Source organism: Staurois parvus, unplaced genomic scaffold (genome assembly GCF_062004578.1).
Source record: "Staurois parvus isolate SC_StPar_1 unplaced genomic scaffold, SC_StPar_1.0 ptg000361l, whole genome shotgun sequence".
Lineage (NCBI taxonomy): Eukaryota > Metazoa > Chordata > Amphibia > Anura > Ranidae > Staurois > Staurois parvus.
The window spans coordinates 3,805,927-3,950,105 of NW_028318157.1; the positions used below are offsets into that span (position 1 = coordinate 3,805,927).

Sequence of the window (144,179 nt, forward strand, 5' to 3'; positions counted from 1 at the left end):
TGTCTGCACTCTACTTCTGAATATGATAGTTGCCTGCCTCCAATGCTAATCCAATTGCTTCAGTACTTTCTGGGTCAATGATCTGGAAGTATGTAATGCAGATCAATGGTTATGACTTTCTAACTTTACAGTCCATGTGCACTGGCTTAAAAAACGCTGCTTCTAGAGGAGTTTAACATTTTGCCTGTAGAAGCAACTATTGTTATCTTATGTGTCCATGCACATTAGGATGTTTAGAGATATATTTTAAGCTCAGGAGTTTAGAGGCAGAAAAAAAGCCTTCTGTTTTACATGTTAAAAGCAGTCTTCTGGCAGAAAAAAAAAAAAAAAAAAAAACGCTAAAAACACTAGTACAAAAACCACCCAAAAGTGTTTTTTTCTGCCAATAGCACTGGCATTTTTTTTTAAGCCAGTGCGCATGGACTCTTATACTTCTTTCATGATAGTAGCTCAAATTATAGAAGGCAGAGACAGCCAGGCAACTGGAATTCTTAGGAGACCAGCAATGGCTGCCCTCCTATTTCCCACATTATAGGTTTACTTTAAAATCTCACATATAGCTGTGCCATCACAGGTTGTTGGTTTGGTATATATGGATATAACCAATACTGGTTACATCAACTGTCATTGAAAGCAAATGAAACCAAGTGAACATATCTATTTTGTAGACTAAAACGGACGTGGAATCATGGGACGATAGTACAGAAGAAAATACCAAAAATAAATATGTACTTACAAACACAAAACATTACATTTCTCAATATTCTGAACAGTTTTTTTTCACCGCAGATCTTTTGCAGTAACCACTGGACACATAGAAAGTACTTGTTATATGCGATCTCCAATTACGACAAAGGTCGACAAGCATCTGTGCCTACTGGAAATAATTTTCTTTGTTGAAAATCACACCCCCTAGATGAATTGGAACAGAACCAGCAACCATGGAAAGATCTTGTCACTAGTCCCCAAGAAAATTAAGAGTCCAAACCACGACTAAGCCTACCACATTTCACCTATAGTTCAACTCTCATTCTTGGTTCCTTAAATGAATGCGGTTTCAATATTAAAACATCTTAAATACAATAAGTCCCATACTTATGAACGGCTTCTATTCCGGGGAGCACATTCGTAAGTCCAACAAAGGTCAACGCTTGCACAGAATGGCTGCGAGAGCTGATCAGTGTGTTCTGGTGGGGGGAGTCCCCCTGTCAGAACACAATGGCACAGCAGGGAAGATTGCCCTACCAACACAAGCAATGTTTGTGCAACGGTCTCCCCTGCTGTGCCTTTGTGTTCTGTCAAGTTTTTTTTTTTTGGTTCAGCCTGCTGGGTTGAAGGGCAAAAAAAAAAAAAAAAAACTGAACTCATGTACCCAGCTTTACACGACTGGACATGAAAACACATGTTCACATCTTTGACAGTTCGCAAGTTGAATGTTCATATGTAGAGGACTTATTGGATAGGTCCTACAAGATTAATCAACTCTTTATGCATGCAACATTTTGTTAAGAAAAGGTTTTAATCCCAGAAATGCTACTGCTGGACCCCGATGGGGCTCAAATGGCTCATATATTACATACGTATGACTTGAAATTTTGGATAACTTATTCAATAAAATGTGCATATTTGTCATATCTATTTTATAATCAGAGGAATAAAATCATTTTTACGCAATAGGTAATAGTGGTGATCATCCTGGAAATTTTAGCCTGTGCAAAAAGTAATGAATGTAGTTTAATTTGCCCCCTAAATGGACTGATTGTCCATTACATAACTGGGTCACTTAAGTTATGCAGGATTTGTACGAATTTACTCCTTTGCTCTTCTTGCTGCACATTGATATATTAACAATACCTACAGGTAGGCGTGGCACAGAGATCATGTCTCATATAGGCAGTCCGCATGAGTATTCAATATGTGTCCAGTGTCTAACAGTTGATCACAGCGCTGAAGATTTCACATAACCAGTGCCACACTGGTGGTTTACTAAGTTACCGTTTGCATCTTTGCTTCCATACCCATATTAAACATACTCTGGCATTAAACTCAAATGTTTCCACCAAGCAAACATTCTTGTTTCTTGGGAGGACCTCCCTGCTACAGTGATGTCTCCACTCACCCTTCACAAAACTCACCCCAGGGTCTGTTTTGTGAATGGCCTGAAGGAGAAGGGGGCAGATACACAACAGTAGTCCTCCATGAGACCTGCAGTGCTTACAACTGGAGTGGCCAAGAAGTACAGTTCCCACTGTACTTCCTGAAATTAAAGTGATTTGCAAGACATAGAAGTATACTAACATGACAGTGAACACTTCCAGGTAACAAATACATTTGCCTGTAGGAAACCAGTGAGGGTAATTGTGCCCAGAGTTTGGCTTTAAATAAATATTAGGATGGTAGACTGTCACCTTCAGACAACAGCAGCCACCTCAAGGTGGTTTCCTCTCCATGCAGTGCATCCTAAAAAGCCATGATAATGGAATCTAACAGAACTCCAATATGCAAAGAGTGGACAGATTTTGTGGCCACCAGCTTTTGCCTGCCCCTTTCTACAGCTTGGCAAGGCCACTCATTGCCATGATAGGATAATAGAGAGGTGGGCCAGAACGATTGACCACAGAACTGGTTGGTCTTTGCACAACACATCACCCTAGTGTCTGAGGCCCCCTAAGCATTATACAAGGAGAGGAAGCCAATGTGCAGGTCCCCAGGTGTACCTGCTATTGACTGTAAGTGGCAGTTTCATGTCTTAATAGTAGACAGTTTTACCTTAAGCAAAGATTTAACACCACTTTAAAAGCACATATACCTCCAACTTTGAAACAATAAGGTACATTTTCAGTAAACAGAGCAATAGTGCCTGAGGTTATTTAAACCATATAAATATAAAATATCAAACATGACCCATTATGCTCTGTTCTACCCCATTCATAGGTTACCCAAATTATCAGCTCGGTACCTATCTAATACACTTGTTTTACCAGAAAAAGATCTTTAAAAATCAGACCACAGTCTGAGCTTTGGCAGTCATACATAACCCCTGACAAACACTTTGGTGTACATATTTATAACTTAAGAACGCATAGAAAATCTTGGTTCTATTTAAAGGCAGCTGGAAATCTATCATATCATCAAAAATGGGTTTCTTGCTTTTATCCCTACTTCATTCTGTTTTGGCCCTCATCTTTCAGTCTTAGTGCTTTCATGATCACTTCTAGGTCTGAGCCCTTCTTCAGAGGGCCAGGAGTGCTATAGACATTGGGCTTCTCAAGGCCTGTCAGTAGGCATTACTGTTGTACAGCTATAGTCCAAGAGCTCTTCTTCCATCCTAGTGCACTACGGAAGCTGCATCTCAGGTAGGTCAGACAGGTTTCCAGACTGACTTTGCTGCTGAGGATGCAGAAAATAACCCATGGTGTTCTGCTGAGGAATGTGAGGTTGTTGGTAAATCCGTTGAGACTGGCCTGTTTGCAATGAATCAGAAGTCTGCATCTGAGACACAAAAAGAACATTTATAAAATCACTCAATATTTATGTTGGTTTAAAAAGATTACATATACAATAAGACAATCAAACCAGATACCGTCTTGTAGTTAAAGGCTGAGATGTGATTGGTTGAGATTGGCAATTATATTTTTTGCTCCAGTTTTCATAAAGGGCAGCTTTTTTTTTTAAATGGCCATGAGCAATATGAATATGGTATGCCTGCAGTAGGCCTTTATCTGGAGGAAACATTTTTAAAAATTAAATTTCCATTAATCCTATGTAAAAAGATAAAGAAAAAAAATACAAAAACAATTAAAAAGGAAAACTGCTTGTGTTGCCTACAGCAGCAAAAGTCTCTCTGTACTACCTTCTTGCAGGGTTATTCACTTCACAATGACTGCACTCTAGTCTGAGTTTGCCTACTCTTGTCAGAGGTTCATAAGTGTGCCTCCAACTGTTTTATTACTGTGGCTGGGGTGGGAAGAGGTTAATTTTCAATTTAGTTAGAAAAATAATTATACTTCGTCATTTTATTACTATAGGAAGCTGTAGAAAGTCTGACTGTGAATACTGGTTATTAGAGATTACAGCAAAAATATTGCTAAGTCTAATAAATGCTCTTCAGCGTAATTCAATGAGAATTACATAGTAACTAGAGATGAGCGAATCAAAGTATCCGAAGTGGAATTCGAGTCGAATATCGGAAAAATTTCGATTCGTGCCGAATCCGAAAAATAGCCTAATTCGGACGCGCGAATCGAAATTTTTCAGAAAATGGCGGCTGACATGTGCGGCGACGGGGCGGGGATGTCTGGGAAGGCGCGCAGACAAGGCGCGCTGACCCATAATGCATTCCTCAACTACATGTGATCGCATCAGCCAATCAGCAGCCAGCCAGCCAGCACTGTGTAATGGTCGAGCTATAAATAGCGGCCATTTTGGAATTCTTCATTTGCCTGCAGTCATTGAACAGAGGCAGACCGCTCTGTACTAGGGACAGGGACAGAGTTAGGGCCACAGAAACGATAATTGGGGACAGAGAAAAGTTACTTAGGGACAGAGAACCATTACTCAGGGACACAGACTTGTTAATGAGGGCCACAGAATCGTTATTTAGGGACAAAGAAACGCTAGTTAGGGCCACAGAATTCATACTCAGGGACAGACAGAATTGTTACTCAGTGCCAGAGAATTGTTACTCAGGGACAGACAGAATTGTTACTGAGTGCCAGAGAATTGTTACTTAGGGCCACAGAAACTTTACTTAGGGCCACAGAATTTTTACTCAGGGACAGACAGAATTGTTACTGAGTGCCAGAGAATTGTTACTTAGGGCCACAGAATTGTTACTCGCACAGACACAGAATTGTTACTCGCACAGACACAGAATTGTTACTCGCACAGACACAGAACTGTTACTCGCACAGACACAGAACTGTTACTGAGGGCCACAGAACTGTTACTTAGGGCCACAGAATTGTTACTCAGGGCCACAGAACTGTTACTTAGGGACAAAGAAACGCTAGTTAGGGCCACAGAATTCATACTCAGGGACAGACAGAATTGTTACGGAGTGCCAGAGAATTGTTACTCAGGGCCACAGAAACTTTACTTAGGGCCACAGAATTTTTACTCAGGGACAGACAGAATTGTTACTGAGTGCCAGAGAATTGTTACTCAGGGCCACAGAATTTTTACTCAGGGACAGACAGAATTGTTACTGAGTGCCAGAGAATTGTTACTCAGGGACAGACAGAATTGTTACGTAGTGCCAGAGAATTGTTACTCAGGGACAGACAGAATTGTTACTGAGTGCCAGAGAATTGTTACTCAGGGCCACAGAAACTTTACTTAGGGCCACAGAATTTTTACTCAGGGACAGACAGAATTGTTACTGAGTGCCAGAGAATTGTTACTCAGGGACAGACAGAATTGTTACTGAGTGCCAGAGAATTGTTACTCAGGGACAGACAGAATTGTTACTGAGTGCCAGAGAATTGTTACTCAGGGCCACAGAAACTTTACTTAGGGCCACAGAATTTTTACTCAGGGACAGACAGAATTGTTACTGAGTGCCAGAGAATTGTTACTCAGGGACACATAATCGTTGAATTAAAGAGTATGTCAGACAACATGCAGAGGAGTGGCAGAGGAGGCAATTTTTTAGGAGCGAGCAGACGTGGCAGCAGAGGAAGGGGTCGAGGCAGCACTATTCGCAGCCAGAGGCCAGTGCTCCCGGTGTCATCCAGCGGTCGTGTCTCCACCGACAACCCTGCCGTCATTGATTGGTTGGCTCGGTCGTCTTCTTCTTCCCAGGTCACCTCTGACACCTACAGCCAACGGTCGGTGGGTACGTCAGACACAACCGTTAGTTGGCATGGCCCGGGAGCAAGCCCACTGAAATCACATGTCCTCTACCTGCCCCTGTCCTTTGCTGTTCCCTCACCAAGCGAAGTATCGCATGCTGTGGGCTCAGCCCCACTGTACAGTGAGGAAGAGCTAACAGAGGGCGGTCAGGAACGGGGGGAGACATCGGCCTTTTCAGCAGCCAGGCGAAGAAGTACTGGCGAGGAGAGTGACATAGGGTGCTGGCAGATTACGGACCTCCCATAGCTGCTGCCAGGCCCCTAATCTGCCATGGGCCCCTATATACCGCCTCCTCATGCTGCTGCCAAGTCCAGAGTCTCTCATGGGTCCCTATACGGCCTCCCATTGCTGCTGTCTCCATCGCCACACTCTGCCATGTGCCACTTTCAGGTCTCCTCACACACTGCTGGTGTGTAGAATTTTTTGACATAGGGTGCTGGCAGATTACGGGCCTCCTATAGCTGCTGCCAGGCCCCTAATCTGCCATAGGCCCCTATATACCGCCTCCTCATGCTGCTGCCAGGTCCAGAGTCTCTCATGGGTCCCTGTACGGCCTCCCATTGCTGCTGTCTCCATCGCCACACTCTGCCATGTGCCACTTTCAGGTCTCCTCACACACTGCTGGTGTGTAGAATTTTTTGACATAGGGTGCTGCCAGATTACGGGCCTCCCATAGCTGCTGCCAGGCCCCTAATCTGCCATGGGCCCCTATATACCGCCTCCTCATGCTGCTGCCAAGTCCAGAGTCTCTCATGGGTCCCTGTACGGCCTCCCATTGCTGCTGTCTCCATCGCCACACTCTGCCATGTGCCACATTCAGGTCTCTTCACACTGCTTGTGTTTTCAATTTTTTGACATAGGGTGCTGGCAGATTACGGGCTTCCCATAGCTACTGCCAGGCCCCTAATCTGCCATGGGCCCCTATATACCGCCTCCTCATGCTGCTGCCAAGTCCAGAGTCTCTCATGGGTCCCTGTACGGCCTCCCATTGCTGCTGTCTCCATCGCCACACTCTGCCATGTGCCACATTCAGGTCTCTTCACACTGCTTGTGTTTTCAATTTTTTGACATAGGGTGCTGGCAGATTACGGGCTTCCCATAGCTGCTGCCAGGCCCCTAATCTGCCATGGGCCCCTATATACCGCCTCCTCATGCTGCTGCCAAGTCCAGAGTCTCTCATGGGTCCCTGTACGGCCTCCCATTGCTGCTGCCAGGAGGCAGCAGGGTCGCAGCAGTGTCAGTGGAGGCAAACGGCCACGGAGTAGAGCACCAGCTCCACTGCAGCCTACCACCACGGCCAGTAGTGGTGCCGGTGTGCACGCAGGAAGTAGCAGTCAGCCAGTGAGGAGTAGAGGAGGCAAAGTTTCCTACTCTGCGGTGTGGCAATTTTTCGTCAAGCCGCCCGAGGAAGTAAACGTAGCCGTATGTCGACTATGTGGCCAGAAAGTCAAGCGTGGCCAGGGGGCCCATGTTGGGACTACAGCGTTGCGTCAGCATATGCAGCGTCGCCATTCGGTGGCCTGGGAAAACCGTGATAAAGATACGGCGGTTCTGCCTGCCCCAGCCCAGGGTTCCATTTTGTCATAGGGTGCTGGCAGATTACAGGCCTCCCATAGGTGCTGCCAGGCCCCAAATCTGCCATGGACCCCCGTACCGCCTGGTCACGCTGCTGCTGGGCCCACAGTGTGACCTGGGTCCCTGTACCGCCTCCCATTGCTCCCACTCTGCCATGTGCCACTTTCAGGTCTCCTCACACTCCTGCTGGTTTCCATTTTGTCATAGGTTGCTGTATGGCCTCCCATTGCTGCTGCCTCCACCGCCACACTGTGGCTCCAAACACTGGTTTTGGCCCCCGTGACTGGCCAAATGAGTGAAGTGTGCGGTGATTCTAAGATCGACGGCACTCATCTGCATGTCATACTGAGTGACAGTATTATTTCTCTTCCCCAGCAGACTCCAAGGGCATTTAAATTAAAGGTACAGTGTTCTGCACTAATATTAAGTCTCTCTGAAGCCTAGAAACACCCTTTTTTAAGTTAAATTCACAGCGAATTTATTCGACTTGAATCGAATATTGTCCACGAATTCGCCGAATCAGTCGAATCGAATTTTTCATTTCTTCGCTCATCTCTAATAGTAACTATCTGCAAAATGCACTGAAAAATAGTAGTGGTTTACTAAAATGAAAACTCTGGACTGAAACTGAAGATTCAGCACGCATTTGGCTGAAAAACCAAAATGGACTGTTTTTTTAAAAAAATATATTTTTATATATAAATGTATTATATTCGACTTTTTAATTAATATCATGAATTGAATATTAACTTAAAAAATACAATCCAGTAACATAAAATAAGTTTTAAAGTAACACACAAAACTGGACAGTAAATTAAATATATAAAATAAAAAAAAAAAAAAAAAACTTAAATAGAGGCGTTTTTTGCACTGAAGTCATATGCATTGAAGTCAATGGGATGCATCTTTGCATTGAAATCAAGGGGACGCAAATTTGCATTGAAGTCAAAAGGGGGTGATCTGAATTGAAGTCAATGGGAAGCATCTTTGCACTGAAGTAAAGGGGACACGACTTTACATTGAAGTCAATAAGGGGAAGTTTTTAGCATTAAAGTCAATGGGACGTGATTTTGCATTGAAGTCAATTATCATTATCGGCCCCATTTTTTTTTTCTATTGGCAAAGCGACAATAACCCTATTTTCAGCCAATAATTTTCGGCAGCCGATATATTGCTTCATCACTAAGAAATAGTAACCAATCACATTTCATTTTTCAAGTTTTATTAGTTTAGAATAGTTAGAAAATTAAAGTTGACTGCTGATTAGTTATTGATTTGGAAAAAAAGAAAAACAAAAAAAAACAGTTTTTTTGTTGCACTTTAAATAACTATACTAGCTCAAACCATTTTAGGAAAACCACAGTAATCCTGTTTCCTTAATAACATAATAAATGAATAAAATTACCTGAAGATACAGATGTGGCTGGACCTGTTGCGGCTGGCAGTGGTGTAGGTGAACTGCTGGGTGGGTCTGCTGTTGGGTAAACCTGGACTGAGGGATCATTACAGAGGGGCTATAGACTGGGGCAGGATGAGAGGCAATCACTGTGTTGCAAGTGACTGGCTGCATCTGTAATGAGTGAGGCCGCATTTGTGGATCCTGGACAAACCTGTCAAGACACAAAACAAAAAAAAAAAAAAAAAATGAATGTGTTATAATGCATTATAATATGCTTGCTGTGTTACAGCAGCCATTCTCAGCTAGGGTTTCATGGAACCCAAGGTTTCCTCCAGAGGTTTCTAGAGGTTCCTTGAGCAGTGGTTGATTCAGATCTCATCTGATAGTGCCGGCACAGTTCCTGGGCCAATGTCATTTGTTGGAGCCAATGGCATGACCCCAGTAATCTTTTTAGCGGTCTATAGTGGTGGCATTATTCCTATTGAACACCAAGGTGAGGGGGCATTCTTTCAATTGACCTCAAATGTACAGGGAAAATAAAGCCCAGAGAGAGAGCTCCAGCACATCCAAGGACGCGGTGATAGGCAAGAAGAGACCAGACTCATTGTTACAATGTTCAGAACATCGTGTCTTGTCGCAAAGAGAGGGTGGAGTTCCAACCTTCCCACTTGCTTAGTCAAATCGCTCTGTTACTGAGGCAACATTTGGGGTGTAATACTCCTTTGTCAAGCCTAATTTTCTGCATGCTTTATTAACGATGAGAGAGCAAGGTCACCATTTGTCCCTGTCATGAGGGGTCTGTCTCTGGAATACAGGCATCTCTGGAATTGTCGCTGAAATCTGGGCACCTGAGTGCATTGCAGTGCAAAGGCTCCAGACTCAAGCTGCACTGCGCAAGCATCAATATAAAGACAAATAGCTAGAGCTACCAGTGTGTGCATGGTGATCCATATTATTGAGCTCCTCCAGGCAGTTCCAACCATTCCATTCAGGATTACATAGTGTGATCGCATTACATTGTTTACTCTATGCTGCTCAGCTCCAAGGAACAATGCTGGACTGCTGAATGGCAAACAGAATGCAGATGCTGGACATGGGAGATACCAGGCCAAATCTGTGAGTTTCCTGCTCCTGACCTGACCCCTGCACTTTGTGTGTTGCTTACTTTTGATTCCTGAACCCTGGGTTACCCAAGACTGAACCCTGAACGCCAAGCATTACCCTCTCTTGACCTACAGTAGCAGGTGTTATTTAACCATACATTTTAAGTCCTGCCCACCAATAATTCAATGTGGCCACACCCACAATTCACCAAAGTGCATGTTGCGCACTGCATGTTTTTCATGGTGCCCAGGGTATTTTTCCTTTTTACCTTAACGTTGGCCTCTTGTTCCAAATGCCTGTCACCAATTGTTTCATGGTGTGATTTTGTGAGTGTGGCTACAAAAAGGTGGTGTATTTTTTTTAGGCTGGTAAAAGGGCATCCCGGAATTTCATTTTGAAAATCTGGTAACTTTATGATAAAGCACCAATAACTCCAGTGGACAAACATCTGCCAAGTAAGCCTGTCATAGACTTGTGCATTTCAGAATAAGCATGGAAAAGGGGAGTTGTTGAATGTTACTGTATAGGATACAATGCCATTGACAAAGTTTCCAGTACAAACACTATTGCCACATTGTCAGCTTCAGCTCTTAGCAGACATATTGCATGACAGACAGGAGAACCCCATTCTTAACAGCAATGACTTATAGCCAGGACCTGCTGATCAGCTGTGTCCAATCACAGCACAGAGCCCTGTGTTTACAAACACAGGGCTCTGTACACAGCACAGCAATGTGACTGTTCCTTCGCCCTGCAAGGCAGGGAGAAAAAAAAACACATCTATTAGTAAAAGCAGCACATATCACACACATTACGCATTGTTAGGCACACAGTTAACCCTTTGATTGCCTTTAGATGTTACCCCTTCCCAGCGAGTGTCATTAGTACAGTGACAGTGTGCAGTATCAGCACTGATCACTGTATTCGTGTCACTATGGATGTCAGTGTGAGTTAATATACCTTGCAGTCAGCTTCACTGCCACACAATCACAGTCCCAATATAAGTTGCTGATCACTGCCATTACCAGTACAGCGTCATAGCTGCATAAATTCCAGTATATATACCATAACAGGCAGCACAGTGGCTAAATGGTTAGCACTTCGGCCTGGCAGTACTAGGGTCGTTGGTTCAAATCCCAACCATGACACCACCTGCCTGGAGTTTGCATGTTTTCCCTGTGCCTGCGTGGGTTTCCTTCGGGTACTCCGGTTTCCTTCCACACTCTACAGACATGCTGGTAGTTGAATTGGCTCCTGTATAAATTGGCCCTAGTATGTGCATTTATGAATGTGAGTTAGGGACCTTAGATTGTACGCCCTTTGAGGGTTGGTGACTGATGTGAATGTACAATATAGATTTAAACCTCTGCGTAAACTGACAGCGCTATACAAGTACCTGTAATAAATAATTTGTAACATTATAACTTACGCACAAACCAATTCATATATACTTATTTGGATTTTTTGCTTTACCAAAGACATGTAGAAGAGTACATTGTGGCCTAAATTTCTGAAGATTTTTTTTTTTTTATTGGATCTGTTTTACAATAGAAAGTAGTTTCAAAAGTTTCATTCTCTTCATTTATATAATCAAAAATAAAAAACCCAGTGGTGATCAAATACCACCAAAATAAATCACTATTTGTGTGTTTATTTGAAAAATGATTTAAATTTCATCTGGGTAGAGTGTTGCATGACTGCACAATTGCCAGTTAAAGTAGTGCAGTTCTGAATAGCAAAAAAAGGCCCTGGTCATGAATGGGGTAAAACCTTCCATTTATCTCTTGAACAATTCTAAATCTTACAAATACAGCCTAGCTATGTTATACTGATCATACCTCAGATGCTGGCCATATTCAGGTGGCTGTGGTCTGTCCCCAGTTTCAGCAGAAATCCTCGAAGAGGCAGCAGAAGGGTGAGCTTGTGAAAACATCATTGTGTTGTTATACAGTGGCATCACAATGTTACCATGAGTCTGTAAAGACATAGCTGTCTGCTGTGTCTGATTTCCTCTCATTATCTGATGCCTTTGTAGCTGTTGCTGGTGTTGATGTTTCTGTAGCTGCTGCTGTTTCTGTAGCTGCTGTTTCTGTAGCTGTTGGTGATGCTGCTGCTGTTGCAGCTGGTGCAGTTGTTGCTGGTGCTGTAGCTGCTGTTGTGCTTGTTGCACTTGCTGGTGTTGCTGTACTTGTTGCACTTGCGGATGCTGGTGTTGTTGTGCTGGTTGTTGTACTTGTTGGTGCTGGAGTTGCTGAGGTTGTGAGTGTTGCTGGTGTGTTGTATTCTTTATCCATGCAAAAAAGAAACATTAAAATGTCAATACATTTTAATTATGTAAATAAAATTATTGCAAATAATCCAATTATTCCCTACAATTAAAATGATTCTAAAGCCTTGCATTAAAATGGTATAAAAGGTTCGGCTGGCTTGCTTTTTTTTTTTTTTTTTAAATAACAAACATGTCATACTTACCTGCTCTGTGCAATGGTTTTGCACAGAGCAGCCCTGATCCCCCTCTTCTCGGGTCCCCTGCCAACGGTCCTGGCTCCTCCCCCTTGACCAGTGCACCCAATAGCAAACTATTTGCTATGGGGGCACTGGTGCATGCTCGCTCTCATAAGACACATAGAACTGCGACTCGGCCCCAACTCTCTCCTTATTAGCTCAATGACTGATTGAAAGAGGTGGGAGCCAATGGCTCCTGCTGCTGTCTCAGCGAATGAGGAAAAGGAGTCCAGGGACAGCCAAGGCTCTTCTGTGCATCGCTGGATTGGGAGGGTGCTCAGTTGAGTATTAGGGGGGCTGTGGTGGGAGTAGCTCATAGAAGTTTAATTACATGCATGGAATGCACGAAGATAAAAAAAAACCTTCTGCCTTTATAACCACTTTAAGGTTAAAAAAAGTGTTTAGGTTAAAATATTGCCCCCACAACCACCCTAATAGTTACCCAAGTCCTCACTTGTTCCAGAGCTGTCCCCCATCTGGGAGCGGAATTCTCCTCTTCTCCCTGCTCTCACAGACTTTGCTGAGGCATTGGGAGCCACTGATTCCTGTTGTCGTCAGTCAAATCCTGTGATTAGAAGCAGGGGTGGGCCAAGCCATTCTGTCTGTCAATGGACACAGGCACCGCGGCTTGGAAACAAGCACACAGGTGTCCCAAGATAGGAAGTGGATTCCTAATGTGGCACACACTGAGAAGAGTAGAATCATGGAGCACCGGTGGGGGACCCTACAAGAGCAGGATCTGGGCAGCTCTATGTAAACCATTGCACAGAGCAGGCAAGTATAAAACTCTTATTTAAAAAAATAAAATGTGGGACATTATAGTCATTTTAAGCAATGAAGTCTCAATTCCAGCTGAGTGTGGAGCTGGTCATCAGGGAAAGACTGCAAATGAAGCCATTGGAATGATATGTGTTTAAAGTGATTGCTGGGGCTACCTAATCATAGAGAACGGTAGAGTCAAGAATCCTAAAAGATTTACCTGCCTCTGGCCATCTTTAAGTTCACAAATGAAAGTGATTATTAATGCTGCAGAGGCAAAAAGCAGAGATGCAGATGTTCTATACCAGTATTTCTTAAACTATAGGTGTGAACCCAAACTGGGTCACAGACTTGTTCAGGATGGGGTGCCACCTGGGGTGGACTGACCATTTGGAAACTTGGGCACTGCCCGAGGGCCCAGGGTCAGTAGGGGGCCCCATGAGATGCCCCTGGTACCTTTTTCATAGGCTTTTTTGAGTTTGGGCAAGGACACAGGGGCCCCATGATCCCCTATTGCCCGGGGGCCCCATGAATTGTCAGTCCGCCACTGGGTGCCACGTGACTTTGTGCCAAGTTTGAAATCAGCAGAATGTCAGCAAGTAATCACACACAGACTATACTATTTGAGATCCCGGGTTGTCCATGCTCTGGTTCCCCAGTCCAACTCAGGGCACAGAAACGGTGACATTCACTGACATCTTAAAAAGTGCTCTAGATATTAAGTCAGGCCTTTTTTGTTGACGATTGCAAAGATCATTACTGAACAAAGTCTTAGGAAATGACAGGGATACATACAGTATACCACAAGGGCTTATGGTAGTCATGAACAACTACAGCATTGAAAAACTATTTGAAAATGTTTTTTTTTTCTGCAAGTCAAGAAGTAGTTATTTGTTATAAAGACAGTGATGAGTCACAGCCAGTAGCAGTGCTCATCAGTTACAGTAATGCACAAAAAAAAAAAAAATCCTCCACGTATTATCCCCAAGGAACTATTTTCTTCAAAATAAAATTACCAAAGGTTCACTGATCGGCTTAACTGGTTAGTAAAGTGATTTGCAATTTAGATCTCACAAAGCCACAGTAGAAAAAATGTATTTAAACATGGTATATTTCACCTTTAGCAGTTAAACATTGCAGACAAATATATGAATGGTTTATTATAGAGAAATACAATTGCTGGCTGTAAGTTATTTGGGTATACTTGCTGCTACTAACTTCAGCTTCTTCTGATCCAATAATTTTTATATGTTCAGAGTCACTGACCCAAACAAGCATGCAGATCAGAAGTTCTGATGTCACTTGCTGCATGCTTATTTCGGGTCAGCAACCCAGAAGTCACTGAAACCAGAAACAGCCAGGGAATCTGCATTATTAGAAGATCAGCAATGCCAGCTAAAGTATGTTTAAACACAAATGCCCTTATTTACTAAAGCTGGAGAGTGCAAAATTAGGCTCATTCCTGCAGAGAAACCAATCCGCTTCTACTCTCAGCTCGTTCAATTAAGCTTTGGCAATAAAACCTTGAAGCGGTTTGGTTTCTATGCATAAGTAAGCCTGATTTTGCACTCTCCAGCTTTAGTAAATAAACCCCAATGTAAGAGAAATTGTTATACCTGGTAATGCTGCGAATAACGGCTGGTAAAAAAAAAAAACAACAATAAAATTAAGGCACTTCCATCTAAGGTCTGGTGAGCTTCAACATTCAAAATGTTTGTTTTTTGGATTAAATTCAATTTAAAGTACAGCTAAAGGCATTTTTTTTTTCATTTTGGATAAAATAAAGTAAGGGTTATAACTCCTGTTGGTTTTTGTTTTCCATCTGAGTTCCATAGGGAAGGTTTACCCTCACTTCCCTTTGGCCCATAGACAATGCAGGAAGTGGGAGGAAATCCCTCTATGGTAAAGAAATCCCTGGTTGTCACTAGGGTCACCAGAAGTAGTGTCCCAATTGGAAGGTTTCCCCTGTATTATTGTTCTGGTGACAACCTAACACTTGCGATTTACTTTCAGTGATAACAGTATATAGGAGAAATAGATCAGGTGAATCTCCCTAATGGGGACACAGACATCAAAGTCTTTAACCAGCACTCAAGTGTCCCCAATCATCAGCTAGACTACACAATACCCCAATTACAGTATATGAATTCAAATGTCCGGCGCTTAAATATATGCAGCTGTTTCTTCAATCAATAAACATGTAAGTATATCCAGTGGATTTACTCTTAAAGGATCCTTTGAGAAAGTCATTGAGACCAAACATGTCAGGAAGTGATGTCAGCTGGAACCGGAAGTGCCTGTGACACCACCTTGGTTACTGGAATGATATACATCCTGCCAATGTGAGCATTTTCAATATAATTAATGTGTTTTCAGTGGACATTTCTGCACAGTTAGTCTCCTTCCTCATTTTATATCCTACTTGCATTCTACTTATGGGGATTTGAGGATTTGTATGCCGGTGGATCAAGTGGATCAGGAGCAGCTCAGTGCGAAATAATCCAACCTTTGTCATAGGGGTTGCTGTCGGTAAGGTGTTTGTGTATATGAGACTGAGCACTAGGGAGGGTCACACGTTTGCCACTTTTATGAGCACAAGAAAACGTGAGCATAATATATTAAAGATTTGAATAACAGTGGAGTTTTGAATATGAGTGTTTCTTTTTACATGTGAAACAGTGCGAAGAGGATTCGAATACAATGTGTGGTACATGGAGAAAGAGGAGATTTGTATCGATGGGTGTGATGATTTTGTATGTATGGTAAGGATTTAGAAAAAAGGGGAATTGCAAAGTCACTTATCACTGGTGGTTACACATGCATGATGGTATTCATGCATTGAGCCCAAGTGGAAAGTGTATTACGACACTGCACTACAGTATATGAGCAGTTTCTCTTTTGGGGATACACTGGAGAGATTGTGAAAAGGTTTAAAGGAAGACGTGGAGACCAAATGTAAAAAAAAAAAAAAAAGCTTTGTTAGATCCAGTGGTGTATGGGTCGGAAAATCTAGTAAGAATCCATTTAGTAAGAATCCATTCAGTCTAGAGACTGAATCCATTGGATGTACTTACCTGTTGACTGATTGAAGAAACAGCTGCATATATTTAAGCTCTGAACTTTAATTTACATCTATAAAAACCTTAATAAAGTTCTAATACTTCTCCAGTCTATCCAAATAAAACGTTTTACGCTTAGTTACACTTTAATTTTTTCAAGCGGTTATTTTTTATGCTAAGAAATAAATCCAGGAGTTGAGTTGGGAATATTCCTTACAAGAAACTATGGTTAAAATAGATAACGGATTATCAATTTAACCACAATATATCTTACTCAAGATCTGTTAAACACAATCCAAGTGCTTAGTCTGCATTGTAAGTATTATGGACAGTATTTTGAAATCTGTTCTGGGAATTTTTGTGGCTTGTTAATTACCTGACTGGTGGTCATATCCTGGTGACTTGTGGGTACTTGAGATGAACAAAATCATGAATTACCTGACTGGTGGTCATATACTGGCAAATAGTAAGTATTTAAGATGCACAAAAACATTAATTACCTGACTAGTGGTTACAAACTGGTGACCTGTAGGTATTTGAGATGCACAAAAACGTTTTGAACTCTTTCCCATTTCCAGACCTTGCATGGAGACCGCATTCTGCTGGCAGGACACCCTCCTTGGGTCTGTCTGCTGAACGTTATTATTAAATCCAGAAGGGATTGGCTGTTGCATCAACATCTTTACAAGAGACAAAACAAAGGAGAGTGTGAGACTTTTGGAATACAAAAGACAACTGAAGACTTCAAGTGGAAATGGAATCTGACCATGTTTTAAAAATAAATGCTTTAAAAGTAAATCAAAAAACTTTTGACTGAGGAAACATTTTTTCAGTACATGGTACAGCAGGCACATAGCAGGAATATGAAATGTTGGGTTTATATATTCGTTAAGTGAAAAACTGTGGTGTTACACCTCTCAATGATATCTGTATTTAGGAAACATACAAATTTGCTGGCATACATTTTAGGTGGCAGCTAGACAGCATATTTTCCTCCATGCAGTTAAATCATGTCCTCATTCCAAACTACTCTTGTATGCCTAAAGCGAACATCTGTAAAAAACCATTTGTTAGAGGGTACTATATTCTGAAAGGGGATTATTACCATTGCAATCACCACTAACTAAATAGCCAATGGAGTGTGATGACTGGTGGTAATCATCACCCCTCAGGTCTATGTTCACTTTGCTTAGCGGGGCATCAAACCTTTCAGAACGTTTTTTGTTAGTTCTAGAGAAAGGCAGTACAGCTCTTGCTCTCGGATGCTGTCATGGAATGGTACTAGAATCTCTAGCTTTATAAAGCTAACAAAACATTGAACCCATGTTTGTACATCTGAAAAGACCTTTAAGAAGCCCACTTGTGGTCATGTCAGATACCTGAAGATTGGAGTCTTGCACTAGCTGTAGCTGTTCTTTGATAACATGCAGTTCTTCCTGTTGAGTTTTGATGTCTGCTTGTAATATTCGTGTTCTCTCCTCCAACTGCTCCTTTAGCTGGTTCACCATTCCCATCTGGGCCGGGTAATGATACACTGGCTGTGAAGTAAATACAAATGTACCGCATAAGGAAAATTTGTAATGAGAAAAGGCATTCCAGCATAACATACACATACTGTACATACAAAAACAAGGTGGCTGGAAAAATAGGAACCCTGTAGCAGCATACAAAGGCTCACCCCTTTCCCTTTGGGTGTGTGAATCTAATACCTGTAGTGCCGCTCTAAGCAAAGAAGAGGAATGTATATAGTCCCACTGGCACTCACGAATGGGGTACTGGCTGAAAATATCACCATCTAGTAGTGTATAGCATGCTTAGGAAAATCGGCTCTCGACCCAATCCAGTCTATGTGGTTAACACGTGCAAGATGGTCTCAGCCTTGCACCACGCCACAAGCTTGTGGTCAGCACTGTCACACGTACTGTCATCCCTGCGAGGGGAGGAAAGAAAGGAGGTGGGAATTTCAAATCCCCAGACCTGTGAAGGGGACTCTCTCTCCTCTCCTTACAGAGAAGACAGTATGGACTAGACGGCATCTGATTCCACGTTATGGTGCTGACCAAAAACGCACTCTAGCCCATACGGTCATCCCTGCAAGGGGAGGAGAGAAAGCGGCGGGGATTTCAAATCCTCGCCACTTTCTCTCCTCTCCTACTACTGAGAATATGGAGCATCTGCCTACATAGTATACATCCCCACATGCCCACCCTCCACTGCAGGAATCTTTCCTGCGCCGCTCCTGTGTGAACTCAGGCTACTCAGTGGGGAAACCGCATGCGATTTGGACAGGAATGCCATTCCTGTTCAAATCACAATAATCGTTGCAGGTTAATTTGTGTCCATACATTTTGTATGGACACAAATCGCACCACAAAGTATCGGTACCTGGTATCGGTGAGTACTTGACCAAAAGTATTGGTACTCGCCGATAAGAAAAAGGGTATCAGTGCATCCCTAATAGTTATACCAATGCTGCAATGACAAGGGTGGCCATACATGCCCCAATTCTGACCCAGTTCGAGCACCATCTACAGAGCAATAACAGGTCTCATTACTGTTGCTGGACAGTCTCCACACACATGTGTACCAAATGTTCCATTTATATGGTAGACATATTAAAGCACAAAGAATGATACTTTAATGTATAATCCCCCAAAATTGTGAGGAATAAGGCTTAAAAGTTGGGCATTTTAAGATTGTTTTAACTCAAACTTACCAGGATAGATTGCTGCGGTGAAACAGTTGGTTGAACAACATGATGTTGTGTTAAATGTTCAGGTTGAGCTTGAGCAGGTGCTACAGCCTATAAATTAAACCCCAATACTGTGTTATTAGTGTATTTATATACACCTTCCCATCAACAGCAGATACGTAAAATGTTAGCAAAACAGTAAAGCAATATTAAGCCATATTAAAAATGGTATGTTTGCTCCCAGTCCCTGAAGTTTGGTGCTAGTTGTTTTAGGTTCCCAGTACAGAGGCCTAAAGTAAACACTGTGGTTTTCCTAAGTGTCACTGATTACATCTGTATTAAAAGATCCACCAACCTGGGCTCTTAAGAAAAAAAAAAATGTAATTTAGCATATACAATTGCTACACAAGCCATACTGTAATTTGATGTCATTACAAAATTACCTTTCCTTTTCAAATGGCAGCAGCTGTAATTTTCTAAAAAGTCAATACAATACGGCTCCTGGAGGCATTCTGTACACAGTTGGTGTACAGAACTCCTCCAAAAATGTTTTTTCTTGCTTTTGTGAAGAACTCTGTATTAAGATACAAGTCAGGTTTTAGGCAACCTCTGCAACAAAAATTATATTTTTGGTGAGATACTCTTTAACCCTTTGAGGACCGTAAGGTTTTGGAACGCCAAAAGAATCAATTTTTTTGTTTTTAAAGTTCGTACACTTCAGTTGCTGTAACTAAGCCATTTCATGAAATAATTGGCAAAAAGCTAGATCCATTTGTTGTTTGTTGATAAGAACTAATATTTTGACTCAAACACAAAAAAAAAAAAAAATTTTAAGTTCTTAATCAGATGATACACGCAATTACAAACATGGGACAAATACGTCCCTTGGTCCTCAAAGGGTTAATCACATCTAAAAGGGATGTAGACACTGCAGTTTTTCTCATCAGATCATTCTAAGTGTACCAGCTGGTTAAACGTAATTAATCACTCATTTAGAATCAGTATCCACAAAACTTGGAACATACAGCTCTTTCTTCAGAGCAGAAAAAGAAAGTTCTGTAAACAAGTTTAATAAAACCCCTACAATGCACACAGACCACCCAGAGGGGATTGTTTTTGTCTCAACAAAAGTGGAGTTATTTTTTTTTAAGGAAAGTGACAATAGGAATCTTTCCCTAGGTACAATGATTTTGCATAAGGACTGGTATCACGCCACATCTAGCTCCTATTCAAGAATGGTTGACAAGCTGTTAAAGTGATTTAAGTGTGGGAGACCTAAAATAAGTAGAGTAGTCCAAGTTATCAGAATCACATTCCCACTTGTCTGGCCTGTGTGTGATTATTTGCGTTACAAAACCTCTTGAGCAATGTTCAACAGAACAAGCATGCAAACTGAATTTCAACAAGCCAATATGCTCTACTTCTTGAGTAATGTTCAATAGAACAAACATATTCTGCTAAAACTGTCAAAAGCCGAGATTACAATTCAAATATAAAAATCTACCATGTCCTTTGCGAAATGATAAGTATAGGTGTCATACCCCTTCATCAGTCTTACTTGGCATTTCCACTACAACTGTATTTGCACAAAAAAATTATAAAACATGTTTTATTTTAAGTGGTAGCAAAGTTTGGAATGAATGTTCAAAGCAATATTTAAAAATGTGAACTTATTTTTAGGGCAGATGTGATCTAAAGCTGAACTCCATACACATATGAATGACCACCCGTTATATATTCAGTAAAGAAATCCTTCACTGCATATCTAAAGTGGTTGAAAGGCTGATAGTTTTTTACCTTTATGCATTCTATACATGAAGATAAAAAACCTTCAGTGTGCAGCTCCCCCCTCAGCCACCCTAATACTTACCTGAGCCCAATCCCAATCGAGCAATGTGCATGAGAACAGTGGCTCTCCTGGCTCTCTCCCTCCCAGGGGCGGACTGACAACTCATGGGGCCCCCGGGCAATAGGGGATCATGAGGCCCCTGTGTGCTTGCCCAAACTCAAAAAAGCCTATAAAAAAAAGGTACCAGGGGCATCGCATGGGGCCCCCTACTGACCCCAGGCCCTCGGGCAGTGCCCGAGTTTCCAAATGGTCAGTCCGCCACTGCTTCCTCCACATTAGCTCAGCAAATGGCTCCCACTGCTGTCAATCACAGCCACTGAGGGGGCGGGTCTGAGCAGTGCTCTGTGTGTCTTATGTACACAGAGTAGGGCTCGGGAGTGAGCAGATATGAGTGCCCTCAGAGCAAGTGGTTTGCTCTGTGGGGAACTCGGCAGGGGGGAGGGGCCAGGAGTGCCAGTGGGAGATCAGAGAAGAGGAGGATCGGGACTGCTCTGTGCAAAACCGTTTGTACCTTTACTATCACTTTAAATATGAATAAGCACCCTTCATTTTAGGTGTCTAGTCCCCTACACTTTATCACACTGATGGGGAGAGGCAGGGGTAATATTGGGAGCCAATCAGGCTCCTACTGCATTGTAGAGTGTTAGTCTACCTCTGGGACTCAACTCAAAAAACAGAAGAGTGACAACCTGATGTGGCAGTGATGCCCTATGTTCCAATCAGCAGGCTGGGTTTTGCTCAGTGGCCAAGTTGTATTGTGAAAAATAATCTAGTACAGAAGAAATATGTAGGCTGCCAGTGTGAGTGTCTCCTAAAAATGCTAACTGACTTCACTTGTCAAAACTGTGAATGAAAACTGAACAAAACTTGCAATTTGCAGGCAGAGTGAAGCCTATAATGAATGGAAAAAACTTGCTTGTCACAAAATAGCAGGAGCTACAATCTCTGTGTAGTGATAACCCTAAATATCAGCCAAAAACAGATAAGATAAAAGTGAAAAAGTGAGATTTCTGCTCTTGTCTTCTGACAAGATGGAGGGTTCAGCATCACCTTAGTAAAAAGATACCTAGCATCTCTATAAAGGGATCCTTTCAGTGCAATGTATAAATACTGTACCCTTTGAATAAGATATCCAAATGATTGCCTCTCAGCAGTCTTAATGGACTGGAATGCTATAGGATAGTCCAGTTGTCACACTACGCATAACTGCATTGAGGGGCCCTGTAACAAAGGACTAATGGCTGGTATACACTGGCCGAATATCAGCCAGTTTCTGTTGTGGTGTATAACTTCTGTTGAATGGGCATGCTGGAAAACCAGCAGCCAACTGGCATCTGATAAGCGTTCACAGCCAATGGTTGCATGCACTGATCAGCATGTCCTGGCAAGGAGGTAGTCCCCTTGTCAGAATACAATAGCCCAGCAGGGGGAAAAAGCTGTACCAACATTTTTCAGCAGGCTGAACGAAGAAAAAACAAAAACAAAAAAAAAAAAAAAACATATATGGGTACCCTGCATAACCCTGGAAGAAAGAGCGGACAACAGCCTGCACTGAAAAGCCTAACTTTCAAAGTGAATTAGAATGGAAGTGACTTTATAATTATCAATCATCTGCTGTACCTGCAGGGCTCTAATGAAAAAAAAAACAAAAAAAACTGCAGGGTCTGCATCACTTTAGACACGATTTCCAAAATTACATTTTGTTACAGGGGATGCCCAAAATCTGACTTGTGCAGACTTCTAGGAAAATCAGTGAACCAATCACACAAGCAGGAAATTACATTTCTGGGAGCTGTTCTGTACACCATCTGTGTACAGAATACCTCCAGGTTGCCATATTGAATTGCATGTTACAGAAAATTACAGCACTGCAGATTGAAAAGGAAAGATCATTTTTTATAACATTCAATAATAAGACTTGTGTTGCAATTGTATACGCTATAATTTTTTTTATTGCTTTTTTTCTCACAAAATTGGAGTTACCCTTTAAGCTATTAAATCAGTATGGCAGTCTGGACACCAGCAATTTCAGAAGGAGGTCAGCAATAACAGTCTATATGTTTACTTTAAAAGCATGTCTGGTCTCTGTGCACAGCACTTTGTTTGAAAGGTTCAGGCTCCAGGCCTGTCATTTTAGGTTTCACTACCTAGTGAGTAAATGACCTGGAACAAGCATAGAGCAAGTGAAAATCAAAATGTCTGCACTCCCATCATAGATATAAACCTGCTATACAGTGTATGATTAAACACAATACAAACATGGATTGTGAATGATATAAATACATGCCTGGTTTGCACTGGGTGCCATTCTCATCTGGGGTTTATCCTGTTGACTTAAGGAGTGTCTGGAGGGTGTGCTGGCCTCTGTATGTCTCATAGATGAGGTTGCTAGAATATGGAAAAATATTGGAATCAGTAGGAGCAGAAAATGTATTCAGCAGATATACTTTACTGATTTTAGTCTATTTTATATAATAAAAGAAAACAAAATCTGGACTGAGCATAACTGTAGCAAAAAAAAAAAACTTTAAAAAACAAGTGAACCTTTGGTGGGTATACATTATGCTGGAGCTACATGACTCCCCCACCCCCGTACTTAGACGGTTTGATAACTCTCCCTCGCCCCTTCTTTTATATTCAGTTATATCAGGATAATCGCCATACAGGCTGCTTTTTTGGCGTTTAGACTTACCAACCATTCTGGCTCACATTTAAATTAGACGTTTTATGATTATTTCTCTCAAATCTGTCACAGAAATTTACCCAGTTATATCACATGTGTCAAACACAAAGCCTGCAGGCTGAATCCAGCCTGCCAGGCCATTTCATGTGGTCCTTGCACCTCTGCTGCAGCTGCGGCACCCCCCTCATCTCTGCCCCCACCTTGTATCAGCGGTCAGCAGCAGAGAGGACGACAAAACTCCTCCGGCAGATCCTGTGCTTCTCTGTGCAGCTACAGAGAGACTAATCTCTCCCCTCCCCTCTGTCTCTGCTGTTGGTAGCATAGAAAAGAACAAAAAACCCTTCTCTGTGAAGCTGTGGCACCCACTCGACTGCTTCCCCTGGTCTCAACATTCAGCATACTCTGGCAGCTGACTCCAACCTTTCTCTGGTCCGCCTCCAGACCCTACACTTTCTGCTTCCCAGCTCTGCCCCCAGAGATGGGGTGCTCTGGACATCTAGTCTTAAAGATACAACTGGCCCTTTAAGGGCATCCATAATGCTTATGCGGTCCACAAGGAATTTAAGTTACACACCCCTGAGTTATATTATTATTATTGTCAATAAGGATTCATTAGGATATTAAAATGTGGTTTTAATCATCATGGCAAATAGAGAAAGGGTGTTGGCATTTGTTACTGCAGCTTAACAAATTTCCTCTAGCACCAGCTATAGTTTACCTTATGGTTCTATACAAAGAGAACCTGTCCCACTCAATAGCTATCCATCCAGGAAGACCAATGAAGCTTAGCTCACCACTGCTTACTGTACATCCATGCTGCATAGTCACCATTCAATCATTTAAGAAATTAAAACAGCATTTTGTGGGGGACACTGAATACAGATAGCCCAATGATACTCATAAGCATCCTTGTAACTCCACAATGAGGTTTGCCTGCCAAGTCAGAATCTGTCTTTTTGACAACAGTTAACAAGGCATGCACAACATATTCCTATAGCTGTCCATTCGTTTTAATTTCTTACTTGCCATGTCTGCACTTCACTACCCTACTCTATGTACTCCAGCTGCACCTTCACTGATATTAACATCACCTCTGGAATCACAGCAGCAGCACTGTCCAATGGAGAAGGTCCTATGGGACAATTCTTGAGCATCCTAATTAAAGTACCGTATCTTTCATTTGCACAACAGGTAATAAACCCTAATTAGGGTGTCCACAAAGTGTGGCACGGGACACACAGTAATTGGACACTGCAGCAGAATGTGTTGAAATGCTCTCAATGAAATGCTCTGTAAGTGAGCATACAGCTGCAGCTTATTTATTACAGATATAGGGCCTAAATTCACACAGCGTTTCACATATATATTGGGCATTCACATCAGTTCCTAACCCTCAAGGAGCTTATAATCTAAGGTCCCTAACTCACATTCATACATACACATACAAGGGCCAGTTTAGACAGGAACCAATTAACCTACCGGCATGTCTTTGAAGTGTGAGAGGAAACCCACACAGGCACGGTGAGAACATGGAAAGTCCTCACAGGTAGTGCCATGGTTGGGATTCAAACCAACCACCCTACTGCCGCCCATTCAGTAGGATAGTGAAGATGTGGCACCTTCAGTTCCTTATGAAGTAGGGCAACACAGGATCCCACACCTGTTAATGCTACTCAAATAAATAAAAAGAATAACCATAAAAGCTTTCATATCACTTAGGTCTTATGGAGCAACGTAATATAATTCATGAAACAAACTGGGGATTGTTTTAGATCAGTTTAGTTAGCGACCATATTGCTTAACAAACTGCTTTTTTCCATGTTTCCTTGTGGACTAAAGTACAAATAATATGGTTTGTGCAAAAAAAAAGTCAGACAGTAAATAACATTATCTTAGTTTTCACTGGAGGACCATTATATCAGTATACATACATGCAGAGTCTGAGAGAGCAGTATGAGATGATCTGCGAGAGCTATGTGATGACACAGACATTCCTTCTCTGCTTGGCTCTTGGTTATTTGTACACGGTCTAATGTCCAAGTAAGTGTTCTGGCTCTGAAAGAGGAAAACTAATCAGTCGTTTCACAAAGTAAAATTTACACAATAGTACAGTTTTCAATATCATCCATGCCCTCATGGGGCTTTCAGGCAAAATGAAAGGGTGGACTCACACTGGACACTTATAGTACATAGTCAAAGATTATACACATGGTAAACCTACAGAAATACATGTATGCACTTTGTCTTTAATCAAAGCCAAGCATTGATATTGTAGTAGTAGGTGGCTACACGGGCGTTAAATGGCTGTGAGCTGTCTATACTACAGTTCCCAGCTTCATCCACCTTCAAAGGTCATAAATAAGAAGACCTCAGTGCCATTTTTGGATTTTTCAATTATTTTATATTTGAAACAATGAGGAAGGAATCCTTTGTGTTGATGCAAAGAGGCGGATCGTATCCATTAAAAAAAATATATCACTAAACAAATGACCTTTCCATTTTTAAAGTACAATAATCATAATCAGGTTATGATTTTCTAGGCACATAAGAGTCTAGAAATGACAGCACTGAGGTACGTGGTTTGTAGTAGCCAGACTAATACATTTCAGAACATTTGCTTTGAGCGCTTGGAGACCGGAACGGTTTTAGGATCGGCATGCAATTCCCTCACCGTCACCTTTCCTGAAACCCTAAAACAAACCCTCTATGTAGCCTTAACACTAACTCTCCCTGTAACCCTAACCCAAACCTCTTTATAACAAATCCTAAACCCTCCCTGTAACACTAACCCTCCATGTAACCCAAACCTAACACCAACTCTCTCTGTAACCCCAACACAAATCCTCTATATAACCCTAACACTGCAATGCAAACATCAACCATGTAACATCAACCCTAATACTAAAGCTCCATTATGTAACCCTACCTGCTTGTTTGCATACGCTGTTCTTCTATATCAGTATTCTTTTGACTAACTGTAACCCTTCCTGTAACCCAGGACAATGGAAGTGAAGGAAACAAACACCGCATCAACCTCCCCAGTGTGAATGGCAGCGATGGCCTCAACTAACGCTCCAGTCACACCCTTTGGCGCATTTTGCCCCTCCCACCAGGGATTGGTCACAGAGGTGAGTTCTGTGATCAAGCCCTTGTGGGCGGGGTAAAACTCATCAAAGGGCGTGGCTGGAACAGTAGCTGAGGCCAACACAGCCATTCACACTGGGGAGGTTGATGCTGCGTTTGTTTCTTTCACTTCCATTGCCCTGAATCAATGCAAGGACACCAGCTTCTACTATCTGGATGCCAGCAGGGTACTCAGGTTTCTGGCTTCAAGCAGTGCTGTAATCCTCATCCTTCCCGTAACCCAAAAAATCCTCTATGTAACCATAATCCAAACACTCCTTGTAAGCCTAACACAAATTCACCATGAGAGTCTACTACCAACGCACCCTGTAACCCAAATCCAAACCCTCCCTGTACCTCTGACCCAAACTCTCCATGTAACCCCAAGCGTCAAATAACTTCCTGTAATTCAACGCTAACTTTAATGCTATCCCTTGTTTGCATGCCCTACCCTATATCATGATCTTCACAACTGATGACCACTCTTCCACAATGATAACAGTGTTGAAATCCCCAAATTATCTGTTTGGTAGTTAAAGGGGATATCTTTACCTAAGATGACATATTTAGTTTCTAAGGTTTGTATAATGAAATAGGGCAGAATATTCCTAAAAACACTGATCCTGTGCACCATAAAATAAATTTCCTTTTCATATGATGTTGCAGTGTACCTTTAATGATGGGTCTGCCAGTTCTAAAGCCGACTCCTCAAGCCCAAGGTCTCTCCTCCTCTCTGCTCGAACTTCAGCATAACTGATAAATGACAAAAACATGCCATCACATACACAAGAATATATGAACAGTTAGGATGGCCAACATACATCCAGAAAACTCCAGTAAGCACACTTGGTATCTAAAATGGTCATACAAGGCACACTATATAAAAGCCTACTTCTAGCATATCCCCGTATGTTTCTACTCCTCTTTAGCATTTTAGAGCAGAGTAGGACTGAACGAGGAAAAAACAGCTCTTGTGACAAAATACAAACTTTCAATACTTTGCTATGTGTCTGTACAGCAGGACATGGAGATTGATCGGTAATTGTCAGTGTCTAGGAGAGCTCAATTGCTCACCCATAGCAAAAATAGTCAAAGTAGTTTGTGGTTTTTACAGATTTCTTATACTTATTGATCACTCTTGATTTCAGTTAGCTTAAGGTTCATTTTGCATTAATAATCCAAACAGCTGCCTTTTGTAGAGGTACACAGTGCAGTCCCCTTTTACTGCACTCCAAGTAATTATAAACAATAGGAAGACTAAGGTTTCACAGTTGAAGCACTAAAGTTGATCTTTTTTAAAAAAAATCCTGCTTGACAAAAATCTTCCCATAAGACTACATGTGCATGTAATGTATTTTTAGCATGTTATTTACCTGATAAAGGAGATGTGTAGCCAAATCTTTTTGGCTTTACTTCTCCTAAGCATCACAGGGGTGCAGTTCATTCTGTACTTCTGTGACCCATTTTAGGCTCTAAAAAGATCCTGACCATATGGTCAAATCCATCCAGAAGCCTGGACTAGCATCTGGCCCAGTCTCTCAGCGATCCACAGCCCAGAAATCCAGTGAGCGCTGGAGGGGCAGAGCAGAGAGCCAGTGACTGACAGTTCTGTCTCTCTGCTTAGAGTGGAGGAGAGAACTGAGTGATCAGCAGTGTCCAATCATCCAGTTCTCAGTGCAAAGCCGGTGGGGGAAAGATTCAGCATTGGATCGATGCTGCTGCATCCACCTAGGTGAGCATAATGATTTAGTTTTTTTGTATAACCCATACTTGTCTTTTAAAGCCTTCCTTGTGTAGATGCGCAAAAGACCTGAAACTTGAGCTGGGTGCCACCATCTTAAATGTAATGTCAGCAGTCCCAGCAGACTTAAGCCGGCCCATACATGGGTTGAATGCCAAAAGAATTTTCTTTCGAAAATCTTTTCTAAGAATTTACGTTTAAACTTCGCACCATTAGTGGGTCACAGAAATGGACAACTTTTGTGTGACCATCGAATTTGAGTGATCGGGTATGTTAGAACTTTTTTTTAAAAATGAAAAAATTTCAAATCAATGATGGGAGAATCGTGCAAGAAATATAAAGCTGTGACCTGGAAAGAAAAGAAAATTCTTGGCCACTAAAATTCTTATCTGTAGCAACATGAGGAGAAATTGAAGGCTTGGTTGGTTGAATTTCGAAATCAATGGTGGCACTATCGGGTTACAACATGCACTAAATTTCCGATTTTCTAAAGAAAATTAGTTTGTAATTAGACCCATGTATGGCCTGCATTAAATGAGGAAAGAACAAAGAGGGTGCACAGGCCTAGTGCATTACCATAAAAAATGTTTAATAAAAATAATGTATTGTACTCACAAACGACAATATATTCAAGGCACATCATAAAGAACAGCTGGGTCAACACCGCGCTGAGTAACAGTCCGTAATACAGAGTATAGACATCCAAAAGGCTGATGCCTTTCGAGGACTTGCCTCTTCCTCAGAGCCTTTGGTCCTCGAAACGCATCAGCCTTTTGGATGTCTATACTCCCTATTACGGACTGTTACTCAGCGTGGTGTTGACCCAGCTGTTCTTTATGATGTGCCTTGACTATATTGTCGTTTGTGAGTACAATAATTATTTTTTATTAAACATTTTTTATGGTAATGCACTAGGCCTGTGCGCCCTCTGTTTTTTCTTTCCTCATTCAGTATATTTGGATTTCCCCGGTCCATTTGAGGGCAGCAAGGTGTGCATGTTCCAGGACATTCCTTATGTGGTTGTAGCCTGCATCGAGTCCATCCCCAAGCGCAGGAGCATTTGTGTTTTCTGGTTCTTTATGGCCTGCATTAATGCTGTTGCTGTGACACTTCCCCTGTATTCCCCGTTTCTCCCCGGCTGCTACATATCAAGTTATGTAGGTTGACGAGGAGAGAGGTGGAGCAGTTGGGCCAGCACAGAGACACAGAGAATAGACACTTGCAGATATGGAGAGGGCTATGGCATACAAAAGGAGAAGGGGCTGTGCTAGGGAATTGATATTCTTGAAATAGGCACATTATCTAGCAAGTTTAAAGGCACATTGCAAGTGAATAAAACAAAAAAAGAAAAAAAACAACCTGTAAGTAAGCATGTAAAATACTTGATTTTTCTTTACATGTACTTGCATTTTTGTAAGTTGGTGACATGGCCCCTTTAAATACAGTATACTAGAGCATGATCACGTGTGCCTAGAAGACTTCAATACTGATTTTACCAGCTGGTAGTGCGAAAGACAGGTCCACCTATTAATTCATGTAGCAGCCCAGAGCAATGTACAAGGGGCCCAGTTGCTTGGGAAACACCTTCAATTTTATAACACATAGTTGTTCCGCTAAAACCTATTATGATTATAAGTAATGACAGACGGAACTCTGATTCACTGTCATAAAATGCAGTCGGCATATTAATATGTTCAGTGTATATACCGCAAGTAACATGACCCATTTACAGAAGCCCAATATAAAGTAAACTATCATATACTAGATTTATTTACTTATGCATTTACAGTAAGCGCTTATGTTATTTTCTAAGTAAAAAAAGACAACATAGTAACTCAATTTATTTACTGTGCACCAGCCATAGACATCACTTCTCATTCAAAACAACGGTCTGCTAAAACTTTAACCCAGCAAGCTACAGCAGTCTATATCACAAGAATATTCCTGACATGGATGAAAGCTGATGCTAAAACACATTATCTGTATGCATGCTATGTGGATTAAATAAAATTGATTTTATTTCCCCTCCTGGCAGCCTGCTGCTGCTATGCAGGGATTTCCAATCAATTTACCATTAGAACGGTGCAGGTGTGAGCGGCAATTTACAGCAAAGCTCGCTGTACAAAATTTCCCAGTACTTAACCCTGCTAGCCAGCACAGAGTTTAAACCTATTTCTAAATTTTTAATAAAACCAGAGGTCTCATTTGCATACATTTGAGCATGGCTTCCATTTGCAAATGTATGCAAATGAGTTCTCTGCTTTCACAATGTTAAAACCGGTTGTAAATTACCCCCATTTGCTGGCCAGCATTGCAAGATTTGTATTGTATATTATTCTGAGTCAAAGTCCTAGAGTGAAACCGAATCTTTCAGATATGATCGCATGCATAATCCTTTAAAATTAAAAGCACAACTAAAAACTTACAGTATATTACTATTCTGAAAAGTTAATGCAAACAAACCCTTGTAGACAAGCTGAAAACATGGAATTGTCTATTATGTTATGAGTAAAGGAACCCTGTCATGTGAGGAACATGGAAACAGCCTTGTTGACCATAGCTTTTGACGCTATTAGTTGCTTGCCTGCATAATGATCCTATGGCTACAATATTTGGAACAAGTACACATAGCTCCAAATTGTCCCTTGTTTGGATGGACTTTCCCTCTTTTGAGACCAAAGCCACCCGTCCCTTGTGCAGCCTCAGTTGTCCCTCTTTTTGGTCTGATGTGTACATCTCTATACGAGTTGTACTATTTTACTATAAGCGTTATGCTGCACTAAGTGTTTTATCCAAATTCCTATATCACTGTATTTGTTATTTTGAAAAGCCAATATCCACTTCAGCTCGGGAAGATTTTACCCCATTAATGACCAGGCCATTTTTTGCTATTTACCACTGCTCTACTTTAACTGATAATGCAACACTGTCCCCATTTGAGCCCCTTTTACACCAGGCTCTTAGTCAGGACCCCCCTTTAGATCACAGTTCCCACCAGAGCTCCCCTTTACATCATCTTTCCCATCACAACTCCCTCCGCTAGGCTCCCTTTTACACCATAGTTCCCATAAAAGCCCCTTCTACATTATAGTCACCATCAGAGTTCCCACATATTGGCCTCCCTTTACATTACAGAACCACCAGAGCACCCCTGGCATAGTTCCCCCATGACATCAGTGTCCCAGTAAGATCCCTCTTTTTCATCATATTCCCAATCTGGGCCCCACTTTGCATTATCTACTTCTGCTCCGGAAGGTTACACCCCCTTCATGACCAGGCCATTTTTTGCTTTTTAGCACTGCGCTAATTTGTAATTGCGCTGTCATACAAAGCTGTACCCAAACAAAATTAACACCATTTTTTTAATACACACAGAGCTTTTTTTTGGTCATATTTGATCACCACTGTTTTTATTTTTTGTGAAATAAACAAATGACAGAAAATTGTGGAAAAAGGTTTTTACTTTGTTATAAAACATATCCAATAATATGTAAAAAATATATAATTTCTTCATACATTTAGGCCAAAATTTATTCTGGTACATGTCTTTGGTAAACAAAAAAATCCCACTAAGTGTAAATTAGTTTGTTTGTGTTAAAGTGTTAGCATCTACAAACAATGGTATATATACTGGAATTTTTATCTATTTATTTACACTAGTAATGGCGGTGATCAGCAACTTATAGTGGGACTGTGACAGCGCGAAGGGCAATCTTACACTAACTGACACTAGGTGGGAACTAACAGACACTGACATCTCCAGTGACACAAACACAGTGATCAGTGCTAATATACGCTGCCATTGTACCAATGACACTGGTTGGGAAGGGGTTAACATTTAGGGGCAAAGGGTTAACTGTGTGCCTACAATGTTTATTTTGTGTACTGTGTGCTATTTTTGCTAAGCAACGTGCCAATTTTTTACTCACGTACACTTGCTAAAAGAAAACAAAACATTGCTGCTGTCTGTAGAGAGCCCTGTGTTGTTTACAAACACAGCGCTTTTTTCTGTCATTAACTCAGTCAATCAGTGGGTCCTGGTCATCAATTATTGGACTGAACCCACTGATTGGCTTGTGTTGTAGCGCATGACAGCACAGCCAGGGCAGCGGTGCACATGTTTGCGCACCCTACCCGTTAATACCAAATCACATTCATGTACGTGATTTGGCGCTGCGGGGCTGGCCTTTTGCAGTATAAGTGCAGTAGGTCATCCTGAAGTGGATATAAAAAACATAGGAGGTCAAAAAGCACTTGTGTGGTTTAACTAATCATTTTCTACATATTAGATCTGTGGTCCAGGTAACTGGGGCAGTGGAAGAGACCTGTCCTTTACCTACATACTGTTGCTAATAAATGCCCCTCTTTAGCAATTCAGAAAGTTGTGAGCTTTGAGTATGCAGGTAAGAACTTTTGACTTTCCCAAAGTGAATACTTGTTCCAGGTCAATGACACCGCAAGAATGTCAGCATTTACAGAGTCCAGATTTATCTTAGGCCCCAATTTATTTTACTACACTAACATTGCTCTAAAAAGTTTCAATACAGCAGAAACCAATTATGTGATCTGAACTGAAACTAAATGAAGCCAGAAGAGGGCGCCATTTACTGCAAACAGATTAGCTGAACTGCACATGCATAGCTAAAACCAGAATATATAGACATTCAGTTAAATATTAGAAACTAGTAGATCACAACAGCAGATGTTCCTAAACAAAATCATAGGATTTTCTTTTCCATTCATTTGTATTAAGTGTTTCAATGAAATTACAAAAAATGTCAACATTTTTGCATATGACAAATAGAATGCCATTGACACATACCAGAGTGCAATGAATTACAAAAAAAGCAAGAAACAAGTTTCCAGCTAGTACAATATTCCCAAAACATAACTCTAGAGGTATAAATATTTACAATGAGGTTTTGCAAGCACAAACAGAATTTTACATCACCCCACCGGAGATGGCACAAAAGGAAGGTGTTTGGGTGATACAACAATATTGCAAGAATAATCCTTCCCGTGTTGGGTAGAATTGGTGGGTAAAGGGTAGAGTAACAAATGGCTGATGCAACCACATTAGACACGCATCGCACCCCACAGATGTGGGCCTATATTTATTGCGTGCTTCAAATGCCCTCAGAATTAGTGGCCTAATTGTCATATGAAGGAAACAGTAAGAAGAGAAACGAAGAAAGGAGCCCAATAAGAAGAGAAAAATGAAGAAAGGAGCCGAAAAGAAAGAAGAAATGAAGTAAGGTGTGCACCCTATCCAGTCAACATGTATGCTACTGTGTAAATCTTATAAGACATCCGAAAGATATTTAATCCAGAGTTTCCATATTTTCTTGAAGAGGGTAGACTTTTTGCATAAACTGCTGAAAGGCATTCATTGACCATGATACATGACCATGATCCATGACAACTTGGTCTTCACCAAGTCGAGTGGAATTGTGGGGGACTATTTTATGTGATTTTATTGACAGTTATATGTGTGATCTTATAAAAGCTCAGATAACACAGAACATTTCTATAAAGTAGTAGTCAACAGAAATCTGTAAAGTTTAAATCTTACATATTTATCACACGCCTCCCAAAAAAGTCACATTAAACCTGAATTCCATAATAAGAACAGCATAGTGCCAAACAGCTGCAGGATTTTGGCAACATGCCGTATTTTGAGTCAGCAAACAACAAACCTGTTAAACTGATATTTACAACTCCATCGTCAAGTATAGAACATAATCATTACTTACCTAACAACGGTGTGAGTGCAAACAATGAACTCGGGCTTGGAATTCCACTGGTGGTAAGTGATGTAGTAGTGTGTCTGCAGCCAGATCCATTGTTGTCCTTTGGTTAAAAACCTGTAGTAACAGGATGTTCCTTTTCCATATTGCATTACTGGATTTCCATAAAAGAAAGCAAAATAACTGGTGTTAGATATTTGAAAGGAAAGGGCCAAAATATATTAAATTGAGATCTAGGCTGGGTAGAAAAGAATACACATATATATATATATATATATATATATATATATATATATATATATATATATATATATATAGAACGAGAGAGAACAGAGAACGAGAGAGAACAGAGAACGAGAGAGAACAGAGAACGAGAGAGAACAGAGAACGAGAGAGAACAGAGAACGAGAGAGAACAGAGAACGAGAGAGAACAGAGAACGAGAGAGAACAGAGAACGAGAGAGAACAGAGAACGAGAGAGAACAGAGAACGAGAGAGAACAGAGAACGAGAGAGAACAGAGAACGAGAGAGAACAGAGAACGAGAGAGAACAGAGAACGAGAGAGAACAGAGAACGAGAGAGAACAGAGAACGAGAGAGAACAGAGAACGAGAGAGAACATGGCCAAAATTGTAGTATTTCAAATATATGGCAATATATTTGGGAAGAATATTTTTAAAATTTATTTCAAATATATTTTTCTTTCATGTGGGTGGTTGCGCCCTCCTAGTTTGCCTGCAACTAAATAATGAAATAAGCTTTTTTTTTTGAAAAACCAAAAGGGACAATGCTGCAGAGCTGCCCCCTCTCCCAGTCTGAGATCTGTTGTACAGGAGATTACTGCTAATAAAACTAATTTTGTTACCTATGTTAGTTATGTGTAAAAATAGATTTAATGTTTTTATTGAATACTGTACATAAGTGCATTAATATATTGCATTTTAAATATTTGTCAGGACATCAGCTTTAGGCAATTACAGTTTTTGTTATGAATGGAGTTTAAATTAAAAATACACTGTATATGGAGTGAGTCACCTTTTTATGCTGCCAAGTTAATTTTCTTATGAAGTCCACTTTTCTCTGGTAATCCTAACGCTACACTTTGGTCTCATATTCAACAAAACTTCATTCTTCTCACACAAGTGAAATAAGATACAGGTTTGCCTGCTTTTCCTCCAGTGCTAGTAACCTAGAAACCTTGTCTCATGCTGTACTTCTGAAGATGCAGTCTGAGATAAATCAGACATTGTGTTGTGACAAGATCCTTCCCATAACCTGATAGATCTCACTGTCAAAGACGTTAACAATCCTGTGCTGCTCTGAAGAATGGTTTAACAAAAGGCAGAAACTTTGTTCTGCTTCAGTTAGTTGAGACTTCATGATAATGATATCTTCACATTATAACACATCCTAATTTCCCGTACATGAGATGACCCCACGTAATCACAGCAGAGGACACAGAAAGTCTCTACAAGCAAAGGAGAAAATAAAAGATAGGACTCAGAGGCTCTGGCCCAATATAATCATAGGGAATCTTCTGGTAACCACTTATGTTTCAGGAAAAAAAAAATGAATTTGTAAAAACCAAATCTAGAGTGATGGAGAATGGGATGGAAGGGTGAAAAATTGGACTGATGGAAACTTTGGTCACCTAGTTCATTTCAGTTTCAACCTTTGTGCTACTTAGGAGTTGATCAAGAAGTCTCAACCTTAGACATTTAAGTATGCCATAGAGGAGTCGAAAACTGAACAAAAATTCTAGTCAGTTGTCGACAGTTTGTTTTTTGCATCATTAGTGCACCAGCTGCGACACAATTTTTTGTACCGCAAATAAAATGTGCCTTATCTGTCATACTAGGTTTTTCTATTTTAGATAAACAAAGCAAATGATGGCACATTCGTAAGCACCATTTTCGGCTTTTGATCAACAGAACTTTTGGTTTTCAACTCTATGGCAAGCCTAAGTCTTATGTTAAAGATTAGGGCCCTAGAGTGGAGTAGAACAGGCTAAACCAACAATCTCAGCTACTTAGGTCGAGGCTGATGGAAGGTACATACAGATTCCAGGAAACTAAAAGTTTTTTTAACATGGTGAGTCTAGGAGGGGTATAGGACATTCAAGATGCTGAAACTGCTAAGCAAGCCACAGTAGGAATATGATTCATAAACTTTCGGGCATGTTTACTGAAGTTATGTGTAGGTTTAACCAGGAGGCATATTAGGGGTCTGGGGCAGGGGCGGACTGACAACTCATGGGGCCCCCGGGCAATAGGGGATCATGGGGCCCGTGTCCTTGCCCAAACTCAAAAAAGCCTATGAAAAAGGTACCAGGGGCATCTCATGGGGCCCCCCTACTAGCCCCGGGCCCTCGGGCAGTGCCCAAGTTTCCAAATGGTCAGTCCGCCCCTGGTCTGGGGCAAAAAAGGCGGAGAAAATCTAGGAGAGGAGAAATTGAGCAAACAGACTAAACTTTATGATGGACTAGTGGCTGGTTAAATATACAAGGGTTGATTAACTAAAACTGGAGAGTGCAAAATCTGGTGCAGCTGTGCATGGTAGCCAACTGGCATTTAACTACAGTTTGTTCAGTTAAGCTTTGACACAAATCCTGTCTATGCAAGAGCTGCACCAGATTCAGCAGTCTTCAGTTTTAGTAAATCAACCCCCATTATATGCCTGGCAGTACATAGATGCCTAAACAAGCAGTCACAAAGTCTCAGCAACCTGTAATGTTGCTTATGGTAAAAAGACCTTTACTATTAATAGATGAGGCAAGATACATTTTTTATTCCATTCTATAGAGATCTGCTCCAGTAGACACTTAAAGGAACTGTGTGGTCAAATACTTTTGGCCTCATATGATAAAGCCTACGGCTAGGTTCACAGTGAGACCTGCGTTCTACGGGTAGGCAGCCCATTCATTTCAATGGGTGACCTACATGCAGAAACAGGTGGAAAAAGTCCACAACCTTTTTTTTTTTTTTTTTTTTAAATAGCACTGCATTTGCTGAGGCATGGGCGTGCCATTAAGAATTAATGGCACCCACGCGTGCCTGCTAAAAAAGTAGCATGTTTGCCCACAGTAATGAGAACCTAGCCTTATAATTAAGTACTAATTACGTGTATATAGACCAGATCAGGATGGATTCTGATTGGTTGCTATGGGTTACTGCACTTAAACAGGACATGAGAACAAGCACTCTTTATTCAATTATAGTAGATCACCTCTGAAGAAATCATATTCAAATACAGATGATGCAAACCAGGTGTATACCTAGATCCACATCTCAAGCAGATTTTAATCTCAGCAATGTTCAATGCAAATTGTCTGTGGATGTGTTCATCTGAAGAATTCCATAAGGATGACAATGCACTAAGGTTGCGTGAGAACGTTTCTTGCCTGTGATTTTATATCTGTGAGTGATCTTGACAGATATGATCTGCTAATAGAAAAATGAAACATTTCTGGCCAGAGTGCCTCCTGCTGGCATACCTCCCAACTTAAGAATCCAAGTAAGAGCGATACCTTCATGAGTTGAGGAAACAAATTCCCCCCCACCCCAAAGCATTGGTAGTAAGTGTCAATGAGAATCACCCCCTATCCCCCCCAAACGGTGGCCATTAGCACTAAGAAGCCCCCATCCCAAGCATTAGTGGTCAGTGGCACCAACAATCCCCCTTATCCTCCCAAGCACTGGTAGTCAGTAGCACTAAGAATTCCCTTTTCCCAAGCAATAGTGGTCACTGGTTGGAAAAAAATGAAGGCATGTATAAATGTTTTGTGAAATTGTGATCCATGCTTTTCTTGATCCTTATTTAAATCCCTGCTACAATAAATGCAGTGGTAAATGATGCATAGCTAAAACGGGTTATAATGCCTTTGGTTCGCTGTCCTAGCGGTAAGCTAGAACACCTTTTATAAAGTCATAGCTTTTCAAAAAGCGAATATCAAGCAGAACCATGTCACAGGAATAAAAAGGACCTTCATGTTTACCGTTGCTGTGAAATAAGCCAAGGCTCTTAAATGTACACACATTAAAAGCAGATCAATGTTTTCACCATAAGCAAGGGAAGAGTAACTCACAGTGAACATGGCACCTCGCTAGCAGCTCCAGGTCATCCGCATGATAGTAGTCATAACCTGATGTCCCCAGCACTTCGAAGGGCAAGTAGCCAATTATAGGTGGGGCCCTGCGAAGAAAAAAAAAAAAAAAAAAGACAGTTGTTAGTGAAGGCAGCAGCTGACACTTGCAGACTATAAAAGGCAGTGTTCAAACTACTGTAAAAACTGCCATTTGTATTGCCCAACATAAGATGTCCTACATTACCAGGAGCCATTGACCTGCTTTTAGTAAAAAGAACAATGATGTGCAGAGCTTTACAAATGTAGGTTATTCGTCTGAAAGCTAGAAAAATATTTCAACCGGGAAAATAAAATCATTTTCTTTAATCAGCAGTTCAAAGTCAGGCTGGATACACACTTTGCATGAAAAAGAATGAATGCAATTTTGAACTTTGTTATACTTCTTTTGGGCATTTTTCTGCATATGATTTTGTGCGATGACTGGCATTTTGAATGCACATCACTGTATTTCCCTAAATACATATTGCATGTTCTTGATACTGCACTTTAGTACTAATATATGAAGAGGCCTGATAGATCTGTATTTTGTTATAATGTAATGTATAATATTTGTTGCATTATATAATGTATTACATTATAAAGATTGATGCAGAATCAAAAAGGTAAAGACAAAATATTTTATTGCCTGTGTCTCTTACAGGGGAATATACACTATATTGCCAAAAGTACTGAGACACCACTCCAAATCATTGGATTCGGGTGTTCCAATCACCTCCATGGTCACAGGTGTATAAAATCAAGCACCTAGGCATGCAGACTGCTTCTACAAACATTTGTGAAAGAATGGGTCGCTTTCAGGAGCTCAGTGAATTCAAGCATGGTACCATGATAGGTTGCTACCTGTGCAATAAGTCCATCCATGAAATTTCCTTGCTACTAAATATTCCACGGTCAACTGTTAGTGGTATTATAACAAAGTGGAAGCAACTGGGAACAACATCAATTTGGCCACTAAGTGGTAGGCCACGTAAAATGACAGAGCGGGGTCAGCACATGCTGAAGCTCACAGAAGTCACCAACTGTCTGCAGAGTCAATAGATAAAGATCTCCATACTTTGTGTGGCCTTCAGATTAGCACAACAGTGCGTAGAGAGCTTCATGGAATGGGTTTCCATGGTCGAGCAGCTGAATGCCCAAAAGTCAGTAACTAAATTATTAAATGCTATAGTGGACCTTGGGTCTCGTGCACATGATGAGAATATAAAATGAATGATAGTCTTTTTTCTGCATGCTAGTCTCATATCGAAAACAAATATGTTACTAAAGTAATCATTTGTCTGATTGCCTTCTAGTATATTGGTTTATGAGGCACAAATTACTCACACGAAACACACACTTGGTAATTGTGTCACAGCATCAACACCGTTACTTATGATAATTTTATTTATATTTAGGTTGATTCTATTCACATAGGAATTTGTTTATTTTATCTGCCAAGAGGGAGGTGTACTGTAGCACTTGCCTGACACCAGACATTTAGATTTTCACAGGGGATAGTGCAACAATATATAGGAGTCAGTGAATATAGTGAGGTTATGCTGCACCATTTATGTATATTTATTGAAGTACACTTGGTATCACTCCACCTGAGACAGGAGCCAGCACTACAGAGGGAAAAAAATCAGCTTATGCAGCTCCTGCTCCATACGTGGCCACCTTCTTCCTCAGCTGCCGGCTCCATGCACTCTGATGCTCTAGGATTGCAGGTCAGCAACCCATTGATTGCAATCTGGGCTTGCCAACCTGCCATCCTTGAGCATGGGCATGCACTACCCTGGTTTTAGGTCATGGGCCACAACAGAGGGCTCCCCTGAGCACCCTTGATCTAAACCCTGCCCATTCTTTATAGACAGCCAGTCCTAGTTTTAGAGAAATGTGTTTTCTTGTTACACATACATTGTGACTTGCTATTTAGCAACAGGGAATGCATATTAAAGTAAAAAATTATTTGACTCTATAACCACTTTAACCTAGACTATCTCCTCTGTAAACTAAAACCCCTGGCAAAAAGTATGGAATCACCAAACTTGGAAAATGTTCATTCAATTGTTTAATTGTGTAGAAAAAAAAAAAAAAACTAATTACAGACATGCCTCAAAGCCAGAAGGTTGGAATGTTGAATGAAAATAGTTTTAAGAAACGCTAAAAAAAAAAAAAAAAAAAAAAAAAAAAAAAAAAAAGAAGGAAAGCCACCATCAACCTTACATTTAACGGACAGCAGTTTTTGAGCTCTCTCAGCTCCAGCCCTAGGGCACTCTGGTATTTAGCTGCAGCACCTGGGTGAGGAGCCTATAAATGACATTGGTGGACTACCTTTGCCATAGCGAATTTTATCATTTACCACTGTGGTGTGCTGAGTTCAGGGCTATATTAAGCCAACAGCAGCTTTCAGCTCATTGTAATGAGGGCAAGTTCTGAACACCAGTTAGGTTTGTCAGGTAGAAGTTTGGGCATTAGACTAAGTTAGGAACAGTTTTTAGGTTGCATAAACTAAAGAGGACAGAGCAACAAAGGCTCTAGGAATTAGGTTGAATTGTCATATTCATAAGCCAGCATGTTGTCGGTTTCAAAAGCACTGATTTTAAGATGAAACGTTCATGAAGTATGGATTCATTTTCATAGAGTTCTTTGATGTTCCTTCTGAAGGCTTCAAAATGTGACATTAGCTTGCTTACAAAACTATAAAAGCAGTGGTGGTCAAATCTCATAATATAGGGCACCTCAAATGCGGCCCCTGACTTCAGAAATAAGCTGCACATAATATTCAGTGAATGTAATTCTGAAATATAATAGAAAAGTGAACGCTCTTCAGTAAGCAGCTATAGCACTCAAAGCAACCAATATAAAACCTTATATAAATCACAAAAAAATAATAAAAGTGCAGCACTATGGAAAATTATAAATATATATGATCATGCGTCCGTATGCGAAACTGGCAATAAGTATTATAAATAGATGACAGATATCTATACAATAAAGGTGACAGTCTGTGCAAATATAAAAATTCCCAGTAGACAATCCAATGGTGGTGCTCCGAATAATGTAGTAAGATTACGCACTCACCAGATGCGTAAGGTAAGTACGCACTGTATAAACCAGCAGAAGCCTCCTTAAAGGTCTGGTCATTTATATTTATAATTTTCCATAGCGCTGCACTTTTATTATGTTAATGTAATTCTGAAAGCTGTCAGACTGTAGACATGTAACAGGAAATGGTCTGAGAATGAAAACCGGTTGTAGGAGTTGTTGGAGACTGGAGATATGCTTTAGATCAGGGGTCTCTAAACAAAAAGGCTAGTTTACTGTTCATCATACTTTAGGGCGGCAAGACTGTGACCATTGGAAGTAGAAATTGTCCTGGCGTCAGTGGGAGTAAACAATGAATCTCTGACTTTAGGGGGAGGAATAGTACACCATTGTTGGTGTCAGTGGAAGGAATGGTGCCCCATCATTGGTGCCAATGGGAGAAATAGTGCCTGGTTGTTGATATCAATAACAGGATTTATGCCCCATTGTTGGTGGAATTGGAGGAATAGTATTTTGCATCAGTGGGAGGAAAAGTGCCCCAAGGGCTGGATAAAAGGCAGGAAAAGGGCAGCATCCGACCCCCAGTCAGCAGTATGGAGACCACTGCTTTAGAAGATATTCATAGACTGGGGACATGTTTCAGAAAACACAGAATGTAAAAACTACACATGAGACTTACTATAATATATTACTATAATATATTGCATTTTCCTCAGTACCATCCTATTTGTTCTCAAAAATGACCAACTAGAGAAATGCAAGTATATTTACCACAAAAAAAATATGTATCCTCTAAAAACACGTGCAAAAAAAAGAATCAAAATAAGAGAAAAAAGAAAGAGCTCCTTTAAAAATTATTTGTGCCACATTTGATGTTTCTTTCAGCAAGATCTATTATAAAAGATCCAAAGAAACATAAGAGAAAAGGAATGGACCACACAGACAAATAAGAGTGTGAAATAAATAAACCAAGCCATTTAACTACTAGAACCCATTCTACAGAATTTATTTCCTACAATGGTATGAGTAAGCATAGACTATTGTCCACAGGGGCCCCAAGGGACACACAATAAGTGATTTGGGGGTCTGCTAGGAAGGGTAATTTAGGGGGATTTGGGGGAAGGATTTATGCTAGTAAGGATGTTGAGGGGGATTTGCACTCAGAGGGGAAATTTGATAAGTAGAGGATTGGGATAGGAGGGGGGAATTTGGGGAAGGAGAGGATTTGAGCTGGGAGGGGGGATGGTAGGGCATAGATTTAGGCAGGGTTGGGGTTTCAATGAGGGAGTGGAATTTGTACTGGGAAGAAGGGGAATTTTTGTTTTGGAGAATTTGACTTTCAAAGGAAATTCATGCTTAGGGGGTAAGCATGCAGATTAGAACTCAAATTTTCAGGAGGTTGTAGGGAAATTTTTGCCGACACATAATGTTCATAAAGAAAAAATCCTCCTGCGCTTGAAATAGAGCCCTAACCCTAGAAGCTGCTGACACTAACCTTATTAACTATTAGGTGAAGTGACTAATTAATACAAAAAAGTGTAGCGCTAAATAAATATACAATATATATAAAAATAACAGGTTAGTGACACACAATCCCCTTAAAAACACAAAGAAGGGGATAGCACACAAAATTGTGCAACACGTGACTTCCCACTAAGGGAATATAGCAAGTGATGAATACTCCAATAGTGATTCACAAAAACATTTTTTTGTGAATCACTATTGGAGTATTCATCACTTGCTATATTCCCTTAGTGGGAAGTCACGTGTTGCACAATTTTGTGTGCTATCCCCTTCTTTGTGTTTTTAAGGGGATTGTGTGTGTCACTACACTGTTTATTATTTTTATATATATTGTATATTTATTTAGCGCTACACTTTTTTGTATTAATTAGTCACTTTACATAATGTTCATACATCTTGGGGGGGATGCGGGCGGCATTTGGCATCTTTGCCCTCGGCGCCAGATGGCCTTGTCCTGGCACTGACTGTATGTCATACATAAAAAGGCAGTTTGGAAGGAAATATGTATGGTAAACTATGACCAAAATACATTTTTTGCCTATGCATGTGATGTCCCCCACAAGGACCAGTTAAAATGGACAAAAGAAAAAAAAAATTAGACAAATTACAAAGACAAATCACAGCTATGTATCTAGTTTATGCAGGTAATTCACAGAAGATTTAATCCCTATGCTAATCCCAAACCAAAGACTAAACCCTTCAACTAGCCAGTAATTTAATCTACGGGAGGATTATGTCTCTTTCACATACTATCAGTTTAGAAGCACATTTTAAAATGCACAATATAGTGACTGCAGATAAAGTTTACAAATGTAATGTTAATGTGAAATTCTATTAACAGGCATCCTTGTGGCTCATACTGCAGAACCAAATAGAATTAGGTTAATTCAAGGCAATGCAAAGAGGAATAAAGGCAATCCAAAGAAACCAATGAGTTTTCAGACTATGACAGGACAATGAAAGAGGATTCTGCTTGGCTGATATCGGTTATTGAAGAAGAGTGTTTAAAGTGGATTACAGATGCCAGAAGCCAACTTCCCATGGCAGTTTGAATCCCTTTTATATACAACGGTCTAGAAGATCACTGACAGATCAATTTTTTCACATTATGATCGAATTTTGGCAGTGGTCCTTAATAAATAACATCACCTAATGTTAAAATGTATATATAGAGGGAGATTTACTAAAACTGGAGGGTGCAAAATTTGGTGCAGCTCTTCATAGAATCAATCGGCTTCCAAGTTTTATTGTCAAAGCTTAATTAAAGATCAGAAAATGTAAATTTGTGAGCGCAATCCCAAAAGCGACCAATGCACTAAAAAGGAACCACAAAAACCTAATAAAATCACAAAAGCAAGGAGTGCAGCGCTATATAAAATTAAACCTTAATTGCAGAAAATTGAGAATGAGAATAAAATTAAATATAAATATAAAAATAAGTCCACTGTAATATAAAAATAAGGATTCCTCAGTCCACAGTGAAATTTCTAATGTTGTAGATGCAATCCGGTCTCCCGTTGTGGTAATATGAATAAATTGCCTACTCACCAGAAACCCAGTACAAAAACGCATATCTGGATCACATGCATCCTAGGATCTTGGATAAAGACAGCCCGGAAACGGAATCCTCTGGTGGTCCCTCATTGGTGTAAGGAAAGGATACCGATCTGGTCTCAAAGCACTTACTTCTTCAGGTCCGCAGCAATGCCTAAAAACACTGGGGCTGAGGTGTGGAGGCCTGTGTATACAGCTGATAAGCGGCCACTTGAGGAATCCTTATTTTGATATTACAGTGGACTTATTTTTATATTTATATTTAATTTTATTCTCATTCTCAATTTTCTGCAATTAAGGTTTAATTTTATATAGAGCTGCACTCCTTGCTTTTGTGAAAGCTTAATTAAAGAAGTTGAAGTTAGAAGCTAACTGGCTGCCATGCACAGCTACAACAGATTCTAGTGCTCCAGTTTTAGCAAATTTTCCTCAGTGGTTCCATCTTTTACACTCATCATACAGACTGCAGCAGCTAATGCTTGAATACCAGTTTTTGCATTCCTAAAAGTTCTATGATGTTGGTAAAGGACTATGATAGCTCCTGGGGTATTTAGGCACTTTTGAGGCACCAGTTGTGAGGACACCCTACAGACATATAGCTGGCTGGTATTCCTAACATTGGAGGAATTTTCCTACAAAGTGTCCTGGTGGTGTGATATGTACCCCATGATTATGGGGATCCACAAATGGTAACTTCTGGCTACTTTGTTTGTTAGGACGAGCCGGTAGTGTATGCATGCTTTGATGTTTTAACACTGCTGAAGAATTGATTGACAACCTAGGTTTCCATTTGGTGAGCAGGACCTCTTTCCATCTTCCTGAGTAGCTATACTCTTAGCGATTTACCAACAAAAGGCACATTAATGCCCTATTATAGGCACTGATGTGTAGGATTGTGTCTATTTATGCAGAGTCAACTACAGGATATGTACCTAGTTAAATCCCCACATTGGGGTGTATGTCATAAAACACCACACCAGATCGGGTTGCCAATATAGATGAGCCTGAAACCAATGACTTCAGTTTTACATACATTATATTATTATTAGGCCCCATGTGAGTAGTTCCAGTATGGTGGCAACTCCAGTATTTATTCAGTGTCCACCTTTCTCTTTTCTTTAGGCAATTCTTTGGTGCTAGAATCCCTGGGACTCTCTCCCATGGGTTGGCAGGCGCATTCTACTGATCACAGCCACCCAAATAATTTTGTTGTTCTTGTCCCCGATAAGTCTGAAGGTAAGATTTGTTGTACTGTGTGTATGTGGTGCACATGTAATATAAATATATAATGTATGTAAATATTTATTCTTTGCCCATATGACTTATTGTTTTTATGATTACTTATGAATGTTCTTATGTACAAAAAATCTTTATTGGTCCTGAAGAAGAGGTGAATCTGTGAAACATGAAGACCTTCTTCCAAAGATATACAGCAAGAATCTTAAATAATCTTCATGTAACAGCACTTTCATACACAGTCTATTGTGTCATATCAGACTTTTTATTCAATTATGAATGACATTTATATTTTTTATACATGTTGAATTTCACTACATATTGTGGTCACTAGTGGTATATCTAAAGTCAAATTGGTTTGGTTGTATTTATGTTATGTCTGTTGCAATTTTTAAAACGTCTTTATTACTGTGCACCTATACTCTACATTCAACTTACCTTAACCACTTCCAGACCGGACACTTTTACCCCCTTCCTGACCAGGGCAATTTTCAGCTTTTAGCGCTATCACACTTTGAATGACAATTGCGTGGTCATGCAACACTGTACCCAAATGAATTTTTTACCATTTTTTTTAGATAGATAAAGCTTTATTTTGGTGGTATTTATTCACCACTGGGATTTGTATTTTTTTTGCTATGTAAATGAAATGTCCAAAAATTTTGAAAAAAAAGTGTTTTTTTTATAAAATTTTGCAAATAAATAATATTTCATCATAAATCTTAGTCAAAATGTATTCCGTTATCTTTTTAGTAAAAAAAAAAAAATCCAAATTAGTTTATAAGCAAAAATTATAATTTTTAAACATTTTTTTTACATTTTTATTTTATTTTTTTATATTATTTTTTATTTTTATTTTTATTTTTTTACATACTGTCACCCTAGCAGTACATGAAGATTTTTTTTTTTTTTTTTACACTGATTGCTTTTACACCCATATAGGATGTAAAAGCAATCATTTCTCTTTCTCTCTGTGTGCATTCATGCACTCATTGAGAAGAACTGAGTGAGCTGTGATTGGTCACAGCTTGTCACATGGTACAAGGCTTTTGTGAATAGCCTTGTACCATGTGACCTCTGCGATCATTCACAGATTTCACACATAGTAAGCAATGATGTCAGAAGTGACATCTTGCTTACTACTTTGCATGTGATCACTGATTGGCCAATCAGTGATCACATGATCGGGACCTCGTACAGAGGTCCCGTCCGATGATCGGTGTTCCACTGTGTCCGGAGGACACAGCGGGCACCGGATCGCGGTGCTGCGCGCTCCCAGGGAGCGCGCACAAGCAGGGTGCGGGGAGGCAGTTTATAGACGGCCACCCGACCCTGCAGTGCCACCGTCCGGCCGTTTATATACAACGGCCGGTCGGGAAGTGGTTAAAGTGTTACTAAACCCAGGACCCTGCATCCACTATTTCTGGTGTGACAGTGCACAGAACATGGAAGTGCAATTATTTTAGTAAAAAAAATGCTAAATACCTTTTTTCATCACAGTTCGCTTCTATCATTGCCCAGCACTAGATAAAGTTTGTAGAAGTTTTCTTTGTGCTCTAGGAGGATGCAAAACCCCTCACCTCTGTCTGACCATTGCTGATTGGCCCGGTGCTGATCACATGTACTCTCCCAAGAAAGAAAAAAAAACTCTCTAGCAACACTCACCAAACAGAGCATTTGCAAAATGCCTACAGTTCAGTCTGTCTTATTAGGAGATAAGAGGTGGTTGCTTAAAAAAGGAGAGGAACAGAGAAGACAGGATCAAATTGCCTTTTTACACAATGCAGAGGATTAACCCTTAGGTTCCACAGTGAGTATAACAAGCATGCTTTACTGCACATATACACTCTGATTTTACTTTTGTGGGTTTAGTAACACTTTAAAGTATATGTAAAGCCAAACCTTTTTTTTTTCTAGCTTCGAAAAGCCTGTGGCATGATTAGAACCCCTATCAAGTTTTTATTGCTGTCTGTGTATCTGTTGGGAAGAGGAGTACAGGAGTGCAGGCAGAGTTGCTGGCTTTTTCTGAGGATCACTCCCCCAAACATGTTTAGCAGAGACCATAACTACACACTTGCTAGCACTTTTCCAGAAACAAACGTAAGACGATTTCACATTACTGGAAGAATGAAAATATCAAAGTGTTTTAATTGCGCAGAAAAGAAAAAAAAAAAAAAGTGTTGCCTTCCCCTATAAAAAGACAGGACTTAGAACAAATGTAAGGACAGAGGGGTTTGCCAGCCCAAAATAATGTTTAACAGTCAACTTCCCATAAAATTGACAGGTTTTTTTTTTTTTTTTTTTTTTTTTTTTTAAAAGAGTACAGTATGACCTAATTTTGTCAGCATTTCTTTATAAGTAACATTAACTAATGATAATATGTAACTATTGTGCATGAGAATGTCTGAAGATTGGCATCATTCTATAGAGAGCCAAGTAACCTATAAAGGCCTCTCCCCTAACATTTGGCAAGCAGCCAACAAATCTATTTTTGCTCACTCAGGTTTAAATATAGAAACATTGTAACTTGCCGATACTCAAATAGTAATATAATTTTATGAAAATTAAATTTTTTTTTCACAATCTTAGGCTGCTTTCACACTGCTGCATTGCAAAAATGCAGTAAAAACACATAGCATTTTTTGTTGTGTTTTTACCACGTTTACGGCTTGCACCTTTGAAACAAGGGCACGTTTCCAAAAATGCAACAGCAGGTACATTTTTGATGCATTTTTCATTCATTTCAATGGGGATGTGTGTTTTTGATGTTTTTTTTTTTTTTAACCACACTAAACAGCCACCAAAAATGCAGCATGCAGGACTTTTACAGACGCAACTGACTGGTGTGAAGATCTCCATAGGATTTAATGGTCATGCATTTTTCTTCTGCTTTTGGTAAGGAAAACACAGAAGAAAAACTGATCAGTGTGAAAGGGGCCTTAAAGCAAAGCTAAACCAAAGAACAAAAATTGCAGCTTACCGGTCCTGAAATGTGGTGGCTACATTTGTTTTCTTTTTTCAGGCCAAGTACATTTTCTGCAAGCACAAAAAAAGTACCTGTTGATCCCGCTAGGAATCCAGTGTCCTTGTGAGTTCCTGTGCACTGAACTGAAATCTCAAACAACGTTGTCAGCTTTTCTAGCTATCTGCTGTGAACTAAAGAACACTTATCCCATGTAATATAGATGAGCAAAGGAGGAGGTATTTGTAGTACAAATCAGGAGAGCAGTCTAGTGTGACAACACTGCTTCTTTATAGTACAGTGAGCAAGTATTGTCACCCTAAGCACGTTACTTATAGTAGAACCAGGTGAAAAAAGCCTGAAAAAAAATTAAAAAACTAATGCAGCAGCCACATCCAAGAACTGGTAAGCTGTAATAGATTACATTTTTAGTTTTTGGGTTCAGAAACACTTTACACTTTAACAGCACCTGCCTGGAGTTTGCATATTCTCCTTGTGCCTGCATGGGTTTCCTCCAGGTACTCAGGTTTCCTCCCACACTCCAAAAGACATGCTGAGAGGTTAATTGGCTCCTGTCTAAATTGGCCCTAGTATGTGTATGTATGAATGTGAGTTAGGGACCTTAGATTGTACACCCCTTGAGGGTTAGGGACTGAGGTGAATGTACACTATATATGTAAAGTGCTGCGTAAACTGACAGCACTATATACTGTAAGTACCTGAAATAAATAAATAAAAAATAATGGTCTGTATGGTTGGCTGTAAAAGGAGCTATTTCCAGACTCCAAGCATGAGATTTCAGTATTTTAAGAAAAAAAATCCTCACCACATATAGCTGCTACATACACGTTTTGAAACGTTAGCATCAGATATTCCATCTGCCTTGTAATAAAGACTTGTATTTGAAATTGTGTCTTCTTCCTCCACCTTTTTATGCCACAAGAAGTAGACTGATGTAAAAAGTAATAAAAACGTAGATAGAAGGGAAAACAAGCACTCTTCAGTACTGGGAAATAATGTTTTTATTAAAGAAAAGGGAAAAGAAAAAAATCTCTGTTACCTCTTTGAGAAAAAAAAAAAAAAAAGAAAAAAAAAAAAAAAAAGAAGTCGACTGTTACTTAAGAACACAGAATATTTGCAACTCCTCAAATGTCCTCATTGTGAGTTCCACCTTCCCTAGCAGTTTTTCATTGGTCTAAAGTCCACTAAAGTTTGCTTCAGGTAACCAGATAATCTCCAAACTACGACTGTTGAGTTTCAGTGTGAGACTTTGAAGCAGCTGTTCGATGGAGGTGGCAAGTGTGGCCAGTGCTATTCTGTATTACACCTGAAAAATGCAATTAGATCAAAAGCCATTTTGCTGACTGGCAACACTGATGTGAGAACAAGCGCGTTTCCCCTACTTTTATAAACTGGGTAAACATTATTTTAAAATATTAATTAAATAGGGACCTCTGTTTTTAAATTCTTGACATTAAACTTTGAAACATGAATATTATACTTGCACATGTTATACTTGCACATGTAAGTGCTCCCCATGAGCTTCTTCATGTAAGTGCTCCCCATGAGCTTCTTCAGAGGTTTCACCAGCATTGATTTGGGTGAAGGCACCAGGTCTGACCCAGATTAGAGAGAGAATAAATCTAGCAGTGGGCATGGAAGGGTCTTAAAATGCAACAAAAAGTGCTTTGATTTGTGACTGACCTACACAGTAAACTCCTTCATGACTTCATAAAGTTAAAAGGTATAAAAATGAGGAAAATTTGAAACAAGCCAACAACTCATACACAGCCAAGAGCAGCTAAAATAATGGATGGCTTCGGGATGTGTTTCTCTGTTGCGCCCTGGTGGAGTGGAGCCTTTCTCCCCTGACTGATTTTCATATTGGCTTGTCTGCCAGTTGGGCCCTGCGGTCCGTGCTAGGATGCAGCGGGGGTCGCTTTGGTGGGATACAAGTGGAGAGCCACCTTGATTGTGCTTTTGTTTCCCAATCGCCTCTTTTCTCTCTCTTCCCCTCCTTCGCTATCCTTACCACTGGGTTCCACTTTTTTTTCTTTTTCTTCTCCCTTCTTTCTCAGTTTGGGATTACACTCTTAGTTGTATGGTGTTCTCTCATCTTGTTCCATACATCTCACCTGGGGATACCCCCATGAAACTATTTTTTATTATAGCTCTGTAATATGGGTTATTGATCCTTCCCTCTTGCTGTTGTATTGCATCATTTTCTTCCATCCACATGGATCATAGCCACACCTGTGATCTTTTTCTGTTTACTTACTTGTACGTGTTCTTTTTATTTCTCATGCTTTGTCTGTTAAATTTGTGAAAAAATAATAAAGACAAATTTGCTTTTGAAATAATGGATGGGAGATGTTACCAAGCAGCATCTGTAGTACCGTAAAAAGTTAGGCACGCCAGGGCTCTAGGGGAATTCCAAGATCTAATATTTGGCTTAGCTGGTTTTTCTGCATTCCTGGCAGTGAAAAGGTTAAAGAATCGTTTCATGCTGAAACTATCTTATGGTAAAAACAATAGATTATCTCAATTTTAATATCATTCACTGATATAATTGCATAGTTTATAGCTATAATGCTCTTTGGCAATAAATGGAATCAAAGGTGTTAACATAATCACAGTTTTCCTGACATGCTTTAGGTCAGGGGTCTCCAAACTGCAGCCTGGGGGCCAGATGCGGCCCTTTGCTTGCCTTTATCTCGCCCTTGGGGCATTATTCATCCCACCGATATGAGAAACTATTCTGCCCACTGACACCAACAATGGGTCACTATTCCACACCCTAATACAAAGGATGGGAAACGGTTTACTCTTTACTCTGAGGCCAGAAAAAAAAAATTGATTCCTGCAGGCCACAGGCCATCCCCCCTACAGTCTGAACAACAACTGGCCCTTTGCTTAGAAAGTTTGGAGACGGCTTTAGGTGTACACCTTCTGTTAATTACCTCTCTCTGCAGCATCATTGCAGAGATTTCCCCTCACTACCTGTCCCAGGAACAAAAATGTAGGGAGGGGAAATTTCTATCAGGGATACAATTAGCAATAAGAATACATAAAAAAAATAGGGGCAAACTAGAACCTCTATCAGCAACAACTGGCTAGTCAAATAGGCTAGAGACAAAGTTCTGGATGTCAGATAATTAGACTGAAATTAAAGTTATGCGTTGATTGTATTTAGTCAATGGCACTTGAAAGCTCTGGTTAAATGGCCCTTATATACCAGGTCCATGCAATAGAACCCTAGGCAGAACACTATGGTAAAAAAAAAAACAAAACAAAAAAAGTAGATAATGATAGCACCATGCCAGCAGTCATTAGAGTCAATCAATATTCCTTCATTCATAAACAGGATTTAACAGTATAAAACATTCCCAATGTTTCAGGGAGTTAAGAACTGTTCTTCATCAGGGCTTGAAATGCTGCATATAAAAAAAAGAGAACTGGATGCATTAAAAAAATAAAGTTCACTGGAAGTTCTAAATTTAGAGCAAAAAATATGCGATCAGATGCTGTGTGTTTAAATTTGGAACAACCAGCAAACTTATTTTCTTAATGAGCACAGAGTCCAGTTGCCTTTGTTGAGGCAGCTTTTAAAACCCTGCTAAAAGGGGTACAGTTTTTAACTCCAGAAAAGTGTTGGTTGTTTTATCATCTTGTTTGTTAATTAAGAGAAAATGGATTTGGATTCCGTAGACCAATGTGGTGCTTTTACTATATAGTCTCTTTACCATAGCTTGTAACAGTTGTCTGTGTCCCCATTGAAGATTATGTTGTGCTAAATTGTTTTAACCAATAAAGAGCTTTTAGTTTATCACAATAAACAAATGTAATGTTTCAGAGGCACAGAAGAATGCTTCATAAAGCCAATGACATAAGAAAAACACAAGCAATAAAACCAGTGACACGTAACTCCTTCCAAAACAAAAATAGTCATTACCAAGTATAAACAATCAATTAATCCACTGGCAAAGTGATCCAAAAAATCCAGTTAAAGTCATTGACCCTTTTTATGGTAACAGCACTGCACAATGTAATGACTTTTCCTTACTTTTTATGGCGACAACATGGTCACTGGGACTGGAATTGGGATAAAACCTCCAGAAACGAGGCTTCTGGCAGCAATTATACATTTATATAGTGCCAAAAAGGTCTGCTCAGCGCTGTACATTATAGTGGGGGACAGTAAATGAGACAATACAGTAACAAGACAAAACACGAGGGGTTCGAGGGCCCTATTCTTTCGAGCTTACAATCTAGGAATAAAATTCAATACAGTGGAATTGGGCTTTAAAAATTACCTTTCTTTTCAATGTGAATTCAATTAAATTTCTTCTAATAGCAACAGTACTCAACTTTCCCAGAACCCAACACCCTACTACTAATTTGCACACTGCCTCTCCCACATGACATCACAGAGGTGAAGACAGTGATTTAGCATGGTGGGGGGCAGCTGGTGCGGTCGCACCAGGCGAAGCATTTAGAGGGCGCAGAAATTAGTCCCATGCTGTCCCAGGCCACTCTGGTGCCCCAAAAAAAAAGGTCGCCGCTTCACTCATAGTACTAGTCCCACTATCCACCCGGGCCACTATAATGCCCCCCCCCTCCAAAAAAAAACAAAAACAAAAAAAACCACTTCACTCACAGTACTAGTGTGTGTTCCACTCCCACGGTCTCGGGCCAAGACCAGGTTCTGCCGCAGGCCGCCACTGCCCACGGTTTGCTTGCTAGGACCATCTGGCATCTAGCAATCAGTGACTTCAGAGAGAGACCCCAGCATTCAGAGCAGAGGATGTAACTTCCTCCTTCTCCTAGTCCTCAGCTCCACCTACCTTCTCCAGCTTCTGTGGTGGCGGCCCCTTGCTCAGTGCTCAAAAAGGGAAGGTGAGAACTGGATTTGAATCTGAGAAGCCAGGCATGGAACCAGTTGGGCTGTCATGAGGGAGCTGCCGATGCAAGGACAGAGAGAATGGTGCTCAGAAGGACAGAAAGGGGAAGAGAAGGTCACATGCTTAGATCTCAGGGGTTCATGCTGTAACATGTACTCCTTCACTTTTGAAGGATGTGACTAAAAGTCTCAGCATGAACCCCTGAGGTCTAAGGGGGTCACATCCTTAGATCTCAGTGGTTCATGCTGGGACTTGTATTCCTTCACTTTTAGGGGATGTGACTACCCCAAAAGTGAAGGATTACATGTCCCAGCATGAACCCCTCAGAGCTGAGGATGTGACACCCCCCCAAAAGTCCACGAGTTAGGGGGCGCAAATTAATTGCCTTGCCCCAGGTGCTGACAACCCACGCTACATCACTGACTTGAGGTCAAAACATAGGCAGCCTGCTGCATGTAATTTCAGCATTCACAGCAGTCACTGCAGATGTACTGCACTATGAGTTTTATCTTTGGTTTCAATCTTTAAAAAAAGAACAGCTGTCAGAATAGATATTACTAGATGGATAGTACTACTATCGGATCTCAGGTTAGTCTACTACATCAGATTTTAGGTTAGTAAAATTTGACATTTGATTTATAATATAAACTAAAATACGATTACATTTCTTCATTATTAATAGCTCCTGTCAATCTTACAAGAGCCTTAAACCTCTGGCAGATGGCACTGATAGGGGTGGTCAACTCTGCCACCACTGGTGCTATAAAAATGCTGTTTATATTTTCTGATATTTCAAACTAATTTAAAATTTGAATTTCAATTGGCAAACATAACTCATAAGTACAGGTATGGAAAAAGGGATCATTTACCTGTGGTCCAAGAAGAGGAATTTCCACTCTAAACTGTGTCTTGATGTGAATTCTTCACAAGGCTCCTCAACATTGCACAGTTCCTGCACACATCAAATAAAACGATATAGTTAGTATTGTGTCACCATAGGTCTAGAGATCTCATTGTGATTTTTGTAGGAATCCATTTTAACTTTTGTATTTGGACTTTAGGGTTGAACATATGGATTAAGCATCAACAGCATAGCTTAAATTAGTAATAAAGTGTTAAAAAAAGAAAAAAATGGTCCCCCACCAGGCTCATGTCATAATGTACTAGTATGCAGTGCATAATAGCACAATATGACAAACGTACCAAATAAAATGGATCCCTCCAACGGTGCGTTGTCACCGCTGACAGGGAATCCATATTTACTTAGGCTCATGGGCTCCAGACGTTTGAATGGCTGAGCCACAATGATGTCATGCACGGCAGGCACAACCACGGCAGCACTCTCTCAATGGACACCATGTCGTCCATTGAGAGCACAGTTCTCATGCGCCGCTGATGTCACCGACTGCTACACATGTAAATATCTCCTAAATGGTGCATGTTTAGGAGATATTTACTGTTCCAGCAGGTAAGCCTTATTATAGGCTTACCTGTAGGTACAAGACAAAGAGGAGAGCTTACTAATCACTTTACATTGCTGCTTGCCACTACGACCAGGACTTGAGACCCATTAAAACTATTGAGAATGATATGCACCAAGAACATAGGTGATTAGTGACATTTCTGCCCAGCAGCGTATAAAAAAAACAATGGCTATATCCAGCACAATGGTTTATATTAGAAACCATGTTCAATTGTATGATATTGGTTAGCTATAGTATATCGTAAGTAATCCATACTGTTAAAAAGTGACTGCACTCACCTTGAGAAATTGTGGAGTGACAAGCCGCACTGTGGCTACCAGACATATCTGTTCTTCGCTGGCTGACCGAAATGCCCTTGCAACAGCTGACTCAAAGCCATTATATGAAGATGTAGGCACTGTAACAAGAATGGACAGGTCCCCACATCAGCAAACGTTAAGATTAGATCTTTTATTCTGTTTAGAGTGCAAGGCTCCTGCTGTCAGCAGGTCAGGTGCATATATTACATAGCATGATCTTATCACAGTTAACACATATTGCACCTACACACATAAAACAAAAACAATTTATCATAACTGCAGCTTTCTGCATATCATTTTGTGTATTCTACTGCATGTGTGTTATATATGCGCTGACATGGCATTTGACCACATACAAGGAAAATGTGGCACAGGTGTCTTAAGGTTTATCTTTTTTTTTCCATGTAACTGCATGTCAAGCCTCAATGAAAAAAAAACCCCAAAAATTATTCTTATTGTAGACAAAGTAGGGAGTTTTTTTTTGCCAACTGTGTACCATTGGGGAGAATTACCTTCAATCTTCATCCTTTAGACACAACAAAATGTTGATATCCCCACTTAAACAGATGTTACTGGAGCAAGTATTTCCATTCAAGAAATTCCACTCCATCCCTGTTACTTCTAACTCTTCACAATGAATGATGGCAAACATAGAAATCAATTGGGTAAGCTCAACCATGTCCACCCTAAAGCCAATAATTATATTCGTGTGTACATGTGTGTGTCTGTATGGTGTAAGATACCTTAGAAACAGCAGCTGAGATATTTTGACATCTAAGAGCTCATTATAAGAGTCATAATACTGAGAAAGTATATGTATGCATCCAACAGACACAGTCTGACATTCAAGTTAAGCCTTTCAATCACTCGGAAACTTGTTTTTATTCACCATTAAAATCTGAATGGTGCTCTGTGCATAACTCAGTTTTTCAGTTTAAGTGATTGTTTACTTTGTGGGGAGGTTCAGTATTCAGCATTGGATTTAAAATATCTAAAACTGTACTATAAAAAGAATGAAAACAAGTGTTTTACATATTACATATATTAAAATGTATACAAATGGGATAGTGGTCCTAACAATGCAATAAGCAGACGTTGTTTCCCTGTCTGCTGGTAATCTACAATTAGCAACTCAACCCCATGAACCCGAAAGGGATGAAGGACCAAAGAAGCCCTCTAACAAAGAAGCCACACAGTCATGTTCTTATAATGAGCTGTTTTCCACTCTTGTCAAATTAGCACAATGGCAGAATTAGTCACAATGACATTGGGAATAGTGGCATTAGAAATGGTTACAATACTCAGAATCTAATTAACACATTTAGTGTGTATAGATAATATAAGAGCTTGTTATCGCTGCATAAAGTTGATCGTAAGAATAACAATCCATAACATTTTGTGAAAGGTTACAAAGCTGCTGTCATATTTTGTTTACTGCAATTATGCTCAAATGTAGGTGGAGTAAGTCAACCTACATAAAGATGTTGTATACTATGTAGACAAGGAATCTGGAGAATGTTTTCTAGTATTCGAGGTGTGTGGAACATGGGTTAAAAGTAGATTAGATGGATATTTTTATAGATTAGGAGTATTATTGTATGGATAGTCCAATTTAAAGGGTCATCCATTCAATAGACTATACAGCAGTCATAAAAAAAAAAAAAACAAAACAAAAAAAAAACAAAACATGTTCAACTATAATTTTACATATTGGATGGATAAACTAGTTGACCAAACAGAGCACACAAGCTAGACCATGGGAATATTGAAGGAACACATGGTCAAGGACTACAACTGCAATTCTAAATGTTGAATGTAGGGATAGCATTGCTCCTCTGCATGGTGGTAGACTCACACTCTTGCAGACCTTAAGGGCTCGTTCACACTTGACTGTTTTACCAACGCTTGCCAAACGCTCCTATAGCGTTTGGCAAGCATTGGTCTGGCGTTTGCGGAGTGTTTTTTAACGCGCCGCATGCGCGGTTTAGCGGTGGTTGCTAGGCATTTGCCGAGCGTTAAAAACACCCCACAAACGCCTATAATGCAGTTTGAATGGTGTTACGGCTCCGCAAACGCCCTGCAACCACGTCGCAACGCAAACGCCGGCCATTTGCAGAGCAGCACCATAGACTAGAATAGAAGGCTTCAACGTCTCCTGACTCGACCAGAGGCATCCATTTTGCCGCGACGCTAATGCTCCCATTAGAACAGCACCATGTGCTGCAATGTGCAGAATTGTCAGAGGAGTTTGGGAAGCGGTAAAAACGCTTCTCTGCTGCCTGCACACAACGCTAGTGTGAACAAAGCCTAAGCCATGCAGATACCAGCAAGTGTTGCTGGTTTGTCAGCCTGGGGAAGACTGCACAATAGATTTTACTGTATACCTAATATATCGAATCATTAAATTAGAACCTAGTTGGCTATCACACAAGCAGGTCTTTTAGATTGTAAGCTCTAATGAGCAGGGCCCTCTGATTCCTCCTGTATTGAGCTGTATTGTGACTGTACTGTATGCCCTCATGTTGTACAATAATAATAATAATATTCAGTTGAATAGTTGAAAAGTCAGGAGGGAAATTTGTAATTTTCCAATTCATAAAAGTACAAAAATCCATACAGTAAATTTGTCAAGCCTAATTTTAAAAAAGCAGGATGAGCGTGCCCAATCTGGAGACCAAGAGAAACATTTATTTTTGCCCAGTCTGAAAAGCCTTTCACTCAAAAAAAAAAAAAAAAAAAAAAAAAGTCTTTCTAGTTTTGGACAGTGGAATGATGAGGGGTTATAGCCCCAGATAGCTTCTAACCATGACAGTGGTTCCAGTGACAACTATTAAAGGTGATTTCCCTCCATTTTGGAAAAAAATACATTTCCTTTGTGCTTCTGAAGCAGGAAAATGTAAAAGTCAATGACGATACAGAAAGCAGCAAAAAAAAAAATCTTACTTCTAACCTTTCCTAACTCTATCCAAAGCAAGACAAATGCCTGCAGTTACAATTTAGGTAACGCTACATTCAAGTAGATTGTAACTAAGCATGGGCACAGTCAGATTCCAAAGGTTTATGTAGTTCTGCAAGTGAAGATTACGGTCATCAGCACAAGTATTGTTTTTTTTACAGGCTGCCTTTAAAAAAAAAAATTATTTTGCTGCTGGGTCACTTTAAGTACAATAGACTGAAACAGGGGGTGTCACTTGGTTATGGATTGTTGCCTCTGAGCTGACAGGGTCAAAGACTGGTTTCCTAAACAAACAGAATACACCTTTAAAAAGTTAATACATTCTAACCTATATTTTCATGAAATATTGCAGCGTTTTAAAGACATTAGAAAAAAAAAATACTTACCATGGGTAAAAAACTTAAAATCTACAACAAATTTTACATATTCATAAGTGGGAGGTTCATTTGGGTCAAGACTCCCTCTTGCTAAATGACAGCAAAACTCCACTTGTTTTTCATCTAAGAAAAAAAAAAAAAAAAGTTACTATAATTTAAGGGAATACAAAAAATAAATTTAACTGTATAAGTGTATAGCAGATTTTCAGTGCAAGCATACAGTATATTGTAGTTTTTACTTTAAAGTAGCTTTTGACATGCATTTCCCGTTTGCTTCCCTTTGCTTCTAAACATTTAAAATTCTGTGCTAAACACAGATATGTTTATCAAAAGAGGGAGCTCTACAAAGGCTCAGTGCAATTACTCTTTAGACTAGGTTCACATCTGTGTGGGTTTGCAGCCCAGGTTTGCATGAACACAGCAGCCCATTCACTTGCCGTGCCTCCATTTCCCACAAAAAAAAAAAAAGGTGCTTGCACCTTTTTCAAAACACAGCCACATGGAAATTGCATGGTGCAAAAACACGCTGTGGGTTGAGATGTGTGGGAATGCCATTAAGAATGAATGGCAGCCTGCATGTCTCTACAGAGCAGCGCAATTTGGCTGAGGGTGGTTGCGAGTGCAGAACAGCTGCGAACCCACAACCACCCACTCAAGTGTGAACCTAGCCTAAGGCATGGTACACGCTAATTTGTTTTTGGTGAACAGGACACACTGCCATTGGCTGCCAGTGCTGGTCAGATGCCAACTGGATGCTGGTTTTCCCAGAATGCCCATTTGAAAGAAACCGGTCATGAGACAAGCTTCTGTTGAACAGATAAGATATCAGTCAGTCAATCAGAATGCCTTGTTTTAATAAATTAACTTTTGCACGATATTCTAATTTTTTGAGTTTCACCTGTATGCCTTGTAAAGAGACACACCTGTCCCTCAGCATGCCACAACACACAAATGTGAATGTACCAAGTATTGTGTGGTGCTATGTTGGACATATTTTTTCATGTTTTGAGACTCATTAAATGTTTATTCAAAGTGAATGAGCTATTTAAGACAACACTCTAAAAAAAACCACAAAGATATATTCTTACAGGTGTAAAGTGGATTTGAGTCTATCCGAAACGCATTATTACTCTAAAAGAGTTTAATTATTCACCAGTTTGATAAAAAAAAAAAAAAAGAACTCTGCTCTAAACAAAGTGTTTTCTTCTTTCAGATAACACTAGTAAGGCTGTTAATATGGAAATTAGCTAATTTCCTAAGCAATCACCCAGAATTATGTATTTTTCCTACTTTAAGAGCAAGTTATAGATTACAGCAGACAGGCTTACTATGCGGCAGCCTTCATTGATCTTGGTGGTTTTTGTGTATTTGAACCAGAAACACTGATGAGGTAGATACCTGGGGGGTGAGGTAGGCTGGAAGTCAAATGATCTGACACTTCCATAAGTGTCGAGCTTCACAAAGATTTGAGGATCATTCTATAGCAGTGTCACATTACTACAGCTACAGTTGTGTTCAAAATAATAGCAGTGTGTTGAAAAAAGTGAATAAAGCTCAAAATCCTTCTAATAGCATTTATTTCCATACTCACAAGTGCATTGGGAACACTACACATTCTATTCCAAATCAAAACATGAAGAAAAATACATCAAATGTGTTGTTCCTCTAAAAAAATTTAAGAAAAGTGATTAGACTGTTCCAAAAAATAGCAGTGTTTGTATTCTTCTTTACAAACTCAAACATTCACTATATAAACTGAAAAATGTTTGAAGATTTTGCTTTCCTTTGAATCACTTAATGAATATTTAGTTGTATAAGCACTGTTTCTGAGAACTGCTTCACATCTGTGTTGCATGGAGTCAACCAACGTCTGGCACCTGTGAACAGGTATTCCAGCCCAGGATGATTGGACTACATTCCACAGCTCTTCTCTATTGCTTGGTTTTGCCTTAGAAGCTGCATTTTCGATGTCACCCCATAAGTTTTCTATTGGATTAAGATCCGGGTATTGGGCTGGCCATTCCATAACGTCAATCTTGTTGGTCTGGAACCAAGATGTTGCACGTTTACTGGTGTGTTTGGGGTCATTGTCTTGTTGGAACACCCATTTCAAGGGCATTTCCTCTTCAGCATAAGGCAGCATGGCCTCTTCAAGTATTCTGATGTATTCAAACTGATCCATGATCCCTGGTATCTGATAAATAGGCCCAACACCGCAGTATGAGAAACATCCTCATATCATGATGCTTGTGCAACCATGCTTCACTGTCTTCACAGTGTACTGTGGCTTGAATTCAGTGTCTGGGGGTCGTCTGACATACTGTCTCCGGCAACTAGACCCAAAAAGAACAATCTTACTCTCATCAGTCCACAAAATGTTGCACCATTTCTCTTTAGGCCAGTCAATGTGCTCCTTGGCAAATTGTAACTTCTTCAGCACGTCTTTTTCAACAGTGGGACTTTGCGGGGGCTTCTTGCAGATAGCTTGGCTTCACATAGGCGTCTTCTAATTGTAACAGTACTCACAGGTAACTTTACACCTTCTTTGATCTTCCTGGAGCTGATTGTTGGCTGAGTCCTTGCCATTTTGGCTATTCTTCTATCCATTCGAATGGTAGTTTTTCACTTTCTTCCACGTCTTTCAGGTTTTAGTTGCCATTTTAAAGCATTTGCGATCATTTTAGGTGAGCAGCCTATCATTTTCTGCACTTCTTTATATGTTTTCCCCTCTCCAATCAACTTTTTAATCAAAGTACACTGTTCTTCTGAACAATGTCTGGAACGACCCATTTTCCTCAGAATTTCAGAGAGAAATACACTAACCAGCATGTACAACATTTGCTGCCTTCCTTCCTTAAATAAGGGCAATAATTGCCACCTGTTTTTCAAAGAATGAATGACCTCACTAATAGAACCCCACACTGCTATTATTTTGAACATGCCCCTTTCAATTAGTGATTCAATTACACAGAATCAGCAGCATGCATGTCATGACTGTTGGGTCTGTTGGATTTCTATTACTCTGCTACACCCGCTAGTAAATTATTTGCCATGTAGAAATATCATTTCTACCAAAAACAATGATTGATCAGGTTAGTGATGTCTGACTATTATTTTTAACACAACTGTATATTTACACCTAAAACAGATTGCCAGTCTGCGATTGCTTGACTAGACCTCTTAAAGTGAAAAGGGGAGCAAGGAGAAGGATGTAACTAGTATGAGTATGTGGGGGATGGACACCAGTCGAGGGCTCAAGAAAGGCTGGGATGCAAAGCATGTTCCCTTAGGTCACTGCTTCACTATCTACTAAGATGTTGATAAATGTACATCAGATTCAGACATATATAGAGAATCTGAACAAACTGGCCAACTTATATTCATAGTAAATTGTTATATAGCTCAAAATCCTCTTAATATTTTAAAATAAAATTCAGAACAGAATGTATAAATATTGCTTTTTTTTTTTTTTTTTTGGAAGTAGACTGGAGCATTCATCTCTTATTGCAAAATGATCCTGCAACCTGTTCAAAGAATAGCCTCTAGCTGTACCATTTGGCAGGAGCAGTATCCTTTTCTGAGCAATTGTGTCTGAATAAATAGTCCAGAAAAACCATTCTCTTTGTTTTCTAAACGCTGACAAATGAACCGTCAAGTCACTTTGCAATTTCCTTTTTGAACAGGTGAACAGTATATTACAGGGGATTTCATACAATGGCACAAAATGCATTTTCAAATTAGTTGGTGCATTACAGACCATTCATAGCCAAACCAGAGATCTTTCACTTATTAGTGCATACCCTTCAATACACCCCTAGCTTTGATGAATAGGGCACTACACCAAGCTCTACTTTTTAATATGTGTATTACTTTCTTAGTGGTACAGCCTTATAGTTGAAGTCTAATGAAAATTATCTTATAGAGTGGTTAAAAGGGTGCTGCCCACCTCCAAAATCTACTTTTTTCTAGGCAACTAGATGATCATTTTTCTCTTTGCTGTGAAATGGCTTTAGCTCGAATACTGTTCTCACATTTTCTGAGCCTGCAGTTATTTCTGTATAATCTGTAGATGTAAACTTAAAGACCTACTTGAGCCAAAACATTTTTGTTTGGTTTTGAATAGAGTGGAGAAGGGTTTTTGATCTTGCATACAGTATAAGATCAATAGTGTAGAGCCATTAAAGCAATTCACTTGCATTTTCTGCACTTGATAGTTTTTACAAGTAATTTCTAAGCCTCCCACTTTTATCACCCATTGTCATACCTCACATTTATATATACTCCAATATACTATATAATTTAATGCTACTCTACAGACCACTGTTAGAACCAGGTTCTCTGGTATCCAAGATGGTGCCAGAGAACCTAGTCAAGATGCCATCTCATCCCCAAAGCTGAGACAGATGGGACTTACATGTCCACACATACAGTAACCAGGCTAGTCCAGGGTGCAGAAATGAGAGCAAACAACCCTCGGGTTAACATCCGATACATGAAAACCCAGACAAAAGAGGCATGTGCAGAACAGTTAATGTGATTTAGTTATTCCGAACATGGGGAAACGGAGACAAGATTTCACAAATATGGTAATCAACATTTGCTCTTTAGTCTAAGGCAGGGGTCTTCAAACTTTCTAAACAAAAGGCCGGTTGACTGTACTTCAAACTTAAAGGAGGCCGGAGTGGCCAGCGAGAGTAGAAAATGCCCCGGCATCAATAAGAGTAAACAAATTACATAGCACCTGTAGTCAGTAGGAGGAATGGTGCTCCAATATTCATATTAGTGGAAGGAGTAGTTCCCATCATTGGAATTAATTGGAGGAATAATGCCTAATTTGTTATATTAGTGGGATGAATTATGCCCCATTGCTGGCGTCAGTGGAAGGAATATTGTCCCATCAATGGTGTTAGTAGAAAGAAAATTGCCACCAGGGGAATAGTTCCCTACTGTTTATGGCAGTGGAAGGAATAGTGCTTCCTTGTTGGTGTTAGCGGGAGCAATAGTGCCCCAAGGGCTGGATAAAGACAAGCAAAGGGCTGCATTCGGTCCATGGCCACATTTTGGAGACCACTGGTCTAGGGTCTAATGTAGCCGTGAAATTTAGTCTGTTTTTTCATAGACATTTACTGAGCTGAGCTCCTGTGAATGGGCATTGTCCATTCACAAACAGTGTGGCTTGGCCAAATCCCCCCCTCCCCTCAGCTCTCTCCTCACTCGCTCACTGGCTGTGATTGACAGCAGGAGGAGCAAAATGGCTCCCACTGCTGTGTGAGCCAATGATGAGGGAGAGAGAGACCCAGGAGTGCCGCCGTTCTCATGCACATTGCTGGAATGAGATGGGGATCAGGTAAGTATAAGAGGGGCTGGGGGGGGGGGGAGCTGCACACAGAAGGCGGCTTTTTACCTTAATGCATAGAATTCATTAACGTAGAAAACCTTCTGCCTTTAGAACCACTTTAGGTTCTGCAGCCTCTAAACATATTATAGTAAACCAGCAACCACTTACATTTTAATTTATGCATATCAATATAGCAGCAGTTAGTACTTACTGTTGAAAAACTCTGGAGTGATTGGTTCCGTCATGAGGATGTGTGGTGCCAGCAACTTGTACACCTCACCGTGTTCTCGCTCCGGCAGAAAATTCAATATATTTTGGTCCACTAAATCTGACTGGTACAAAAGTATGCTTTGTCATGTTCAGTAAAATAATAAAGTCTTATTTGCCACACAGATTTAACATTTTAAATCTTTCTTTATTGCCCATATCTAGTGTTTTATTTTCTGTAAATGCACTTGTAGGCCAATAACTAGAGCAGTTAGTGTTCAGTGCACAAATTGTGATAAATGTTTCCTTAATTGGTTTAGCCAAAAACTACTTACAATACATCTTCACAATAAGCGCATGTAGTGAATAATGCCGCTGGAGCCAGCTCCAGCAAAGCATGGGTGAAGTCAACACAAACTCCGTCCCTCTCCAACATACGTTTTGTCTCACTAGATGTTGTCAAGGGGATCAGACTAATCCCCCTGACAACATCTGTTGAGACAAAATGTACATTGGGGTGGGACGGAGTTTTGCTAGAGCCGGCGCCAGCAGCATTATACACTTTTTAGCTTATTTTCATAAACTTTTGATAGAATTTTACTATTGAAGAAGTATCTCTTTCATGGCGAGTCATACACAGACCAGGAAAAGGAGATACTAGTACTGTAGGAATTTCTGGGTCAGATGAAGTCAAGATCCATGCAGCTCGATGCTATGTCAGACCACCTATAATCTGCGTTCTGACTATTGGGTAAGAGGCTGTGTGTGAAGGTAGTGGATTCACAAATCTTATTTAGGATAATATGGACACTTGATTTCACAACAATTGAGGTTATAATTTTTCACTTTATGGACTCATTAGGTTTATGAACATTTGAATGGATATTTATTTACATACATATACACATACACTGTATATATGATAGCGTTACAAAAAGAAAACATTTTGAAGAACCCTCACAGTACAATAGCCTCCTGTTTGCCCCCACAATCCTTAGTCCAGCGGCTTCTACATAACTAATGCCATTGTCCAGAGGAATGATTTGAAGAGCCCTAAGATGGTTTCTAGTTGTCATTTTATTTGTAATATATTTAATTCTGGTTTAGAAAGCTTAGCTAAGATACTGGACACTCCTGATCTTCAGTGGAGTTTTTATAATTATATAAATACAGTACATATATAAACTTGTGCATTATCTGTGTATTATTAAAGAAACGTCTCATGCATACTGTAACCAGACACTTACTAATTTCACTGGAATACAATAAATGATGTCCATTAATTATAAAAAAAACAAGTTATTGCTCTATTACAAATGGCTTACATATATCACAATTAGTTATCCTGATAAACTGTACGAGAACATAACTTACCGGTAAATGGCCAAGCAGAGATGAAACACTATCAGAAACATAAATTATCATCCCATCAGTGGTAAGCGCAATAAGGAAGCCATCTAGAGCCTAACAAAGAAAAAAAACGGAAACTCAATCTTTTAATGTGTTAAACCAAACAGCACATTGATTTCGAGGATGGCGCCAGGAGTGGCTATTTATAGAACATACAGATGGCAGACCAATTTATTTTATCTAACATTTATTTATAGAGATGGATAAGTAAGCTTGGAATAATATATAAAATTCCTAGCAATCAGTCAATGCCATATATATATATATATATATATATATATATATTTTTTTTTTTTTTTTTCTACTCACACACACACGACAGAAATAAGGCCATTATTAGTTAATTCTGTCATTCTGCACAATTCTGTGTACTTTCTTAAATCACTGCTGTCAAATCCACTAAGATCCAGTTGTCATGCCTCTAATTCTTGTCTATGCAGCACACCATTGCTATAACCAACCACCACATCATATTAATTGGCAGTTCTAGATCACTACGCATAATACTATGTCATACATGTCAGCTCTACGATTAGGTCTTGTTATTATGGGCAATGATACCATCATCTCTAAAAGTTAAAGCAATCCTTGCTGCAATTGTCCATTATCAATGGAACCTATGTACTGCATATAACTGCATGCCAATTCATAAATTACAAAAAAAATGTACATAATTGTTATTTGGCTCCACATATGCTTACCCTGTTTGCAAAGCTTAATTTAGTACTCCAGATTTCACATCTCCAACCATTAAAGTGTAACCTGCCCACTCAATTATCCACTGTATGTATAACCCTGAACCCTCAGGCTTTGCACTTTCCTCCTAAATCCTGTAATTTGTTTCTCCGGAGTATTGCACATCCCCTTTACTTCAGGATAAGTGGCCAGGATGCATTATTGCTCAAGATGACCACGGATAGAATGTTTGGATATGGTTAATGGTTAGTTAAGCGCTACAGTTCCGCAAGAGTAGGGACCTGGGTGCAGCTTGCGATCCCTTTTCTACACCACTGTCCTACTTAGCTTCTTCATAGACTATTATCCCAAGCTGTAGATAGTTACTGCTTGAAGTCACGACAGCTGGGAACCATAGGCTCTGCTATGACCAACTAATAAACCAATACCTTGCACACCCAAATCCACACAGAGGCTGATAATGTTGGAAAAGAGGACAAGGCCACAACTTGAACATTCCAAAACGTAACACCTTTCCAAATGTACTAAATAACAAATGCCAGTCACAGCTATACTATGAGCACCCATAAAACAAACTCTAATAATAATAATTCTCAGTCTAAGAGGCCTGTCCATACCATCAGTGCCAGACAGGCCTTAGACTCCAGAATTTAACTTAAAAGCATAGCTCATTAATAAAAATATCAATTGTTGGCAAGGTCAAAACTGCCAATAAAACTTTGGCAAAACATCACAATTGGCAGGTTGGTGGGCAACGCTTGTGACAGCTGAATAAGTGGGACGTGCCCCAGCGTAGCCTTTTTCTAGAGATCAGGCTCAACCTCAGATCTTTATAGCCAATCCTCCCATAGCCGCTTTACCTCCCTGGTTTAGGCTCATGCCCACGCTGATTTTATGCTTCCAGCAGTCAAGTCTCCATTTCCCTAAAGGGGGTTCAAGGGGCCTTCATTCTATTAGCTAAACATCTTTCAACATTAAGGCTATGTTCACTTTTGTGCTCATGCGTGTAAATTGCATGCGTACATGCAGCTGCACTAATAACACACTGCTTAGGAGGATGCACAGGGGCGCCAACGACTCCTAATGGCACCCACACACTCTAAAAAACATGGTTCGATTTTGGCAAGTGGAAATTCATGGTGCCAAAACACCAAGCAGTTTCCATACAGCTGTGTTTTAACAAAAAGGTACAGGGACCTTTTTCCTGCAGGAAACACAGATACAGGAGCCAATTCAAATGAATGTGCTGCTATGCCAATGCAAATGCAGCATGCATGTGAACCTATCCTAAAAAACAGCACTCACTGAAATATACACCTCATTGTTCTGAGGTACTTTCAGGAATGGTAGAAATGTTTCCTCAATAGTGAACAAACAGCAACAACTAATAAAAAAATAAAAGAAAATGAAACACTTCCCCTCCCTCACTATCCAAAACTGAGAAAAAAAGGTTTGGACTGGAGTTCTACTTTAAGAGAAATATGAATGGGCTAAAGCAGGCATCACTAAATGGTGGACCATGATCTGGTTCCAAAATGAGTCACTGTCCCATCTGGGCCCTCAGTTGCTCCATTTAGAAGCTGCTTCTATTCTCAGCCTCCACCGCTGTCATTCTCAAGACAGCACTGAGAGCGGGAGGTAGGAAAATAATGAATGAGTGCAGAGGGCACAGCTCAACATTGGATGGAGGGTGGAAGCAGATGCTACCAGTGGATAACTTTTCATATTAACCAGCAACTGAATGGTTACTAGGACCGTCCTGTGTCCTAGCAACCAATCACCTGCTGGTTAATATGGAAAGGTAATTCTTGAAGCTCCTGTTCACGCCTTCCAAACAATGCTGCACTGAGTCTCCTGCGCTCAGTTCTTTACTATCCTGCCTCCAGCTCTCCACACTGCCTGATAGAGTGAAAGGGGTAGAGGACACTACTAGGGGTGATGTGAAAGGCACAGTGCTGGGGGGGGATGGTTGGATGTCAAGAGGGCAGAGCACACTACTGTGATGGAAGGGTGTGATGTAAAGGGGGCAGTGCTGGGGGGTTTAATATAAAGGGGAGGTAGTTCTGTGGGGGGGCTGTGAAGGTGATGTGAAATGGGCAGAGTGCATTACTATAGGGGGAGGAGGGCCAGCGCTGTAAGAGGGTGATGTAAAGGGGGAACAGTGCAGTAGGGGGATGATGTAAAGGGGGGCTGTAGTGCAGGGGGGTGATGTAAAGGCAGGCAGTGCTGTGAAGTGGAGGCAAATGATGTAAAGGGAGGGTTGATGATGTGAGAGAGGGCAGTACTTTGGGGGGATGTGAAGGGGGGCAGTGCTGTGAGGGGTGATGTGAAGGGGAGCAATGCTGTAGGAGGGGGAGAGAGTGATGTAAAGGGGGGAAGTGCTTTGGGAAGTGGGCGGAATGATGTGAAGAAAGGCAGTGCTCCGTGTGTGTGTGTTGATGTGAAGGAGAGGGGGTTATGATTTGAAAGGGGGTTGAAGACACTGCTGTAAATAAATGGGTGTGTTCTGTAAAGGGGATTCAGTACACTACTGTGAAGGGGGTAGGGATGTGTTGAAGGGGGTCTCAGAACACTACTCTGCTTAAAACATTTTTTACTGATCGGACCTCCTTAAAATTTTCATTCAATACCCCTTGGGCTATAGGGCTTGTTTTTGCAGTATTATACAGATATATTTCAGATTGCCATTTTACATATTGTATTACGCACTATTGTATGTAGAATTAGAAGTAGTTCATGTAAGCATTGTATTTTATATTACATTTTAGGACTGCTCAGTATATCCTTTGAAATGCGGAAAACCTTATCATACTGTGTCCCACATAGGTATATAGCAGCACTGAGACATAGTGGGATGGTCGATTACCATACAGGAAATAAGGGGCGCAAAGGGTAGAAAAGAGCAATTCAAAGCAACGACCCAAACCAACCACTGAGCTACTAATGCTAACCAGCAAATTTTGCAGCTGTGCGAAAACAGAAAGTTTACTATTTTCAATTTGACCTGTTTCCTGCAGCCAATGTGTTCTATAGCTTTGCCTTTTGCCTCACATTCAAACTTTAACTGAGATTTTTTTCTGATTGATGGGTAGATACTGACTTTTTTTTTAATCTTTTCACTATGCATCCAGCACAACTCATGAGTGTCTTCTTGTGGGATTTTGCTGGAAGGATGGCAATTTTGCCCTTGGCTAGGCACAATCGATAGAAACTGGGGTGAGGCAAAAATATTTTTTCACTTTTTCCCCCCCCACAGTTCTTTTCTTATAGATTTTATTGTAGCATTTTGACATTGGGAGAACAGGGAATAAATAAGCAGATCTTGCATTTTTACAGCAAGGTCTGCATTAGCAGCACTTTTAGTGACACTCGTTACAGTGCTAGCTTAATAACCTTCTCGGAGCAATGTAACCCTTAGGATTTCATGTCATTTTTCAGCTAGTCAAACAGATTATGTAAAACTGAAGATGGTATTCCTGATCCGCTGGCCTTATTCATTTTCCAAAAGCTACAGAGCTGACCAGAGCTGGTTGTGCAAAATTCTTAAACTAAGGTGTACTCATTACTATTCCCTTCCTATTTCCCAGAGTGGTGGTAAGCTAGTACTAGCCTGGAGGCAACCTGTGCCCAAGGAACAGCGTCTTCAAACGCTTACGCTATAACCACTCTAATTGCAGCATCGCCGATGCCAATTCTACCCACTCAGTTCTCCAAGAACGAAAACAAGCGCTTCACTCTTGACATATTGTGCCTCTACTTGCCCAAGTGCAAAAACAGAAATAGGAAAAAACAGAATATACACAGCACTGTGTTCATTGTTCTTCTGAATAAATTAATCTGATGACTAAGTTCTGGCAATGATCTCTAATACATGCAAATTGGCAGTACAGGGAGAGGAGCCAGTATGATAATACAGGCGGAGGGAGTACGAGGGGGACGCTACACACATTTGTGTCTCACTTTCATGCGTTTATTATTTTGTTTTTGTAGTTACCTAGACATTGCACATTAGAAATAATGAAACTGAATGATGCTGCTTCTGAACAACAACATACCTGAGAGGATCAACATATCAAAGCCTACATAATTGATCTATATATTATCTTTGCCACATATTAGAATAGCACAACGGAGATGGAAATTACATTTAGAAAGGCTCATGTAAAAATTTTAGTGTTTTTCACATACACTCAGAAAGTGGAAAACATGTTGACATCCACCCTGTCCATGCTGGCTGGCGGAGTTTGTGTTGTTCGTACTCCCACTGATTGGCTTTCAGCAGAGCTGCTGATCATTTGAGGCCACCTTTGTTAATAGTTTGATTTTTTTTTTCCCATGCAGGACACAACCAATGGAAACCAATAATTTTAAATGGGTTTCCAAAGCTAGCTGTATTGCTTCACAACAATGATTACATGCCTGTGCTTGGTAGTAGCCTTGGAGCCGCTTTGTCATGACTTCCAACCACCTAATCAATGGGATCTGTTTGCCAAAAGCAGGTGGGGTGCCATCTTTGCACAAATAAAAAGTAGAAAACCTCTTAAATAATCTGAAGACGACTTTTTCTAACTGTACCAGATTTGCAGAAAAATGTAATTGTTTTTTTTTTTATTAAAGCTGAAATCTACTTTGTAACTTAAAACGGAGCTCCAAAACACATCTAAAAAGCATAGCTGATCATATTTGAACTGTTTGACCCACCAAAATAAATGTAATTCATTTCACCAAGCTACATGTCTGGTAAAAAAAAAAAAAAATCCCCAAAAAATGTATATTAATTGGTTTATGTGAAAGTTATAGAGCCTAAAAACTATGGTATATATACACTGGAATTTCTGCAGCTATGATGCTACACTGGTAGTGGTGGTAATCAGTGACTTTTAGTAGGACTGCGATAGTGTGGAGGGTAATCTGGCACTAACAGACACTAGCTGGCAGGGACACAAACATTACTAATACAGCAATCAGTGATAACACTGTACTAATGACACTGGATGGGAAGGGGTTAACATCTAAGGGCAATCAAGGGGTTAACTGTGTGCCTAACAAGTGTAATATGTGCTGCTTTTACTTACACATCTGGCTGTTTACACACAGAACACTGTTCTGTGAATGGCCACAGTCATTCTGGTTTCAGCCAAAATAATTGGCTGTAACTTGCTGACAGACCTGTGCTGTGGCCAATCACAGCACAGATTGTCAGGGGGTGCGCACGCCTGGAAGAAGGCTGCCAATGTACATGTATGTGCTGTGCCTTCACCTGCCACTATATTTACTGTGAGTGAATCAGTAAGTGGTTAATATTTAAACTTTTTTGTTTTGTTAGTATTTTTATGCATTTAACATATATTTACACATTGCCCATTTAAAAAAAAAGTGCAAAATTTTAAAAAAAAAAAACCTTTTACCAGAATCATAATTTTAGTTTAATTTTAAACAGGAAACATTCCAGAACAAAATACACACTTTTTACATGAAGTAATACTGTATATTTTTGTTTAGTTTTGCATTTTTTGAATTGATTGCGAAAAAAAAAAAAAAATCATTGTTGAAAGTCAATATCATGAAAAGAAAGCCTCGCTTGTCCTTAAAAATATATATTATCTTTAGTAACAACAAAGTTACTGCCAAATAAACAGGTCCACTGCAGAAAAAAAATTGCACTGGTCCATAGGAGGCGAACAGGCATGAGAGAATTGGTTAATGTAAACCTGAACCTACATCTTGCACACTAAAATATTTATATACTTTGATACTGGATCTATAAGAGTTGTAAAGAAATTTTTTCAAAAATAAATTTTTTAAATTCTTAAACACGGACAACCCGAAGGGCTTGGTATGGAAATTTTTTTTAAATTTTTTACACATTCAGCTGTCAGCGGGAAACCCCACTGGACAGCTGATGACTCAGCAGTTGTTAAGGATGCAGCGGTTGCCTGCTCTTAAACAACCATGACAGAAACTGGTTGTTAAGGACACTGGCAGCCGCTCGCTTCTTAACAACCAGTACATACCTCATGCCTCGACCACTACTTAATTACCGCATGCATTTAAAAATTTATTTCCAGCTGTGAACTGACTTTATGGTCTCTTTATGCGGTATTTACAGAGCGTTTTTTCTATTTGTGCTAAATACTACATACTAGCAATAGTGACTTGAGATTTTCAGTATCACATGCGGTATGTGGTCACCTGACCAGCATAACACATGTGATAACCTTTAGTAAATTGTCCCCGCTATCCTTGTTCTAGTAACAGTTAAAGAATGTTAAAGAATTTGTAAAGCTTGATGTTTTTATATTAAAATAACAAACGTTCAATTTACCTGCTCTGTGCAATGGTTTTGTACAGAGCAGCCCCAATCCTCCTCTTCCTGGGTCCAGTGCCAACACTCTGGGCTCCTCCCCCCTGATGAGTGCGTACTTGCTCCTGAGCCCCACTCTGTGCGTCCAATCACACACAGAGCGTGGCTCGGCCCCTCCTCCAGCCTCTCCTGACTGGCTGTCTCTGAGTCAATGAGGAGGGAGAGAGCTGAGAGAGATGCTGCTCTCATGCTTATCGCTGAATTGAGTTCGGGCTCAGGTGAGAATAAATGGGGGCTGGGGGGAGAGTAGAGCACAGAAGGTAAAAGCCTTTTCGCTTTACAACCACTCTGTTAGTAATCGATAAAGCAGAAAAATAAAAAAAAGAGCAGAAATGTTCAGTTTATTTTATATTGTCATCCCAAGGGCAGATAAACCATTCTTTGGGACCCCTGCCAGTGAGTTTACTTCCTAACAAGACACTCTTCTTGGGTACCTAGCATGTAGGCTGCATGCTAACAATAGGACATGAACATTTTTTTTTTTCATCTTTTTTGATTACCCCAAAAGGGGTGTCATTTAAACTGTAGCTTTCCCTTATATATTACTAAAGAAGCAAATACAAGAAAATTAAGTGGAATGTATTCACCTTAAACTATCACCTTTTATAGCTTTCCCTATACTATCAGTGTACTACAAGTAGAGAGTACACCAAGGTTCCACAAGAAACCAAAGACAGTGAAAAGGTGAGCTACACAAAAAGCCTAGTACTGTCACATTACCTAACACACCAAACCACAGCACTGGAAATAGGGACTAAAAAACACAACTCGTGCTTAGGTGGCAAAGATGACAAACTCTAGCTCCGTGTGTAACATTTTATGGAGTCTCTAAAAATAATAGTAACAAAATTGTTCCATAAATTTCTTACCTCTAACATCAACTGGGTAAACTCTTCATTACTAAGAAAAGAAGGCTTCCAGTCCTGCCTGATTTCACAGGCTTCTGTCTGTGCTGTAATTTCTGCAACACAAATAAAAATATGACGCTTACTAAAATGTATATATTTCCTTGTGGGAACACATAATCAAAGGGCCAGATTTAGTGCAATATACCTTTCTGTTTCTGCAGGAAATCAATGGTCCTTTGCAGTATAGTGGACTTATCCATTTTAAGAGGGTGTCCATGTCCTTGCAGCATTGTACACAGCTCCTTAATGAGGACATTAAACTGGTCTCTTCTTTTCTTCTCAGATTTATTCCGTGATGCCCTATAAGTAAAGAAGGAAACGTATGATTAGATCCTCAAGATTCCAACATATGAACACTGAAGGCTTCACAAATGTCATTTGCACGCTGGGCCATTTTCCATAGTGACAGATAGTACAAAGATAATAGGGGTTGTCTTTAAGATAGAATTAGTCGATGACTTACTATGAATGCACTATACAATCATTGGGGTTGATCTACTAAAAGTGGAGAGTTCAAAATCAGGTGCAGCTCTGCATAGCAGCCAATCAGCTTCTAACTTCAACTTGTTGAAATTAAACTTTGACGAAAAAAAAAATGGAAGTTGACTGGTTTCTATGCAGAGCTGCACCAGATTTTACACTCTCCAGTTCTCATAAATCAACCCCATTGCATTTATAATGCTGTATCAGTGGAAGTGAATAATGCCCATTTCAATAATCAACTACTGAATTTCACTAGGGATTTACAGGAACACAAGACAAAACCATGCCTCCCTACAAGTACATAAAAATTCCTGCCCATTATTATTTTCTGACTTGCATTTACCATACTATAGCCGGCTTTATCATGCAGTAAAACAGAAAACCTATAATGACATGCTACTAATTAATAAATCATCCCTAGGCCTAAAACTAAAAATATAAAAGTTATCAACCCAAATTGATTGATGCTCAGTAAAATCACAAAGCTTCCTTAAAAGACACCCTAAGTGAAACATGAACTTTTTACATTGAAACCAATAAAACCTACCTGCAAAATATCCATCGTTGTTGTACTGAGATATTGCAAAGGAGACACAGACCCTGTGAAAATTCATTGGGGTGTATTTAATAATAATTTGCAGAATTATTCATGTTGTGAAACTGCATGCATATTTTTTTTCTTTTAGTGAATGGGGCAAAAATCGAATGTTATTAGTTCATTTTCTCTCAAGATCGAATAATATTTGTATAATATAGACGCAGGGGTGTCCAAACTATGGCCCTCCAGCTGTTGAAGTACTACAAGTCCCATCATGCATCTGCCTCAGGGTGTCTTGCCTGTGGATGTCAGAGTCTTGCAAGGCCTCATGGGACTTGCAGTTCCTCAACACCTGGAGGGCCATAGTTTGGACAACCCTGAAGAGTGTTTACACAGAATGAATGTGCATGCAGTTCTACAGGATGAATAACAATTTTTTTTATAAATACACCCTATAATGTTCACTGGTTCAAGTACTTCCCTGTCTGAGCCTACTGCAGTCATGCATACACTCAGATACTGGAGCATGAGGATGATTCCGTGTATCATGGAACACGGCAGGAGCCCACAAATCTGTGCAGAAATGCCATGATAAGTCGATGAAGCAGACTATTAAAGTGTTACTAAAACCACAACAATAAAATCAATCTGTATATGCAGTAAAGCATGCTTGTTATACTGACTGTGGAACTTAGGGGGTTAATAATCTGCATTGTGTAAAAAGGATGTTTAATCCTGTCTTCTCTGATTCTCCCCTTCTACTCTCCCCAATCTATCTGCTGATGGAACAGAGCCTTGGAGGCAAGTTGCACATACTCAGTTTGGTGTGTGTTGCAAGAGAGGTTTTTTTTCATGGGATCAGCACAGGGCCGATCAGTGCTTTCCAGACAGAGGGTCAGGGGTTATAAAGCCTCATAGGACAATCACGGGAGAATGGAAACTCCTCCTACAAGCTATTATCTGGTGCTCTGCTGGACACTGATATAAATCACAAGACTGATCTAACTGCTGATGAGAAAAGGTATTTAGCAGTTTATTTTTACTAAAATAATTGCATTTCCATGTTCTGCATACTGTAGGAGACCAGATATAGTGAATGCAGGCTCCTGAGTTTAGTACCACTTTAAGGATAGTTACTTTAAAGTGGTTGTAAACGCTTCCCTATACCCAGTGAAGGGAGTGGTTTCAGGTAATACACAGAGTTGAAACAAATCATCCTACATAAGCTGTACCTATTTATTTGCAGCCATCTGTCCTGACTCACAAAGCAGGGGGTGGGAAGCAGTTCAGTAGCACACTGAACAAGAACTCTGGGAGAGCCGATTGGAGGGGAGGGACCAGCGGCGGACTGACCATTTGGAAACTCGGGCACTGCCCGAGGGCCCTGGGTCAGTAGGGGGCCCCATGAGATGCCCCTGGTACCTTTTTCATAGGTTTTGTGAGTTTGGGCAAGGACACAGGGGCCCCATGATACCCTATTGCCCGGGGGCCCCATGAGTTGTCAGTCCACCTCACAGACTGTGCCCTCCCGTCACCTTTGTTCTCTTAGTGTCAGGAAAACTTGTCAGAAATAAGTCATGCTGATGACAGAGGAACTAGACAACAGAGAGAGATGCCACTTAGTTATTTGGAGAGCGGTAGGAAAACATCATAGAAATATGTGCTTTGATCAGATTTAATGTCTGAGGTTTACCACCACTTTAAGGTTGCACAAATATACAAGACTGTGCAGAGTACATTATATTGTAGCCTTTTACATCAGTCCATGATTCAAATGTACAGTCATAACAAAACAAGTGTGAAGCTCTCATATATACCCTAGTAAGTATATACTGATCTACGCTTGATCCAGAAAATCCTGGTAACTATCAAATAAATTATAATTTCATTATAGACTGCTAAATTAGAAAATGTAATAACCTGAACATAATGACCCCATATTGAAGAATAAGGCATGCTGGACATAAGAACTTCTTGGGAGTCATGTGGATTTCTGAAAATGTCCATGATTGCAACCAGCAGGTATGCTTTGATGGAGATGCATGGAATGACTTTGTGAAGGCCTGCAGAGTTTTAGGCATATTTGTCTGCTACAATCATCTTCCCTTTTAATCAAAAGCATGATGGCTATATAAAGCTTGTACAGCCTTCACAACTAATGACCAATACGCTCAAATATAAAGCATGATCCAAAAGGTAGAAGGATCTTGGGATGCGTGAACTCACAGTTTATAGTGAAAATAGGTACACTGGATATCAAAGAAATACAGGTAAATGCAATTTGAGTCTCAGGGACTAGAATTATAGAAAAAAAAAACAAACAAACACATTTTAACTTACCAGAATAGTATGCTCACATGGAAATTTCTTAACTAAGGGTGAAAGTTACACTCTTACCTTGCTGGCCTAAGCATTGGTCCAGTACACAGTAACATACAGTGGGCATAGAAAAGAATCACCACTCTTTAAAATAATCAGATTGTGTTGCTTTGCAGCCTGAAACGAAGACAGACACAGTTTTTGTTTTATCCAGCTGTATATATTCTGCAATTTATAACATGACTGCAGTCTTCAAGTCATCCCACAGATTTTCAATGTGGTTTAAATTTGGGCTTTGATTAGGCCATGCAAGTACATTCACCCTTTTCTCCTTCAACCACTGTGTTGTCATTTTTGTTGTGTGCTTTGGGTCATTGCCATGTTGGAAGGTAAACCTTCCCACGGACAACTTTCTGGCAGAGGGCAGCAAATTTTCCTCAAGAAGTTAATGGTATTTTGCCATATCAATTTTCCCTTCTATCCTGACAAGTGCTCCAGTCCCTGCTGCAGAGACCCCCCCCCCCCCACATGATATTACTATCTCCATGCTTTACTGTAGGAATGGTGTTATTTGGATAGTGAGTTGCACTGGATTTCCGCCAGACAGTTTAGCATTGAGGCCAAATAATTGAATTTTAGTCTCATCTGACCATAACATCTTTTTCCATGTGGCCTCAGAATTTCAAGGTGCGTTTTGGCAACACTCAGTCATGACTGCATATGGCCTTTCTTGAGTGGGTTTTTTCTTGCAACCCTCCCATACAAGCCACATTTGTGGAGAATTTGTGATATTGTTGGCACATGCACACAGTGACCACTCTTTCATAAATTCCTGCAACTGCTCCAGAGTTGCTGTAGGCCTCTTGGTAGCCTCTCTGTTCAGTTTCCTCCTGGCTCTATCATCCAGTTTGGAGCGACATCCTGATCCAGGGGAGGGTCTGTGTTGTACCAAATACCTTCCAATTCCTAATAATAGACTTTACTGTGCTTCTAAGCATTGATAAAGCCTTTGAAACTTGTTTGTATCCATCTCCTGACTTGTGCTCCACAAATTTATCCCGTAGATCTTTTGACAGTGCCTTGCTACCCATAGTTCATTGTTTGCTTCAGTTGCACTACAGGGACTGAAATGCTCAGGAAAGCTCTTTTCATGCTGAGCTAATAAAAATAATCACAGCTGAAAGTCAAATGGCTTTGTGTGCCATTGAGATGGTGATTAACTACACCTGATTTTGTGCCCGGTCACTCCGGTGCGATTTCAGGTATGATTTGCAAACGGAATCTAATGAATGTGAATGTCAGGGTCTCAACATTTGCAATTTGCTGCAGCAAATTTCTAAAAGTTTTTGCATTACTTTTTCTGCAGTTTTGTTGCAATTTTACATACATAGCATATATTGTAAAGCACACTGCAAATTGCAAGAAATCGTTCAAAATTTTCACAAGTAGCCATAAAGTCTTCAGAAATCACACCTGAAATAAGTTTACAAGTCATTCTTAGGAGGGGGGTGATCAGCAGTGATTCCGTTTTTGATTTTGTTTCTGACATGTTGGTGTTAAATCTTTCACTTGGATGCTATAAGCTGCACTGAGTAAATACAGCTGGATAAAACAGAAACTGTGTGTCTTCATTTCAAGCTTCAAATGCAACAAAAATTTAAATTTTTATTTTAAAGGGGGTGATTCTTTTCTATATCTACTGTAACTGCCTATGAAAAAAGTATATCCTTTTTGCATCCAGTGACCAATTAAATTCTATTATTCATTTTTCTATAATGCACTGGAGGAGTAAAATGGATTTAGGGAATAGCTCTCCCATTTCTATAAATTGGTTGCATGACTCTTTCTGGTGAACAAGTATTCTCTGTTGCACCTTTTCTGTAAGTATATGTGGAACAGGTGGACTAATCAAGAAACGCTATACCATAGTTCTCAAAAACATCATATACCTAGTTTATCCTAAAAGAAGATTGCACATCATTAGCAGAGACTTCTATTTCTCAAGATGAACATGTAACACAATTAAAAGTTATGGGTAGTTTAATTAAAGATGATATCATTGCTAATCACGCAAAGCTTAAGAAAGATAGAAGTCTCGATGTCTGAATAATGAATGATGTTTATGAGATTACCATTCTAGAATGCTAAATGAACGCTTCAGAATGATTAGAACGTAGTTGTAAAAAGTGTTGAGTAGCCCACCAGTTTCTGATAAAAACATGCACGTCTTACAATTCAGCAGCAATTTGACATGCATCACTGGGTAACATTTACCAATAGGCTATGACACGCATTTTTCATTGATTATACCGTGTGTTAAATGAAAACATAATTAAGTTGGGACAGGACACCTTAATGCAGTTCAGCAAATCTGTCACAAAAAGTATACATGGACAAAAGGTGATATTTATATTTCTCCATAATCCACAGGCATAGCTCAAGGATACATTTAAAATGTACTTAAACCCAAACCAAGGGCACAAATTCAATATATTGCAGTTTATTAGTACTTAGATGTGGTGGCTGCATTAATTTTCTCTTTTTTTATTTTCCCTTTATTTTACCCTAGCGATCTTGCTAATAACACATTTACCGTTCTTGGGTGACAACATTTACAGCACTGCATCTGTGGATGAGCAGAGTTGTCACCCTTGGATAGCTGGGACGGCAGATAGGATTGTTTTATATTTGCTATAGGGATGCACCGATACCCTTTATTTTATTGGTGAGTATGATTACCGATACAAAGTACTGATACTTTGCGGTGTGATCTGTGTCCATACAAAATGAATGGGTGCAAAAGTGCACTGCAAAGAATGGCATGTGATTTGAACAGGAATGTCCGAATCACATGCCATTTCCCCATCGCTAATGTGTGAATCCAGGCTTGTCAGTGATTTCAGCCTGGGTTCACACAGGGTCGGTGCGGGACAGGAATTTCGACGAATTTCTGTTCAAATCGCATGCCATTCTTTGCAGTGCAATTTGCACCAATTCATTTTGTATTGACGCAAATTTCACTACAAAGTATCGGTTTCCGGTGTTCGGGAGCATTTTCACGAGTATGAGTACTCGTGAACACTCAGTATCGGTGCACGTCTAACTTGTTTCATGCACAGAAAGTTACAAAGGCAATGGATTTCTGGCAAAAAAAAAAAAGAAACCCCAAACAAAAAAAAACCCCCAAAAAACACAAAAAACAGGTATTTTCTGTACCTGCAGAAAATATATTTAATATGGGAAAAAAAAAAAGAAAACTAATGCAGCCACTCCATCTAAGGACTTGAAAACTGCAATAAACTACATTTTTGTTCTTGGGTTTAGATATACTTTAAACCAAGCCTGTACTAAGAAGAGGTCAATGCCGATCTGTACTTCACAAAAGCTAGCTGCCTGGCTGTCATGGTGATACATTGGGACAACAGAGATCGGACTTTCTGCTTGCTTGTGGTCAGTAACTTCGAAAGTACTAAAGCCAGACAGACATGCAATTAGTATTTTTAGAAGGAGGCCAGGAAGGGCAGTTCATATTTCATAAGGTTTTTCTTGGCACAATCAGGAGGTGCAACCCCGGAACCATTAGTAGAGTGTGAGCTGGGGGCACCCATTAAAATGAGACTGCCCCCCCTCCCCTATGTCTAGAATCAAATGTGTTGTGATTGCGTGGCAGCTGGCTCAGCCTCTTAGTGATTCAGAGAGCTCTGGGTGGGCAGAGCAGGAAGCAGTGAATGACAATCACTGCTCAGAGTGGCATGGAGAACTGAGCAATCAGGAGTGTCTGATCGCTCAGTTCTCAACCTTAAAGCAGTCAGGGGACAGATGCAGCATTGGATTGATTCTGCATCCACCTAGGTTAGTCTTCTGCACAGCAGAGCTGAAGAGAGGACATCCATTCTCAGCCTCATGGCCTACAATTTTTTTTTTTTTTTTTGCCAGTGTCAAGTCCTTATTTAGGTGGTAGTAGAACCTGAAGATGAAAGTCTTCCCATGTCCCTCAATGGAAGTGAATGGCAGAAAGGTTTGGTTGGAGATGGACATTAGTTGAACCTACTGCAAAGTAATAAATACCCAAGATGTTTGAGCCAAAGCTAAAATATTACATATGCTACTAAGTAGGACGTTACCTCTTTGCTCTATCTTTCTCATCTTCATCCATCAGCTCGTTTAGACAACACAGGATTCTGCAAGAGAAAATAAGACATTAGTAAATGCTGTTAGTGAAAATTGAGTTTAGGACTAGAAAACAAAAAATCCATACGTCCATACAAGCATTGATGTTTTCGTCACAGCTGTGTCTTTCCCCCCCCCCCCCCCCCCCCCGAGGACAGTCTCTCAGTACACACTGCTGAGTGATAAGGTATCATTGCAGCATCTGTCTCACAGCAAAACTATTACCACTATGACCTGCATTATGCTATAGTGAGTCAGAAACAGATCTGGTTATAAACAGAAGATTCTAGCATCATTCATAGATACACCGAATATTGATAAATGTCTCTGTTCACAGCACAGCTCATTGAATATAAAGATAAACAAAAATGGTAGCATAGGTAGAAACAAGATACAAAAATTCTGCAATCCCAGTACCGAGTTTCTAGCAATGCCATCCCCCAATAAGCATTTTTAAAAAATTAGGCCACATTTTTTGGGTTAATTATCCCAAAATATTGCTTGATTTTCTGTTACATTAATATGTTTGAGTTTCTTTTATTGTTTTTTTTCCATTGTGATAGTTGCATAAAAAAACAGTAACACCAGAAGTTAAATATCCTTGTTGAATTCCAGACATAGCACTTGGTCCTGTTTAGATCTGTGCAGCGCTTTGTTTTAGGTTTGTGCTGACTGCAGTTTCTCCCCAAGCTGAAGCCCAATTTATGGGCAATCCTATGGAATAGAGAAAGCTAGCACTGAAGTCACCTCCCCCTCTTCATTCTAACATCTGCTGGTCTGTAATCTAATCTGCACTACCCATCTGCCATCTTCCATGAACAGAAAATACTTCCTTACTGAAAGGAAAGGCTGAGCCCAGAACCAGTCATCAGTTGGTTCTGGGGCGGGACTAAAGTAAATGCTTAAACATTTATCAGAATAGGGGAAATAATATTCATACAGACAGGTAAATGTAGGCTTCCCAAACTTCTGTCAATGGATAAGCTACAATCTTGTCATAACCTCCCTCTATGCTGTAAGGCATGCATCATGTGGTCTCCTTGCAGCAATCAAACATAGCGGCTGGTTTCTTGGTATCTGGACGCTACCAGAGCACTAGTGTGAAGGTCAGCTGTTCGGTTTCTTCTACAAGACTTTCTACAGGTGTCAAACTACCTGTTTTTGTAGTTTGTGCTCTACTTTGGATACAAGACAAAAATACCACCTCACAACAAATAAGGTTCAAAATTCCAGGACTTTAGAATAGTCTGAATAGCAGTAGGAGGTTTTGGATTGATTACTACTTGTAAGTGAAATTTGAGGAATATAATTAAAAAACGTCCTAAGCAAGCTATCTGGCTATTTAATGTAGTCATCTGTTCCTAATATTCATCAAAACAGTTGTATTAGGATTACAAATCCACCAACCCTTTCCCACCCAATGTATTAGTCATATGATCAAGCAGAGGCATGGGGGGGGGGGGGGGCATTTTTTGGCAAAGGTAACAAAAATGTTTGATGCCGTTGCTAACCCTTCCAAACAGTAAAGTGATCTGCCTTCTTTCACCTCCCTTGTTTTACCTGCAGGTGATATCTGGTACTGCAACTTGGCCATGCATACACCATGGTGCTCTGCAGTCATGATCTTATCGGGAATAAAATGTGTGTTTAAAAATAACATAAGAGGTCAGCATAGCTGCACAACCAATTAAAAGGACTTTAACAATGAAGGACTCTGACATTTATTCAATTACTTACACATCAGGGTTCTTTATGAGGCCGTGCACAGTGTAGTCTTCTGCTTCGTCTTGGACACTACAGATGAAAATTCAACTTAAATTAATTTCATATTTAATCTTTACAACAGAAATTATCTAAAACGAAAGGAAATGTCAGTTTAAGCGGTTATGTCTAGGGTAACTTAATTAGGTTTTCTGCATATGACACCAGTTTAGTCTCCAAGGACAGTCGAATGTTTCACAAGTAATTCAGTTAAACAAAACATTACCAGTAAATAAATATATAAATATATAAAACAAGCATAAGATACTGACAGAAAAAGAAAAATTTTAACTTAAATTGATTCAAACTTTGAATGGCTATTAATACTCATTTTATTTGTACACATACAGTCCTAAAATCATGACCTGAATTCGAACATGGCCAAGGAAAATATGGAATCTTCCATTAATGTACTCTTTTTGCTAAATGTTTGTTGCCAGGATGCCATGCTGATCCAATGACTTTATCATTTTCCATATTACTGGTCCAGAACAAGCATGCAGATTAGAGGTTGCAGTTTGCAGCTCCCTGTGTATGCCAGCGTTCATGTGCATCACATCCTGGGGTTTTTGGGAACCCTGGATGCACGGGTGCAGCATCCAGATTGCCAGCAGCCTGTCAAAATCTATGATAGGCTGAAATGTGCAGCAGCTCGTACTCCTGTTCAGGGACATTTGTGTTCAAGGGAGTACGCCTAAAATGCAGGAAATTCTGCACCTGTGCCTCCCAGCCTCTCGAAAACTAGACAAATATGGACTAAGCGCTAATGTGCATGAAGCCTTATAAGTGAATGACTGCCGAGATCTTCTCTGATTGTAAGCTGCCTAGATTGCTTCCCCTCCGACATATCTCCAAGTGTATTGTGATGGAAAGGAAGGATCCTTATTGTACCAAAACATTTAAAGTGAAAGTTCAGTCAAAAGCTAACTAAACCCACTTCCAACCCCCTTCTAAGACTATTCTAACCCCATGAAGAAAAGATTGCTATAACTTACCTATTCTAAAGCCACGGTCACATGAACTCTCCAACAATGGCTTCTGTGTAAAGGAGAGATAGCCGACAACTGCGCTGCAAATACCTGGAGAGATGCCATCACCCATAGGCTTACTATGGGGCATCTGTTGTTGGCTGCCCCTCTTCTACATTGAAACCGCTGCTGACAGCTGGTCCTAGAACTGGTCATTGGGTTGCTTCAGGATAGGCAAGTATACAGAACCTTTCTATACAAGATGAGAATGGGGGCGAGAGTAGGTTTAGCCTTAGTTAGATTTTGACTGACTTCCACTAAGTAAAAAGGTGAGTTATACTTCCTTTTTGTCCGGCAAAGATAGACAGATCAGCAATACTGCATTGATAAGGCATGTTTCCATTCTTTGCAGTATGTTATCAGAAAATACTGGCAGACAAATTGCATTCTTCGGCATAAAAGCTGTGCATGGGACACTCTTGGACTTTCCAACACGACAATGACCCTAAGTATAAGGTCAAGTTGACACTTCAGTGGTTACAGCAGACAAAGGTGAAAGTTTTGGAGTGGCGATCACAATGTCCTGACCTTAATAACAATCGAGGCACTCTGGGGAGATCTCAAAATGTGCAGTTCATGGAAGATGACCAAAGACTTGGCATGATCTGGAGGCATTTTGCCAAGATAAATGGGCAGCTATACCACCTGCAAGAATTTGAGGCCTCAGACAATTACTATAAAAGACTGCACACTGTCATTGATGCTACAGGGGCCAATGCACAGTATTAGGAATGAGGGGTATGCAGACTTTTGAACAGGGGTCATTTCATTTGTTTACTTGTTGTCATGTTTTTTTTAGGATTGTGCCATTCTGTTCTGTCCCACAGTTGAATATGAATCCCATTAAGAATAAAATGAATGTCTTTTGCCCTCTCACTCATGTTTTCTTTAAAAATGGTACATACTGTATTTACCAATTCTCCAAGAGTATGCACATTTGTTAGCACAACTGTATAACAGTAGACATTTTCTTTTTTTTTTTTTTTTAATAGCGTGGAGATGGGTTACAACATCTGTAAAGTTTGTATTGCTGTATGTGTCCCTGTTGGGAAGATTCATCCTATCTTTTCAGCCTGGTGACCTTGATCACTGAAATGAAAGAAAATCCCATCTTCATCCCAAATCTTTAAGTGGGGACACTAGTTCTGATGACTACCCTCATTTTGGAGGGTCTCTTCTTACCTCGTGTTTTGTCTATGGGCCAGGAAGTAAAAAACAATCTCCCAGAGGAACCCCTGACAGGGGTTATAACCTCCCTTACCCTATCAACAAAAAAAAAAAAAAAAGAAAGAAAATTTTGCTTTTCGGGCATTCGTCTCTGGGCACACAGCCTTAAATGTTAGTACTACTTGTTGCACCATCCAGCAGCAATAGCTTTCAGAGTTTTACAGAATGTCAGCGGTGTGGCTGAATGATGCACCCATGCCTTTCACCCACATGAAAATGCAAGGACTGGCCACACAGGCTAAACGTCTAGTGTGCATGTGGCCTAAGAGACCCATAACACAGAACAAGAACGTGTATTTTGTCCAGTATTTCTATCCTGACGGCATCCTACTGACATAAAATTGGGAGCCTTATAAAACTTTGCATTGGTTGACAGAACATATTTATACAGCTATTCATACTGAAAAATAGAGATGAAAAAGAAAGTGGAGCTTTAAAGCAGAATGATAGGCAATTTTTTTTTTCATTTAGGATAGAACGGAGGGTCATAACCCCAGTCAGAATTTTTTTTGCCATCTGTCTGCCAATGGGGAGATTTCCCTTCACCTTGTGTGCCATAGCAAACACACAAACTGAGAAGAAATCCTTGCAAATTAAGCGAATTCCTTGGGGACCCCCAGGTCACCAGAAGTAGTGTTCCCACTGTAAGATTTCCACTCTATTAATTACTTTTCCGGGGACAACCCAAAACGTGGGATTTTCTTTTACTTTCACTTTCAATGATAATAGTAAACAAATAGAGAGGGTGAATCTCCCAAATGGGGACATGGACAACAATAAAAACTGATAGGTATTCTAATCCACCTCCACTCTATCCAAAAACAAAAAAAAAAAAAATTCTGCCTTTAGCTATACTTTAAAGCAGAGCTATAGGCAAAACTTTTCATTTTGGATAGAGCAAGGGAGGGTTATAACCTCTTCACTTCCTGTTCCATAGCCAAAACAGGAAGTGAGAGTAAAGCCCTGCAAATTAAACAAATTCCTTAGGTACCCCCAGGTCACCAGAACATGTGTAGGAACTAGAAAATTTCCCTTCTATTACTTTTCCGGGGACAACCCAACATTTGGGAATTTCTTTTACTTTCAATGATAATGGTAAATAGGACAAGCAGTGTGAATCTCCCTAACAGGGGCACAGGCAGCAATAAAAACCTGACAAGTATTCTAAACCCTCTCCACTATCTAAAACTAAAAAATGATTTGCCTTTAGTTATACTTTGGGGATTTGGATAAAGAAAAGAAAAAAAAAAAAAAAGGAACAGCCTTTACAAAAGCAGCCTAGTTGGGAGCTGTTCCTCAGCTTACCCTTGAAACTAAATTTCTTACTTGTAAGTAATAAGGTAACTATAGTAACAAATCCCTCTGTGGTCAATGATGAAGATTCTTAAGATAACTAAACCCATCAATTTAAATAATAAATAGTACTACTAAAGTTATGGATTTTCAGGAAGTTTCCCAGGGCTTACTCATTCTGCGTACCATAAACAAAACCTACACAGTCTCCTATCAAACACCCAGCTAAAATGTTAATGAAGTGACGCCCTCAGAGAAAATATTTAGAAACCTGCCAAAATTAATTTAGCAGTGATTAAGTAATGAATATGCATGGCCAGTCAGGTAAAAACTCTAGTGTTGTAAGTAAGAATATGAATAGCAACATTTTGGGTTTTTTTTAGTATAGAACACGGATGTCAAACTGGCGGCCCTCCAGCTGTTGCCAAACTATGAGTCCCATGAGGAATTGCAAGGCTGAGAGTTGCAAGCATGACTCCCAAAGGCAGAGGCATAATGGGACTTGTTTTGCAACAGCTGGAGGGCCGCCAGTTTGACACCCCTGGTATAGAATGTGCAAGGAATACAACTCCTGTTGGGTTTTTACTTTTGTTTGGGTCTCCATTTTAGAAGTGTCAGAGGAACAGGAAGTGAGAGGAAATCGTTCAACATGAAAACTCATTCTGGTAACCAATGTTCACAAGGAGATATCCTATCGTTTTAGATCACCTCACTTCCTGCTGTTTCCGGAATGCGACATGAAGGCAAATCTTCCTGATGGGAAACAAACATACTGGATTTCTTCTGCTGCAGGAAGGGGAAGTGCAAAATAGCTTGGGGTCATAAAGAAGTTTAGCGTAACTTTAAAATTACATATACCCAGTAAAGTGACTGGCCTCAGGTGATACACAGAGATAAACAAATCCTCTGGCAAAGTTGTTCCTGTATCTTCAGTCTTCTTTACATTCATTCAAAGGGATGAATACATAAAGCATAACTCCCATATTTCTAAGATGGGAAGGAGCGACGCCTATTGGCCAAGGTATGTAGGCATAGGACACACCCCCCTGCCACGACCCCCTTAAAAGGAGAATTATACAAAAAAAAGATTGGTTAAACCAGAGCTGCTGTTAGAAACCACAGGGCCCCATACAGCCAACCTGACAGGGCCCCCATTCTCCATTAAAAAAAACACAGCTTGCTATGCTTCAGTTATGAATATACACAGCAAGTGATCGGTACTGATCACTCATTCGGTTCATTCAAGAAAAGGAAGAAGGGGAAGCCGGCAGCACTGTAGGGGCACACGGGGGTCTTGACAGGGGGAAACCTATAGTGCACAGGGAGGATGATGGGTGCAGCAGGGGGGGCAATTACTGGAACCGATTCCCTGTATGGCTCTCTGCAGTAGCTGAAAGCCAGCAGGAGGGAAAGGAGAAGTCGTCAGCTTTCAGATGCTGCAGATAGCCATACAGGGAATTGGTTCCAGTAATTCCCCCCATTTTGATGACCCTCCCTGCCCACATCCATTTCACCCTGCTGGCCTGGGCCCCATACAGGAGGACTGGTGGTACCCTCTTATCCATGGCCCTCGGTTAAACCCACAAGTGCTTCTTTTACCATTACTATTCCTTTATATTAGATTTTAAAATTAAAAAATACAGCAATTTAGACAGTTGATAAAAGGTTTAATGCTGTAAAATACTTTGATAAATAGTACATTTTATATACAACTTTATAGATCAGACCAAAATGAGGGACACATGAGAAGGAAGGAGGGACAGAGGGACTTTATTCCACATGAGGGACAGTCCCTTGAAATCAGGGACAGTTGGGAGCTATGTATAAAGCTTGTCTAAAAGCTCAGAAAAAAAAGGAGAGCTAAAATTACACAGTGCAGAGCTCAGTGAGGAGAACTCAGAGCTGATTGGAGAGAAAAGAGACATCTCCTACACACAGGGCACAGGAACAGAGCTGAGGCTGTCAATTTGCTGGAGGTCCCTCCCCTGTCACCATTTCCTCTTGGTGTCAGAAAAACTTGTCAGAAGTGATTCATGCTGAAAGAGGAACCAAACAGCAGACAGAAATTATACTTAGTGCTCTTAATTAAGACAGGTACACACTATAGAGGGATATGCTTTGTTCATATTTCATGTCTGAGGTTTACAACCACTTTAAAGGTTCTATCTGCACTATTCTAGTCAGCCTAATCTGCATTGACAGCCTCTGTTCCAGGCAATGGTAAAGCCAATCTCTGATCATAAAGTGAACCATTTAAAAAACACTTTCACTGAAAAAAAAATAGACCCCTAGTAAATCATACCATTTACTTTAATTTAAAATGGAAAAATTTAGGTATAATTAATGATTACATGATTAGAGCCATGTCTGACTTTTATTTCTGTCTGTACCCTTATGTGGTCACTAGGACATGGAGTTAGGGGAAATCACCCCAAAAGGAACACAGTCAGCAATGAAAGTCATCATGTTTGTGGATCTAACCAGTAAATCCAGTGTGTTTTTATTATTTATAATATTAGTGAAGTAGAATGATCATTTTATCAAACTTTACATGAGATCAATTTTTCTGTATATTTTTTATCATAATTGTTACAATGGTACATTTTCTTCTGTTTATTGAATTGTGAAATGCTATATTGGTTCTTGATTCAAATTTTGTTCTATTATATAATGTATAGACTTGTTGATATTTTATGAATTGTTATATGTATAAGTTAATGTAACCCAGTATGACTCAAAATGTAAGATTTCATGTTTTTGTTTGTTTTGGAGATCTAATAACGGGGAGATCATTGAGCTTACGGAACCGTGTAAAAACAAAATGTAAATAATGGATTTGTGTTTCTAAAAAAATCCATTCATAGGGGATTTACCAAAAATGAAGAGTACAAATCTGGTGCAGCTCTGCATATAAACCAATAAGCTTCCAGCTTTTATTTTGCAAAGCTTAGATGAACAAGTTGAAGTTAGAAGGTAATTGGCTACCATGCACAGCTGCACCAAATTCTGAGTGCACCAGTTTTAGTAAATCGGTAGGTTTACCCCATAGTATTCAGCTGTCAGATAAGTAGAATGGTGAGTCACTATTGTCCTCATGTCACCTGCTCATAACTATCTAAATGGCTTTGTTTACCTTCACACCACTTTAAACATTACCAATGGATCTGAAGACCATTTATACCAACAAGAGGCTCCTGTTGTGTGTCGGGGCAATAAGAGGAGTGTCCAAACTGCGGTAGAGGTTCTGGCAGAGGAGTGACTAGACTGGGTGAAGACCATGGGTGGGAAAGGAGCAGTTTGATAGGGGAGGGATGTCCTAGAGTGAAGAAGCTTGACAGAGAGGTGGATGAGAGAGGAACTGTTCAAGGGAAAGGTGGTGGCCAGGACAGGAGCTGTTGGTGGCGTCTGTTTTTCATTTGGCTCCTTTATACTGTATGCATCAACAACCCTGTGCTCCAAACCTGCACTGAGGTCTGGAGCACAGCAGGCCACATACTGAGCACCTGCAGGCCGCATGCAGCCCATGTGTCCCAAGTTGGGTTCCAGGAGGATAAAGGGCTTAGACAAAAAAGTGGAAACACTACATAATTTGCAGGTTTGAATGTGACGATATGTTTCGCATTGAAAGCAGAAGTAATGCAACATTAATTTGCTTCTGCTGTGTGATGAGACACCTACCTAACAGGTGGGAAGCCTCACTTTCGTCATTCACTGTATGTGCTGCTAGTAATACGGAGTCATGTCAGAGCTTACTAAGCTTCAAAGAGGGAAGAGGGCAAATTGTTGGTGCCGCTTAGCTGGTGCCTCTGTGACTGAAGTTGCCAATTTATTTGCAGTGTCATGAGATACAGTATCAGAGGTTATGATGGCATATACCGTTTCCGGGAAACGGTTTGAGAAGCATAAGCGTGGTTGACATGGTTAACTGACCAGAAGAGACAAAAGAATATTGTGCAGGATTCTGACCCGGAATAAGAAAACGACTGCTGCATCAGTGACTGCAGAGCTCACTTTCAGTCTTCATGGGATATAGAGGAGGAAAATGAGTCTTAACACAATTCCAAGGGTGACTACAGTGCTCCTCCTCAGCTACAACATAGTGAATTTGTGTCACCCAGGACAGGAAGTATTGCAGTTGAGGATGTTGCAAAGCAGTGTAGGTAGCTAATTCACAGCCTCAGTTTTCAGTGTATGTCTACCCTGAGTCACACATGTGGGCATATGCACAGTGGTAAATGACAGCCCACTCCCTCCCTCTTCCTTCAGGCCCACTAACCAGCTAAACACAATAGGGGATTTGGATGATACATCTTGATTGATGGAGACTTTATTTCCCTGTTATTTTAAGACACAGGCTGGAGGGGCGTGACACAGCTTGTAATTGGCAGAAATCCACCCACACCATGTTATTGCCAATTGTGATTTACTTTAAAAAATATATATGTATGATGATTTTAAAACTATTGATGTAAAGGCTTATAACAGTTTATTGATGCAGCTCTTCCTGCTTATGTTTCTGGGAAAGAGCTGGGTCATTTGACAACTGTATATTGATTAGGACAAAAGGCACTTAAGTATTTTTTTTTTATTTTTACAGTGACATCACCCATATACAGAAAGTGAAGGGATAAGGGAAAATAAACAGTGGGTGTTTAGTATCACTTTAAATATACTTCAGGAATTCCAGTCTATGCCGTGTTCATCATAATTCAACAGGATAACTGGCTATGCCTTTAATTAGCAAACTTGATTTTCAAGTCCATACAAGCTGCATTAGTATCAGTCCAAACAGTAAAGAAGTTGGCAAACCTTTGCGCAATTAGACACTTCCAGACTCATGTATGTTACGTTAATACCCTTAGCTGTGTGTTATAACAGAACACCCCTTTACTGGGCTTTGTGAACATTTTAAAACATTTTTATTCATATGTAGAAATACAATATCCTCTTCCATCTCAAACCATCTAAAGCATGGGTGTCAAACTGGCAGCCCTCCAGCTGTTGCCAAACTACAAGTCCTATGAGGCACTGCAAGATTGACAGATACAAGTATGACTCCCAAAGGCAGAGGCATGATGGGACTTTCGCTACAGCTGGAGGGCCGTCGGTTTGACATCCCTGATCTAGAGTGTCTAAAACATGAGCTTGTATGTACACTATATTGCCAAAAGTATTGTGACACCCCTCTAAATCATTGGATTCAGGTGTTCCAATCACCTCCATGGCAACAGGTGTAAAAAAAAAAAAAAAAAAAAAAAATCAAGCACCTAGGCATGCAGACGGTTTCTACAAACATTTGTGAAAGAATGGGTCACTCTCAGGAGCTCAGTGAATTCAAGCATGGTACCGTGATAGGTTGCCACCTCTGCAATAAGTCCATCCGTGAAATTTCCTGGCTACTAAATATTCCACGGTCAACTGCTGTGGTATTATAACAAAATGGAAGCAACTGGGAACAACAGCAACTCAGCCATGAAGTGGTAGGCCACATAAAATGACAGAGTGGGGCCAGTGCATGCTGAAGCTCACAGTGCACAGAAGTCACCAACTGTCTGCAGCTTCAATAGCTAAAGACCTCCAAACTTTGTGTGGCCCTAGATTAGCACAACAGTTTCAGTTCTTTACAACCTATAAAGTGTTTTGAAACTTACTGTGCATAACAATTTGGAACAGTGCATTGTACGTGTTTTAGGTTTAAAAAAAATACTGTTATCATTAGGAGGTTTGTTCAATAAAATTTGAATTGTACTTTTAATAGTTGATAACATGAGAATTATGCTGACTGTTATTTACATCAATTATTTATGTAAATGAGAAGAATATAATTTGCATAATAATTTGGTACAGGGTGTAGAGTGGTGACTGAGTTCTCACACTTAGAGCTGGCGGGGGACACATGCAGCCACCTAGTTAAGTATAAATAGGGGAAAAAAAGCCAGACTTCTCTTTTATTGAGTGGCGTGGTACCACTAGATTGGCGTAAAGCCAATGTGGTGCCTATATTTAAAAAGAGATTAATGTCTTTACCAAGTAACTACAGACCGGTTAGTTTAAATTCTTTATACTGTACTTGAAAGTTTAATAAAATACTGCTTAGAAGAGGTTTTGCTAAAAAATCATCTTTTAAGCAATAGACAGCAAAGATTCGTGAAAGACCAAAAGTTGTCAAACAATCCAATTTCTTTTTATGAGGAGGTAAGCAAACACTTCGAGAAAGGAGTGGCTGTGGATATAGTTTACTTGGATTATGCAAACGTTTTTGACACAGCTCCCCCAACACAGCTAATATGTAAGGTAAATTCTACAGGCTTAAAAAAACAAAAAACAAAAAAAAAAACAAAGAAAACTTTTAAATAGACAGAAAACTGGCTAAAAGACAGTATTCAGAGAAAGATTATTGATTAAAGAAGAATTCCAGAATTTTTTTCCCACTGCTCGGGTTAACTGCTCACTTTTGTCTAGGGGATTGCATTGCAGAGATATAATTACCTAATCCACCAATCCTCCGAGTGAAAGACTGGTCCCCATCGCTCTTAGTACACACTAATTATGTAAGTGTATAAAAAGATCTACCAAATAAGACAGCATACATTAAATGCAAGCACCAAGGGGTACCTCTACACCAATAACATTTCCTTGTAAAACTGAGATTTGCCCTACCTCCCCACTGGTCAGGCATCCTAAAAAGGGACAAACAGAAAGCCCTGGGAGATGTAGGACCAAGCTCGACTAAAGGCCAAATCATAATTTGTGCACATTAAGGGTGTCAGATTTCAGGGCTCCTAGGATGCTCTGAAGGCAATTAAGGAAATGTGGCTTGGGGTGCCTGCTTCAAAGTTGCTGGGCTGATCTTTATAACCGGTTTCCTTTAAACAAATGAGGTTCACACACTAAATCAATACACAGACTTATTTTTCCTTAGTTAAGCAGTCAGCACAGAACTATTAATCACATTTGGAAGTTGACCAGCCAAGACTTTCAGGAAATAGCACATGACTATACATTAAACTGACTTTCCTTCCTTCAATATGTTTATTAATTTATAGACTGGTACGACTGGAGGTAGACATTTGGGTTACAAAGGAGATAAGCGATATGGCCAATATGTACACGAAGAAAATACAGTAACCCAAATATATTTGGTAATCAAAAACCGCCAATCAGCCAACCAATGGTAGCTGTCTCAAAATGACCCATATTAACTGCAGTGAAATATCAACATGGATAAACTGACTGGGGGTTGGTGGAGGGGAAAGGGGGGTAGGTTCATGAGGGTTCACTGGGTATCCACGTAAAAGGAATGATTTGTTCTTAAGGGGCCAAAAGTTGTGAATTGGGGAGCAGGTTCATGAGGGTTCACTGGGTATCCACGTAAAAGGAATGATTTGTTCTTAAGGGGCCAAAAGTTGTGAATTGGGGAGCAAGAGTGATAAAATAACTTTTCACTGTAGATTTGTATAGTTGGAGGTTTTTATATCCACCTTCTGTTCAGGTAAACAGGGAATCTTTCCAGAAAAAAACACAAACCTGATTGTAACTATTGTGTTTCTAGCGATGTGTCAACATGTACTTACAACAGAAAAAGACTAAACAAAGAGCCTTACTTCACAAACAAAACGCAAAATAGAAGATTACAGGGGGGCTTTGTCCTGTTCCCTGTCATTGGAAAAAGGTAAAAAGAATATAGCTCTTAAAAAAAAGGCTTTTCCATGGTGACAGGTTTTTTTTTCTGGGGTTTAAATCATCTTTGTGATTGCTGGTATAAATAGACAAACACTTTTATTAGCAGGGATAATTCTAGAGCAACATATTGGAGAAGGGATGTAAACAACACACTGAAAGGATTGAAATAATGGTTTGACCAGCACGTGGCAACATTTTATAAAGGTGGAAATGTCCTAATCAAATACATGTCACAAATAGGCTTAAATAATGTCAAACACATCCTAAAATAGGATCTACAGCAACTAACAATAATACAGAGCAAACAGAAAATAGTAACATCATGAAACTTGCCACTAATAAACAGATGCTGCAAAAAAACAGCGTCAAAAAAGCAGCCTGAGAAGATGAACACTAATACATATCCATGTAGAATATTTATAATGTTGATGTTGTATGAAAAACGTTCAATCCATTTCTGTAAGTCTGGAACCAATTTGGCAATCGACTTTATTAATGAAAGTTCAACAGAAGTACCTAAGTCAAGCAAATGGCTCAGGTCAAACTTCCCACTCATCACCCAGTGAGAAAAAAAAAAAAAAAAGGCAGAGACATCGAAAAAACTAAATGAATCTATAGATTCCTTGTTAACCCCAGAAAGTCCATGTAAATAGAGTTCATAAAGTCTGTTTCTTGCTGCACACAACACAAGCGGCTGCTCCTCAGAGTGAAGTGACCTCTGAGAAAATAAAATGGAACAGCAGAGAGCGCTAGAGTAAGTGCAGTAATAAGAGCACAGTTTGTATTAAAAGAGAATTGGCAACTCACTTTTAGCTGTAAGAACAAAGCATGTCTCCATGATTTAAATCACTGCTCTCCATGGGTCCGCAAGGTGGATGGTCAGGATGCTGCTGTGGCCACCAGCAGGATCAGATGCCGCTGTAGGATGAGCTAGTTAATGCCAAAAACCCTGATGGAACACACAGAGGACATACACTGGACCGGAAGTGACATTACCATGGGCAAAACAGAAAGCATGGGTGTGGTTACACGTTTCAAAGCCCTGTGGCGTCTTCCTCAAACTTGCTCCTACAGTGGCATGTGATCCTACTGGTGGCTACAGCAGCATCCTGACCATCCACCTTGCAGACCCTTGGACAACAGTAATTTAAATCATGGAGTCATGACTTGTTCTTACAGCTAAAAAGAGTTGCCAATTGTCTTTTATTAAAAACTGTGCTCGTACTACTGCATCTAGTCTGGCGCTTTCTGCTGTTCCAACAGAAGTACTCCTAGATTGTAAGCTCGAAAGAGTAGGGCCCTCTTACCCCTTGTGTGCTGTTTGATGTTACTGTACTGTTTCATGTATTGTCCCCCCTCTATTGTACAGCGCTGAGCAAACCCTTTGGCGCTATATAAACTCGATAAATAAATAAATAAATGTTTGAATATGTGGCTTACATTTCTAGTAATGGGCCCTAGTCCAGTCATGTTTACAAAGCAACATACACTTCTGTTTAGAGAACAAAGATTGCCAGTATCAAACCAATGGCTTCAACAAATGGAATCATTATCCGATGGCCTTGTAGAAAGTACTAGAAAGGACTACGCCCAGCGTAGCCATGATGATTGCTTCTTCATGGAGCAGGATTGAGTAGTCAATCAGAATGGCTGCAGTGGGTTCTGAATAGTGGGTCACATTTCTTCCCACAAACAGAGCTCTCTTTTAATGGTATTTGATCACCTCTGGGTTTTTATTTTTTATTTTTTGCACTATAAGTGAAAAAAAAACAAAAAACAAAAAAAATAATTTCTTCATAAATTTAGACCAAAATGTATTCTGCTACATATATTTGGTAAAAAAAAATCCCAATAAGTGTATATTGATTGGTCTGCACAAACGTTATAGTCTACAAATGGCAATATGTATATACTGGAATTTTTTTTTCCAATACTAATAATGGCATTGATCAGCACCTTATAGTGGGGCTGACTGTGGTCTGACACTAACTTACTTTGTGGGAACCAGTGACACTAATACAGTGATCAGTGCTAAAAATTAATGACCCTGGCTAGGAAGGGGTTAAACATCTAGGACGATTAAAGGGTTAATTGTGTGCCTAGCCAGTGTTTATTATGTAGTGTTTTTACTAGGCAATCTGCTAAATTTTATTCCCTGAATAAAATCTAGCAGACCGCCGTTGACATAACAGCTCTGCCTTGTTTACACAGGTAGAGCTGGGTTATGTCGGTCTCCTAGGCGATCAACCAGTGCTTGCGCTCATCCATTGGCCGGCACCTTTTGATCAGCCTCTTCTGTGTCCTATCACAGCAGAAGCAGTGCAGGAGCACACCCCCAGTGGCAGAAGTGCAAAATCATGCTTATAGATGTGATTTTGCACAGAACATCTGCCCTGTAGCATTAAATCTGCTATAGGGCAGATGGCAAGTGGTTAAAGTGGTTGTAAAGGCAAGAGGTTTGTTACCTTTCTGGTTCTATGCAGTAGGGTAAAAAAAAAAACAAAAAAAAAAAACTTCTGCATGCAGATCCCCCACAGCCACCCCAAAATATGTACATAACGATCTTGTTTCAGCTATGTATACTGGCTGTCTCAGCTCTCTTGTGCCTTATTGGTTTAGATACAGCAGCAGGAGCCATTGGCTCCTGCTGCTGAGAATTAGAGCACGTGACAAGGAGTGGGGATAGGACTGAGCCCTGTTCTGTGGACACAGAGCAGGGCTCAAAAGCAGGCAGACATGAGCACCATCAAAGCAAGCGGCTTGCTCTGCTGGCACTCAGCAGGGGGGTTGAGCCCAGAGCGCTGGCAAAGGAACCCCAGAAAAGAAAGTCTAGAAAGTCTAAAAGAATGTCTAAAACCATTGCACAGAGCAGGTAAGTATGATATGCTTGTTATTTAAAAAAACAAAACAAAACCCTAATATCACTTTAAGGTACATTGAGAAAATCCACTGAATTTAGCACACCTGCAGCGTTTCTTGGACAACAGTAGCAGTTTACTGACTGATTTGGCTTACTGTGCAGTATTGAGAGAGACTAACCAGTCTATGGCAAATGTTCAACTTTAAGGTGAATATAACCGTAGCTGAAATATTAGTGTAAAAATATAAAATGTTGAAATATTAGCGCCTGTGAAATACACAATGGGGTTGATTTATTATAACTTGGGTGCAAAATCTGGTGCAGCTCTGCATAGAACCCAATCAGCTTCCAGGATTTATTGTCAAAGCTTAACTGAACAAGCTGAAGCTGATTAGCTACTATGGACAGCTGCACCAGATTTTGCACTCTCCAATTTTAGTAAATCAACCCCATGACACAAAAGGTTTACGGAGTTTAACAGTTTAGTCGTTCTAGAAATCCTGCACAAACCTGAATACTGCCCTTTTTAACAAATACATCATGAAAATAAAAAAATGTATAGGATGATTTGTGCACATTGTGAAAATTCTATTTCATGACGATTTTTGCATTTTAAAACGTCCAATATCACATGTTCTGCTAGCGATATATTATTGTGCATTGCAATCTTTCATCCATGTTGCCTCTCTATGCTGTTCTGCATTCATCACAATAAATGTGTCTTGTGTCTTACTGCACTCACAGCATTCTATTTTTTAAAATCCATCCAATAGAAATGTTTTTTTCCTGCAATGTGAGCAGCACTGTCATCTGACTGTTTCTGTATTCTTCTGAAGACAAATCATGTGACCAGGTACAGTCTTACAAATTGACCTTGTAACAGAAATAGATGAAAAGCTTGTATAGTGGCATGCTTATGTTACTTAAAGTGGTAATAAACCCAAAAAAAAAATTTTATATATTGCAGCTTACCAGTCCTTAAATGTGGTGGCTGCATTGGTTTTCTTTTTTCCTTTATTCACCCGGTGAGCTGGCCACTCACACACTTTGGGAGGGGTGGGGGGGGTGTTACTAAATCTGGTACATCTGTGCATAGTGGCATTTCACTCTCGCATTCAACATAGACTATTTTAATCCTTATGCCACTATGATTGGTAAATTTATAGGAAATTAGATCATATTTACTTGTTATGAACGTTTTTTATTTTGTACAATTCTTAGTTCTTCCTGGTTTTCAGGCCTAGGCAAATTGTGTCATACATCCCAGGAGTTTTCAGGAAGGAGAAGGGGTTTTCTTAGCTAACCACACCATCCTGTCTGCATGCCTGAGCTAAGGGGAGTTGAATACCAGGAAGTAAATGCTACATGAATCATCTGCTCTTACTCAAGATGGCCATGGCGAGTGCTTTTCAAAGTGATTTCTTTGTGAGTTTTTTTTCGTTCCGCCTGCTGGGTTGGTTCAGTATCGCACATGTGTTAATGACAGATATGTATACAGTCAGTTGTTTAACAATAGCGCAATCATTTGTGTTTTTTTTCTCTAGTCATAATTGTATTAGTCTGATATAACTCACTAGCTGCAAAAAAAACATTAAAGTAAAATGAAAATAATTAGATGACGCTAGGAGACTAGGGTCACAAAATGGGCATAATGGATGGTAGAGTCTAATGATAGTCCCACAGAGAAAAAGTTCAATCATGTTTGACAAAGGGGCGGTCTTTGAAACTTCAAAACATGTAACCACGCCCCCTTCCATGTCACCCATTGGAAGTTCTCTGCATCTGCGACCATCGGACACAACCAGCGCTTTCACAAGCACAGTCTACACGCAATTCCTAGGTTCCTCCGGGCTTCACTCTGCCAACCCAGCCACGACCCTGCCAAGCTCTGCAGTCCTCCATGGATGTTTTATTCTTTTACCTTCTGAATAAATGTGAGTGCAATTCTCATTATCTTTCATGGATTTATAATACTACACTTAGGTGGTGGCACTACCTTTGCTACAAAAACCATTAAAGCAGCTGCAAATCCATGCACTAAAATCTCGTAAGATTTAACATGAAAATTTAATTTCAAAGTGAATTTAAATTTTCTTAAATCTGCAGCGTTCATTTAAAATTGTAACTGATGTTTATACCATGAAAGTCCACGTTCAGCACTTTTGTAAAAACGGGACAATGCTTTGTCTCTCTTTCCCAAGGATAAGTGTGCATTGTCACCCTGCACACACCATGGAGTCATCGCTGGAGTGTATGTAGACAGCAAGTGGCTGCACAAAGGCTGCAAGAGCTCAGCAGCATAGAGAAGGATGAAACATGGTGAAAACAATTAATTTTTTTTTTTAATGCAAATTTTTATAATAAGCAATGCTTTAGCAAATGTGAAGCGTAATACATTTAGGTTCCCAATCCATAGATGTGGTGGCTGCACATTTGATTTTTTCCTTGCCTTTTTTTGCTTTATTTTCACCTGGTAATCTGGCCAGTAACATTTTCCTGTTTTAGGTTGGCTACACGTCCACTGTATTTATGGAGGAGCAATGTAGCCATCCTTGGACAGAAGCATTGTCAAACTGTGGAGGGGGTAGTCTTAGCTGAACTAGGAGATTTAGATTAACTCTACATAAGCGATTAACAAAATTAAAACCTAACTCCAGCTAACACTTAGATACACCATAGATGACTCACAATCATCTATGGCCAGTTTTACTGACCAGGTCACCAGGTGATCACACTATTACAGGGGGAACTAAAACAAAAATTGGATTTTTGTTTTTTCCAATAATCCCATTTTAAAATCAGAGTTCACATCTACTTTAACCTCTTCATGCCGGCCGCACACAAATGTGTGGCCTCCTGGTGTCTGGGCCTAGATGACGAGCGGCCGCACATTTGCGTTCTATTAAAGAAAAAAAAAAAAAAGGACATATGTGTAGAGAGCATGTGCGCTACGAGCTTCCAGCACACATGTCCGATACTCACGGAAAGGTCCTGATCTCCTCTCTTGATCGGGACCTTTCCCGATCATGTGACGGCGCATCACAGCGGTCACATGACCCTAAACCCCGCCGGGAGGCGCCAGCATGAAGGGATTAAGAACACATTCCCTAGTTCTACTGTGCGCAGGTGTTTTTAACCTGGTGGCACCGACCATACACAACGTGACTCAGGGAGACCGCATATTTGTGTACCCCAAAAAAACACAAGTATCAAGAGTGGGTGCCCTCCATGCTCCTAACACATTTACTGGCACCTCACGGAAAGGTCCCGATCGCGACTTGTAATCAGGACCTTTCCAATCCTGTGACCACTGATAGCCGATCACATGACCCTAAACCCCACCTCGCCTCCTGGTATCACAAACCCCTTAAAAAGGTCAGAAGGTGCCGGTGCCAAGCTTACAAAGTATTTTCTCAGGGAAAAAAAAAAAAAGTAAAAAGAAATAACCCCCCCCTCAGAAAAAAATATAAACACACACACACACACACACACACACACACACACACGATGTCCAAAATCATGTAGACATAGCAGTGACTTTTATACACCTTACTTCCAAGGAAAAGTATATCTTGAGTTATTAATGTACAGAGGAAGTACATTGCTTTTAGCATGGGGACGGGGCAATAGACATACACTAAGAAGGAGAAGTAAAACACATTTGTGTAGAACTAAAAGCGGGAAGCAGAACCTGTATCTGTAATTTTTTAAGCACATTCAAACCCAAAATTAACCCAAAATTGACAATTTAATATATTTCAGCTTGCCAATCCTTAAATGTGGTGGTCACATTAAATTTTCTTTTCTTAGGATTGTTTTCCCTATATTTTCATCTGGTGATCCAGCCAGTAAGTGTTATTTTTCAACTTTCTTTAACCACTTTAGTCTTAGAGCCATTTTCTCAATTTATTTTATTTTTTTGTTTACATGAGTATAAAATCATTTTTGGCCTAAAAATTACTTAAAACCCCCAAACATTGCTTATTTTCTGAAAGCAGACACCCTACAGAATACAATGGTGGTAGCTCCAATTTTTTATGCCATATAATAGCGCAATGGTTTATGATACACAAATTTTCAGAAAAAACACTAAAGTTAATCTTAGGGCACACAAACGCAACAAATTACCCATTTTGTGGCAAAATATAAAAGATGGAGTAAATAGATACCCAACCTGTCAAGCATTTAAATTGTTTGCACCTGTGAAAACAGCAAAAAAGACTTTAATACTCTATATTTTAAAGCCCCTACAGGTCATCAGTTTAGAGTTAGGAGCTCTGGTTCTACAATTATTGATCTCACTCTGACGTGTGGTGATACATAACATGTATGTAACGTAGGTGCCCCAACGCATGCATTTTTGTATATGCATGCGTATGTGGGGATGGCAGTGGGGCTCAGTTTCTTTTTTCTTTATGTGTCTTTAAATGCTTAAAACTTTTTTTTTTTTTGTTTTTACACATGACTTTATAGCTAATCACATGGGGAACCTATGCCCCCTATGTGATAGCATATAGGTGACAGATTCTCGTTATGAGACATCCAAGGCTATTAGACCCGGAATGTCTCCTCTGTACTCCACTGCAGCTGATGGAACACAGATCATGTTCCATTAGTGGCTTCACAGGGCAACAATCTCAGTGATCGAGAGCGCCGCACCAGGAATTGAGGTCATATATGTTGCTTCCTGGTCTATGTACAGGAGGATGGATCTACAAATGGTCATTCGTAGAGCTCCTGCCTCCTTCCTGAGGGCCACCCACCATGGCTGCACTGGGCCCACAGATGGGACAGTGGAGCCTGGTAAACATGGCAGGAGAGTGCATACAGTGCAACGGTTGTGGAAGTGATTGGACGGCTTCAGAGCTACTTGTATTAATTCTACATGAAAGCTGACAGTCAGCGTGACAAATACACACATTGTACAGGTTGTAAGTGTGTTTAAAAAACATTTTTGCAGCACGCTGGTACTAAAGTGATTAGCAGACTAAGCTTTCTAGCACAAATGGCAGTTAGAGGGTTGAAGTAAACCATTTACCACTGACAGGGGTGTTCACAATGGCGAGCTTTTATTAGTTTAGTTCAAATCTTTATCCCAAAAAGTAAACAAAATGTTTCAGTAACTGCTCAAAAATGGTTAGCTGGAGTTAGACCTAAATTTGTTAGTCACTTATGTAAAGTCCATTTAAATCTATTAGCCCATCTCACACTACCCTCACCAGACAATGTTGTTGTCCAAGGATGTATCTGTTGCTCCACTATAGATAGAGAAACCACTTTAAGATAGGAAGTGTGTTACTGGCCAGACCATCCGGTGAAAATAAAAAAAGGGGGGAAAAAGCCTAACCCCCCCAGCAAACTAAAGCAGCCACCACATCTGAGAAATGATAATCTGCGGTATATTAAAATTTTGTGTTTGGGTGTGGATACACTTTAAATATAGCTGCCACATACAGCATGCATAAATCATTACAAATTAAACATAAAACCAAGGTTTGCAACACCCTAACACATATAGATAGGAATTTGTTTACATCATGCTGATCATTTATAGAATAAAATCATTCCCTTTTATATCTGCTCATGCAACATTATCATGAGCTTGCTTTTGAAAATTAGAAAATGAAAAAAATAAAAATATATTTTTCACTACTTAAAGCTGATCTACACTGTATGTGAACACCACAAAACACCACTTTAGGACCAGGCATTTTCTGGCACTTTGTTTCCATGTACAAATATGTATTTTTTGCTAGAAAATGACTTAGAACCGCTAAACATTATACATTTTTTTAAAGCAGAGTCCCTAGAGAATAAAATGTTGGGTGTTGTGATTTTTTAATGCCACATGGTATTTGTACAGTGGTCTTTCAAATGCACTTTTTTGGGAATTTTAATGCACAAAAACACAATATAATACCCAATTGGTAAAAATTTGGCAAAATGTAAAAAAGATACCAACATGTCACACTTTAAAATTGCACATGCCTGTGCAAAAGAGACAATAGGTGTAAATTTTACTATTTAAATGCTGTAAATTTCCCCTGTGATAGGTACCCTTTATGGAGAGATCTGGGGTCTATTAAATCCCAAATGTCTCCTCTGCCCTTAAAAGCATTGTGTCACACAAGGATCATCAGTGTAATCAAATGATTTCCCTATTTACAAATGGTGCTTTTTGCATCCAGAAAAACCAAAAGTGATATGCTCATCGTTTCTGGTTTCCTATATCAGAGGTGAGCAGAGCCATTCCAGTCTCTGATGACATCTATGGTCAGCAGGTGGAAGGGCTGGCTAGTCGCTCAGGTCTCCCAATGGGTTGGAGAAAGCTGCAGAAGGCTTGCGAGGGATGCCCCCTCCTGATGCTTGTAAAAGCAATCCCAGGATGCAGATGCAAGCTTCATCCCAGTATAAGCACTCAAACTCCAGCAACATAAGGGTACATCACTGCAATGAAACAGATTAATTCATTTTTATTAATCAAAGCAAAATCCCCCATTCATGTCTCCATGCTTTTTTTTGCTGAGAAATTGCTTTGAAAAGCACTCCCTAGCATTTCTGGCCTTGTTAAGTAAGGGCAGATGATTCATGTAGTATTTGATACCTGGAATTAATCTGCCTTTAGCTCAGGCATGCAGACAGGTGGGTGTGCTTAGTTGAGAAAGCCCCTCCTCTCCTACTGAAGACTCCTGAGATGCATGACATCATTTGCATAGATATAGAAAACAGATGGAAAAAAAAAAAAACATTACAATATACTTTCCTATTTCCTAATGCTAGCAACATAAGTATTACAAATACTCAATTGAGAGAGTGAAGTTCCACGGTAATACACAGTGTAGCATGCATTAACTTGATTCATATAAAAATCAAAAACATCTTTTAAAATCAAGACACTACTATTTCTAATAGTTTACATTAACCACCGAGAAAAAAAAAAAAAAAGTGTTTCTTGTAAGGATCATTTTAGTCCCTCAGTCTGTGTGTGGAAAGAAAAACTGAAGAACTAGGATGTGATGTGCTCTGTGTTAAAAATTCTAAAGTTTTATCCTTAGTATATTAAAAGTAGAATTACACAACAGATCACCGAATAACTTGTAATTACAGGAATCTACGTACATTATCAAATATAATATGTGAATTAATCATTCAAATCATTTTATCTATCGCTCTCCAAAACATTTCTATAACTGCCTAGTTATATAAAAACCCAATACATTCTGTACTACCTTAGACAGTTGGTAATAGTCATTCTGCGCATACAATCCTCAGTATGGTCGGACAGTCCTGCTACCCCTCCGTACAGAAGGCGTACTGTGTATAATCCAAGCTCAGAAGGTATCTACTCCAGTATAGTTGTGTGACTCGCTAAGTCATCTCTGTGAAACAAATGCCTGTGCTTTGTCATGTACGCTCTTCAGGCCAAATCCTAAAGCTAGGTTATTGGATAAGCCTCTAATGTGGGAGGGGAGAATGGAGAGTAATAATAAAATGAGTCACTAATAAAACTTGGGAAAGGAAATCCTAGTCACCGTGACAAAAGAATTGCATTGGGCAGAACCCTAAAAGAGTTTCAACTCAGGGGAACCACATACAAAGCATCAAAGTTTCCCTAAAACATAAGCAAAATATAATTATTTCACCAATATGAGCTGCAATGCAAAAATGAAAGCACCACACCCGTACATGTGAAATAAAAATATGATATGATTTCCCAAATACTAGTTATTGTTGTTGACAAAACAACAATCCATCATGTGAAACCTCTAATCTTGGGGGCTCCTCAGTTATGAGGAGCCCCCAAGATTAGTGCACACATAAGTAAGATCACCTGGATCAGGAACACAAGGGGAATGCCAACTAAGTGCAGTATTAAAACAGGTTTATTAAAAAGCCAATAGGCAACTCACATGTAAAAGAAGAGAGGCAGGCATGTCCGATTTATCTGCAGTGTGATCCTGGGCACAAGTGAGGATCTCTGACTGGGCTGATGTTTCTACTCCTCGCTGAGCTCAAAGACCATATGGGATCACAACTGAAAGTAGCAGGACCAGAGTGTCATCAAGAGGCTGTAGGAAGGTGTGTGGTTTCATGTTTCAAAGCTTCTACTTCTTTATTAAGATTTGATAAGGAAGCAGAAGATTGAAACGTTTAACCACACCCCTTCCTGTTGCTCCTTGGTGACAACACCTCCAGTTGTGTTCCATGCTGGTCCTGCTACTTCCAGTTGCAATCCCATGGTCTGAGTGCGGTGAGGAGCAGAAACAGTGCAGTCGGAGAACCCATGTGATCACCATCGGAACCCAAGGGGGACACCAACTAAGTGCAGTACTAAAACACAGGTTTACTAACAAGCCAATAGGCAACTCACATGTAAAAGGAAAGAGGCAGGCATGTCTAATGTTTCTACTCCTCGCAGAGCTCAAAGACCATATGGGATCACAATGGAAAGTGGCAGGACCAGAGTGGAACACAACCGGAAGTGTCATCAAGAGGCTGCAGGAAGGTGTGTGGTTACATGTTGGAACACAAAAGGGGCACCAACTAAGTGCAGTACTAAAACACAGGTTTACTAAAAAGCCAATAGCCAATTCACATGTAAAAGGAGAGAGGCAGGCATGTCTGATTTATCTGAGGGTCTGATGGTGGGCACAAGTCAGGTTCTCTGACTGGACTAATGTTATTGCTCCTTGCCGAGATCAAAAGACCATATGGGATCACAACTGGAAGCAGCAGAACCAGCATGGAACACAACTGGAAGTGTCGTCACCACTTGGGTGTTTCTTCTTTTCATTGGCCAGAATATTCATTTATTCAAGCCATTGGAATGAAAAAATGCTCACATGTTACAGTATCTCACAGAAGTGAGTCCACCCCTCACATTTTTGTAAATATTTGATTCTATCTTTTCATGTGACAACACTGAAGAAATGACACTTTGCTACAATGTAAAGTAGTGAGTGTACAGCTTGTATAACAGTGTACATTTGTTGTCCCCTCAAAAAAACTCAACACACAGCCATTAATGTCTAAACCGCTGGCAACAAAAGTGAGTACACCCCTAAGTGACAATGTCCAAGATGTGTACTCACTTCTGTGAGATACTGTAAATGACCTGGCGCTTATCACATGTTTAGGTGTGCTTTGGAGTTTTATTCAGCCAAAATGCTCCAAGTGATTTTTTTCCTGCTTCTAAATGCTCCTACCTATAAACTCCTGTAAACACCCACGTGTGCATGGATACATAGGATAACATGGAGGGGCATTTAGAGGCAGTTAACGTCAAACGCCAGTAAGAAAGGCATTTATGAGCATGAAACCTTAAAGTAGTACTAAATGCTTGTAAGAAAAAAAAAAAAAACATATTTGAATATTACATATACAGGCTTTGTTTTCTGAATTATTTGCCCTTCACACTGAAAATCTACTGCACTACAGGTTTTATTAAACATTTATACGAATATGAATTTACATATGCACAAAAAAAAAAACCTGTTTCTACAATGCAAGCATTTTTTTCACTGGCACAGGGTTAAAAGGCTAAAAGATGTTACTACTCTGACTGTCTCATCTTTCTGGAGTGCTTTACCACCAAACGCTTTTGCATACTCCAACCACGCTTTCATGTGTTTTGCACGGAAGAGAGACTTCCGTCTAGCCATTCTGCCATAAAACCCAAATCAGTGGAGGGCTGCAGTGATGGTTGTCCTTCTAGAACTTTGCCCCATCTCCACACAAAATCTCTGGAGCTCAGTCAGTCACCATCCAGTTCTTGGTCACCTCTCTTACTAAGGCCTTTCTCCCCCAATTTGCTCAGTTTGGCAACCAGCTCGTGGAAGAGTCCTCGTTGTGTCAAAACTTCTTCTATTTGAGAACTATGGAGGCCACTGTGCTCTTGGGCACCTTCAGTGCAGCAAAACATTTTTTTGTAGCCTTCCCCAGATCTGTACCTTACAATAATCCTGTCTTTAAGCTCTGGAGGCAGTTACTTTATGGCTTTAGCTCTGATACAGTATGAATTGTCAGCTGTGAGGCCTTTTATAGAGAGGTGCGTGCCTTTCCAAATCATGTCCAATCAATTGAATTTACCACAGGTGGACTCCAATCAAGGTGTAGAAACATCTCAGCAACTTTAGAGAAATTGGGAGGCACATGAGCTAAATTTTAAGTGTTGTTGCAAAGGGACTGAATACTTATGCCAAGGTGATTTCAGTTTTTCTTTTTTCCAACATTTATAAAATTCTGTTTTCACTTTGTCATTATGGGGTACTGTGTGTAGATTAATTAGAAAAAATGAATTTAAACAACTGTAGTATCAGGCTGCTACATAACAAAATAGAAAAAAACTGAAGGGGGTCAGAATATTTTAGGACTGCACTGCATACAGCAACTATCACTAAATGGCAGACCGTGTTCCGGATCCGGACCCAGTAAAAGTCCTATCTGGACCACAGCTTGGCCAAATAGTTTCCTGAGTGTTCTCTCCCTGCCGCCTGCCTGCTGCTGCCGCTATCATCCTCGAGAAAGGTCATAACATGGGAGGAGCAGCAGGTCTGTCCCTTTAATAGCATCGCAGCTCTCCCCCCTTCCTCCACCCTCCCTACACTGTTCTACTTTATTCATCCAAGGGAAGCACGGTAGGACAGGACAAAGAGCGGGTGAATTATTGCTTGGACCGCCCCACTGCATAGCAACCATTTGCTTGCTTAACTTGATATGTCCCACCCCTTGTCCAGACCTGTGATATGGGTGTCTGTGATTGGGGGGGGGGGTCTGTGATTGGGGAGGGGTCTGTGATGGGTTGGTGCACAGGAGGCTGTGATGTGAAGGATCTGAATCTAAGCACCAACATACTAGGACGTCTACTGTAAGAAAATTTTACTGACCGGACCACTGTGAATTTTAATTCAGAACCTCTGGTATACAGTATACACATACTGTATAATGTGTACAAATATATGTCAATGCTGATTTTGCCAATTTCAAAAACTCTAAAAATTGAATTCAACCATAGATTCAAAATTATGTTTGTAAGGACAACATGGGAAGTTTTTTCTCCAGACTCTTGCTTCCTAATGTATCATCCCATCTTGAGAAGTAACTGGGAATTTTGAGTTCTAGGTAAATAATGAATATTGTGTCAGCTGACCCATTTTTGCATAGCTCCAGATATTTCCACCCCCCTGCTTTGTGTACAGTGTTAATCAATGTGGAAACATTTTATAAAAATATGACAACTCTAAATTTCCAGTGCCCTAGGCATGTTTCACAGAGCAGAGGGATCACATGTGGTTGTAGTCCTCAATACAACAATGCTACTCACAGTATCTGACAATTTGACTTAGATGTAGACTATCCTGTAATGCTGGCCACCCATGGTACAATTTGATTGTACAATCTATACAACATCTAAGCAATCAATTCAATTTATTGATGAAGAGTTTATGGACGGAAGAATATTAGGGAGGGTGGCAGCAAAAAATGTATTTGTATCTGTTGTAGGGTTGCCACCTCATTCCTTTAAAACCAAACACATTAATTACACAGGTGCTGAGGTTAATTTATTGCAGATAAGGCACCAAGTTAATTACCACCTTAATTAGCCACAGAACCTGTGTAATTCATTTGTGTTCAGGTTTTAAAGGGATGAGGTGGCAACCCTAATCTGTAGATCTAGGAGACAAGTTGTTCCCCTCTAGGGTTGCCACCTCATCCCTTTTATAGAGGGGAACAATTTGTCTCCTAGATCTACAGATTAGGGTTGCCACCTCATCCCTTTATAGAGGGGAACAACTTGTCTCCTATATCTACAGATTAGGGTTGCCACCTCATCCCTTTTATAATCTGTAGATATAGGAGACAAGTTGTTCCCCTCTATAAAGGGATGAGGTGGCAAACCTAATCTGTAGATCTAGGAGACAACTTGTTCCCCTCTATAAAGGGATGAGGTGGCAAACCTAATCTGTAGATATAAAAGACAAGTTGTTTCATCTATAGAGCTACATATAATAAGCTGACAACTTTTCACTCCATTACTCCTTACATAGATGGTGACAATTATTTTTTAAATATTTCAGGCACAAGTGCAAATAGCAAAGTCCTATAGATACAACATACATGATGCCTTACATTGAATGGGGCCATGCCTGTTGATCAAAAGAAACACAGATTCCTCAATCTACACAAACGAGTTGGAGGGAGGAATGCCCTCTTCCAGGATATTGTATTCTGACACCAGGACCCACTACTGTCAGGATACACTGATCAGTGGCTGCATTTGAATGGCTGCTGCTGCTGATTGACAAAAGTTTTCCAGCATGTCCAAATTGACAGACATCAACCTAGTGATTGACTTCTGCAGAACAGGGAGGACCACACACAGATCAAAATTTGGACAGTCTCTGCTGAACTATCTAAATTGTGATCCATCTATGGTCAGTTTTTAGCAACAAATTTTTCTTTTAATGATATTATCAATGAAGTCACACATTTGTTTCATGATGTTGTGCTTATTGTTTTGGTGGCAGGCCTGTTGAGCACTTAGGCTCTTTTCTCCATTTTGGTCCATTAAATATACCACTGTGTAAAAATATTTGGTAATCCTGCCGGAAATATAAGCGGATAACATCCTGTGGTCTCTGCCTCTCGTAACTGGTTTTAATGGTTTACAGAATACCTTCCACCATGTTATGGAGAGAAGGAGAGGGGGAGGTGTTTTGTTGTCCTGTCCGAGGGGGACAATGGTGTTTCTCTACAAAGGCAGTATAATGAGTCACTGTTATCACCCTAGGGCAGGGAGTGTGTTACTGGCAGGATCATTTGAATGTAGCCACCACATGTACAGACCAGTAAGCTTCAATATTACTCTAGTTCTTGAATTTAGATATACTTTAACCCCTGCCAACCGAGCGTATGCAAATATATGGCCCTAGTGGACTGGGCTTCTTAACGTGGGGCTGCATATTTGACAATCTGTCTTTGTGCTGGGAGTGAGCCACATGGCGCTCTCCCAGCACAGAGAGCGTGGTCTCACCGAGGGTCCTATACTAATGATCAGGACTCAAACTCACAATTCCGGGTCACCTGATCTCTGTGATATCACTGATAGCCAATCAGAGGTTAAGCCATTGTGAAGCCCACCCTGTGTTTTCTCTCTGAATGGAGGGGAGAGATACATTGTATCTCCTTGCAGAGAGAAAAAATACAAACGACCTAGATCAAGGTTTGATCTAGGTAAGTGCTAGGGTTAGTATTTGGGCCAGTATTTTTCTAAAATTAGTATCAGTGACAGTTCATGTCAGTGAATTTTAGGTAGAATAAAAAAGTAATATGCACACTATTGTTTCTGGGCTGTACTATGGGTACAAACAACAGCTAACATACTCATATGTGGTATTGTTGCAATCATCAGGAGCAGAATCTTTTTGGGGGTTGTTCTTTGGTGATAGGTTATGGTAGTAGTAAGAAATCTAGTTAAATTTAAAAACTTTTTTTTACTATGTCGGTCCAGTTTTCCTTTGATGGGAAAAAACAAAAAAAAAAAAAAAAAAAAAAAAAAAAAAAATCAGGAGATATCCATTGCCATTTACCACAAAACAAAAGCCCAATTGGTCCTGGATGCACAAAGTAGTTGTAATGATATGAGTGAGGGGAGGTAGAAGGTGCTGCTGTGGCTATGGGAACATGTTACATGTTCCACCCTAAAAACGTGTGGAACATGTAACATGTTCAAAAGGTGAACTTATCCTTTAAAGTCAAGAGGACTGGAACGAGGTCTTCTATAGCAGGGATGTCAAACTCAATATTGTAGCCGGCCGCATCAGAATTGTGGTTGCCTTTAAAATGGCTGATTGTATCTGTAAGAGTAGATGTCCAGAAAACCCCTCCCTGACTTACATCAGATTTTAAGAGCCCCCCACAAATATAATCCAAGAGTCCCTTTCTTTCCATTACACCACAGTGCCCCCCACCTTGTTCTGCAGCTGAGAAGAATCTGGGGGTGGAGCTGGGAATCAGAAAATGCAGAATCTGGAGGTGGATCAGAGCTACCAGAGTCTGCTGAATGCTGATACCAGGAGAGGCAGAGACAAGGGGGTTGCTGCAGCTGTACAGAAAGGCACAGGATCTGTAGGAGGAGTTCTCTCCTACTCCCTACTGCTGACTGCCAAGTTAGGGGCAGAGATGAAGCGGCTTTGAGAAGTGCAGAATCTGGCAGAGGAGTTCCTCTCAGCTGCCAACTTCTGATACAAGGTGGGGGAGGAGACAAGGGGATGCGTCAGTTGCAGAACAGGTGCGAGGGCAGGGGCGGACTGGCCATTTGGAAACTTGGGCACTGCCCGAGGGCCCGGGGTCAGTAGGGGGCCCCATGAGATGCCCCTGGTACCTTTTTCATAGGCTTTTTTGAGTTTGGGCAAGGACACAGGGACCCCATGATCCCCTATTGCCCGGGGGCCCCCATGAGTTGTCAGTCCACCCCTGTGCGAGGGCCACATGAAATGGCCTTGTGGGCCAGATTTGGCCCACGGGCCTTGTGTTTGACATGTGTTCTATGGCATTCGATGAATAGCCATTCAGACAAGTCCTCACATGACATTGTTTTTGGAGATTCTAAAAGGAAATTGTAAAGATCTGATTGTAACACATACTGTATGTCCAGCATAATTTAACATCATGAAATGGATTAAGTGATATCATCATCTGTAGTCCTATATAATTGATATACAATCTAAATGTACACGACATATCAAGAGCTATTTACAGAACAGTCTTTCATTTTTAGTTTTTTTTAGTGGAACAGGTCTTAAGCTCCTGTTCACACAGGGTGTGGCTTTGAAGTCACGCTACTTCAATGAGATTTCAAAGCGGACAATCAGTGCTACTTAATGTGTGGCTTGCCGACATCCGTGCAACTTCATACACAGATGTCAATGCAAGTTGCACATGAAATCGCACAAAAATTGCTGGAACCTTTTTTTAAAGGTTGCTGCAAGTCACTCAAAGTCACTCCAATTTGACTGGTTCCATAGCAGCAAATAGGGTGTGACTTGTCATGTGACTTTGACCTATCAAGTCACATGACAACTCACACCCAATGTGAATGGGAGCTTAAAGCTTTAGGTAACGCATTAAACCTGCACTATGCCAACCATGCCTGTATTTCACTCACGATAATGTAAGCTGTCAACAGTGTTGCGACACATTTGTCTAGCTACAGAGTGATACAATGATTATATGTTCTTTATCCATGATTCATCGATACATTTTTCTAACTATAACACCAGTCTAAACTAGTTCTAAAGAATGACGTCTTGATGTCACATTTGTTTAATTTGTGCAGTAAAAAAACAAGCCTTGCTGTAAAGATTATAGTTTTATATATTGTGTTAAATGTCCATCATAAAGGTGGCCGGGTACTATAAAATATGATTCCTTTTTTAGTTTTGGATTGAATGGGAAAGGTTGGATTGTCACATTCAGGCCTTTTTTCCCCCTCAGAGAATAGGTGCAGGAACTCCTCAAATTTTGAGTCACCCCTCATCTCCACCCCCTACCCACCTCCAAGCACTATCCCTTGGTTTACCCCCTTCCCATCTCCCAGTACTGTCCCCTTTAGAGAATACAGAATCAAGTATCATTTTGTGGTGCCAAGTAGTTTGTATGTAATGTGTTGATAACAAGAAAAGCAGTAAAATACAGTAGATCCCCTGCAGCCAGCAACAAAATATCTCCCACACAACAATTTGACCTCCAGCAGTAACAACAGATCTCCCAGCATCAATAGGCCCTCTAGCAACATAGACTCCTCCTTCAACAAGAGATCCCTCCCAGCAACAACTGACCCCCCCGCAACACAAGACTCTCCTAGCAACAACAGACCCCAATACAAAAAGATTCCCACCAGTGACAAAAGATCCCCCAGTAGCCAGCATCAATAGAACCTCCAGAAAACCCCAGAACCCCTGGCCATTACATACATTCAGTGCTGGAGATATTGGAACTGCATTACCCCACATTCACGCTGAAAAAAGCCCAGGCTGCGCTTATATTGAGATTCATCCTATTTTACCTCGGTGACCATTGTCACCAAGGTAGAAAGTGATGGGAAACCCAAAAATTTCAGAGCCGTTACCATAACAGGCAGTGGGGGACATCCAATGACAGCTCATTAAAATGGAAATTTAGCTCACTCTGCAGAGATTTCCTTTTATTGCTTAGATTTTACTGTGTATGGCCAGTTTAAGTATATCACTAGAGGTTATATATAGTTTAGTTACATGCATGCAAAAAAAAAGAAACCAGAAACAAGTATATCCACATAAAAACCTAATACATGGTACAGCAAAATATTTACGTGAAAACCTTGCAAATATTAATTTGTACATATGAGAACTGTTTATTTGCATGAAAATAGTCTTAAAGGTTAACTCCATTTTAATTTGAAAAAATGTAAAATAAAAAAATTAATATAGGCTATGTAATTGCTACACAAGCCATATTGTAATTGAATGTGATTAAACTTTACCGTTCCAATACACAGCCATAGTAATTTCCTGTAAAATGCAATGTAATATGGCAAGCTGGAGACAGTCTGTATACAGATGGTGTATAGAATGCCCCCAGAAATGTTATTTCCTGCTTGTGTGATTGGCTTACTGATTTTCCCAGATTTTTGGCATCTCCTGAACAAAAATGTCCCTTTGGTGAGATACTCCCAACGGGAAATCATGTCTAAAAGGATGTAGACCCTGCCAGCACATTTAACTCCAATGAAGGGTGCTTGACTCTCCTGTAGAAGATTGGGAACAGGATGGAGACCTAGGGGATGATCCCACTGGAGATGTCTGAAGGGCTTTTACTCTGGAACCTCATGTGTGGGAGCTGGGTGCCTCTCTTGAATATAAATTATGCTGTTGCTACTGGTGGTGATTGCTACAGAATTCTAACATAGGATCATGACTTAAAGGCTCTTTTCCTGTATAATGTCAAGTATAGTAGAGTTCTGCAACCCTACACTTTCTCCCATGGACTCTAAATAATATAATACTTTTTGTGCTTTCACCTAAGAGTAACTGGCGCCCATCTGTCTACATTTCCCACTATGGCCAAGTAACGTTGGTCCATCCAGTCCCTGTGGGCAGGAAGAGGGGGGCAATTACTGATACTGGGGTATCACCATATCTGCAGGAGTCGGGGGGGGGTGCTAAATTCTGCTTTGTGATTATTACCTACAGGTAAGATTATAATTAAGCTTACCTGTAGGTTAAATGAATATCCCCTAAACATGCACCATTTAGGAGATATTCACTGGTTTGGCAGCTGGTGACAACATTGGGCACACGCTCTTAAGGAACAGCATACTCATGCCTAGGGTTGCCACCTCATTCCTTTAAAACAGAACAGATTAACCACTTGCCCGACTGAGGATTTACCCACCTTCCTGACCAGGCCAGTTATGCAACGCTGCACCCAAATGAAATAAACGTCTTTTTCCCCATTAATTGAGCTTTCTTTTGGTGGTATTTGATCGCCTGTACTTTTTTTTATTTTTTGTGCAAAAAAAAAAAAAAGGCAATTTTGAGATAATGTTTTTTGGACTTTTTGCTATTAAACAGGTCTAGTAAAAAAAAAAAAAAAAAAATATCAAATTCTGTCAAATTTAGGCCAAGATGTATTCTGCTGCATGTCTTTGCTAAAAAAAAAAAATCCCAATAAGTGAAAATTATAGCGTTTTCAAATGGCGGCATAGATACTGGAATTTTTGTTTGTTTTTTACGAATGGTGGCGATCAGCGACTTATAGCGGGACTGCAGCTGGCATTCTGACACTGGGGGGAACTGACTTAGTGTCACGGACATCCCCAGTGACACCAATACAGTGATCAGTGCTCAAAAAAAAAAAAAAAAAAAAAAAAAAACACCCACTACTAATGGCACTGGGCAGGAAGGGGTTAACAGTGTGCTGGGAGTGTTTTACTGGGGGGGCAGTGTTGTTGGTGCTTCACTGTAAGCAAACTGCTCTGCACAGCCATCAAGAGCAGTGTGCCCAAGCCGACAGGGAGGAGGACTGTTAGTAACCAAAGCAGCCCTCCTCCCCATCGGAGATCCTTGGTAATTACTGAGCACTGGTGGGTAATCACTAGCCGGGACCCAGTGATTGACAGCCGTGGCTGTGAATGGTGGCGTGGGTAGGGCTCGTGCGCGGCCCCTACCCAGAAATGCAAAATCACACACAGACATATACACACACACATATGTATATATACATATACACATACATACACACACGCACTTTTGCGCACCCCTGCCGCCCTGTAGCAGTATATCTGCAATAGGGCAGCGGGGATGTGGTTAAGGACAGGCCACAGAACCTGTGTAATTAATATGTGTTTGGATTTAAAGGGATAAAGTGGCAACCCTACTCATGCCATTCTTTCAGAGCTCTGTGCTGTGGCTGCTGCATGCATGTGTGGGAGTGACGTCATCACGTCCACAAACCCGGGTGTAGGGTTGCCATCATCCATTTATCCCAAACACATTACACAAGTTTATAAGGCTAATTTATTGCAGAAAAGGCACAGAGTTTAATTATCACCATAATCAGCCACAGAACCTGTGTAATTAATATGCGGTCGATTTTAAAGGGATGAGGTGGCAACCCTACCCGGAAGGAAGACCAGGTGAAGATAGTAGCCCGACAGCGTGCTGCTGGAGGGTTTCATTTCAAGGCTTTCATAATGTGCCAGTATGTGATGCATACTAGCACATATTACTTAGCAGGAGGGATTTATTTTTCTCTTTCTAAAGTTTACCACTTTAAAGTAAACCTGAAATCCTAAATTAGTGTCAGGTCTGACAGTCCTGCTATCATTAAAATATGGCATTACGGCCCCCCACACTACCCATAAGCAAGTTTCCCAAATTCTAAATAGCTGCTGCCTTGCTGGAACTTTTTCTGCCAGCTATGACTAACAGCAGGCATTATGTGAGACAAGGGCACAGACTGGCTGCTCGGGCAACTATTGAAGGATCGTCAACCAGTTACATTTTGTACATAACAGATATTAAAAATATGCCCTGGTCATGAAGGGGGTAAAACCTTTCAGGGGTCAAGTGGTTAAAACCGAAATTTAGTTTGTTTTTTTAATCAACACAAGGGACAGTACTTGCATTTAAGAAGTATCCCTTGTGCTGCTGGCTTTCAGTCCATGTGAAAAACCTTCCAACCAGCTGAGTATTTTTTTTTTTTACTCTGCCAAGTCTGGGGAAAAATGCCTGATAAGCCCCTAGTCACTGAAGCGGCCAAGAGTTTATATTAGAATGGGGAGTTTCATAGACATAAGGCTTATTAACCTGGTGAGCTGAAAGCAGACTTGTTCTGCAACAGAGCCTTACAGCCATGGCAGTGAAACGGTTAAGAGAGGACCATTGGGCCTGGGTGGCAAACACAACCAACTGGTCCTTTCATAGTATGGACAGATTTTGTGTGTCAAAATACACACACACACACACAGGATATAAAAAGTCTACACACCCCTGTTAAAATGTCGGGTTTCTGAGATTTGAAAAAAAAACAAAACAAAAAAAAAACGAAAGAAATCATTGCGGAACTGCATTCTTCTAGGAGGGGGAAGTAAACAAAAAACTAAAATAATGCAGATGCACAAGTGTGCATATTCTCATAACTGGGGATGTAGCTGTGTTCAGAATTAAGCAATGACATTCAAAATCATGTTAAATAGGAGTCAGTACACACCTGCCATCATTTAAAGTGCCTCTGATTAACCCCAAATAAAGTTCAGCTGTTCTAGTAGGTCTTTCCTGACATTTTCTTAGTCGCATCCTATAGCAAAAGCCATGGACTGCAGAGAGCTTCCAAAGCATCAGAGGGATTTCATTGTTAAAAAGGGTGAGTCAGGAGAAGGGTACAAAAGAATTTCCAAGGCATTAGATATACCATGGAATGCAGTGACCGTCATCAAGTGGAGAAAATATGGAGCAACAGAACTGTACGTCTTCTAAAATTGATGAAAAGACAAGAAGAAAACTGGTCTGGGAGGCTGCCAAGATGCCTACAGTAACATTAAAGGAGCTGCAGAAATATCTGGCAACTACTGGCTGTGTGGTACATGTGACAACAATCTCCCGCATTTTTCATATGTCTGGGCTATGGGTTAGAGCGGCAAGACGGAAGCCTATTCTTACAAAGAAAAACATCCAAGCCCAATATGGCTGCCATACATGAATAGGGCCATGCGGTGAGTGAGTAATGGTTGGGAGCAACTCCCTAACGAGTTTCGTGTCATAACACTTTTTCAAAGGGACAGAGCCCTGTATAAACTGATTCCTTATATATAATTTATGAGCAGTTAAGCGTTGCCGCGTCATCGCCTATTGTCTAATAGACAATATGGCCGTTGCCGACGCTCACTGCGCATGCGCAACTATAGATTGGGCTCTAGCAATCACAGCTGGCAAAATGGCTGCCACTCGCACGCAGTGCGCAAAAAGTCAGCGATGATGAGGTAACGCTTAACTGCGCATGCGCGCCAAATTATATATAAGGAGTCAGTTTATACAGGGCTCTCTCCCTTTGAAAAAGTGTTATGACACGAAACGCATTAGGTAGTTGCCCCCAACCATTACTCACTCACCGCATGGCCCTATTCATGTATGGCAGCCATATTGGATTTACCTTATGTAAGTGTTTACCTTTTTATTGAATTTTCTGATGTTACTTCACTTTGATCATTAAAACTACTACACTATTGGATTTGTTTTTCTCTTTTGGGCTCGTTTTTTTGCATCTTTGAGCCCCCTTCCCTTAATGTGCTTTTTTACATTGGATTCATCCTTAAATGCGTGATCCCCCTGATGGCTGAAACCCGTATTGCTGGATGCTGTTAACCTGGTCTGATAGGTGTGATCTTACACTGCTGGAGAGTGGTAACCTGTCCTAGATGGATAACACCTGGTGGCTAATCCCTACCCGACGACTTCATCCATACGCAGAGTTCCCATTCCCTGAGCACCGTGGAGTAGGTCTTATATACTCCAACACACAATCATTTGTGCTATCTGGTTGGTGCATTAGACACCTATTCCTCACAGCCATGGCAGTCACGGAAGTTGTTCTATACATATTGACTATCACCATTTTCACGTTGCACCTTATGGAATATACCTAGGACTGATCTTCTGGTGTTATACTAACAATATTGTTCATTTATCTGCATCATTACCTAACACTTTTTAGCGCTGCATTTTTATTTATTTATTGACAGATTTGGAGTGTTTTTGCAAGTAAGAGTGGGCAAATATTGCCAAGTCAAGATATGCCATGCTATAGACTCATACCCAAAAAGACTGAGTGCTGGAATAAAATCAAAAGGTGCTTCAACAAAGGATTAGTTTAAGGGTGTGCACACTTATGCAACCATATTTTAGGTTTTTTTTTTTTTTACTTCCCTCCACCTAAAAGATTTCAGTTTGTTGTACAGTTTACAGGTCAAATTAAACTTTGGAAAAAGTTCTGAAATCATTTATCTTTGTCATTTTTTTACATCACAGAAACCTGACATTTTAGTGTGTTTTGACATTTTAGGGGTGTGTAGACATTATATCCACTGTATGTGGAAAGGTTGAACATAGTCAGGCTCACCCTGTGACAGTCTGTTCCTTGTATTAACCCTGACGCACTGGAAGATTACAGCGGTGTGGGAGGGGGAGGGACGGAGCAGTATGGAGGAAATTTTTCACTAACAGAAGAGGAATCAACACAGACGACAGACTACTGAATGCAAATTATGTCCCTAGTGCAAATTTTTCTGTTTGTGATTTTGGCTGCACTTAGGATTTAGTTTTCGGTCACATTGAATCTGACTTTGAAATCATGCAACTTCACTTGAAGTTGCACAAATTTCAAAGTTGGACGGCAGTGCCACTTCAGGTACGACTTACAAGACATCTATGCGACTTCATGCACAGATGTCTATGCAAGTCGCACCTGAACTTGCAAAAAGTAGTGCATGTACTACTTTCAAAATCTGTGCGACTGACAAAGTTGGAATTGCACAGATACCACTGCTTCAATTAGGACAAGGTGCAACTTGTAATGCGATTTTAAACTATCGCATGACAAGTCACACCAGTATGACCAGGGTCTTAAGAATTCAAAGCTGTGCAGTCATGTCAAAGAGGAAGGTAGGGGCACACTATATTACTGGTCGTGCAACAAATAGTTTACTGTAGCTAATGGAGAATACATGAGAAATGTGCATGTATTGCAGAGATGTACTAAATATTTTTCTTTATTTTGTCTTGACATACTTTTTAGAATACTAACAAGTGGCAAGATGGCAAGGCTTGTGACATGCTATGGGGGTTATTTACTAGAAGTGGAGCGTGTATAATCTGATGCAGCTGTGTATAGAAACACATCAGCTTTCAGGTTTTATTGTCAAAGCTTAATGAAACAAGCTGAAGTTAGAAGCTGATTGGCACAGCTGCACCAAATTCTGAGTATACCAGTTTCAGTAAATTCCCGGTCACACTGGGTGCAACTTGGCTTGAGATTTGCATGCCATGCGGCTTGCAAATCGTATGCCAAGTTGCACCCTACTGTCTGCAATTAGAGTGGTCATAGTGGTACAGTTCTGACTTGGTCGGAGCCGTACAGATTTCTAAAGTATTACATGCACTACGTTTGGTGCGATTTGCATAGCAATCTGTGTCAGATGTCTTGCAAATCGCACCTGAAATCAGCATGTCCCCCACTTAGAAATTGTGCGATTTACAGTGAAGTCGCACAATTTCAAAGTCGGGCTTGATGTGACCTTAGCGTAAAGGTAATTTAAAACTGCAAGAATGAGACATGGAAAAAAGGTTAAAAACCATATTCCTTTCACTATTTACTATATTCTATATTTCTACATACTGTAGAATGTTCAAGTTGATTTATTTCACAAATAAAATTCACTCCAATTATCATATAATTTCTTTTTTATTCCAGGTGATTGGGTCAGACTAGCTGGCCTTGTCTTTGTTTGTGTTCCCAACCACCATCTGTTCTTGATGAATGCTGCACCTAGCCATAATTTCCTGCATACTGCTTATGAAGAGGATATTCCAAAATACTGGTATCATAGGAACCAAATGTTTTATTTCTAAGATTTATCTATGTTACAGTGCTGTAAGCCTGGAATGCAATCATGGCAGAACACACAATGCATTCTTTTTTAACATTAAGACTGGGTTCACACTGCTGCCGAATGGGAAACGCTGCGAATCCTGTGCATTTCCCACACCACAATCGCATGGGCGTTCATGCGATCTTGTGCAGGTGTTAATTTTAAATGAATGACATCCCGAAACAGATCATAAAATGTGATTGCCAGAAACCCATGCGATGCAATTCACATGTGATAAAAAAAAAAAAAAAAAAAAGGAAAAGAAGGTCCTGCCCAGGGGTGGACTGACCATTTGGAAACTCGGGCACTGCCCGAGGGCCCAGGGTCAGTAGGGGGCCCCATGAGATGCCCTGTTACCATTTTCATAGGCTTTTTTTGAGTTAGGGGGCAAGGACACAGGGGCCCCATGATTCCCTATTGCCCGGGGGCCCCATGAGTTGTCAGTCCGCCCCTGGTCCTGCACCTTTTTGGTACAGATGCAATGCGATTTGAGCCATACAAAATATGGCATGCAGACAGGTGGATGTGCTTAGTTGAGAGCCCCCTCCTCCCCTTCCTGAAGACTCCTGTATGACATCATTTGCCTAGGCATGGAAACCAGGAAGTAACTGAAAAAATGTAAATTAATTTAAAAAAGTAAATATGTACTTTCCTATCTATTTACTAATGCTAGCAGCATAAGGATTATATATAGTCAATGTTGATTGGAAGAGTGAACTTCTGCTTTAAATGAGCCCTTGAGTTTTTGTTTTTACAGCATTGTAATACAGGATGTTTGTATAATCTTAGAATGCAATCTGTGTCATCAGAATCATTTCATCTGATCCTTACCCATTAGGGTTTAGACTGGAAGTGTAAATCATTTACAAAAGTCAACCCAGCATGACAAATGATCAGTCCCTGATATTTGCAGACAGTTGAAAAATCAGATTTTACAAACCATCTGTAAATTTACTGACTGTTGACAACCCTGCTACATACCTTGATTTGGCTGAAAGATGTTGATATCGCTACCAACATTTATTAGGCTGGGTTCACACTAATGCAGTGCAGGATACCACACGTAATTCGCACAGGAATCTCACCGCATTGCATGCAATGCCTGTGCGGTGCGATTTGAGCCATATTTTGTATGGCTCAAATCGCATTGCATCTGTACCAAAAAGGTGCAGGACCAGGGGCGAACTGACAACTCATGGGGCTCCCGGGCAATAGGGAATCATGGGGCCCCTGTGTCCTTGCCCCCCAACTCAAAAAAAGCCTATGAAAATGGTACCAGAGGCATCTCATGGGGCCCTCTACTGACCCTGGGCCCTCGGGCAGTGCCCGAGTTTCCAAATGCAAGGGATGAAAGGAACGAAATGGACCATGGCTGTTCTTTCTACAGAAAGGTGGTTTTGCACACTCTTCCACCTGCTCTTGAAGTTTATCATTCTGGAGAAATAGTCTTATAGCCGAGAGAACTCATCTGAGCCTTGACCTATGAAGGGGAAGGCCAGACGAACCATTGACAGCTCTTGGAATAGTGCTTAGCATAGGGATGCTAATGGGTATACATAGTTGCCTGTCAAACATGAGCATTAGGGCTTGTTTGCATGTTCAGCGAACATAGCTGCTCCTCTGAAACGTGATCCCACATAGTCACTATTCATAGGGCATTTAACAGTTTAGTATTGTCCATATCTTTGAAGTGACGTGCAGTGCTGTAACCTGTGTTACTGCAACGCATTTTAAGTGCATTGGCATGTGGCAGTGCCATCTTCAACAGAAAAGTGTTTTCCACCTGAGTATTATTATTATTATATAGGATTTATATAGCACCAACGGTTTGCTCAGCGCTTTACAATATAGTGGGAGACAATACAGTAACAATACAGTTCAATACAAGAGGGAATTGAGGGCCCTGCTCCCCTTGGAGCTTACAATCTAGGAGGGAGGGGTGAGTGGTACAATAGGTAAAACTGTGGGGGATGGAGTGGTTGGAAGCGTAGAGGATTCCAGTATTAGCAGAGGGCAGGATAGGCTTCCTTGAAGAGATAGGTTTTTAATGATCACCTAAAGGTAAGTAGAGTAGGTGATAGTCTGATAGATTGGGGTAGGGAGTTCCAGAGGATGGGTGACGCCCTGGAAAAGTCTTGGAGATGAGCATGGGAGGAGGAGATAAGGGAGCTAGAGAGTAAGAGGTCTTGTGAGGAGCGGAGTGTACAGTTTGGGTGATATTTAGAGATAAGATCGGATATGTAAATTGGGGCAGTGTTGTGGATGGCTTTGTATGTCATAGTTAGTGTTTTGAATTTTATCCGTTGGGTAAGTCCATGAGTAGGGTATCATTTTTCAGCTGCTTACTAGTGAAAAATGTCATGCCACTATTGCCACTCCTCTTGAAACAACTTCATGCTTCCATTCATCGGGGAGAATGGAAGGCTGTGCCTTGAAAACGTGATGTTTTGACTTCGAAAGGCAGTCATCTGAGTCATCCCGTTCTGGGCCTGCCACCCTAATGAATGACTGGACCTAAGAGACACTTGAACGCTGCTTGGCCTTTTCAAGGAGGTTGATCAACCTTCTTCTACCTCTGGTGAAGGCAAATGTGTATGGCTTGGATAAAGGTGCCCTCAGAGCCAGGAATAAAGATGGCTATGATGGGCTCAGGGCCTCCTTGGTAAGGAGGGCACACTGTGGTGCCCTGTACTCCTGTGCTGGGCTGCATCCTTGATGTTGTGCCTAGAGTCCGCTGGCATAAGTGGTTGGAGAACTCAGAGAATCGTTAACTATTTGTCCATGAAGGACCATGACTTGCTGGCTTCCAGTCTCCTTTGTCCTTAGAGACGTTTCAGTGGCAAGATCTTCAGACATATTAGTCTGGTATTAGGTCTGCACCGCAGGCTCAGCACGTTTACACTTTGTCACTCTTTGAGCTCAGGGAAGCAGAAATGCCAAGCACTCATCGGAAACTTTATCCTGGATGAGACCTGCGTTGTTGGATGAGCCATTGGACTCATCATGACATTGCAACACTTTTAGCTTGACCCTATGCAACAGCGGGTTAGGCTGTACAAGAAGATGAAGGCTGTTGCTCATGGAAAGTCATGCTTTTTCCTCTTACTTCCCACACTGATAGTCCCTACCTGAGCACATGGAGGTCTTGGTTATGTGGCAGAAGGCTCATGTTGGAGCAAGGATGCCAAAACTGCGCAGGAAGTACAATGAAAGACTCCGAGAAAGAAGAAAACAGATGAGACATGTGCCTGAATCACCTCCCTCCCCCCATTCACCTGCAGCATAAGCAAGGGAAAACAGAAGATGTTTCCAAACCCACCTCGCACATGCATGAGCCTGGACATGCCATAACAAAGATGGCCACCACAAGAGGCCCTCTGTGCAGTGTATGTGAAGATGCCATAGCAAGTCATGAGACCGGAAACAGCCACAAACCCCAGATCGGATCGTGCATGCATGCTGGTCACAGGTGAAAGGAAAAAACTGCTGACAAAAGAAAAATCCCCCAAATCACTCTCACAAAGGAAAAATGACAAAACCTAATGAAGGTAGAGGCAAGGGAGGAAGACAAAAAGGGATAACACTAACCTGTGGGAGAAAAGGCAGCACTAACCCCAGCACCATGATCCTGCTCAGGTGTGCAGAGAAACACATGCAGCATGGACTGCAGCAAACACCAGCTCAGGTGCAGCACATGAGGTTCTGACAACTCTGGTTAGATAACTTCTCAGCCCCCAAAACCACCAGAAGGGGCTCCCTACCTTGTTGGTGCATTTAGCAACCTAAGATGCAGGACTGCACCTGGGAGAGGCTGAACCCAGACGGACTGACTCAAGCAGCAGGTATGGCCTTATTGCAACATCACAGTCTTGTAGGGGTGGATCTTGAGGGCAAAAAGGAGAATGGGGGAGGCTGCTCTCAGTCAGACTTTTATAGATTTACACAGGTCATGTGGGTGGATATAGAGGCAAAGCTATATCACATGTATGTATGCTGCTATGGATTGGTGTCAGGAAAAAGGTTTGCCTTTAGTTACACTTTAAAACAAGCAAGTATAATACACCTTCCCACATATTTACATAATAAGGATTAAAAAGTGTTCATGTTGATTGAGAGAGTAAAATTCCACTTTAAAGAAGTTGTACAGTCAATTTTATTTAACTAAAAATAAAAAAAGATTTTATACTTACATGCTCTGTGCAAGGGTCTTGCACAGAGTGGCCCCAACCCTCCTCTTCTTGGTTCCCCCACCGGTGCTCTCCACTCCACCTCTCCACCATATGCCACCATAGATAGTCCATTTCTATGGGGGCACACATGCAATCTTGCTCCCAGGCTGGGCTGTGTGCATCTATTGACAGACACAGTGTGGCTCAGCCCCACCCCCATCACAGGATTTGATTGACAGCAGCAGAATCCAACGGCTCTGACTGCTTTCAGCCAGGCTTGTGACAGCAAGGAGAAAGGACAGAAGACCCGTAGACGGGCACAGCGCTGGATCGGGATAGGGTAAGTATTGGGGGGGCGGGGGACAACAACTGCAAGATTTATTTTACCTTGATGCATAGAATGCATTAAGGTGAAAAAAACCTTTTGACTTTAGAACCACTTTAATATACTGAGGGCACGGTAATACATAGAGAGGTTGTGCCAGAAGTCAGTAAAGAGGAATTAACCATTTGAATAATCAACGTTTCTTAAAGAAGAACTGTTTGTTGTAAACAATTAGATTGAACCTTTCCTTGCATCGGGTTGAATTTATTAGTAAGAACTGAGAAAGAACAGTCTGTGCTACACCATAGCAAACCTGTGCTATAAAATAACAGCTAGGGAACCAAAACGTTTATTTCAAAGGCAAGTTAAGTGAAGGTGTAGCCAGATATAAAAGACCCCAATCTTAATCCAGCTATGCATTCGTTAAAATACCGTTTGTGGGAAAAAGAGATGAAGTAGACATGACTGACACAACTTCATAGCTATTGTCTCCGATTTGTAGCTGGGATAGCTCATTATCACACACATGGCTTGCACTGGTGTTGTGTACGGAAGGTTTTTGAACACACATAAAAAGCTAAATTCTGAAATGTATCAGGAAGCAGCGTTCACACTCCTTGAAAAATATAAATGAAAGTCTCATCATTATAATAAACCACAGATAAAGACTTGAAATTTCTTGATCATAAAGGATAGAGAAATGTAAAAGGAACACAATTGATGGTAAAGGAGATTCATAATGAGTGCAAAATATTGCTATATCCTATTATGTTTCTTGAACATATCTTCATGAGTGTTCCTACTAGAGGATGATGAAATGGTCTTCTTGCAAAGAAGTGTCTGCCAAAAACAGTCTGTCCTGCTCATAGCAACTAAGGCTGGCCATACATGGGTCAAAATTCAACTGATTTTTCGTCCCAAAATTGGACCTAAGAATAATTGGCCAATTTTCGCTCTGTTAGTGGGTCAATGGCACCGGCCTATTTTCATGGTTTCTCCCCTTTTCAGTGATCAGGCATGTTGGAAAATTTGTGAAGAACGACAGATTTTCGCCTCAATGTTGGTCAAATCGTATGATTATTGTTCCAAAAAAAATATGCGCGTGAGCCGTGACCTGGAAGGAACAGAAGCTTCGCCTGTTATATGGGGTGAACTTTATGACTTGGTCGGCCAATTTCAAAATCATTGATGGCACCATCGGATTACCAAGTGAACGACATTTACGATTTTCTGACGAAAAATCGTTCAGAATTCGAACCATGTATGGCCTGTATAAGTAATAGGAATTTCTATTTCACCTTTAATTTCAAATTTGAATATCAGACTCACAACAAAAAACAGCCCTTTTCCCCACATGTATAGACAGAGTCAAGCACGGTTGGCAACAACCCCCTTCTCTCTACCATGATTTTTGTATGGCTAAATTCTAGCACCTTCATTTGTTCAAACCAGAACATTTTCAGTGTTATCCACGGTGTACAGTCAAAGGTTTCCCAGAACACCAAAGTTGCAATGCAATTATTTACCTTTTGCAACACCTCAGCATTCTTTTGTTTTAAAGCAGGGGTCTCCAAACTTTCTAAACAAAGGGCCAATTTACTGTCCTTCAAACTTTAGGGAGGCCGGACTGTGGCCAAGGAGAGAAGAAAATGTCCTGTCCAACAGGGTGCAAGAACCCTAAGGCTGCATTCACATCTAGCGTAGACTAGATGAACATTTTTTTTGCGTGTTTCTCTTGTGACAAACATATGGTGGCTAATACACCAATAGAAGCTCCTGCACCTTTTTTGGGCGTACAGCTTGGCACATTTTTTACCGCACATTTTCCTGGACGCATTTTGGGTACCAACAACAAATAATGGTACCCCAAGCTCAACATACATTTTTTCATGCGTTCCATGAACATGTGCACTCATGAAATGTACAGATGTGAACAGAGCCTAAGACCTCTTTGCATCTACTGTATTTTTTTGACATTCAGTTTCACTGTTGGAAACTTCTGCTTAGGCATTTTTTAGCATATGCTTAGTTTGCACTGACCCGGCGCATGGTAAAAATGCAAAATTATATATTAATTACCATATTCAATGTCCATTAAAGTGGTTGTAAACCTCAGACACAAAATATGAACAAAGCATACCCTCTATAGTGCGTTTAAATTAGAGTACTAAATGCCATTTCTGTCTGCTGCTTCGTTCCTCTGCTATCAGCATGAATCACTTCTGACAAGTTTTCCTGACACCAAGATAAAAATGATGATGGGGAGGGACCTCCAGCAGATTGACAGCCTCAGCTCTGTTCCTGTAGGTTGTGTGTGTGGGTGTATGCCTCTTCCCTCCAATCAGCTCCCAGAGCTCTCTTCACTGAGCTCTGTACTGTGTAAGTTCAGCTCTCCGCCACCTTTTTTCTAAACTCTCAGACAAGCTTTATAAATTCAGCACTTTGAATAGCTGTAGAGAAGAAAATACTGCAGATAAACAGGTACAACTTATGTAGGAGGATTTGTGTCATCTCTGTGTATCATCTGATAACAGTCACATCACTGGCTATATGGATGGGTTTACAACCACTTTAATTCTAGCCTACTGCTAATAATCAAAATAGTCTTGAAGTTTGTAAATATACTTTTTGAAGAATCCCATAGGGTTTACTTCCTTTAATATAGTGACATATATTAACCATGCCCTGTAAAAAGGCACTGCTGTGTCACTTATATCATAGAACCTGTCTTCTGAACTACAACTATACTGCAAAGAAGCTTCAGAAGGCACAGACAGTACAGGAAAAGCCCCACATCAGCTGATAAAAGGGGGGTTTTCCCCAGAAACATGTCCCTACAAGGCATCTAGACTCAGGCATGATGTCATCACAGTAGATGTAGGTTCTTCTGACCGTGTTTGGCATTGATTACCCAGAGGGGTTCCCATCCTTTCTCTATTTCAGAGGACTCCCCTGCTTCCCCTAACCAGGGCTGCTTGGAACTATGAGAACTTACTCCACAGCTTGATCTGGCTGCACTGTTACATGCAACCGTACAAGACCACTTTATTGAGTACACTAGCTTTGAGTGTTGTCATTGAATAAGTCCTACAGTTTTTATTACTACACTTAGAGTCCTTCCCTGCACTATTTTTTTCACATGGGATGCATAGTCCTAAGAAATCAAAAATGCATACACAAAAGCAGGCTAAAAGGCACCACAAAACTTGCAGGGAATCTAGAAAATGTGGAAACAAATGTCCATTAGACAGGCACATAACATGAAAATAGATTTTTAACCACTTGCCGACCAGCAGTAGTACATTTTACTGCTGGTTGGTGGCTTTCCTGGTATGTTGAGGTGCGCATGCGTGCTGCGTGCCTCCCCGGGTGTGCTCTGAAAACGCTGTGTCCACCTGACACAGTGGATTGCTGTGCTCAATAGTGGGCCGCTGTGAGTGGTCCAAATACCATGTGATCGCTGTATGATCACGTCATGTAGTAAACAACAGTCATGAATGGAATCCGTTCATGACATCATTGTTTACTATTGTGTGTAATCTGTGATTGGTCACCAGTGATGACATGGTACCTGAGCTATTCACAGCACCCTGTACCATGTGATAGCTATGAGCCAATCACAGCATTACAATAGTAAACAATGGGTAATGAATGAAAGCCAGTCATGACAGTTCAAACGATTGCTGTTACAGTGATCATCAAAAGTAAACAATCCCTGATCACCACCACTACTCCAGAGTAGTACAGTTTCAATTGTAAAAAAAGAAATAAAATGTTAAAAACTGAATAAAAATGATTTATTAATTTTTTGGGGTTTTTTACATACTGTCACCAGTCAGTATTCCTGCTCACCACCAAACCAGTCATATGATTACACTGTACTGCACTGGTGAAAATTGTGAAAGAAACCCAAATTTTATTCACATTCTTTATTTTCCAAAAAATTGTGGAAAAAAATTACAATTTCAAAAAACTCAACATGCCTCTTACTAAATACCTTGGATGATCTACTTTCCAAAAAGGAGTCATTTGGGGGAATTTGCACTGTCCTTGCATTTTAGGGCCTCAAGAAATGAGACAGGCAGTCAGTACATCAGGATTGAACAATCTCCCAATATACACCCACTTTATTAGGTACACCTTGCTAGTGCCAAGAAAATATCCCTCACACCACCACCAGCCTAAACACTTGATACAAGACATGGTATTTTGCAAACCTTGGTTGTAACGAGTGGTTATTTGAGTTACTGTTGCCTTTCTATCATCTCGAACCAGTCTTCCCATTCTCCTCTGACATCAACAAGGCATTTTCGTCCACACAACTGCCGCTCACTGGATATTTTCTCTTTTTCGGACCATTCTCTGTAAACCCTAGAGATGGTTGTGCTTGAAAATCCCAGTAGATCAACAGTTTTTGAAATACTCAGACCAGCTGGTCTGGCACCAACAACCATGCCACATTTAAAGTCACTTAAATGCCCTATCTTCCTCATTATGATGCTCAGCTTGAACTTCAGCAAGTCATCTTCACCATGTCTAGATGCCTAAATGCACTGAATTGCTGCCATGTGATTGGCTGATTAGCAATTTGTGTTACCAAGCAATTGAACAGGTATACCTAATAAAGTGGCCGGTGAATGTATATACCAGGGGTTGGCAAACTTTTTGACTTGAGGGCCGCAATGGGTTCATATATTGGACCCGGGAGCCGGACCAAGAGTAGATGAATGATGTGTATGTGTCATCCATAGTAAGTATAGTAATATTCCCCCATAGTAAGCATAGTAATTAATCCCCCATAGTAATTCATCCCCCATAGTAATTCATCCCCCATATAGTAATTCATCCCCCATATAGTAATTCATCCCCCATAGTAATTCATCCCCCATAGTAATTCATCCCCCATATAGTAATTCATCCCCCATATAGTAATTCATCCCCCATATAGTAATTCATCCCCCATAGTAATTCATCCCCCATATAGTAATTCATCCCCCATATAGTAATTCATCCCCCCTATAGTAATTCATTCCCCATATTAATTCATCCCCCATATTAAGTCCCCAAGTCCCCCCTGTGTCAATTCACTTACCTTTGCTCCGCGCGTTCCTCTCGCCGTGTTCCCGCGCCGTTCCGGTGTAGCATGAAAATCTGTCTCCTATGAGGATCTGTCCCCCTTGACGTATCTGCGCATGTGCCAGTTTCAGGCATTAGCAGCCGATCGGCGATCTCCGGCACATGCGCAGATACGTCGAGGGGGACAGATCCTCATAGAAGACAGATTTTCATGATACACCGGTCTTCAGGGCGGACTGTGAGAGGAGCCTAGCGGGAGCCTAGCTCTGCGGGCCGGATTAAAAGGTCCGCCGGGCCGTATACGGCCCGCGGGCTGTAGTTTGCCCATTGCTGGTATATACCATAGTTTGCAGACTTTTACACAGACTAAATAATATACATTGATTTGAGCTGTTTTACCAAAAAAAAGTAGCAGCATATATTTTTGACTAAATTTATGAAGGAAGATTGTTTGCAAAACTCATTACCAGAAACTAAGAAAAATGTGTTTTTTTCACATTTGTCAGTATATTTTTGTTTATTACAAAAAACTCCAAAAAAACAGTGGTAATTAATTACCACCAAAGACAGCTCTGTTTTTGTGAAGAAAAATATATAAATTTCAGTTGGGTATAGTGTTGCAAGCAATTGCCAGTGAAAGTAGCTCAGTGCTGAATAGCAAACAAAATTGCCCTGGTCATGGAGGGAGGTAAAGCCTTCCAGAGGTCAAGTGCTTAAAGTAAGCTTATATCCAATTGTCAATAATAATGATCATTTATATAGCTATTTCAATGATAAATTATAAAAGAAAGGTAAATGCTATAACTTTAGGTCTCCTTCAGGTTTATTAAAGCCATTGAACCATAAGAGTAAGAACTAGTCCAAAACTGGGAATGGAGATTTTATATGATGTTTATACCTGGCATTCATAAACTTCCAAATGACCAGCAAGGGAAGGCTTATACAAGAGCTCATCATAAAGAACTTATCTAATCATATAGTGAGTGGTATTAAAATGGATACTCAAGAATTCCCAGACTTAATGGAGGTCTACACCAAAGAAGGCACTACCGAAGACTTCTTGAGATAGAAATAAAATTAAATCCCAACTTGGCCAAAACATTTTATTTAGTTTTGGATAGAATGGGAAAAATAAAAAAAAACAAAGGGCGGGCATAGTTGGGCAATCCTGATTAAAGCTTGTGATAGCTCCCACAGTTCTATTAATCCCAGGCTCACCAGAAGATTATGGTCGCAGGGAGTGGTGGGGTGAACATCGATGGAGGAGATTTCTCCTAACAGGAGAGTCATTAGCACAAGGGACATATCCTACTGACTGTAAGTTATGTGCCTTTTGCTGATTTTAATGGTTTTTATGTTGACTGCCCTTAGGCTTTAAAGGCTCTGTTTTATCGCCATTTAGTTCTCTATTGGTAAGATTTCCCTTCATCTATTGAAAAGACAGGAGCTGGCAAGAAGTTTCTTCAACCAGGGTGAAGATAAGAAAACCTTTTTACTGGCTTTAGGCAGCACAGTGGCTAAATGGTTAGCACTTCCGCCTGGCAGCACTAGGGTCGTTGGTTCGAATCCCAGCCACGGCACCACCTGCCTGGAGTTGGCATGTTCTCCCTGTGCCTGTGTGGGTGTCCTCCGGGTACTCCGGTTTCCTCCCACACTCCAAAGACATGCTGGTAGGTGAATTGGATCCTGTCTAAATTGGCCCTAATATGTGTATGTATGAATGTAACCTTAGATTGTACACCCCTTGAGGGTTAGGGACTGATGTGAATGTATAATATATACGTAAAGCGCTGCATAAATTGACGGCGCTATATAAGTACCTGAAATAAATAAATAAATAAAAGTAGGAAAGGTTTTTATTTCTGACCATGCCTTCTTGTCCTAGTTAACAATGGCTCCCCCTATCTGTTAAAAAATACAACTGCTCCTCCATTTCTCATACAGGTGTCACAGGTTCAAAAAGTAAAGGAAATCTCCCCAATATAGTCATAGACAGAAATAGAAACCCAGGAGAAAAACAAATCTTTCTCCTTTCTATCCAAAGTAAAAAAAAAAACTGTAGTTATGCTTTAATGTGTTACACTACCCTAGTAATGTAATATATTGAATGTATGTATTGCATTACCTTAGTAAGAATACTACCATATTATCTTCACACACCTCACACACCACCACAGTATATCTGCCCTTAGTAGAAACAAGCCCTGGCAATCTGTTTAGTTTTTTTCTTTGATAATTATTTTTCCCATGCCAGTCTTATTTCCTTATTGCTCAATGACCTAATCCTGTTTTCCCAGTCCTGGTGCCAAGTTGCTGAGTTCTACGTTTGTATCTTATGGAGAGACATATCAAGGAGGAAGAGTGATTTTAAATTCAAAGGACTTAACTCCTAATTAAAGATCTGGGAACCACATTCTGATGGTAATAAGTAGTCAAAAAACATGGTATTACTGCAGTTACAAGGCTAAGAAGCCTTTGAGAGGAGCTCTGAAGAGATCACGTTATACCTATCTGTTGGGCAGACATCGAGCACTACACGCCTTAGGATGACGTGATCACTGGGTGTGGTGATGAATCATTTTTACTTTATTTTAAATATTTAGCTCTAATAACATATTAAGAAGTTGTTGTTATTTAACACTTTCATAAATCAGAAATGAACTCTATAACAAAGATGATGCATCCTTGTCCAGAAAAGACTCCCCATTTCTGAAAATGAAGATCTGTGTTAGTGGAGGGCATATTAGAGCTCTGTTAAGTTGGACAATCTTTGGCTGTGCTGCTTCCGTATAGCAATCGACCCGTCATCAGGAAGACATCAGGAAGACAACACAACCAGTCGCAAGACAGTAGTTTGTAGATGTATTGTGAATTGCACTATGTGGCCTTGCATCTGTATTAAAGTCAAAGTGCAGCCAAAATGAAAAACTCAAAAATCAGCACAAGGGACATAGCTGACAATTACAGCAAACTGTAATTTAAAAGAGAAGTTTAGGAATATATTTCTTTTAAATTATACTTACCTGGATGGATGCAGCATCAATCAGATGCTACATCTGTCCCCCTCTGGTTCTAAGTGTGAGAACTGAGCGATCAGACACCACTGATTGCTCAGTTCTCTCTCTTTGCTCTGAGCAGAGAGCCAGCGCTGTCAGTCTCCAGCTCTCTGCCCTGCACCCCAGCATTCACTGGAGCGCTGGGCTGTAGAGTGGGCAAGAGGGGCTGACTCAGCGTATTGCTGAGAGCCTGAACCAGCTACCGGTCCAGGGATCTGGGTGGATACCGACCTATTTATTTATCCCAGGTACTTCGATAGCACCGTCAATTTACGCAGCACTTTACATATATATTGTACGTTCCCATCAGTCCCTAACCCTCAAGGGGCGTACAATCTAAGGTCCCTAACTTGCATTCATACATACACTCATACATTCATACATACACATATTAGGGCCAATTTAGACAGGATCCAATTAACCTACCAGCATGACGTTGGAGTACCATGACTTTAAAGTCGGAATCTTTCCTCATCCTGAACTAACTGGGTGACGTCAGCCGACAGTGGACTTTCGCCCGTTGTCGGCTGAAAACGGGTCACAGAAGTGCAGAACGAACTGCACTCCTGTAATTCACAAGAGAAGTACAGCCAAACAAGCTTTGGCTGAACTTCTCCTTTAAAGTGTATCTAACCTGAGAAAAAAAGTTGGTAGTATATTAGCTTATATGGTAAATATTTTCTTGTAATATACAGTACCTAATATTGTTGTCTATTCCACTTAGATGCTTTATTTGTCATGTCTATTGCATAAATAATATAATATTTACATTGTAAGTCACTTATATATTTTTATGTTTGAATATAGTGAGTGGAGGGACAGATCTTTCTGAACTTTCTTGTTTCTTGTGCCTTGCTGCTTCCTGTACTGGTGACAAAGTTGCCACTTGGAAAGAAAGTTAGCAGAAAATCTCCCAAACAGGGACACAGACACAAAATCTGAGAAATGTTCCAACCTTTTTCTACACTATCCAACCACAGCAATAAAAAGTAAAAGCTGCAGTTCCATTTGAAGTGGTTGTAAAGGCTCAAGGTTTTTTACCTTCATGCAATCTATGCATGAAGGTAAAAAACCTTCTCTGTGCAGCAACTCCACCAGCCCCCTAATACTCACCTAAACCCCCTCCAATCCAGCGATGTGTACTGGAGTCTCGGCAATCCCGGGACTCCCTCTCCTCATTGGTGGAGCCATTGGCAGCTAGTAAGCCAATGAGAAGAGAAAGGGAGCGGTGGCGGGTCACAGCTCCGTGTGTGAATGGATACGCGGAGCATGTGGTGCCTCCATATCAAGCTGCTTGCTGTGGGGGCACCCAACAGGAGGGAGGGGCCAGGAACACCAGCAGGGGGACCTAAAAAGAGGAAGATCTGGACTTCTCTGTGCAAAACCACTGCAGAGAGCAAGTAAGTATGATGTGTTTGTTATTTAATAAAACAATAAGCTTTTACTATCACTTTAAGGCCTCATGTGCATGGATGCAAAAAAACACTGCTTTCCTGGACGTTTTTTCACTTCTGAATGCACCTAATGCGCACATGCCAGTTTTTATGTGCAGCGTTTAGGGGCAGAGAAAGTGACCCAAGTATGCGCTCCCTGCAAGTCGTTTTTGTAGGGTTTTTTTTTGTGCAAATGTGCATAAAGGTATGCTTATACACACAAAATTATTCTAATGCCTAGAATACATGAATATTCTATCCAATAGAATGAATTTACAGGCATATAAACGCATCTAAACACAAATAAAAAATGCATGGTTAGAAGTATTTTTTTTGCCATCTTCTGGCAGCATACATTCATATGCCCGGGTGCATGAGGCTTAAGTGCATCTTGACTAACACAGCTAAGTACAGGGTAGAGATATACCAAAATCAACACATAATTTTGTCACCAGACTATACTACACATTTAGCTATGTAATAAACATAATGACATTAAAGCAGAACTTTAGGCACACATAAAAGACACACGTTAGTGCAAGTCTGTATCCATTAACACATTATTAACTGTAATATTAATAATAAAAATACTCTCTGCGCAATTATCTAACCAAAATACGCGTGAGCAGTGTAAATGTTATTAAGCTGGTACCTGCACTGACGTGTTCCCACACTTGCATACAATATTTATATCATTTAGGTGCCGCACAGCTATATGAACCAAGTATCCACACAAATACTTACTAAACCCAATTTAACCTGCATGCTGCAAATTATTTGTGTAATACAGCTGTATACACTCCAATGCATAACACAAATCAACAATACTTTTAGTGATACTAAACACACACTGTTTAATTTACATTGTCCCCTCTCTTCTTGTATGTGGATGATGGTACTGTAATTATTTTAATGAAAACAAAATCGAACTACCTTTTTCCTAATCAATATACAGCTGTCACATGACCCAGCCTTTTCCCAATCCGCTCCTGCCTAACCATTGGGATCTAGCTCTCCCTAGCTAAACTAGGAGGGTGCTACATCTACAACTCATGCATTAGTGTGATGGGCAGTGGGAAACATAAGCAGGAGGAGCTTCTATTCCTCTGCTGCTGGTCACATGTACAACATAAAAAACAGCATTTGGGATAGAGTAAAAATAAATTAATAATATAAACATACGGTTTTAAATTGTCATAGAAATATATACGTGAAATCAAATCCTTATGTTCTGGCAATAACATGGTGTGGGTGGATTTCTGCCAGTCAAGGGCTTTGTCACACCCCTCCAACCTTTGAATTAGAATAACAGGGAGGTGAAGCCTCCATCAATCAAGATGTAATATCTGACCTTCATTGTGTTTCGCTGGTTAGTTGGCATGGATGGGAACGGAGGGAGTGGACTGTCATTTACCACTGTGTTTACGCCCAGATGTGAGTCTATAGTCACATGGGCTGCTCACATGTGATAGAGAGGAAATGCTCAGTATAGAAACTAAAAAAAAACAGCATAGCGGTAGCTGTCAACACTGCTTTGCAAAATCCACAACTGCATTTGGGACATGAACAAAAGATGAAATAGAGAACAGCAGGATCAACCAGGTTTTTGCACAGTACAGAAAATGAATCCCATAGTGAATGAGTGATTATGAATCGCATGTAATACAGCATTTACTGATAGTTTGTGATGATATGGGTTTAATGACACTTTAAATAAAAGTGAAATGTGTATGTCCATCATCAGTTGCAAATTTGTGAAAAATAAACTGCTTACCAGAAATATAGATTGTGTATATGTAGTTATTATATAATATTTATCATATATATTTTTATAATATAGCTATATATCAAAATAATAAGTGAAATAAATCAATAGAAACTAGGTAAAAGTCCATCAGGCCTTTTTATCAGGAGTGCCAGTGAGTTCAAAACTGTGAATCCCTAAGTGCTCCGCACTTGTCAACTTAGGCTTTCACCTTGAGATACCGACTTACAGTTGCAAGAAAAAGTATATGAACCCCTTGGGATTACGTGGAGTTTTGCATGAATTGGGCATAAAATGTGCTCTGAACGTCATCTAAGTTACAACAATAGAAGAACACAGTCTGCTGAACATTATACTACACAAACATTAGATGTTGCCATGGTTTAATTGCACATAACATGTAAACATTCACAGTGCAGGGAGGAAAAAGTATGTGAGGCCCTAGCTTAATGACTTCTCCCAGAGCTAATTGGAGCCAGGAGTGAGCCAACCTTGACTCCAATCAGTGTGATGATATCGGATGTGTTGCTGACAGCTGTCCTGCCCTAAAAAACACACACCTGTTTTGGGTTTACTGGTTTCAAGAAGCACTGTCTGATGTGAACCATGCCTCGCAGAAAAGAGCTCTCAGAAGACGTACGATCAAGAATTGTTGACTTGCATGAAGCTGGAAAGGGTTACAAAAGTAACAGAGCGCTCACTGGCTGAGCCAGCTAGCAGTCCAGGCTTCTGGGTGGGTCTTTCAGAGCCTGGACCGGTTCTGTGCCATCAGCCCACTGTCAGATGAAAATGGTCACAGGAGAGCAGAACTAACTGCACTCCTGTGATCCATAGGAGAAGTACAGCCAAAATAGCTTTGGCTATACTTCTCCTTTAACAGGCCAAGCTGTCCAGCAAAAGTGGCAGTAGAGACAAATCATTTAAAGCGGTAGTAAACTATAGGGGAAAAAAAAAAGTTTTCCCCTGCAAGACATAATGTGCTAATACGCATCACATACTATCACATTATGTGAAACTTACTTTAAAACGAAGACAAGGCTTCCATCTTCACTTGGTCCTTCTTCCAGGTTTGCGGGCCCCACAGATTGAATGGCTGAGCATGATGACGTCACTCCCACAAATGTGCCCTGGAGTCACTTTTTTATGGCACACAGCTCTGACACTCTACACAGGTAAATACCTGTTAAATGGTGCACGTTTAGGAGATATTTAAAGTACCTACAGGTAAGCCTTATTATAGGCTTACCTGTAAGTACAATTAAAAAACAGACTTTACTACCACTTTAACACTGACAGGGTTGCATACAATAATCAGCATTTATTAATTTCTGTACAATCTTTATACCGAAGGGTGAAAAAAAAACTGTTTCTCTAACTGCTTAAAATGTGTTAGCTGGAGTTCAGCTTTAAAGTGGTAGTAAACTCCTGATTATTTATTTTTACCTATAGATAAAGCTTACCTGTTGGTTAAAGGAATATCTCCTAAATGTGCACCGTTTAGGATATATTCGCTTGCTTGGCAGCTGGTGAAGTCACTGGTACATGCACTCTGAAGGAATGGAATACCTGTGCTGTTCCTTCAGAGCTTTGTGCCAAAGCTGTGTCTCCTGCACGCATGCGTGGGAGTGACGTCATCACGGCTTAGCCATTCAAGCGGCCACAGCTTACTAATCTAGAAGGAAGGCCGGGAGAAGATGGAAGCCTTTGCAGCAATGACAGCGGACTGCTGATCTCAAGCAGATAACTAAATACAAAGTTGAAATATGTAACTTTCTTATTTGCCAAAGGATTCTTTTTAGTCAAGTATTGTGATTTAGGCAACTCTGTCAGACAGAGCAGCCAGGTACTGCCCTGCCATGGACCTCCTTGCTAAGTACCGTAGACTTGAGCAACACAACATAGGCCAGGGCTTCTCAACCAGGGTTCCTCCAGAGGTTGCTTGGGGTTCCTTAAGCAATGAGCAATTTTTGCCTCATTTAAGTTCCCACTGACACCACTGATTATTCTAGCTATCTATAAGGGGTAACGTTTTCCCAATGGTCACGTGTATAAGAAGCATTCTTTCAAGCGACCATCACAATATTGTATCATGAGTTGTAGATGCACACATTTTTAGCAGGGGTTCCCCAAGAACAGAAGTTATCTCAAGGGTTCCTCTGTGTTGAAAAGTTTGGGAAAGTCTGACCTAGGCTATGACCAATATCTGCCTGTCATTGGATAACGAGGGAACAACAGCACACAGCTGAGATGATAACTCCATTTTCTCCACTTGCTGGGACACTTCCATTGTTGGACTGACAACACTGTGAAAAGTAACTAAGTATTATTTTGTGATTGTTTCACTATACTGTACATGCCAAGCCCACAGGTTCAGTAAAAGTATTTTGTTATACCTGTCTGGAGTTCAGCTTAAATAAACTAGCACAGTCATGGATTGCAGTGCAATTTAATACAGATGAAAAAATATAATAGAAAAATAATGATATAACAGAGCTATTGGCTGTTCATTATCAATAGCGACACTAATAAAGTGATCATTAATATTATTATACAGGACTTATATAGCACCAACAGTGTGCTCAGCGCTTTACATTATAAAGGGAGACAATACAGTTCAATATAAGAAGGTAAGAGGGCCCTGCTCCTAGGAGCTTACAATCTAATGGGGAGGGGCTGGTTGAACAAGATATAATAACTGTGGGGTATGAACTGATGGGAGAAATAAAAGATTCAGTTATTAGCTGACAGCAGGATACTGTACACTGGATACTGCTAAATCTGTACACTGTCACTGCACTGTGTGTCTAACAGTATCCAGTGTACAGTATCCTGCCAATAACCAAATCTTTTATTTCTCCCATCAGTTCATGTGTGTAATGTGTGCTGCTTTTACTTTACTGTATGGCTGTATGCCCTCTATGAATCAGTCCAAAAAATATTCACATTTCTATTAAAAGTCCATATGCCAGAAATTCTGTTCGGAGTCACTTCCAGTTTGGCGATCTGTGCCTTTCTTATTGATTTTATGTAACTGCAACCAACATTTTTATGTGATCCTAATTTTAAAAAGTTTAATTACACTATGTGGCTCCTTTTTCCATTCCTTTCTATATAAGCATACCAGCCTTTGAATCCAGTCCTTATAGTCCTTATAGTGGAAGAGCAATTAGGAGGAACATAAGTCCCAGCAACATCTGATGGTTAGCACTTCTGCCTGGCAGTACTAGGGTCATTGGTTCGAATCCCAACCATGGCACCACCTGCCTGTAGTTTGCATGTTCTCCCTGTGCCTGCATGGGTTTCCTCCGGGTACTCCGGTTTCCTCCCACACTCCAAAGACATGCTGGTAGGTTAATTGGATCCTGTCTAAACTGGCCCTAGTATATATATGTATGAATGTAAGTTAGGGACCTTAGATTGTACGCCCCTTGAGGGTTAGGGACTGATGTGAATGTACAATATATATATGTAAAGGTCTGCGTAAATTGACGGCGCTATATAAGTACCTGAAGTAAATAAATCTGCAGCATGTGTGCACTTGACTCTTTAACATTATATGTAAGAGTCCACAGATGCTGGTGAGTGTGGGAACACCGGAGGGGAGCACTGCACTAAGATTTATGCACCAATCACTTGGAAGATTATTGCACTTTCTTCATATAGACTGCACTAAAATATTTATAGCATATGGACTTTTAATATATATGTGAATATATTTTTTGCACCGATTCATAGAGGGCAGTTTGTATTTGATTATCAAGAGGGTATAACCTTGTCCTAGCAGCGGCTTGTTTTATTTTTTTTTATTTACATCACTATTTGTAATCACATACATTTATATATACATGTTTTGTGAAAGTATTTTTACACTGGCGAAAAAAATATTGGCCTTAGCATGGGTAATTGTGTAATTTTATCCTGGACACAGGCACTGTGCTGGAATATAAACTGAGCTTGGTGTATTTTCTACAGAAATAGTGAAACAGTGCGTAAAAGTCAGCGTTACCTAAAAAATAGTTAGGTGCATGCATGGCATAATTATACAATAAACCTTCAGAACATACAGTATGTACTAAATAATGGTGTATATTTGAATATATGCAAATATCAATGTTTCCATAAATCCAAAAAAATAAAAACTCTGCAAAAACCAATCTATTATACATCCAGCGAATGAATATATATGCAACAAATAAAAAAAATTGTGCTAGAAAAAAGAGATAAGTCCCAATGTACTTTATTCCTGCCTTCACCATACAGAAAAAGAAATACCTGCTGTTTTTATCTTTCTATATAAAGGATAAAGAGCAATAAAAATCCTGCCTGCTTGCAGTTTTTTACATATTAAACTTTAATTCTGATTTAACCAATTCAATACTGGGCAATTTTACACCTTCCTGCCCAGGCCAGTTTTCAGGTTTCAGCGCTCTCACACTTTGAATGACAATTGCGCGGTCATACAACATTGTACCCAAACTAACATTTTATCATTTTCTTCACACAACTAGAGCTTTCTTTTGGTAGCATTTAATCACCGCTGGGGTTTTTATTTTTTGCTAAATTAACAAAAAAAGACCAAAAATTTTGAAAAAAAAAGTTTTTCTTTGTTTCTGTTATAAAAGTTTGCAAATAAATAATTGTTCTTCATAAATTTAGGCCAAGATGTATTCTGCTCCATGTCTTTGGTGAAAATAACCCAAATTAGGATGTATTTTTTAGTTTGTACGAAAGTTATAGAGTTCACAAACTATGGTATAGATCTGAATATTGATCAATCCTGAAGTACTGATGGCCAATCTAATTTCTTGAGGTTCAAGAATGTCAGAACACTACAGATATCCCCCAAATGACCCCTTTTTGCAGAGTAGACAGTCCGACGTACTTTATAAGAGGCATGGCGAGTTTTTTGAAGTTGTATTTTTTTTGTCATAATTTTTCGGAAAATGAAAAAATGTAAAAAATTTGTTTCACTATTTTTTTTTTACATATTGTCACCAGTGCAGTACAGCGTCATTATTTAACTGGCATGGCGGTGATCAGGGACACTGACTGGTGACAGTATGAAAAAAAAAATTATATATTTTTTTACATTTTTTTATTACTTTTTATTACATTTTTTTTTTTTTTTTTTAGGATTTTTTTTTTCATGTTTCACTATGACCAAAGTAGTACAATATTACCATAGTAACATTGTACTACTTTGGGGAAGTGATCAGTATTTTTTTTTTTTACACAATTTGCTTATAGCAAAGAATTACTTTGCTATAAGCAAGCATTTACCTGAATGACATCGATTCATTCAGGGTTTTTTTTTTTTTTTTTTTTTTTTTTGTGCTTAACTGTGATTTGGCCACAGCTAATCACATGACATGTGCATGTGATTAGCTGTGACCATTCACAGCTAGGCAGTAGTATACAATGGATGGCATGAATGAAGCCATCCATTGTATACAACTGTCATGTGACCTGCTGTGATTGGTCACAGCAGGTCACATGGTACCGGCAACGAGGCCGATACTCAGATCTGTCATCGGCCGTGTCCGAGGTACATGGCCGGTGACAGATCGCACCACTGCGCAGCTCTGCAGGAGCGCAATCTGCGCATGTGCGGGAGGATGCCATATGGCGTCCACCCGGAACGCTGATGACATTTGCCACCCGCCATTCGGCCATAGGGCGGGTGGCAAATGGTTAATAGGAAAAGATATTCCATTCTAATTCTACAGTAAGAGGTCAACCAAACTTGCACACTGCAGGAGCCAAACGTTTAAAGGCTCATGTACACGGGACGTCTGGAAAACACTTCTGAATGATGGAAACACTGCTGGAAAACTTAGGTTAAAAAAAAGTCTGTTTAGCTGCGTTTGCATACCGCATTTATGCGCGTTTGCGTTTAGAAGCATTTTTTAAAGATAACATCAGGAGACCTTCCCAAATGCCCAGAATGCACTGAAAAACAGTAAAAAATTAACAATTTCAGACATTTTGAGAGAAATAGAGAGAGAGCAGAAGCAGAGAGAGCAGTATGTGTTGAGATTACCTATCTTTTCTGGTTGTATTTACTATGGATCCCATCATGAGCTTAATGCGGCACGTTCTACAGTTTTGGAACTGACTGCACTGGTGTATTGGGTCCATTTGATGAAAAAAGCATCTGGACATGGAAAAGTTAAAAAACGCTTTGTAAACGCAAACTTATTAACAGCGTTTACAAGCATTTACACACATTTACAAGTGTTTGAAACGCCAGTAAAATCTACTCCTGAACACAAGTTTGGTGCGTTTAAAAAAACGACTGTAAACTCAACTACCTGTAAACAACTGTAAGCGACGATGTGTACATGGACACGTAGGAAAACATTAGGGAGTGTTCAGGGGCTGCTGAAAAAACGCAGAAAAGCTCCTGAACATCAGTTTAGGAGCTGCAGTGTACATGAGCCCTAAAGAGAAATAAAAATCCTGCCTTCTTATAGTTTTTTATATATTAAATTTTAATTGTGATTTAATAGGAAAAGATGTTTCATTCTAATTCTACAGTAAGAGGTCAACCAAACTTGCACACTGCAGGATCAAAACGTTTAATGAAACCTAAAAGCAGCGGTCAGGGCTAATCCAGCTGTGTGAGTGCAGTCCATTGCAGACAGAACTTATTATGTGCGATAAAAAAAATCAGGATGTAATGTATATTAATATCACATGCTGTATGCATAAAATGTAACATAATTAGATTGTGCCATGGAGACTGTCAACAACATTAAACGTAGAATATAAAAGGACATTTAAAGAAGGCATCAAAACAAACTTGACCTAGTAATTACGAAACAAGTCATCACAACCTCTTGCAGACTGAAGCTACTTTGTCTAGGAGCAGCTGTATTTGGATTGCGATGGTGATCTCAGGGTTCAGTAATATCCAAGGCACTAAGGATATTAGCCAAGTGCTATTTCAGTGCTCAGATTTAATTGTGCAGAGTGTTTGCAGCTTATCCATGTCACAGACAATGAAATTACACTGGGAAGCTAAGCAACATTTGCATGCTGATTTTCAAAAGGGTAAGCCATGCCAAGTTATCACTTTATACTGAAAAGGAAAGTTTTTTTCTGAAAGGTCTACTAAACATAAATTACAAGAAATGTATTTAATTTGTGCTGTGGTTCAATATTCAGGAAAAAAACTATTACAATCTTTGGTAAAGTACCTTTGGGAAAAGCAATCATTATACCCAGAGATTTAAGCCAGACATACATGAATTGAAATTTGGACAGTTCAGCAGGGATTGGCAGAATTTTGATCCACGTATGGGCAGGGTGATTGTACAGAAGTCGATCTACCAGTCCACTTCTGTACAACTGCTCTGTTGGATTTTTCCACTTAGTCAGTGTTGCTGGTTATAGCTGACAGTGCTGATCAGAATACAATAGTTCAGAAAGAAGGATTCCATCCCTCCACCTTGAATGTGTGGAAGAGGGAATCAAGTCTTTTCTTTTTGCTCAACGCTGCCCATTTTTGCTCATTTATGGGCTGCCTTAGGCAGTTATACATTTAACATAATCATAAATACAGATGAGGAATACTGTCATTAATTTTTTTTGTAAAAATAAACACCTGCATGCATAAACAATGAGTAAAAATTAAAACGTGTCCATAGACTATAGATACTTCATATTCAATATATTTTTCCCATAAACTCCAAAAGCCAAAAAAGCCTATGCAAATATATTCTTCAGAAAGTGGTCACTGTGTCCACAAATACCAAGGATAGTGACAAGATGTCAGCTTACCAAATTGCATTGACCCCTTACTCAAAGCAGTCAAATAAGGCATCAACTGTGAACTTCTGACCTCAATAGTGTTTCTCCACATCATAGGATTATCTCCAGCCAAGATTTTCCAAGCAACACACTCAATCTCCAGCAGTATTAACTCATGAAAAAGCAAGCATAAAAGCGCTGCTCATAGCGTAACATATTAACTAGTAAGGGTATGGGATGCACTAAACAACTCCCACTTGCTGGAGCCTCCGGTATCCCCACTGGCACCAGTTGGGGGCTTCCTATGGTTTCCCTCAGGGAAAAAGTTATCATTCTTTGGATCATGGGCTCAAGATGGGGTTGTTAGTCTCGTCAAATTTGTAGAAGCAGGTACTTTAATTTCCTTCCTTTCAACAACTTGTCCAGGCGAACCAACAGACCTAATTTTTTTCTTTGGCTTTTGGCTCTTTGTGACCGGCCGTGGTGGAAGGTCATGTTGAAGTCAGTTTTATTAGTGTCCTCTCTGGGTACACTTTAGTTCAGCTAACTCTATTGTTTTCTCCCTAATGTGACTAAGTGG

At 40.3% G+C, this 144,179-nt stretch overlaps 1 protein-coding gene across 3 annotated transcripts; it reads right to left on the reverse strand.

Moving 5' to 3' along the window:
- Positions 1-1,570: 1,570 nt before the first annotated feature.
- On the reverse strand, positions 1,571-80,987 carry PASD1 (PAS domain containing repressor 1). Of its 3 annotated transcripts, none has more exons than XM_089684875.1 (20): positions 80,941-80,987; positions 73,622-73,776; positions 73,438-73,529; positions 65,473-65,562; positions 64,103-64,223; positions 58,563-58,676; positions 55,200-55,318; positions 54,307-54,389; positions 38,174-38,280; positions 34,096-34,243; positions 27,273-27,354; positions 26,091-26,095; positions 25,410-25,531; positions 23,083-23,183; positions 18,971-19,057; positions 17,634-17,792; positions 16,755-16,934; positions 11,770-12,215; positions 8,834-9,038; positions 1,571-3,492 (listed from the first exon to the last, which is right to left on the reverse strand). In XM_089684875.1, exons 1-20 carry the CDS (start codon positions 80,970-80,972, stop codon positions 3,337-3,339), a joined length of 2,604 nt encoding a protein of 867 aa, XP_089541001.1. In that variant the 5' UTR covers positions 80,973-80,987; the 3' UTR covers positions 1,571-3,336. The 3 variants fall into 3 exon arrangements, with proteins under 3 accessions (XP_089541001.1, XP_089541000.1, XP_089541002.1); XM_089684874.1 differs by lacking the exon at positions 26,091-26,095 and having other exon boundaries at positions 11,770-12,080; positions 12,165-12,215; positions 25,410-25,533; positions 80,941-80,972; XM_089684876.1 differs by lacking the exon at positions 26,091-26,095 and having other exon boundaries at positions 25,410-25,533.
- Between the last annotated feature and the right edge of the window lie 63,192 nt (positions 80,988-144,179).

Excerpts from the sequence above, each read along its gene's own strand:
- PASD1 (XM_089684875.1), bottom strand. The coding sequence starts at position 80,972 with ATGGATGAAGATGAGAAAGATAGAGCAAAGAG. Across the intron at positions 55,319-58,562 it reads TTTTAAGTTTTTTACCCATG|TGCCTACATCTTCATATAAT; the intron begins GTAAGTATTTTT and ends TTCTTGTTACAG. Across the intron at positions 9,039-11,769 it reads GAATATGGCCAGCATCTGAG|GTTTGTCCAGGATCCACAAA; the intron begins GTATGATCAGTA and ends GTGTCTTGACAG.